Source organism: Cervus elaphus, chromosome 10 (genome assembly GCF_910594005.1).
Source record: "Cervus elaphus chromosome 10, mCerEla1.1, whole genome shotgun sequence".
Classification (NCBI taxonomy): domain Eukaryota; kingdom Metazoa; phylum Chordata; class Mammalia; order Artiodactyla; family Cervidae; genus Cervus; species Cervus elaphus.
Window position 1 is genome coordinate 51511717 of NC_057824.1, and position 114595 is coordinate 51626311.

The following is a 114595-nucleotide window of genomic DNA, read 5'->3' on the forward strand; positions in this document are numbered from 1 at the left end:
TTATATAAATATTGTACAAAGCAATTCATTTTTAAATGGGTCCTATTCAATATGTGCCTCATGGGAAAGAAAAAAGTGAAAGGACAGACAGCAAAATGTTAACAGCCGTTCTCTCCAGCTGGTAGGATTACAGACCGGTGAGATGGGCCTGGGGGCTTTTAAATAGGGGAGCATAGCAACTAGAGAAAATGAAAATCAAACATAGGATTCACACAAACAACCCACCTCAAGAAAGCATGTTCTCAGCAGTAGAAGGATGATATTTTGACTTTGAAATGAGGGCCTACATTGCCCAGTAGGTCACAGAGCTGAAAAACTTGGTATCTGTTATTTTTCCTAATTGCTTATAAAACAGGGTGACATCAGTGGCTTTAATTTCGACTCTTTGTACAACTATAATTTGAGTTTATAATTTAGTAGTTTATAATTGAATGGAATATGATCTCAAACGCAGCTTTGTGTATGTGCTTAATTGTTGAGACTAAAGAAAATTATTAAAATACTTCTAATATTAGTTAGCATTTCGCTTCAGCCTCTGCACATTATGTTTATACAATTATTTTAACATACAGGTTTTTGCAGCTCTTTCCAGCTCAAACACAAAGTGTAGCAAAACAGTGAAGATGTGAAATATTTGTTGAATTGTTCAGGTTTACAAGATACATAGTTAATTCTGCACAATGACTACAGTTTAATTTTGTGTAATGAGTACTCGGGAATCCAATTTCAAGCAAAAACCTATCTGGTATCTCTTCTGCTAATGTTAAGGTATGGTATTACTTTGCAAACACTTAAGAAGACAGATGAAATTGGAATCACCAAGATCATTTCCACCTGGCCTGTTAATTTATTCACTGGAAAGGCTATTCATTTACACAATGTTTTAACTGGTTTCAAAAAGTCAACGTTTTGGGGAAGGGAGTGGATTTTGACATCATTTTTCTTAGGGGTTCTTCAATGCATGTAAATAGATTCACACCTCAAATTATAAGGTCTTTCAAACATACACCTGAGACTACAGAGGTGCAGCAAACACCTGCGTACCTACCACCTCACTGCGTCAAACCTCGGCAGGAACTGTTTGGTAGGTTTATAATTTGTCATCTTGCTTAGGCTACAGGTATCCGGTTAGGGTGGGCAGCAGGAGACATCCTGCCTGGGATGTGGAGGGTGGGAGTGAAGCAGCCATGATACTGATGCTCTGGAGGTTGGTGTGGGGGTACCTGACCTGCTGGCTCCCCTCCTTGGTGTGGGGATCTTGCTCTGCCCCAGCTCCAGGAGCATTTCCTTCTATGACAAAGAAATCCAGCTTTGGGAGCAGTGAGACTGATATAAGTTCCAGTCTGTTCCCAGGGGCTCCGGTCTGTCCTCACTCTCCTCTTTACATCCATCTTTCTTTCCTGCCTGTCTGCTCTGTAGAATTCAAGCTTCAGCATCAGATGAAGGCGAGAGCCTTATAGAGACTACTGAACCAGGCTTCACTGGTTCATAATACCTGTAATACACATATTTGTATATACAACTGTATTTATCACATAACCACATAACTATAATTTATACCTGAAAATACACTATATATAACATACATATATATATATATATATTTCCTAGATTATTCTCACTTTCCAATACTGATTTACCAAACTGCCTCAGATTTTTCACTTTTTAATAAAAGAATCCTTCACAAGTGGAAGATCCTTTACAAGTGATCACAGGAAGAGATGAAGATCAAGGGCAATTTTAACTGCAGGAGAGAGATGTACCCTCAGGATGAAGGTCACCTCAGAATGACACGGTCTCTGGGCTCTAAGTCAACAAAAAAAAAAGGTTGATTACTTGACTCAGGGGTCTGCTATTTCTGCCAACAGAGTGGGAGGAAGTGGCTCTTGGTACAGGTGGCCTTGGGTGTGTATCACACCCAGACGTCTTCTCAACAGCTTCCTTCTGGAGCCCAGTACTAAGATGAGTGTAGGGAGGAGAGAACTCACTAGAATGTCAAATCAGCCTGTGACCCGAGCTCTGTCTGCACAGCTTGCAGCAGACAGAACTATGAAGGAAGGAAGTCCATTTCTCCATCATCCCTGTCCCCTACCTCCATAATTCATCCATCAACACACAGTATCCTTTAAGGCAGGCCAACGGGAACAAGATGATGACTCTACTCAGGTCTGACCATCTACAAGCTCACTCGTCTTGTTAGTGAGGAGACAGACGTATGTGAGGACATGTCCAGAACGTCCCACCCTGGAACTGTGACTTCTCACCTGGAACAATGCCTTAACTTATTCCCTTGGAGTCCTGAACTCACAGATTCTTTTTCCTTATCTTTATTGAGGTGTAATTGACATTTAAAATTGTGATATATTTAAAGTGTAGACCATGGTGATTTTACATATGCATGTGTTATGAAAAGATTCCCACCAATAAGAAACACATCCATTGCCTCACATTTAGTTTTTTTAATGAAAATACTTAATTCTACCTTGTTAGCAAATTTTCAATTATACAGTGTTATCAACTATAGTCGCCATGTTCACACTACAGCCTCAGATCTTATTCATCTTATAATTTCATTTATTTATTTATGGCTGTGCTGGGTCTTTGCTGTGGCATAAGGGCTTTCTCCAGTTGCAGCAAGCAGGGGCTACTCACTGCAGTGGCTTCTCTTGTTGCAGAGTACAGGCTCTAGGGCACGTGGGCTTCAGGAATGTTGCATAGGCTTTATTGGCCCACGGCACGTGGGATCTTCCCGGAGCAAGGATCAAACCCGTGTCTCTTGCACTGGCAGGTAAATTCTTAATCACTGTACCACCAGTGAAGTTCCTTATCCATCTTATAAACAAAAGTCTCTAACTTTTATCAGCCTCTCCTTATTTCCTTCACCACCACTACTCCAGTCCCTGGCAACCATCATTTTTCAACTTTCTGTTCCTATGAGTTCCATTTTTTTAAGGTTTCCTATAAAAGGGATACTACACACTATTTGTCTTTCTCTGTCTGGCTTATTTGTCTTAGCATAATTTCCTCCAGTTTCATCCATGTTGAGGCTAACAGTAGGACTTCCTTCTTTCTTATGGTTAAATAATATTCTACTGTGTACATGTGTCACATTTTATTCATCCGTCCATCAATGGACACTTAGGTTACTTTCACCTCAGATACTGTGAATAATGCTGCAATGAACCTGGGAGTACAGAAATCTCTTTCAGATAATTTCATTTCCTTTGGGTATATACTCACAGCGGAATGGCTGAATCACAAGGTAGCTCCATTTTTAGGTTTTTTTTTTTTTGAGGAAACTCCATATTGTTTCCCATAGTGTCTGCCTCAACTTACACTCCCACTCATAGTGCAGCAGAGTTCCTTTTTCCCTACACCCTGGCCAGCATTTGCTATCTCTTATTCTTTTTAAAAAATAAACCTAACTGGTGTTAGGTGATATTGTGATTTTTATTTGTATTTCCCTGTTTTTCTGTATCTATGAAAAACATCATTAGAATTTTGATCAGTAATGCACTGAATCTACAGATCATTTGGTAGCATGGACATTTTAGCAATATAAATTCTTCCCATCCATGGACACAGAATATCTTCCCATTTATTTTGTCTTCAGTTTCTTTCACCAGTTTTATAATTTTAAGTACACAGATCTTTCACCTTGGTTAAATTTATTCCTAAGTAGTTTATTTATTTTTTTTTATACTTGTAAATAGGATTGTTTTCTTAATTCCACTTTCTGGTATTTTATCATCAGTGTATAGAAACACAACTTATTTTTGTGTATTGATATTATATATCCTGCAAATTCACTGAATTTGTTTATTCTAACAGGTTTTTGGTGGAGTCTTTAGGGTTTTCTACATATAATATCATGTCATCTGCAGAAACAACTTTATTGCTTCCTTTATGACTTGGATACATTTATATTTCTTTTTGTTGCCTACTTGCTCAGGCTAGGACTTCCACAGCTATCTTCAATAAAAGTGATTTGAGTGGGCATCCTTGTCTTGTTCCTGATCTTAAAAGAAAAGCTTTAAGCATTTCACTGTAGAACATGATGTGAGCTGTGGTTTTATCATTTATGGCCTTCATTATGTTGAGGTACATTCCTTCTATATCCCATTTGTTGGGAGTTTTTAGTCATAAAAGGATGTTGAATTTTGTCAAACGCCTTTTCTCCATCTATTGCAATGATTATATGACTTTTATCCTTCATTGTGCTAATGTGGTATGTCACATTGACTTTGTGGATGCGGAACCATTCTTGCATCCCTGGAATAAATTCCATTTGATCATGATATAAGATCATTTTAACGTATTGTTGAATTCAGTTTGCTAATATTTTGTTGAAGTTGTTTTTTTTCTTTCCCATATATGTCCAGCAGGGATATTGGCTATCATTTTCTTCTCTTGTAGTATCTTTTTCGGTCAGGATAATGTTGGATTTGTAAAATTTTAGAAGTGTCCCCCTCACTTCTATTTTTTGAAAGAGTTGGAAAGGATTTGTATTAATTCTTTAAATTTTGGTAAAATTTACCAGTGAAGCCATCTGGTTCTAGGCTTTTGTGGTTGGGAGGTTTTGATTATTAATTCAATCTCCAAATGAGTAATTAGTCTGTTCAGATTCTCTATTTCTTCATGATTCAGTCTTGGCAGGCTATGTATTCCCAGTGACTTATCCATTTCTTCTCGGTTGTATAACTTGATGTAAATAGTTCATAGTAGTTTCCTGTGACCTTTAGTATCTCTGTATTATCAGTTGTAATGTCGTCTCTTTCATTTCTGACTTTGAGTCCTCTTTCTTTTCCTTAGTTAACAGTTTGTCAATCTTAATCATCTTTTCAAAAAAACCAGCTCTTAGTTTCACTGATATTTTCTATTGTCTTTTTAGTATTTATCTCATTTATTTTCAGTATGACCTTTGTTATTTCCTTCCCTCTATCAAATTTGAGATTAGTTTGCTTTCTTTCAGTTCCTTCAGATTTAAAGTTAGGTTATCTATTTGAAATCTTTGTTCTGATTGTAGGCATTTATTGCTATAAACTTCCCTCTTGAACTGCTTTTGCTGCATCCAATTAAGTTTTGGTACAGTATGTTCCCTTCATCATTTGTCTCAAGATTTTTTATTTCCCTTTTGATTTCTTCTTTGACCTATTTGTCCTTCAAAAGCATGCTGTTTCATCTCCACGTATTTGTGAATTTTCCAATTTTCTTCTTGTAACTGATTTCACATCATATGTAACTAGTTTCATATCATTTGTCAGTGGAAAAGATGCTTGATATGATTTCAATCTTAAGTTTATTAAAACTTATTTCGTGGTATGGTACAATATATGATCTATCCTGGAAAATGTTTTACGTGTGTTTTAGCAGAATGAGCATTCTATTGCTGTTGAATAGAATGTTCTCTGTATGTCTTTTCGGGTCATCTCATCTAACATGCAGTTGAAGTCCAATGTTACCCTAATGATATTCTTTCAGGATACAGGACAGTGAAATCCATACAATCAGAGCAGCCTACTCCCTTGGCACTGAGTCCAGGTATACACCCACTAGGGGTGCTCTTGAACCTATTTAAAAACTTTTTTTGACTATGTGCTGTGGAACTTGTGAGTAACCCTGTTGACTATCAAAGCCAAGTAACGTGGCGGCCCATTCCCTTGGGGGGGGGGGCGGTGTGTTAGTCACTCGGTCCTGGACAAATCTTTGCGACCCCAGGGACTGTAGCCAGTCAGGTTCCTCTACCCATGGAATTCTCCAGGCAAGAATACTGGAGAGGGTTGCCATTCCCTTCTTCAGGGGTTCTTCCCAAGCTAGGGATTGAACCTAGGTCTCCTGTATTGCAGACAGGTTTTTTTTTACCATCTGAGTCACCAGGGAAGCCCTGGAGGAGATTCCCTCCCAGTTGCATGGTGCCGTGCAGAGGGTGAGGCTCAGACTTTCCTATCCATTTTGCTGTGGGTATTTTCTCATTCACCTCACATACAGGAGTCTCACCTCACATTTAGTTGGTCTCTGGATTTCTCTCAGATGAAATTGCTCTGTCTGTGGCTGTACATTCACTGCATTTGGGGAAGGAGAGAAGATCAGAAGCCTCCTACATCTCCATCTTGGTCCCCTGCTTCTGAGTTCACAAATTCTTTGTGCAAAAGATCTAATTATCCTTTTTTTTTTTTTAATGATTTGGATCTAATTTTCTATTTCTGTTACTGGACATAGATTCGAATCCCCGTCCTGCTGGGAGACAGAATCATAATTCAGGACAGTGTCAAGAATTCAGCCTCCTCTTCACCCTTATTTCCCAAGCTGACAGAAGAGGTGGGTAATGCAAGGCCCTGCATGGGAAAGGAGTATCTGGTGCTTAGTCCATACAAGTGACCACTGAGTCAACCTCATTCCTCTCCAGTCTTCTGGACTTCAGTGGTGGGTCCACCTAGGCCACAGCTAGTTTCTCTTTGTTCTAATCCTACGGCCTTTCAGGTCTGGCTTTCTCTGAATTACTTCTGTGTACAAGTAAAACTTTTAGTTGCTTCCTGCATCAAGTAGCACTTACTGCCTAGATGCCTAGAGACTCATGTGGCCACAGATATTCTACTGTTGATGCATCGCACTTGACACACAGGGGCACTCTGCAAGACCGGCCACTTTCCCCATTCCACAAGGAACAAGGTATACATCTACACCCTCTCTCCTCTGAGACCGCAAAACACATCTAAGTGTCTATCATCATTACTCCACCCACCTCCCACCCATGCACACCCTAAGACTGTGAAAAAGGAAGATGCATCACTATCTAAGCTTTCTTGCTTCCTTAGCTTTTGAAACTTAAAAAGCATTTTGATTTCTGATTTTGTTTTTTGTTTTTGTATCATCTCTCCCTGGCGATCAATGCAACTGACTGACAGGGGCATAGAATGCAAAGTAAACAAGGAAGTAAAAGCATGCTGGGGAAAATGCAATAAAATGTTATCTCACCACATTTTTATTGCAATTGTACTTTGTACGTTACAAAGTACTTTCATTTGTGTCATCTAATGTAATATTTGCAGTTCTCCTTTGAGGTAGGTATTAATCTCATTTTTCAAAGGAAGAAACTGAGCTCAAAGAAGTTAAGTGATTAATCAAAGATCATATAAAAGGCAAGTGACAAAATCAGAACTAATATTCAGCTCTTCCAACCTAAGCCCCAGGCTCTTTCTACCACTCTTCCAAAAGCATTTGCTCTGAGACAAAGGAAGGAATTCTTTAACCTGGAGTTTTCAAATTATGCTCCCTGGAGCCCCAGGGTCCTGTACAAGGGCTTTAGGGTCCCTCAAGGAGATAGAGATGGAAGAGGGGCAGCTCTTGGAAAAGGCCAGCAGAAGGTTTTCTTAGGTCTCATTTCTACCACTCAGCCTCACATTCAACCAGGGTAGCTCTGTGTCTATTTTTTAGAAGTTCCCATGGACTTTGGGGCAATAAAAGGGGGAAAGGAGATTTTGCTACCTTAAAATTCTTTGAAAATTATTACTGTAATGTCAAAACATGTCTTTCTAACAAAAGACTGTCATACACTAAAGCAAGCCAGTTGAGGGAGTCTTTCAAGAGCAAGTAATGACAGCAATCTTGTTGAAAAACGATTAAGGGCTGGGACTACTATACACACAATCACAGTCCCATTTAACTCCTTTTTTTTTTTTTTTTTTTGCTGCACAGATTGCAGGATCTTAATTCCCTGAACAGGGATTGAACCTGGGGCCAGGCAGTGAAAACACCAAGTCCTAACCACTGGACCACCAGAAAATTCCCACTCATTTTATTCTTAAAGTGAAATTCCTACTAGAAAAGCATTTACTATTAGTTATTTTACATATTAGACAGAGACTGGAGACCTTACACAATGGGTCCAAGGACTCCCGCCCAGCGAGTGACAGAGCTAGAGTGAGTACCCAGTTCAGTCACGCCCAAATCCCAACACCGCCTCCCTAAACAGGAAAGTCTATTCTATTAAGTTGGATAAGAGGTCCTATTCTCACACCTAATCTGTGAGAAACAAGACAACCCTAGTCTTGAGTTTGGCCGTGCGGTCTGCTGCAAGAGCTTGAACTCCAAGTATCAGAAGTAACGAGCGGTTCCAGCTCCCACAACCCATAGGCCTCCAAACCTAGTGAATCCCAAGGGCTGGCAAGGGCGATGCCCTGAGTTCCAAGGCCTGGGACCGGGCACTGTGGGGAGAGGGCCACGCCCTGGTCCCATTTCGCCACACATTATGCTCGCCACCTGCAGCTACCTTTCTCCCTGAAGGCAAAAAAGTCGCAAGATGCACAAAGTCACCTGACGTCTCTCAAACGGGGATCTAAAAAGACCAACAAATATGTGGTGGGACCCTGTGGACGATGAAAATGGGCAAGCTACCTGACTAAATACACTACCACCTCAAACGTTGGGCCTTCCACTGCACCTTCACAATCCCTTTCACACAAAACAAGGCCCATTTCATTTTTCTTGAAACACGCGACCCTCGCCTTCAGCCAGGCAGAAATCTGAGGATAAAAAAAAAAAAGACAAAAACGGTTTCACTTCAACTTAACTCTTACAGTATCAACAGAAGAAACACCTACCCAGAACACAAACGGGAACGAACCCACACGGGTGCGCCAGAAGGGGACGCTGGGCTGCGGATTCTTCTTCCGGGCCGGCGGAAACCACTTCCGGGGCGACGGTGAGCGAGGCGGAAGTGCGGTCTTCCGGCGGCAGCTGTCTCTGGGCGGGCCGAGGGAGGCTCCCGAGGCTGGGGGGCCGGGCCGGGATGGCGGCAGCGGCGGCCGGGGCCGGAGCAGGAGCGGCCCAAGAGAAGCAGTTCCCGCCGGCGCTGCTGAGCTTCTTCATCTACAACCCGCGCTTCGGGCCGCGCGAGGGAGAGGTAAGTGGAGCGGGGCCGCGCGCGGGCGTCCGTGGGCGGCAGAGGGCCCGGGGTAGGGGGGCTGCCGGATGGGGTCCGGCCCGGGCAGCCGCGGGGCGCGCCTGGAGTCGTCGCTTGTCAATTCCCTTATCGACTGGCCTTTACCGGACTGTTTTGTGCTGGGTGTGCGGCAGGGCCCAGACAACGTGGGCAGGGTCTGGTTGCAGGTCCCAGATCTGCGCTTGTGTATTGAGTGAAGGTTCGTCGGGTTAATCACACAGGTGGGAGTCTCTCTTCTCTTGACATCAACCCTGGATGATTAAAGTTGAGCTTTTGTCTTTGTTGCTGGAAGTCCCCCGCCTAGAAGCGTAGAACAAGAGTGGGAGATGGTAGTCCTGTAATGCAGGCTTGGCGGATCTTCGGAAAGTTTTTTTTCCGAATTAATAAGTTAAGTCGGATGGAAGCGGATGGGTTTTTGTTGTTGTTTTGATTTTTTATCTTTACTTTTTTAAGGTGGGGACGGTAACTTCCTCAAAGGATGTCCGGCGCCAAGTTTTGTTGGCAGGAAATCACGGTCCTTTTAAAGGCTGCCAGTCCAAATGCTTGTGAACCTGCTGGGTTTAATTTGTGGGGAGGTGTGTGCCTGTGCATGTGCACACACACTTATTTCTTACAAGCGTTGATGTATTACAAATTAGCATGGAGAAAGAAATCCAAAGATGGAGTTTTCAGCATCGTTGTCTAATGTTAGTTCAGATGGCATATGACTTACCAAATATCACAATTGCCTTCCATGCAGGTGGGCATCTGTTACCCCGTGAAGAGAAGATAATCTTTGTTTTTCTAAAAGGGGCCTTTGTTTTGTCTTGCCAGCTAGCCGCAAATGACATGAGAGGTTGACACTAAGTATTGTCGACAGCTAAGACAGAAAAAATGCTTATGTCAATGTTGTGATTCTCTCTCTTCATATTTTAGGAGGAAAATAAAATTTTGTTTTATTATCCAAATGAAGTAGAAAAGAATGAAAAAATTAGAAACGTTGGATTATGTGAAGCTATTGTACAGTTTACAAGGTAATGCCTTTCAATGTGCTTTTGCAGAGCTCAGTGAATTCTTAAAACGTCCAGTGGGGGATTGTTGCTAACATATTCTTTTACCCTTTTTAGGACCTTTAGTCCATCAAAACCTGCAAAATCTTTACATACACAGAAGAACAGACAGTTCTTCAACGAACCAGAAGAAAATTTCTGGATGGTCATGGTATTTACATACAGTACACTTTTCTGAATTTGTATTATACAGTTATGGGTGATCTTTACTGTTAGGAATTCAGGGAAGTCATTCAATTCAGGTCATCGCATCAGAGGAGAGTTATAGTACAGTCAGTAGCAATTTAAAAATCAAACTCCTATTTGGTGTATTTGTTATTGGGGGCTCCTTTAAGAAGTTTTGGTGTTGGGATGTGTTCAAGTTTATTTGAGTTAGGGGAAAATTTAAAAACACATATAATTGATTCCTTATGTAATTTCAGTTTATCAAAATTTGTAGGTTGTTCGGAATCCTATCATTGAAAAGCAAAGTAAAGATGGAAAACCAGTTGTTGAATACCAAGAGGAGGAGTTGCTGGTAATGGGTCATTTTTTATTTCATATTTTTAGGAAAAGAATTGTCAATATCTTGAGTGACTGACTTGTTCATGAGATTTAACTTATGTCACTTTTGCAGAAGTTTCTCAAGGTTAGCACAGGGGATGTTGTGCTTGTTGTTTCCATTAGCACAATCTTATAAAAATGTATATGTGCCGTCTCTTACCTCTGCCTTCCTCTATTCATCTGTGTTTAAAGCCCTCCTAAAAATTAGACTTGTTTGCTCGGTCGTGTCCAACTCTTTGCAACTCCATGGACTGTAGCCTGCCAGGCCCCTCTGTCCGTGGGATTTTCCAGCCAAGAATTACTGGAGAGAATTGCCGAACTAGGCTTCAGTTCAGTTCACTTGCTCAGTCATGTCTGACTCTTTGCGACCCCATGCATGGACTGCAGCACACCAGGCTTCCCTGTCCATCACCAACTCCCAGAGCTTGCTCAAACTCATGTCCATCAAGTCAGTGATGGCTATCCAATCATCTCATCCTCTGTCATCCCCTTCTCCTCCTGCCCTCAATCTTTCCCAGCATCAGGGTCTTTTCCAGTGAGTCAGTTCTTCACATCAGGTGCCCAAAGTATTGGAGTTTCAGCTTCATCATCAGTCCTTCCAATGAATATTCAAGACTGATTTCCTTTAGGATGGACTGGTTGGATCTCCTTGCAGTCCAAGGGACTCTCAAGAGTCTTCTCCAACACCACAGTTCAGAAGTACCAATTCTTCGGCTCTCAGCTTTCTTTGTGGTTCAACTCTCACATCCCCACATGACTACCGGAAAAACCGTAGCTTTGACTAGACGGACCTTTGTCGGCAAAGTAATGTCTCTGCTTTTTAATACGCTGTTTAAGTTGGTAGTTTCAGCACACAACTATTATAGGGCCATGTATGTGAACATTATATTGCTTTACCAAGAGTCGCTATACCTTTGCTGGGCAATTGATTATTTTTTTCTTTTCCCTCGAATGGGGTCTGTGCTGTTTCTGTGCTGTTTGCAGGACAAGGTTTATAGTTCGGTGCTCCAGCAGTGCTACAGCATGTACAAGGTAAGCACAGCATGTTTCTAGGTTGAGAGTCTAGCCAATTACCCCAGTTTATTTTAATCATTTAAAATAATTCTTAATTCTTTGCATGACTGTCAGGTGACTATGTTTTTATGGGGAGGAAATAATGGGGCCTGTGAAGCAGCATTGAGGTTTATGCCTGCACCGATTCATGCACTACAGAGCCCTTTTCTCCTCCCCGACTTGTCGTAAGAGTGTATCTGCATCAGTGAATGACAGAATCCATGTTCTTAAAGAAAGCAGATAGTGCAGAGATTTGTATGATTTAAGAAGTCTAGCAATATTATTTATAGAAAGTGAAACTTAGGTGTGAGTTCAGATTTTTTAAAAATGCCCAGAACAGTTGGGTGATTTTACAAAAATTACATTATCCCTTAACAGTGTTTTGATGTTTCGTGACTTATAAATCGGACGTTCTAATGTAAATATTTTCTATATTCAAAAAGAATTGCGGGATGAAATAAGCAGAGTTAATGTAAAAGAAAAAGAAGAACTTGCTATATTGGGAAATTGAAGAACAAAACTTTTTTTTCTTAATCTTTTACACCATTAGCTTTTTAATGGTACATTTCTGAGAGCCATGGAAGATGGAGGTGTCAAGCTCCTAAAAGAAAGATTAGAGAAATTCTTCCATCGAGTAAGTATTTGGAATTTTCTTTGTAATCTTGGTAGTTATCAAACTGACTGTTAGAGAAATACAGACAAGTTTGCTTCTCACATACAAACAAACCTAGAAATTGGAGTCAGCGTGGAGACTCAGGCATAGTGGGACAGAATCAGACCAGTGAGGAAACAGGTTAGATTTGGATTTTTTTTTTCAGCTTTAACCTTTATTTTATTTTTTATTTATTTTGCCACATGGCAAACGGGACCTTAGATACCCGACCAGGGATCAGACCCACGCCCCCTGCATTGGAGACCCAGAGTCAAACTCTGGACCACGAGGGGAGTACCTAGGTTGTGCGTCCTGCCCGTTGTGCACAGCTCCTTAAAGCACCTTGGAGATCTCTTCTGGCTTCATCCTTGACCCACCTGCGTCTATCAGTGTGGGCTTACTCCAAAGCAAAGCAAGCTTCCTTGGGGTGGATTGGTTAATTAGCAAAATCGCACATTCTCATGGATCGATTGTGTTCATTGGATCAGGTGTCATCTGTACTGACTTATGGTGAAGTTTGCGACTATGGCACAGATTTTTTTCCCTTAGTGGTCATGAGTGTGATCTTTTTCCCCCTACATTGTTCTCCTCCTCCTTCAGTGTCAGTTTTGCATATTTTACCTTGAAAAAAGTGAAAGTGTTAGTCACTCAGTCATGTCCAACTCTTTGTAACCGCATGGACTGTAGCCCACCAGGTTCCTTTGTCCATGGAATTCTCCAGACAAGAATACTGGAGTGGGTAGCCATTCCCTTCTCCAGGGATCTTCCCAACCCAGGGATTGAACCCCAGTCTCCTGCATTGCAGGCAGATTCTTTACCGTCTGAGCCACCAGGGAAGTATCCCTGGTCAAATTCAGTTTATCTTAGAGGAATGAGTCTCAATTGATCTTTCTCCCTATACTACTTTAATGTCTGTTTTTGAATTACTTTGTTTTTATGAATTACTTTTCTTATTTGTTTCTTCACTTCAATGACCATAATTATTGACTCTGACTGTCCCCTGGTTCCTGTTCTCATCTTTATTCCTGTCCTGTCCATCATCACTGACTGCATGCCCTTCCAGTGTGATTTTAGTATAAAATGGTCCATAATACCATGTGCAGAGGTCGGTCTAATCGGAATAGCACTAATAAGGAATTAAACACCTCACAGAGAGAAAACACAAAGCTGAAAGAACACTAATCACATTTGAACTTAATTTTTTGAAATTGGTACTGATTCCGTATCCAGTTCCCTGTGGTTCACCTCCATGTTGGTCTTGCAAGTGTGCTGTTTGCTAGCATGTAATTGTACCACAAATTAAGGCCTTTTGTTTCAGTTGCCAGAGTACTAGCTTCTATGTGCTATTAGTAAGTTTTATGCCTTATTTTTTTCCCGCAGTATTTGCAAACGTTACATTTGCAGTCCTGCGATCTACTTGACATATTTGGTGGGATCAGCTTCTTCCCATTGGATAAAATGACCTATTTGAAAATCCAGTCCTTTATTAACAGAGTGGAAGAAAGCCTGAGTATAGTCAAGTACACTGCCTTTCTCTATAATGATCAACTCATCTGGTAGGTACTCCCTCTTTTAGGATCATAAAAATAGCAGTGATTCGATTGATAGGTTGTCAAACTGGAAATACAGCCAGGGGTGGGGGTAGGGTGGGGAGGGAAGCGTCTTTTTAGATATTGTCAAAATAAGGCAGTGATTGTTTAAACCAAAATTAGGGTAATTTTGTTTAAAATTACCAAGCAGGGGAGTTTAAAATTGGTTCCATGAAAGATGGAGAAAATGTTAGGTTTAAGAATCCTATTTTTATTTTGGTATTTTTCCAAAAACATCTTCAAAGAACCAGCATAGTAAATGTGATTTTCATAGTTTCTTTTAAAGAAGCTAGTATTAAAAAACATCCAAGAAGTGAAAAGTGCTATAAACCAGGAAATTAACCCGCTGTCTTCAAGGTTTATTTGGGTCTTGTCTCATAGGGACAAAAACATAATTTCTTTGATGAAAGTGTTGTTAACTCAAGAAGCAAAGATAAACTGTTACTAGATGTTCTCAGTGACCGAAGACGAAACCCGGGAAGAGCTGTGTGAATGTGCCGGAGCCCTGGGGCGGGGCCCCAGCCGCGTGGGGGGCCGAGTTGTTTGTCTGCTGCAGAGAGAGGTCTGCCCCAGGAGCGCCGAGGTTCCTGGGGGCGGGGCCAGCTGAAGGCCCTCCCGCTCAGATTCATTCCGTTTTTGGGTTTGTGTTTCAGGCACATAGTTTGTGCTCTGTGACCCAGGACAGGCTTCTAACATAACCTACGACTTACCTGGGAAAGAAGAGAGGGCCTCGCGAGCCTCGGGGGTGTCACGCAGAGGCTTGGTTTCTATCAAGTTGAGATTTCAATTTAATAGGAAAAAAAAAAACCACCCAGATACAGACTCACTGTTTACATCCTTACCTGAAAAACTGATTTTGGATCAAGCCCAAGGACTCCTGCTGGTTTCTCTGCACTGTTCCACATGCCACCTATTCTTGTCTCTTTTCAGAGTGGATGGTTTCCCCGAAAGTTTGTTTCTTTTGCCTGCCTGCTTTTTGCCTACACTGAAATTGAGAGAGTTAAAACCCACATACATTTCTGAGACATAACAGGACCAAGTTCCCTGCCCACAGCGTACAGTGTATTCAGGATGGTGGGTGAAAGCGTGACCACGTAACCCAGAAATCTGGTGCCTGGAGCAGAGTGGCTATCAGCTGCTGATGCTCCCTGGATAATCCCACGTAAAGAGTGAGAGATGGTTTTTAATCACAGAACAGTGGGAAGATGGAAGACCAATTCCAGGCTTTTAACACAGTACTTTTCTGATGTTGCAGGAGTGGATTAGAACAAGACGACATGAGAATTTTATACAAATACCTCACCACATCTCTGTTTCCAAGGCATATCGAACCTGAGGTATGATGGGGTACTAATCTCTAGAGAGACAGGTGGATAAATAGATACATAGACACACACACACAGAGATTTGGGGAGTGGAGGAACATGGTGGGGGGGCAGTTCTAATCCATAGTTTACACTATTAGTGTGATGTTCAGTGATGGAGTTGACTGTCAGTATCCACTGGGAAATGCTCCCAGGACCCCTGCAGATACCCATACCCACATGTGCTCAAGTTCCTTGTATAAAATGGCTTTAAAAAAAAAAAAACCAAGAAGAAATAAAATAAAATGGCTTAGTGTTTGCATGTAATCTGCCCACATGCACATCCTCCCCTATACTTTGAATGGGCTCTAGATTTTTATAATACTTGATACAAAAAAATAAGAAAAACCCTGATACAATGTAAACATTACATAAGTAGGTGTGGCATGTGGCAAATTCAAGTTTTGCTGTTGGAAACTTTCAAGCCTTTCCTCCCTGACTATTTTCAACCTGCAGTTGGTGGAATCCACTAAGGTGGAATCCGCAGATGTAGCAAACCTCTTGTGTCACTTAAGCACGGAGAACCACATATGTCAGCTTTTCTTCATTTTGTTCAATTGCAGTTGCAGAGGTGTAAGAGGGAAAATTGGATCTTTATGTTGGGTTCTGGGAGCTCTCAGAATGCCCGCGATCTTGGACAAAACAGTGGTCTTTGCACCTACAAACAGGAGATCTAGTCCTGAGTGGATTTTATGCTGCCTGCCTGGCTTTTCCACTCTGGCACTGACTCTCCCACTTTTCTACAGAGAACTGTAAATAATACCACAGTGCTTTCCCCAAAGCATCTGTTTTTAGCTTTAATTAGGTAAAGTATTCATAAGCCACGGAATTATCATTTTGACCCAAAGGTGCACGTGTGCATGCACGCGCGCGCACACACACTCTCCCTTGCTCTGTTTTTTAAGACCATGACTTGAAATAACAGGAAAATATCTTTTAGATAAGAAATCTCAGGTTTTGAGAAGGCCCGAGTCCTGCCCTGCCTTCCCTCCTCACGTTGCTGGAGTACGTGCCGTACGCCAGACACAGAATGCGCACCCAGAAAACTTGCGTTATCTCGTGACGTCCTGAGAGCTGGGGACCTCACCTCCATCTTGCAGAAAGGAGACCCAGGCGTGAGGGGCCCCCATGACTCACCCAGTGCCCCCCAGCTAGTAGGCGACAGAGCTAGGACGTGGTCTCTGGGTCCACTTGACGCTAAAACACCTGCTTTCAACCACACCCTCGGAAGGACCCTCCAGGAGACTTTTCTGTGGAGGGACGGTGCCGTTGTAACGGCTGAAAACTCTCTTGCTACTTTATTAAACACCTGAAGAGCCAGACTTCTAAACCAGAAGCGTGCAGCGGGGCAGCGGGAACATGGACGCGGAAGGACTTGTCTCTCAGTGCAGGCTGCATCTGTGAGAGTTAGCTGTGTGTTCTCACTCTCAAATTTGACAGTGTTTTTCGGTCTTTCAAGTTGTACGCTAAAACCTTACATGGGCTTACATGTTCTTACATAGAAGAACATCAAAAAAGTTTTAGAAGAATTAACCTTAGCTATCATGACTGTTAGATTTGGATTTTTTCTTTTTCCATTTCCTACACATATTGAAATAGCGTATCTTCAGCAGAAGAAACCAGGAATGTGATATTAATAAAAACCTACAAGGAGGCATAGCGTCATGACCAAAGGCAGGGACTTTGAGGTCAGACAGGCTCGGGTTTGCTACCCAGCCCCGCCACTCAGGAACTGGGCACATTGGTGAACTTCTTCAAACTTCAGTTTCTGCTTCTGGAAAATTGGGAGAGGGCATTCCCCACAGGGGTGAAACAAGGTGAAATTAAGTAATTGACGTCATTGCCTAGCACTCGTCAGCCTTCAGTTACTGCTGTCAAGTCCGTATGTGGAACTTAGGGTACAGTGAAATTCTGGTTAAAACCAGTGAGTTCTTTCTGTACCTCTATAATCCTTCCCCCCCCCCCCCGCCCTTTTTCTTTTGGTGGGGATGAATATGGGAAATTGGTACAGACACATGGCATGGAGTCAACCAGTAGATATGAATGCTGTTTCTCAAAGCCTTGAATATAGAAAATCTAAGAAGTCACTTGTCAATATTAAATCTGTTTACAGTTGGCGGGAAGGGATTCTCCAATAAGGGCAGAAATGCCAGGAAACCTCCAACACTATGGAAGGTAGGAATTCTGCCCTCTGATAGACAGTACTGTATTTTATTATCTTTTCTGGTAAAGATAAAATCACAAACACTGAATTGCCTTTGTGCTGCTTTGCTGACAATAATCAGCAAAGGAAATCCTTTTGGTTGCAATGAATTAAAATAAAATAAAAATCAGAATTTATTTTCTGATGTGGTGTTTCCTAAGTAGTGTCTAGCTTCCCAAAAAAGGGGGTGTGTGTATTACCACCCTTTATAGGAATGCACTGTTTATATATTCCTGCTTATATCTGCCTGATTGAATCAACTCCTCTCTGTGATTGCTTTTCAGATTTCTCACTGGCCCCTTGAACCTTAATGATCCAGAAGCAAAATGCAGATTCCCCAAAATTTTTGTAAATACAGACGACACTTACGAAGCGCTGCACTTAATTGTCTATAAGGTAACAGTCGTCTCACTCCAGGGTTACGGATCGATGCTAAAGTAGCTCTTTCCGGCACAGCTTCCACCAAGTGCAGCAGTCGGTTTGCAGGCCTCTCTCATGATCCTTGGAACCGTGTCCTCGCAAGTTCTGATCATTGTAGAACTGGGAGTGGGTGCTTTCTGGAGCAAGTTTATTTTCAGTCCCCAGGGAACAGCCCGTGACTTGTGAGGGGTCACGGTATGAGGCCACGACTCGCAAGGCCTGCAGGTGGACAAGTCAGGCCATCAGGGCCACTGTCACCTGTTGTTTGGTGCCTGCCCACCCGTCAGTGGATTCTGCCTCCGCTCTGATTTTAAAGCTGTGGGCTTGCTAATTCCATGAAGATAGTCTGAGTTTCCATCAGGATACTGTCTTGTCAGGATGTAAGTTTATGTTATGTGGTCGCTAAGTTGTTTCTGACTCTTGGCAACCCCATGGAATGTAGCCCGCCAGGCTCCTCTGTCCACGGGGTTTACCAGGCAAGAATGCTGGAGCGGGTTGCCATTTCCTTCTCCAGGGGATCTTCCTGACCCAGGGATTGAACCCATGTCTCCTGCACTGCAGGCGGATTCTTTACCACTGAGCCACCAGGGAAGCCCCATGTTTATGTTAGGTTGGGTTTTTTTTTTATTTGGCTACGTCGGGTCTTAGTTGCGGCACACAGGTCTTCGATCTTCGTGACCAGGCGCAGGCTTCCAGCTGGCCTCTGTGGACAGTCGTGCAGATGGCACAGCGCCTGTTCTTCCCAGCAGTGACAGCTGACAGAGTGTAGGGCATGTTGCCTTCCAGGGAGGCTCACCCAAGCCTTGACGTCCAGAGACTGGATGCAGGCCCCGCTGACCACCCTCATGGCTGACTGTCTGTAGCTGACCTCCCAGAGACCTCCCAGAGGCCCAGCTGACCTGCGTGAGCTCAGGGCCATGAGGGTTGCTGGTCTATTCTCTTTCGTTTTGAAGTCTTCTCTTCGTCTGGTTTTGGTATAAGGGTGATACCCTGTTTTTGAAGGCTTTCTGAAGGATAGGTGTGAATTCTTCAAATGTTTGGTCACAGTAAAGCCACCTACATCTGGACTTGTCTTTGGGGAGTGTTTAAATTATTAATTAGTCTTTTTACTTATTATAGGTCTTTTCTGATTTTCTTTTCCTCTGAGTCAGTTTTAGTAGTTGTATCTTTTTAGGAATTTGTCCATTTTAGGTTGTTCAAGTTGGTGGTGTCCAGTTTCTTCATAATATTACATAGGCTTGTACTATTGTCTTTTAAAGTCAGTAGTGCAGTCTCCCCTCTCATTCCTTCTAGTCATGGGCGTCTTTTCTCTCCTTGGTCTAGATGGGCCATCTAAAGGTTTTTCAGTTTTGTTGATCTTTTCAGAGGATCATCTTTTGGTTTCATTTTTTCCTCTTGCTTTTCTGTTCTCTGTTCAGTTTATTTCCGCTCCAGTCATCATATCCTTCCTTCTGCTTGCTTTGTGGTTAGTTTGCGCCTCTTTTTTCCAAGGTCTTAAGATGGAAGGTTGTTACTGATTTGAGGTCTTGCTTCTTTTTTAATATTATGTGTTCACAGCTGTAATAAAAGACTAAGTTGTAGTAGATTGTCTTTTATAAGCATTCCTCCATCTGCTCTCTGCCCTTAGGAAAATTTCCCTCTGGAGATTTGACTGTTTTTTATATTTTTCTCCAATTACGATGTTTTCCTGGGGAGAGAGATTATTAATATTGTAGATCAGGGCGGTGAATCGGGCAGGATTATCCATGAGTTGATGGTCGTTGAGAAAGTGATGGTCCTTGGGGTGCGCGTGTACCTTTCTATGTACATTTTTAATGTATTTGAAATTCTTCAACTTTTTAAATAGACTTTAAAAGGGCCATTTTTTTGTTTTGTTTTGTTTTCTTTAAATAACTCTCTAGGGTCAGGCACACAAATGTCGAGTGGCAGACACAAGGGAGGCAAGCTGGATCGGGGTTTGGGACTCTGTGTCACAGAGTGGCCCACGTCCCAAGGAGACTAGGTGGTGGCCAGAGTAAAGACCAGTGATCCCAGGTCTCTAGATGCCTGGGGGAGGCTGGAAATTGGGATTTTGGTAGCAAACTAGTTGGCATCTAAGTCAAAATGACTTGAAACAAAAAGACCTATATTGGGTGGAACTGGCCTATAAGCCACCCAGTCTGCAGCCTCTTTATGGGCAAATAATAATTACCATTTAGTTACAGAATAGCATAAATGTCATTAACTTTGACCACGTAAACATAAAGTTAAAGCTGAACAAGTGTGAGAAGGGGAGGTGGGGAGAGGTGCAGGGACACAGGGAGGTTCATGTCCTCATTAAAGAGTGGCTGTGACTGGGGGCGTGAGCTGTATCCAGCGGAGGAACTAGAGTGGCCGTAAACCGGGGTGTGGGGGGGTGGGGGATGGCTGAAGAGCCGCATCTGTCACAACAGCCAGAGGTGATGGTGCCGTAGCCATGTCATCTAGAAGGATCACAGTGGTGCTGGGGGAGCAGGCCTCAGAGGAGGAAGTCTTTTGCACTTTGATCACAAACCTGTATGTTCTTTCTTGGCTGCCTTGAGTTCTTATTGTGGCATGCAGGCTTCTCTGGTTGCAGAGCACGGACTCTAGAGCATGTGGGCTCAGTTGCCCCCACGCACGTGGAATCCTAGTCCCCTGACCAGGGATTGAACCTGTCCCCTGCATTGGAAGGCAGATTCATAATCACAGGACCACTAGGGAAGTCTCAGGCCTACATGTTCTGTTTTGACCTTTCTTTTTTTTTTTTTAAACACTATTACACGGCTTTGATAAATTTAAACATTTTTTGGCTGTTTTATTTATGATCTGGCTTGCCGTAAGTTCCCATTACTTACTCCTATCATAACTGCAGTATTTGCTATAATAAAAAAGCGAGACAGGTGACATTGACTTGCTGGGTTTTTTTTTTTTTGAGTTGTATTAATGAAGATTATCAAACAGACAAATAGATTAGAATAATGAATACCCAGGTACGTATCACAGAGCTTAATTAATAATATGCTAATAATATCTCTCGTCTCTACACATTTTGTTTTTTTTTAAGAGCATTTTAAGTCATCCTGTCATTCCCCTCATAAACAGTTCATTTTGCATCTCTAACTACTACTAAGGGCATCTGTTTTAACATCACACCTGCCATTATCATGCCTGACCAAAATAAATAATACTTCCTTAATATCATCTAATATCCAGCCCCATCTGGAGTTCTTCAGTTGACTTAAGGAAGTCTTTATAAAGTTGATATGTTTAAAAAAAGATTCAAACAAGGCCACTGCATTTGGTTATTTTCGTCCTTTTTTTGTACCATTTCCTAATCTTGGTTTCTTTTCATCCTAGGCGATGAGCGCAGCTGTGTGCTTTATGATTGATGGTGGGTACACACACGTATCTAAGCCTTGTCTCTTTACACTTTGCTCCCTTCCATTCCTGAATGATAAATGTTGTCGTAGCAACACAGAGGCCGAATTAAGACCTGTTGTCCGTCAGGGGCCTCTGCCCTCGTCACTAGCTGTTTCTAACATCATTAAAGTCGTCTACGGCCATACCACCCTGAACGCGCCCGATCTTGTCTAATATCGTTAAAGTCCCAGCTTGCTGCTTCTGTGCCTTCTTGCCCATGAAGCGATCACAGGGAGCACCCATCTCAAAGGAGCTTTAGAATTAAAAAGAGGTAACATTTGTATGGACCAACGGTACCGGGCCCATGAGTGCTATTGTAGTGTTTGTTAAATAAGTATTTGACCTTCCTTTTACTGAGGCTAGCCAGTCAGTATACAACCCCGCAGGGCATGCTTCAGTCCACATTTACAGGGCGATGAGTCTTTGCCTCTGTTTCATCTTAAATGTAACTAATTCTGAGCCCTCTGTGTCTCTTGTTTCGGAGGGGAGAGGGCTCTGATAATTTCATTGTTTTATTTCCCAGATCATTAGTTGGCATATTGTTGTTCAGACAGTGAAATGAAAATCGAGCTCTTTAACCCCTGGCCCCCTGACACTGGTATTTCTTGAATTACTCGTAGCCTCCATTCAGCCCACGCTGGATTTCTGCCGAAGACTGGACAGCGTTGTGGGGCCCCAGCTCACAGTGCTGGCATCTGACATCTGTGAGCAGTTTAACATCAACAAGAGAGTATCTGGGTTTGTACTCTGCTTCCTGGTTGCTCTCAAGCATTTAGCTGGCTTTGGGTGAATCAGGGTGGTTTTTACTTAGGACGTGGATGGTGTTTCCTGAATCCAGATGACACGCATGCTGTTTGGCCCTGTCTGAAGGGCTTCCTGGGGAGCTGCTCCTGTGTTTTTCTGCTCCACGATGGTGGCTGGGGCTGGGGCTGGGTGTTAACACATCCCCCCTGCCCTCCCCGATGGCGGGGTGAACGTGTGGGGTCAGGCGTGCCAGCTTCACCCGTGGTCTTGGCCTTGCGCACCTCTCCCCACGTGACCCGCCCAGGCTGTGACGTCCATGCCGGCAGTGGTAATCAGGGTTTTGCTTTGCACGGACAGAACACACTCACCCTCTTAATGCAGGAGTGTTCCCAGTGAAGTTGGCTGTGACGTGAGTCAGTGGGGGTGTTTCTTTAGTTGGCAAATAACTGAGTGACTTCTCATTTATAAAAGAAAGAAAGTCATCACAGTTAAAATATTTTTGGTTTTTAAAACGCATACTTGAGCTCACTGGGAAATTCAGTCATGTTGAATACGTCACAGACATCCAAGAAGTTACTGCCGCATGTTATGTCTTAACTGAGGTTCTTGACTGAAGGCCTAGCCGTTGGAAACACCACCTTAGCCATTATACATGCAGGGTTTTGACACTGTGGCTGTATGGTTGGGGTAATGCTATGATATTTCAGAAACTATCTTTTCTGTGTAATTGTTCTCTCAGAATGTTACCATCTGAATAACATGTATTCACAGGTCTGAAAAAGAACCCCAGTTTAAGTTTATCTACTTCAACCACATGAATTTAGCAGAAAAAAGTACAATTCACATGAGGAAGACACCCAGCGTGTCACTCACATCTGTCCATCCGGATCTGATGAAGATTCTGGGTGACATCAATAGTGATTTCACAAGGTAATGCTCCCCACCTCTCTCTCCAGTTAGGTGTCTACTCTCATGAGTGTCAGCTCCAAAAACCAGACGGTCCCAGCCCCTTCAGAGGGCCTGACGCCTTCTTGGGCGAATGCCATCAAGCCCAGGAGTGGCCGGTCCCTCACAGGGGACTCCCCGACCTTCTCAGGTCGCTCAGGTCTCCTATTCCTTATTTCAGAATGTTTGTATACAAAATAAACAACTGCGTCTTGAAACTCCTGTCTTGCAGAGTGGACGAGGATGAAGAAATCATCGTGAAAGCCATGAGTGATTACTGGGTTGTTGGGAAGAAGTCTGACCAGAGGGAGCTGTATGTTATTTTGAATCAAAAAAATGCAAACCTGATTGAAGTCAATGGTAAATAGGGTTTGGTGTTTGAGCAGAATTTTAATGCTACTGATATTTTACAAACTGTCTTTTCAGTGTAGTATGGAGCATGTACATAGAGCAATCACCACTGTTAAGATTCTTAAGCAGAGGTCCCTGTTGCTAAAAGGAAACCATCACTTGATCTCTTTTTCAATAACTTAGTTCCTTGAAACAGTATGTGAAAAACTTGCCTGTTTCTTGGGAAACTTGATACAGGCCAGAAGAAAATTATTTTCTCTAATGCTGAAGAAAAAAAAAAATCCCGTGGCTTTATACACCATGTATAAAAATGTGCGTTTTGGGAGATCCCTGGCGGCCTAGTGGTTGGGATTAATAGTTGATGCATTAGGAATGACAGTTAACACACGCCTCATTGAAAATGGGAATTGAGTTTAACGTCCAAAGGACGCCACTGTGGGGCTCCTGGTACTCAATTCAGGGCTGCCGCCAGAGCTTTTCTGTGCTTGTGTCAGATTCCTCAAGATTTTAGAAGTTGTACTCCAAACCCCCAACTCGTGGATGTCTCAAGCACTTTGGGTTTGAGCTCTCTCAAGCCTAAAGAAGAGATGTTAAATAGTGTTAAAGTATCCTGTGTGTCAGGCCTTTCAGTCTTTCGATTTACGAACATATTAAGGCTTCTAAGATTTAAGGTCAAATTCGATGCAGACCTTTATTTATGTCCAACTTCATTCCCAGAGAATTATCAGAATAAGGTACTGATACATATCCTATAACCTCTTAAGTGAGAATTTCTGTCCCTATTTTGTGTTCTTTTTGCAGAAGAGGTCAAGAAGCTTTGTGCAACGCAATTCAATAACATATTCTTCCTGGACTGACTTGACAAGGGCTCTGTGAAACATCTTTAAAAAAACAACTCGGCAGGCGTGCTGTTTCCCACGGCTGGTTATCAGTCATATTATTGACTGGGTTAATGACAATAGTAAAGCAATACTTGCTCTGAAGAGTCAAATTTCTACTTAGTCTGATGATTTCTGAGGTTTTTAGATTTTAAATATTTATGTGGAATTAAAGGTAGTTGGCTACATCTCTGTCATTCCATTCTTTTGACATTATGTGAATATTTTACCGGAAAATAAGACTAATAAATTGTTTAAAAGTTTGTAAAAATCCTGGTCTTGCCTTGAGTCTCTGGTTGCTGGTTTCTAGACCACGGAACTTTGAAGGCGAGGAAGAGATGAGTCAACCCGTTTGCTTGGGGGACGACAGGTAGATCTGGACTTTGCCACCACATTCAGCGGTTTCTGTTTCCATTCTTTTTTTTCCCTTTTTCCCAACCTTACCTCGGATGATCATTCCCTTCCTTTTTGCTAGTTTGGAAGCTTTAGGTGTATTCTTATGCTTTGGGTGGTTCCTCTTAAATTTAACAGGACCATTAGCTGTAACACTTTCCTAACAGAGACTTTGGGGTCTTTGGTTAACCTCCGGCTGCAGCTGGCTCTTCATCCTTGTTCAGCCTCTTGTCCGCACAGCGTTGCTATGCTGTGGGAAGAGGTGGAGAAGGACCAGGGCAGAGGAGGTGTGCTGGGCTCGGGAGAGGGTGGGGCTGAAGAAACGCGGAAAGGGCTTCATCTGCTCCCCACTGCTTCTAGTAGGTTTTATCAGATTCTAATTTTAATCACCAGTGCTATATTTAATTTAAAAAAAAACCATAATGAATACACGCTCATTCAATACCCCATGTGTGTATTTTCATTCAGCTCAGCTGTCAAAACATAGGCCTTTCGGTGGCCCACCCACATAAGAAACCCTCAACCCAGTGGGCCCAAACCCCAGTTTTCACTTAGACAAGGTGTCCTCCTTTCACACCTGCCTGTCCTTGTGGCTCGTTTACAAACACAGTGACGTCTACTTTTTCTTTTTCTTGCTTGTCATGGACTTGCTGGACACCACTGTGTCCTCTTTTGGGGGGCTCGGTGTGAAATTCGAGGAGGGGGCGTCCACCGGTTCCTTGATCACGGTGATGTCCACCTCATAGTCTTGTCTTTTGGCCTCTTCCTCTCTCAAGCTGTTTAGCCTAACAAGAAGCAAACACAAGAAAGTATCTTTTTTTTTTCTTTGAAATTTCAGAACCAGTTTTACGCTGCCATGTGGTGTAAAGTAGTCCATACCTGGATCTCAACAGTGTGTCATCACTTTGCCTGAAACAGAAAGTCACGCCATCGACATCTCATCAGTCCAGACTTGCACACATCTTAGGTGACTTGTGAAGTACTTGTCTCTGGAGCAACTTAGCTAGTAAGCAGCCTTTTTAAAGTCCTGCTGTGTGTGGCTGTTCGTTCTTAAGTCTAACGCTGTCCTCCACAGGCCAGCGGGCTCGTGATGCCCTTCACAGAGGACGGGCATCCACACTCGAGACTGACCTGGGTGTGGAGCTGAGCCTGGACAGTGCGGCCATGACGGCACGCTCACCACGCCCCAGTCACTTGTTCTCAATGTTTCAGAAACACGTGCTCCCTCAGTCCTCACAGCAGTCCTGCGAGGGGCCACCTCCACCTCCACAGGGGCAGAAATGGGCACACGGGGATGGACCTTGCCCAAGGTCACCCAGCTGTAGTAAGTGGAGGGGCTGGGATTTGAACCAGGGCGGTCTGGATCTACGTCACGCTGTGTCCCTGTGGATGCCTGGGGACAAGGGCGTCATCACCACCTTAGCCAGGACAGAACAGGCAGCCACGGGTTCCCAGCCCCACAGGAGGGCATGCCGCCCTTTGGAAGTTGTAGACTCGTGTGTGTGTGTGTGTGTGTGTGTGTGTGTTTAATTTATTTGGTTGCACCAGGTCTTCGTTGTGGCACATGGGATCGAGTTCCCTGACCAAGCATCGAACCCAGGCCCCCTGCGTTGGGAGCAAGAAGGCTTAGCCACTGGACCACCAGGAAAGTCCCTGACATCGTAGCCTTTTAATGAAAGTGTTTGGTCCTGAAGCTCGGGGTGGCCACAGAGGACAGGAAAGAAAGATGACCGAGAACCCGGGAGGGAGGGAGGGAGGGAGTCAAGCGGTTTTTACCAAGTTACCTTGCTTCCAGCTCCTCGTTTTCCATCTTCCTCTGAAGGGCCATTGCTTCGTTATATAGCCTATTTTCCTTTATTTTCTCCTTGACTGTTTCTTCATGTTTATGTGCTTGGAAGAGAGTGTTCACAAAAAAGACATACATATTACTGATCCATGTGTTGAATTTTTCCTTTTGTTCATCCTTGGATTTTTCTTTTTTCCCTGTAAGAAAGGCTGATTGAAATGAGCATTGGTACAGTCTTGCAGTAACGTTGGGAGTGTGCCTCCCTGTTCCCGGTTCTGTCACTACCTGTGGTGGGCTGAGTGTCCTCGTCCCCCCAATAAGGGTGACGCTATGCTCCTCGTGGGCTTGTGGGCATTAAGGGAAATGCAAAATGCTTCAGGGACCCCCAGAACAAGGCTGGCATCAGCTGACCGCAGCTCTGATGGTCAACAATTCCTTCAGGTCTCTGGGTACCTATATTTTTTTCTAAAATAGCTTAACTATTTTGTTTTCTAAAATGAAAATCTTAGAAAACTTGCTATATTCCCATGTTTTCAGAGAAAGGAAAAAAACCTCTTGGTTTTAAGTTTTAAGAAAAAAAAAAAAAAACTTTAAAGGATTTTAACTCCGAATTGAGTAAGAAGGTAGGTAAAATTACTGATTAGGTAAGGAATATAGCGTCACATTTACTAAGGCAGCAGACACCCACTCTGGAATGCGTTTAAAATAGTTGATTCCAGGAGGATAATGCGTTGGATCGTTCTGTAGTATCAGTAAGACTGGGGATCTGTCAGGACAGCATTCGGTTTTTGACTGTGTCTGTAGCTCGGCTCCTGTGTTCTTTGATGGCGGGGACGGGAGCGGAGGGCGGGCACAGGTCCTGTGGAAACGCAGGGCTCTGTGACCAGACCAGCCTCCACCCCGGGAGCCACTGTGAAGGGCCCAGAGTAGACGACACGGGGAGAGCCTGGATGCCAGTGCCAGAGTCTACACGGGCAAAGACACACGAAAACACAGCCACAAGGACGGGCACACCAGTGCCCACAGCGGCATTCGTTAGGACAGCCCAGACTGGGAGCCGGCCGAGCGTCCGTCAGCTGACGAGCAGACAGACATGTGGCGGGGCCGCCCGAGGGACGACTACTCAGCCACACAAAGGAACAGGACACTAACGCGCTACCCCGTGGGTGGATCCCCAGACAGCTGCGAGTGAAGGAGGCAGGCCTGACAGACGTACGATTCCGTTTAAACGGGGTGTCCGGAAAAGGCACATCCGTGGAGACAGCGAGTCGCGGCAGCAGGTGGCCCACGGGCGCCCCCGGGGCTCCAGGCGCCTCACCCGCACCTACCGCCACCCCGAGGCCAGCTCCCCGGGGCGGTGACATGGCTGTACCTTCTTATAACCCTGATGTCATTTAGAAGCAACCGCTTGCTAGTACCAAGGTTCTAGAATCAAAATACTCACCATTTTGAGATAAAAGGAAGGTCAGCCCTTTTCCTGCAGATTTAAAATTCACTTTGGAAATTCTTCCGTCACTTAGAGATTTCTTGATTTGGGGCTTTTACGTGTTAAAAAAAAAAGATTAAATTCAGAAAAGAAATCATAAAGCAAAATATGACTTCCACATCATTATGGACTAAAACTAATTTTCTATGCTAAAAATCATTAGAAAAGTATTCACGAGGCTGGTATCTTTACGTTAATTTGACTGTTTTTAGCCTGCATAAAATTTGACTTTTTAACCTGAATATCTGTCCTATTAAGGAAATGAAGAACAGAGCTACTGTATCCACTGGAAGGCTCCTCCCCCAAGAAACCGAAGACTGGACACTCTACCCTGGGTCTGTTGGGAGAATGTTTATTAACCATCTCTCGGTGGCTGTAGTTACCTCACGCATGCTCTATACACCCACATCTCTGCCTCCAGTGGATCTCGCCCTTGAGCCCCAGACTGTCTCCAGCTGCCCATTGCTGTCACCACTAGGATATCTCCTCAGGCACCTTACCTTAGCATGTGTCCAAACCCAGCGCCTTAGGTTTCCCCCGAAACTCCTCTCCCCGTCGAACCCTGGTCCTCCCCTTCATGATAAACGGCAGCTCTATCCTTTCAGTTCTTCAGGCCAAAAAAGTCTTAGAATCCTCCCTGCCTTCTCTTTCCCTCTCAAACTCCGCTCAAAAAACACCAGCAGATAATCCCAAGCGCCTCCTCACGGGCTTATCATCAGCTCGGCCACCGTGAGCCAACCGACCGCCCTGCTCGCGGGCCTCCGTCTCTCCCCAGCCGGCTGCCCCTGGCCGGGCGCTGCCTCCCTCGGTGCATCTTCCTGGGCCGCCCCGAGGTGTTTGTACCTGCCGCCACCCTTCCGGCCCAGCCACCCAGATGCACTCCCGCCTCAGGGCCTCCACGCAGGACAGACTCCCCCCTCTGACCTCAGGGGTCGCTTCCTCCCAAGACCCTCCCTTCCGCCCGCCCCGTCACTCAGCCTCCTCCGCCGCCCCGCTTCCCCTCACGTCCCCGATCCCTCCGAGTGGGATGCCGCGGAGCACTGCGGTAGCGGGCGTGCACCCTGCAGCGGACCCGCCCCGGCTCCGCTGCCTAGCAGCTCTGTGACACGGGGCGAGTTACTGCCTCTCTGAGCCTTAGCTCCCTCCTGGAGGTGGTGGCAGCACCTACAGGGCGTCTGCGCCTTGAAGGAGCAGGACCCCGGCAAGTGCGTGGCACCGGCTAAGCACCCCGCGGGCAACCCCTTCCTTCCTGTCCTGGGGAAGACGCCCCGCTCTTCCCCAGAAGGGTAAGCCCACGAGAGGACAGGCTTCCTGCTCCTGCCCGATCCCCGGCCCCAGAGGCGACCTCACCGCCCAAGCCAGTGCGTGCCCACGGGGGATACCGGATACCGCAGCCTTGGCTGTCTTCCCGCTTGCCTGTCAATACACACCTCTGACTTCCTTATCTTGCTCATGTCCAGCAGGACTCCCAACTTGCTTGAAGATGACTTGGTGCTGCTGAACTGAATGTCGGACTCCTGGCTTGTTAGTGCGCTTGGACTCCTGTTCTGGGTGTTCTGACCAATGACACAAAAAGAGGGCTTCTGGTTTCCAAGGAGACGCACAGGCCTTTAATGCAGTTAACTGATTCACCAAAAACGACACCGAAGGCCCACCGTGACGATAAGTGCGGGTGTGTCTGTACCTGTGAACCCATCACCTGGGACAGTGAACGTCCCCATTGCCCCAGATGCTGTGAGCCTCGTGGTCCAGCCAATGTTCCCTGCCCCCGAGGGCGTCAGGAGGCACTCTGATGCTTGTGACAGAGCTCCTCTAGCGTGGCTAGGAGTCTGCTTCCTGGGTCAAGACCAGGAAATACATTTCCCCTAACTTACAAAATAAATAATGTTAAGGGACCTTCCCCCCATGGCCCAGGGGCTAAGACTCTGAGTTCCCAATATAGGAGACCTGGGTTCGATCCCTGACTGGGGAACTAGATCCCACATGCTGCAACAGCCAAATAAATAAGTAATTTTTTTTTTTAATAAATACTTTAAGACTTCACTAGTTCTTTCCTGAAGGGTTACAAAACCCCCAAGAGGGTTCTGATGACGGTTTAGCCATTCCAGAATAAAGCCCTTCCTTACTCTGTCAATTCTAAGATATTAATCTGTTACCTGAGCTGTCATTGGGTAAGTGCTTCCAGCTTTGTTAACAGACAGGTCATCGTTTGGGAAATCTGAACAGAATTTAGTTGCTGGCTCAGGAACAGAGATGAGGGCGAAGCTCAATAGAGCTTCAAAGAACTCCAGGAAAACCAGCTGAAATAAAAGAAAATATAAAGGGGTCAATCCTCGCACAACTCGAGGAGGGCCAGCGGCTCTTCTGGGTGTTCGTCTCTATCCTCCAGGAAACGCCACCTTGCTCAACACTCGGGCGCCGTGGGAGCACACCAGTTTGCAGTAAAACCTACAGCCTTTAAGAGATCTATGAGGATGTATGTTCTCGCCTTAGGTCTCTAAGTCGCTTTTCTATTTGATGGGAACATGTTACTGTATATTCACTCACTGAGGACTGTCACTATAAGAAGTGTTTCCTCTTTTCCTGAACAACGAGAAGAGGGCGCCAGTGACAGCTGACACTGGAATGGCTGAGAGGCGCTGGGATGGGGTGACCGTATTCCGCTCGGAGGAAGCACGTGAGTCGGTGAGGGGTAGATCGGGAAAGGAAGACTGTTGTGGTTTGAACTGCACCTCCTTGGAAAAGGAGTTGGGAGTCCTAAGCCCCAGTATCCTCAGATTCACTATAGATAATCAAGCTAAACTGAGGCCGCTAGGGTGAGCCCCAGTTCAGTGTCTCGGGAGACTGCAGCCCCGAGACAGGCACATGGAGAGAAGACGACCAGGACCGGCCAAGGAGAGGGGCCGGGAGCCGACCCTTCGCCACAGTCCGCAGCAGGAACCGGGCCCTCCAGCACCTTTCTGATGCTAGCCTTCAGAACTACAGGCAAGAAATGGCTTATATAAGCCAAAAAAAAAAAAAGTGGGGGAAGGGGTGTAGCGAGTACAAATGTTTGGACGCAGGAGTCTGGTGGGTGTGACCAGGTGGTCAGACCTGGACTCAGAGAGATGACCGTGCTGGAGACAGAATCTTGGTGGTTGGTACCCAAGGCAGAACAAGCAGCCTGAGTTGGATCTGGGCCATTCATGACACCTCTTTACAAACCTCAAGTTCAAAGTTACTGTCGATTCCATCATACATGGAAGGATTATCCTCTGCTATGACCTCCACAAACTTGGTTGCTGTCAATTCTTTATTTATCATCTTAAAGCTCTGTAAGAGAAACAGCCAATCAAACCATAATGGCTGCTAACTACAAACAGCTATATATATATATATGTACTTTTTAAAATGTCACAGTCCTGCTGAAAACGAGGATGAGGGGAAAATGCATGTAGGCAGGGCCCTCCCTCCACACTGACCCTTCCCTCCAGACTCCATCCTAAGAACTCGGAAAGCCGGGTTCATGTCCCCCAGTCACGAGGAGTTAGGAGAACTCCTCCCTTGGAAACCCGAACATCCAGAAGAGGTCTATGGACAGTGGGCTGAGGGGGCGTGAGGGGGGAGCTGGGGTGGTATCCCGGCTCGCTTACACCACAATGAAACCCAATCCTGGACCGGTGCGGCTCGTCCACAGAGTTTCCCATCAGCCTTAGCATGCCACAGTCTTGCCTGTGGGTGGACAGCCCAGGTACACCACTCACTTGTTCCTTGCACATCACAGCTAGACTATTTTGCCTTTCCTGAATTAAAATCAAAAACGGCTACAAACAGAAAGCCACGATCCACCGTGAGTGGTTACCCTCAACATCCAGAGGAAGTGTCTCATGTTCATGGTGAGCTCGTGGGGAGGGGCCGCGTTTGGTCTGCAGTGCGCTGTGTAGATCTCCCAGCACTTGTCCACGTAAGTCATTGAATAGAGGGTCCGCTGGGCCTCACAGAATAAATGGCCTGAAGACGGAGTGGGAACACCGGCACTCAAAAAGATGATTACAGAACTCGATGCTGGAAACAGTTAGGGTCCATATAATCCTATGGGTTCTGTACTTACCTTTTACACGGCAGGCATTGGGGAGAATGTTCTCATTCATCAGTTTTTTAAAACACAGAAAGAGCGATGGGCTTCGGTCTCTGCGGTTAAAAAGAAACCATCATCACTCCTCCCTCCAGGAGATGGAACTTCATCCCCCGCTCCTGGAGGGCCGGGCGGACCTCGTAACTGGCTTCTCTAACAAGTAGACAGAGCACAGGAAGGGGAAAGCAGTAAGTCTGCACTAGAGAAACCTGGCTGACAGCGCTTGGTCACGTGATCACAGGCAGCATCGCCAGTGATGAGACAGATTGACGTCATGTACCCCTGATATGACTGTATTCTTCCCCCAAACCCATAACCTCAGGGTGATGACAGAAAAACATCAGCAAAGCAAAATCGAGGGATATTTCACAAAATGACCGATCGATATTCTTCCAAAGTGTCAAGGTCATAAAAGACCAAAAAAAAAAAATCTATCACGGTTGTAGAGGACTAAATAGCCAAGTCAATGGAAAACACCCTCATCCTGGGAAAGACTAAAGACAAGGAGAAGGGGGGCGGCAGAGGATGAGATGGTCAGATAGCATCATTGACTCAATGGACATGAATTTGAGCAAACTCCGGGAGATAGTGGAGGACAGGGAAGCCTGGCGTGCTGCAGTCCATGGGGTCACAAAGAGCTGGACATGGCTTGGTGACTGGACAGCAACAACAACGGAGGTATGAGACAAGACACAAGGTGGGATCCTGCATTCGGTCTGGGAACAGAAAAGGCAAAAACTCAGGAAGTCCTAATAAACTCTGAAATTTAGTTAATCAAGTGGTAGCGACGCTAAGTCCTTCATTTTAAGAAGTGCACCGTGATTCTGTAAGACGCAATCATTTGGGGAAGAAGGATGCAGAGTATAAACCAATTCTCTGTGTTAACTTGGCCACACTCTTGAAAGTCCACAATTATTTCAAAATCAAAAAAAAAAAAAAAAGATACAGTTATCAAATTTGCTCTGAGAAAGACAGGAAATTCTCAGGAGGAGTTGGTGGTGACTATTTCTGAGTAAAAAACTTGAGGGCTATTCACACAACTGAAACGTGACCCACATTGGAAGGGTTTTCAAAATTTTCAATTCTGCTTCTGATAGTCGGGGTGGCTAATGTTTGTAAGCAACTTCTGTTTCTAATCCTTCAAGAGTACGAAAAATAACCATGAATATCAAAGAAAAAAGAACAATACTACGACAATTGGGACAGTTCGATCAGCCCTCATCCTATCACGGGGGCCCAGAAGGAGAACTTACTGGTATTCTTTGTGATGAATGTGGTAAGCCAGCTGCAGGAGGTAATTCAAAAATGTCCTCAAAAGTAGTGTTGTAAATGGAGAGTGAATTTCTTCCGCTGGTATGTCGTTATTGGCTAAAATAAGAAAATTGGAGAGGATGTGACGGCTGAGAGGGTAAAGAATCCACCTGCCCGTGCAGGAGACGCAGGAGATGTGGATTCAATCCCTGAGTCAGGAAGATCCCCTGGAGGAGGAGAACGGCAACCCGCTGCAGGGTTCTTGCCTGGAGAATCCCTTGGACAGAGGAGCCTGGTGGGCTGCAGTCCAAAGGGTTGCAAAGGGTCAGACGTGACTGAGCGACTGAACAGACTGGTATTTTCTAGAAACTTCTCTCTTATTTGCTCCCAGTACACAACTCAAAGAACTGAATACCATGGAGTACTTTTTTCCCAAGAAAACACTCTGAGCAGCATATAGGCATTCACCTAAAAATTAAGTTCTGCATGAAAGATCTCTATCTGTTACTTTACAAGAACCTTACAAGATACCTTGTCCTGGTGTTTGTCAGAGTGGTTTGAGTCACGGTCTGATTAACGCTGCTAATTTTTAACGGGTTTGAAGTATGTTTCAAAAACTAAAATTTGCAGTAAATAGTTGCTACACACACAAACACCACCAAGTGTGCAAACGCCGTTGGTAAACGCCGCCCACAGATCTGCTTGGCGTACGTGCATTAGTCGCTCAAACGTGTCCGACTCTTTGTGACCCCATGGACTGTAGCCCTGTAGGCGCCTCTGTCTGTGGCATTTCCCAGGCAGGAATACTTGAGTGGGTTGCCATTTCCTCCTCCAGGGGATCTTCCCAGCCCAGGGATCACACCCGGGTCTCCCGCATTGCAGGGAGATTCTTAACCACCTGAGCCACTAGGGTTGATATTAGCTCTATCAAGTAGGTAATTTGAGACCTTCGAACCTGCCTCCCACAATTCAGCTGTAGGGAGTAAAACCTTCAAAACTGTTCATTTTACTGCACGAAGTTTTTAACCTGAAATCAAGCCCAACATAAAATTACCTAAAGCGTTTTCTAGGCTATTCCAAGCCCTCCCTGATCTTCTCTACTTCTGACCTGACAATTTGGTGGGTTTTTTTTTTTTAATAAAAACTATAGATCAGAGGTAGCATACACTGTATAGGACAGCAGACTCTGTCACAGAGATATTTAATTATGAGTCACTGAGGCTTGATGGGTTTTCAAGAAAACAGTCCGGGGATTGGTGGGTACCGACATGGAAAAGGACATTAGCATGTATGTCCTATATGCTACCTGTACAGATAGTATACTCTGTAAAGAGGCAGATGGTAAATATTGTAGGCTTTCTGGGCCAGAGAGTCTGTGCCATAACCACTCAGGTCCGGTTTTACAGGGCAAGAGCAGTCATAGACAAGACATCAACAAGTGAACATGGCTATGTTCCAATAAAACTTTATTTACAAGAACACACAGTGGGCTGGATTTTGCCCATGGACCCACTTTGCTGACCCTGCTATGGATGGTCTTTGACTACTGCTGTTAGTTCACTAGATTCTCTCTTTGGTTGCATTTTAAGTATGTTGGGAACAAGCCTACATGTTGCTTTCTGGAACACCTCTCCAGACATGTGCCTTCCTCGCTCCCAAAACATTTCCTAACTGGTTTCAGGGTGCTGAGATGTTATACGACCCTTTAGACCAGACGGGAAGGACCTGGAATACTCACCACCGAGCACCCTGTCCATATCAGCAAGGGTTATGTTATGGTGATGGAACTTGCAGTCTTTGAGAAACCTCCAGAAGTGAAGTTTTGTCATCAGAAAGGTATTATCCAGGGAACGGTCACAGCCCAGGCTGCTATAGAAGTTGTAGATTCTTCTTAATTCCGTAATGTTTCTTAAGATAGCATATTCTACCTGAAATGAGAAAACCACGCGAATCTCCAACTGACCCGATAAGAGCAAAGGTAAAAGAAAACTTGCTTTCTAAATTAAACGAGGTCACACATGCAGTAGCATTCAGCTCTTACCACTGTAAGAACTCAGGGAATATTAGAGTCTCCCTAACCATTCCAAAGTCAATACAATGCAATTTCTGAGTGAGAATGCGAAGACATGCTGTTATCTTGACAGTGGAATTACTTTCCTGCTGTTCTGTCCTATTCTACCCTGTTTCACCCCATCTCCATGGCAGCAACAAAAGCCTCTTGTCTACAGATCAATGGCTCAGTGGTAAAGGATCCGCCTGCCAATGCAAGAGACGTGGGTTTGATCCCTGGGTCAGGAAGAGGCCCCTGCAGGAGGAAATGGCAACCCACTCCAGTATTTTTGCCTGGAGAATCCCACGGACAGAGGAGCCTGGCGGGCTACAGTCCATGGGGTCACAAAGAGTCGGACACAAGTGAGCAACTGAGTGCATACACACACACACACACACACACACACACACACATCAATATCCCTCATGGACACAGGCACATAAATCCTCATCAAAATAACAGCAAGCCAGGGACTTCCCTAGTGGTCCAGTGGTTAGGACTCCATACTCCACTGCCAAGGACAGGGGTTCGATCCCTGGTTGGGGAACCAAGGTCCCGCAAGCCATATGGCCAAAAATATAAAGATTTTTGTTTAAATTAGCAAACTGAAGGTAGCAATATGTAAAAAAGAATAATACATCAGTACCAAGTGGGGTTTATCCTGCAATGGCTAGGCTGGTTCGACATGTGAAAACTCAATCATCCTACCACATAATCATACCAACGCATTTGGCAAAAAATTTTAATACCCTTTCATGATAAATACCCTCAGCAAATTAGGAATAGAAAGGAACTCCTTAACCTGACAAACAGCAGACAGAAAAACGTACAATTAACATCCCACGTAGCGCTGAGAGCCTGAGATAGGCGACAGTCACATTCCCTGCTTTACTCACCACCCACTCTGTCCCCATTCACATCTATCGCTTTCCCCAGGCCCTCAGTGCCCTTATGCTGCCCCCAGACTCCTCAGACCCACAAAGCTGCAGCCTACACAGTGTCCTGTTTCCCCAAACCTTGTGTCTCATGCGTCACCCTCCGAAATTAAAAAAAAAAAATCAGAAAATGTGAAGAACGGAATTCGGGGTCCCTATGGAGACAGGGAAGTCCCAGCTGGGCGGCTCCATCACGCATGTGTCACTCTCAGCATCAACTCCTGCCTTTGAAAATTCAATCCAATTAGATAAACAAGTGGAGTTGGCCCTATTGAAAACACTGCTCCAGAGAAGGACACAGAATTTTCTTCAGGAAGATTAAAGTCTAGTCGAGATCACAAGACACATACACAGTAAGGAAGTCTCCTTACAGAACAGAGCTAGGGAGGGACAAGAGATGGATTCAAGGATGGAGCTGCCTGGAGGGCCGGTGCCTGACCTGAGCCCTGGAGAATCGAAGAGTGGGCCGGACTTCACGGTCCACAATCCTCAGGTATAAACAGCTGGTTGGGATTAGAAACATGCTCACAAAACAAGATCCAGCTACACATAATTTTTTCTCTAAGTATTTTGACATTGTGAATAATTTCTAAGGGTCTGAAGTTCTTTTGAATCCCAGCAGCCTATGAAAACACACAGCAGAATGAATGTCCTCCAGAGAGAGGTGACCACAGCCTTGGCCTTCAGACCAAGCCAGGGGGGCAGACGGGTTGACTGACCCTTGGGAAAAAGTGAAAGTGAAAGTGTCAGTCGCTCAGTTGTGTTCGGCTCTTTGTGACTCTGTGGGCTGTAGCCCGCCAGGCTCCTCGGTCCACGGGATTCTCCAGGCAAGAATGCCAGAGCAGGTTGCCACTATCCATCTGTAGGGGGTCTTCCCAACCCTGGGATCGAACCCAGGTCTCCTGCATCGCAGGCAGATTCTTCACCATCTGAGCCACCAGGGAAGCTCTGGGTAATTCACGGGGTCCTTCCATCCGAACTTCCTTTTTCTCAGGAAGCCGGCTCACTCACATGGGATCCTGGGAAATTAAACGAGAGGATATTTCAGCCAAGTGACTCCCAGGTGTATAAAAGATGCTTGATACAGAACAGCAGTCATCAACAGTATCTTCCCAAGACTTGGCAGAGTCTGCTAAGATTTAAGCCCCCAAAATACACACACATATATATATATTTCTAACAAACAAGGTTTTGTTTTTTTTTTTTAAACAAACAAGGTTTTTACCTGCTTCTTTTCTTCTGACTGGTCTCTCTCAGGGTACATTTTCAGCAATAAACTGAGATCCAGCTCCAGGCTCGAGCCTAACAGGGAATTACTTTCATTGCCATCAAGCTTTCTCATGATTTCTAGCAAATGAAGGCAAATACAGGGGATAGTTGTGAAAAGCAACATTATAATGTTTCAAATGTTATGTCAAAATGATTTTCTGCAAAAGTGTGACACAAGAGTATTCAAAAACCCTCAAGAAGGCAGCTGTGGGGACTTCCCTGTAGTCCAGCGGCTACGACTCTGCACTCCCAATGCAGGGGGCTGGGGTTTGACCCCTGATCAGGGAATTAGATCCCATATGACCCAATTTAACAAAAGATCCTGCGTTTGTAGCTAAGACCCCTCACAACCAAATAAGTAAATCTTTAAAAAATATATATATTTTAAAAAGACAGCAGTTTCTCACAGGAAACTTGTGTTTTCTTCTGAAATATTAGGTACATTTTTTTAGTATCAGTGATAAAGAATCTGCCTGCAATGCAAGAGACCAGGGTTCAAACCCTGGTTCGGGAAGATCCCCTGGAGAAGGGAATGGCAACCCACTCCAGTATTCTGGCCTGGAGAATTCCATGGACAGAGGAGCCTGGCAGGCTATAGCCCATGGGTTCACGAAGAGTCGGACACAAGTGAGGGACTAACGCTTTAGGTTTGATGCAATATTACACATCAATTTGCCTCCGGCTGGCAAGGGGACACTCCCTACCGGCACTGATAGAGAGCTTGCACCACTGGCTCCCGAGGGCAGATTCTGAAGTCGAGTCCAGGTAGCTCATCACTTCCCCTTCCAGATTCGGAAACTGCGCTATGTGATCCTTGGAAAATGGGCCATCATACACACGCCCATTCTTGAAGGTTAGTCGGCCCTGCAGAGAGAAAGACAGCTTTTTGCAGCTTAGTGAAAGATTTTTAGAAAACCATTGGTAAATTTACGTCAGTATCTTTTCAACAGTTCAGAGGCTTTCATTTGTTAAGATCTGCACTTAGTTAACACGCAGTCGGGCTCATAGAGTCTCAAGTCACCACGTAGATCCTCTCTCCCAACTCCCCTTTTCCTCTCCTCTCTCTGTATCTCCCCCACCACCTCTCCATAACCCTGAGCACCCCTAGGTCACAGACTGTGGCTTATTAAATAATGACCAGCAGAGGTGCCTATCACAGAATGGGGACTTATCTTGATATTTGTCAAACCCAGGCCAATAGTTGGTCTGACTCAGAGGTGGGCAAATGACCCAATCCAGTTCAGTAAAGTTAAAGACATGTGTGGAAAATTTCTGCGAAAGGAGTTTCTTCTCTCCTTCTACTTAGTGGGGTATGTAGGTGAGAAGCCTGGAACCACAGCAGCCATCTTGCAGTCATGAGGGAGAAGCAGCATAATAATGAGGCTGACATGGTAGGAGAGACATGGATGGATGGAAGAGAAAGATTTAAGCTAGATTTCCTGTTACTTGCAACCAAAACCACCCTAACACACATATACACCACAGATTAATTAAATAAACTCTAAAATATAGGAAAGTGACAATATGTTAGAAATTACTCTGGTGGAGCAGATGGTAAAGAATCTGCCTGCAATGCAGAAGACCCAGGTTCAATCCCTGGGTTGGGAAGAGCCCCTGGAGAAAAGAATGGCTTCCCACTCCAGTATTCTTGCCTGGAGAATTCCATGGACAGAGGAGCCTGGTGGCCTACAGTCCATGGGATCACAAAGAGTTGGATATGACTGAGCATCTAACACACACACACACACAATCATATGAACAAATCGTTAAGTTAGCCTATGCAAAATGGCTAATGCCGTTTACTAGGTAGAGAATGTCATGCCTTTACACAATCTTTAAGATGTAACCTTCACGGGCCTGTACTTACTATGCCGTGTTTTTTATTGGAGACCCATTCTCCCTCGTACGTGGCCCCGCTGGCATAGTAGAACTTTCCATGGCCATGGCGGTATCCGTTCACAAAGTCTCCTACATATTCATTTCTCAAAGGATACTGGGAGTAGGGGATTCTCTTTAGAAACCATGTGTGTGTGCCAAGGCCATTCTGAAAAGAAGGCAAATTTCCATGAGAAATACTCAAAACATTTCCTCTTTTTACCTGAATCTATTTAAATAAGGTAAGAATCAAATACAGGGAATCATTTGAAGGGGTGAAAAGCATGGACGTTGGGGTCACACAGACTCAGTCCTCACAGGAGTCATGGGACTGATGAATTTACCAGTCAAAGAACCTAACTGGTGCGCGAGACCTTTAGAGAAAACAAAATGCTAACAAAACAGCACTTCTTAAAAGGCTGATTTAACCATAGACAGAATGGAGTAATAATGCCATTGCAGCAACATGGATGGACGCAGAGATGACAGGACCTGGGCTGAAGTCAGAGAGAAAAAGACAAACACTGTAGGATATAGATCACATGTGCAATCTAAAATACAACACAAATGACTGTATCTACAAAACAGATTCACAGAACAGACCTGTGGTTGCCGAGGGGAAGAGCGAGTAGGGCAGGGGAAGAGTGGGAGTTTGGGATTAGCAGATGCAAACTGCTACACGTAGAATGAAAAAGACAATAACTTCCCACTGTAGGGCACAGGGAACTATCTTCGGTAATCAGTGATAAACCACAATGGAGAAGAATATGAAAAAGAATATATACACAGAGATAACTAAATCATGCTATCCAGCAGAAATTAACACAAAGCTGTCAATCAGCTATCCTTCAGTAATTTTCTTTAAAAAATGCTGATTTAGGGACTTCCCTGGCAGGCCAGTGGTTAAGACTCCGCACTTCCACTGCAGGGAGTATAGGTTCGATCCCTGCCCAGTGAACTAAGACCCCATATGCCATGTGGCATGGCCAAAAAAAGAGAAGAAGGAAAAGAAAACTGAAAAACTTTTAAAGGCTGATTTCGTTGAGTAATCATCACGGGAGTTTCTAGATTTAATACTGCCTGGATTTCAGATTGCCACACAACACCCAACAAGCAGTTCACGGGCGGAGATTCAGCAGAGCGTCTGCCGCTGGGCGGCTGCTATTGTGGCACGGTCGCGCAGTTGCGCTTGGCTCTTTGTGACCCCATGGACTGCAGCCCGCCGGGCTCCTCTGTCCACGGGAATTCCTAGGCAAGAGTACTGGAGTCGGTTGTCATTTCCTTCTCCAGGTTATCTTCCTGGCCCAGGGATCGAACTCACGTCTCCTGCACTGCAGGCGGACCCCTCACCGCCGAGCCGCCAGGGAAGCCCCGCCTCTGGGCGTGGTCTGCGACGAGCAGCTGGTACCTGGACGCCGTGCTCCCACTGCCCGGTGTACTCCTCGTTAGTCGTCAGCCACCTCATCCTGCCTTCCCCGTGGCGCATGTTGTTCTCCCACTGACCCTCGTATATGTTCCCGGACTTGTAACTAGGACCACAAACCAAACGATTAAAACCAGTCACCTCATGTTCATTCACCTTTAAGGACTTTATCTTAAACTTTCTCCCTAAACACCTTTGAAGAAATCCAACCCTTGTGCCCATACAATCTTCCCTGTATTTAAATTCAGTGGATAGGCACGAGGTTTGCAAAAGCAATTCTCCCAGGGGTGGGGGTTGTGGAGGGTGGGTGGGGAAGAATAGATCACTGTATAAAACCTTTTGATCATTTAATTATCTGACAAAGTGGATAAGAATAGGGTTGTTGTTTTTTTTTAAAATCTTTTAAAAACAATTCTCTCTACTATTACGGTTAATATTTTGGTTAATACTAAAATTAAAATATTTAATTAAAATAATTAAAATCAAAACATTGGTTAACATTTTGACCCCAGATATTTTATTTTTTTGCCCTCAAATATTTTAATCCTTAGAACATTTGCCTCTATCAGCTGAATCTAAATACTCCACCCTGCTTATACAGCAAATGTATTCTCTGTAGGTTCTGCACCTTATGTTTAAAGAGCCTTAGGGAAAAGCTATCTGGGCCCACCAATGCTTCTCGTTAGCACACGAAACACGGTGGGGCAGGGGAGGGGAGGAGGCCGCGGATGCCTACCATCTGATCCCCCAGCCCTCTCTGACGTTGTGTATCCAGTCTCCTTCATACCAAGAGGTGCCCTCTTGATTATAATAAATGGAGCCCTAGAACAAGGAATACCATTAAAAAAAAAAATCAAACCTCATAAAACCGGTTTTTTAAAAAGGTAAAGATAAAAACACATGATTTTAGGGCATCTAAAGGATGTGGAAGATGTCATCCTTACGACATCTTCAGTAAGGCATAAAATTCGGGTCATGCTTCTGGTCTGTGATTGAGGATGTTGTCAAGTGCGTGGCAGCCTCACCCACCTTTCCATGCCTCTTGCCGTGGCACCAGTGGCCGATGTAGGACACGGGCTGCGTGCTGCACTTGAACATGCCGAATCCGTGCCTCTTGCCGTTGACCACTTCTCCTTCATAGGTGCTGCCATCTGGCCACGTGAAGACGCCGTGGTTCATGGGGATGTTCTTCACAAAGTCGCCCTGTGGCAGCATGGCCATCAGAAAGAAGCCAGTGGGGAGATCCCTCACCTCGTGGGCCGCTCGAGACGCAGAGACCACGCCAGCCTCTCCTCCCAAGGCAACGGCTGAGTACCCCCCGAGCCCCCAGCCCCCTCCTCCCGTCCCCGCACAGCCCAGCCTCCCTTACCGGGTCCCGGCACGGAGCAGAAACCCAGGTGGAGTGAACGACCGGGAAGGCCATGTGCCGACAGGGCTCCAGGAAGCCAGCACAAGGGCGCCTCCCGAGCCTGGCCTTGGCAACTCGGGACTCTGCAACCCGCCTCGACGGAGGCTAATTCACTGGTTCCCAGGAGATGTTGACCATCAGCCAGGCTCAGTGATGGCTGGTGGAAACCCTAACACTCTGCAGTCACGTCAACCAGCCACCTGCCCTGGGGGCGCCTTCCAGATAATCCCCTGTGCTCAGGGCCCCAGATGGGTGCATAGCCTGAGGTCCTGCACACCTCAGCCCCAAGGCTTCGGGTTCTTCTCCAGGAACATGAGCTTTTGGAGGTGAGATCCCACCAGACGTCCCAGGAGGCCAGGGACCTTCCTGAGGATGCGTCTGGGAGAGCAGGTATGCTGCCCGTAAACCCTCCTGACTGGGCTGGTGTGTGTGTGTTGGAGGGGGCAACATCTATAGGAATCAGCCCCACCTGACCTTCCGGAAATGATAAATGAACTGGAGGCCAGGCCAGGCAGCAGAGTTTGAGGGAGAGACGGGTTTCCTGGGAAAGCCTGGCCTGAAATGGCAGTTGGCACCCAATCCCCTGGCCGCCCTGGACCTCGGTATTCTCTTCCCTCCGTGATGGTGAAGGGGGATGCCCAGCCCCGTCTCCCACTGCCCAGTCCACTCAGCTGCCCACCTGGCCCAGATGTGCCTGTTTCCCTCACCTGGCTGTTTGAATATGTGCATTATGTCCTCCATTTTTTTTTTTGTCCTCTATTTTAAATACTTTCATTACGACTTATAAACACCATGGCGTTAGCAGTTCTGCAACTGTGATTTTCAGAGCAGCGTTTCAGGCCCCCCACACTGTGCAGACACTGGTCTAAAAATACATATTCCCCTCAGTCCAGCAAGATGGGATAAGTGAAACCCACATCACGGAACGTAAGTAGCCAGTAAAAATTGATTGATCTTAGTCAATAGATGTGATTTGATCTCTAGAAAAATACGGGGGCAGAAGAGAGGGTATAATGAACTATCTCTGGGACTTCCCTGGTGGCCTAATAGCTAACACTCTGAGTTCTGAATGCAGGGGGCCCAGTTTCTATCCCTGGTCAGGGAACTAGATCTCAAAGGCCGCAACTAAGACCCGGTACAGCCAAATAAATAATAAAATAAGTAAGTAAATAAAGTACCTCTGTTTATAAAAAGGTGGGAGAGGCTGAAGAATATCTCTAGAATATACAAACTGGAAACTGGTAACGGATTACAGAGGGGCCCCTAGAGTAACGACTTACTTGTCACCTCCGTTCTTTGGGTCTGTGGATTTTTTTTAACCCATGTGCTGAGCAATTTTTATGAAACTAGCTTTTTTTTTTTTTCTTTTGGCTGCATCATGCAGCAGGCCAGATCTTAGTTCCCCGACAAGGGATCGAACCCAGGTCCCCTTCAGTAGAAGTGCAGATTCCTAACCACTGGACCACCCAGGGAAGACCCTGATACTAGCTGGGGACCTGTGGGAACCTGACTGTTAAGTTGCATAGTTAGTTTAGAACTGCAACATATTATACGCTTTACCTCGTATTTCAATCCATCAGCCCAGATGTAAGTCCCCTGTCCGTGCATGAGTCCTTCGGAGAACATGCCCTTCAAAACAGAACAACAAAGCCTTAGGCCCAATCTTGATTTCATACAACTGCTACCCAGGGATTCAGCTCTTAAAAGAGAACCGTGTTCCACAAAATGCTGGTCCAGCATTCAGCTGGGAGCTGGCACTGCACTGGTGTCCATCTGGTTCTAAAAAGGATCTGAGGAGTCCAGAAAAAAACCAGGTCCCTAAAACTGACACCAGGCGGTGCTAAGCAGCTGTTAAACTGAGTTCTGAATTCAGCCTTCCTCTCCTAACTAAAATGTTGGAAAACTACCATTCAGAAGAACTCATATGCTTTGGGCTTTGCATTTCAAACTTTGAAGGTTTTTTTGAAACTTATTTAGACCAGATGTCCTCGGTCGCTCAGTCATGTCCAACTCTTTGCAACCCCATGGACTGTAGTCCGCCAGGCTCCTCTGCTCATGGAATTTTCCAGGCAAGAATACTGGAGTGGGTTGCCATTTCCTTCTCCAGGGGATCTTCCCAACCCTGGGATCAAACCCAAGTCTCTTGTGCCTCCTGCATTGGCAGATTGATTCTTAACCACTGAACCACCTGGGAAGCTCCATCTAGACTAGATGGAACTGATTAAAACCATCATCTGGATATCAAAAATGATGACATTTGTCAGTGTCACATTTTGTTTTCTCTTATTGGAAATTCTAAGTATGTATCCCAAAGGCCAGATGGGACATTTTAATGAATACTATTCAACCATAATAAATAGATTTTTTTTTTTTTTGGCTTCATTCCCTGGCTCATGGGATCTTAGTTCCTCAAGCAGGGGCTGAACCTGGTCCCTCAGCAGTGAAATTGTGGATTTCTAAGCACTAGATGGGCAGGGAATTCCCATAAATGGCATCTTTAAGAGTTTTTACTACACAGGACAATAAACATGTTAAGGGGAAAAATCGGTATTGAAACCCATGCCGTTTGACCTCAACTACAAAAAAAATCTGTTTTCCTATAATAAGCACATATCTCTTAGATAATCTCCATGAATGAATGAATACCCCCACTGTAGCCTCATGGATAAACAAGCACAAAAAAAAAAAACCCAAAATACCCCCAAAGTATCTAACAATTGTGGCATAGCTCTGAATGCTAAATCAGAGCACTATGCTATAATTAAAATAATAATTATGGAAGAGGGAATGGGGAGTTAGTGTTCAGTGGGGATAGAGATTCAGTTTGGGAGGATGAAAAAGTTCTGGAGACGATGGCTGCACAAGAATGTGAACAGACTTAACATTACGGAAGTGAAAGTCACTCAGTCGCTCAGTCGTGTCGACTCTTTGTAACCCCTCTTGGAATTCTCCAGGCCAGAATACTGGAGTGGGTCACCGTTCCCTTCTCTAGGGGATCTTCCCAACCCAGGGATCGAATCCAAGTCTCCTGCGTTGCAAGCGGATTCTTTACCAGCTGAGCCACCAGGTAAGAATACTGGAGTGGATAGTCTATCCCTTCTCCAGCGGATCTTCCTGACCCAGGAATGGAACCAGGGTCTCCTGCACTGCAAGCAGATTCTTTACCAACTGAGCTATCAGGGAAGCCCAACATTATTGAAATTTACACTAAAAAATAGTAAATCTTTTTTCTTAAATGGTAAATTTAATATACATTTTACCACAAACTTTTAACTTATGAAAAGCATACATCAATATAGCAACGTAGTTCTAAGTAAAAAAAAGATTGAAGATGTTATCTACAAAATCAATACATCCATGTAAAAATACTGATTCATCCATTCAGGAAATAAAAGGGACATAGAAAAGTGAACAAATTTATGGCAAAAGGATGTTGGGATTTTAATTTTACTCTTTGTTATTTACTTTAATGACCTTAATGTTGTTTGTACAATAAAAATCAGGAAAAAAAAATCTAAAACGATTATTTCAATTGTACTGAGTCATGTTTTTGCCTTAAAATATGTACTTGGAGTTCACAATAAAATCAGCATTAAGTATTTCCAATTCCTTCTGGAATTGGAATCAGAGGATGTTTCTGAAGACACAAATCTAAGATGATCACCCCACACTGTCTGCCTTGCCCAGTCCCAAAACGTGTAACTCACCTGGTAGGTACAGCCTCCTTGGAAGATGGCAAACCCTTCTCCCTCATACAGTCCACGGACTTTTTCCCCTTCATAGCTGCAGTGAAATAAAGCTCAAGGCAGTGAATCATGTGAGGAAACCCCAGTGACTGGGGGTTAAAATACAAAAGGAACATCAGTGAAGACGTGCAGATGATACCTCACATTCCCTCAACAAGCATCACTCCCACGGCCCCAGGACCACTGTGTGCCTGCCCCTTTCTAAGTCCTGGGGGTTTGGGCTGTGAACAAGTTCCTGCCCTCAGAAGTTTATGGTTCAAAGAGGCGAGACAGACAATAAAAAGGGAACAAATGAACAAGATAATTCCAGATCACATTCAATTTTTGTCAAAGAAATGATCAGGGAATGTGACCCTGAATGAGGAGGAGGTTACCTGGTAACAAAGAACCTTGAGAAGAGGGTCCCTGGGAGGAGGGAACTGCAGGTGCAAGGGCTCTGAGGCAGGAAAGAGCCCGCCGACTCAAGTTCAGCTGCATGGCTGGACCACACTGAGGAGGGGAGTGATGGGAGGGAGGCCAGGGGAGGAGGAAGCTGGGTGGGCAGGCATGTGGGCTGAGATAAAGACTTGCCATCAAGTACAAAGCTCTAGAAGGAATCATGAGAGGGTTTTCAGAACTGGGTTGGACAGGCTCAGATTTACATCTTAAAAAGATCACTCCAGTCTGTTCTCTGAAGCAGCCAGAGTGGAGTGAGCTGCCAGGAGGGAGCAGTGGGCGAGGAGAGAGATGAAAGCGTTTGGAATATTCCGGACAGTTTTCCATCTGGGGTGTGAAAACATTCTGGAAATGGACAGTGGGGATGGCTGCATAACGTGGAGAGTGTACTTAATGCCTCCGATTTACATGTAAAAGGATTTAAAATATGTATATTTCACTATGATAATTTTAAAAGTTTTTTTTTTTTTTTAAAGATATATGCTGGACGTAGAACCAATTGGGCTTGCTGACATGCTGGCTTTGGGCAAGGGAGGTGCCAAGAACAGTGCCCAGATTTTTAGTTCCGAACTGATAACGTGTGACGTTATCACCTTGCTCACCTCCAGGCTCTGAGGCGAGTGAGGTGAAAAACAAATGGACCTATGACAGCCATGACCACAGTGGGCATATTCCAAGAATCCAGAGACGAGAAAATATCAGAAAACCTATGATGAGGAGACTAGTTCCACGACTTCAGGCCTGAATGTAGGGAAATGGTGATACCCTAAGAGAAACAGGGACCAAGGGATGAACCCCCAGCTGGGAGAGAAACAGCAGAATCCAGAGAAACCTTCTAAGGTTTGAATTCTCATTCATTTTCCCCCATTTAAGAACCTGAGGCTCAAAAAGGATCAGCGATGGGGCTGACATCCTAGAGCTAAGACTCAAATCCTGATTGATTGCGGTATTTCAAGTCCTGCAGTCTTTGCTTTGGGACGCAGGTCCAGGGGACGATGTCTAGTAGGGCATTAAAAACTTGAACCAAAAACTTGCGGAGATAAAATGGTGCTAAAGGCATAGATGTTTATAGTCATCTAGGGAGATGGAAGTAAAGCTATAATAAGAGATCATCCACAGACAAAGAACAGACAGCATGGAAGTCAGAGACAAGGGAATGTGGAAGAGGCAGCTCATTAAATCACCTTTCAAGAAAAAAGACAAGTCAAGACTCCCCTGGTAGTCCAGTGGCTAAGACTCCATACAGGCTCCCAGTGCAGGGGCCCTGGGTTCAGCCTCGTCAGGGAACTAGACCCCACTTGCCGCAACTAAGATCCCACATGCTGCAACAAAGATCCCACACAGCCAAACAAGTAAATAAATAAATACTTAAAAGAAAGGAAAAATCACCTTTCTACTATGAGTTTGGTCAGAACGGGCTCTTCATACTGGGTGGTATCTTCACTCGGCAGACTGTCGCTTTTGACCTCTCTCTTGACTCCCGGGTCCTTGAGCGGCACGTCCAGTGGCGGCGCGGTGCTCGGGGACGCGTCTTGCCTTGCGGTGTTGCCATCTTGTTTGGCAAACTCTGAATAATCGGAGGGAGACGAGGGAGAACGGGCAGACTTGTCCCCCTTTTTATCCGCTTTTTTCTTTTCTTTCACCATGGCCTTTAGAAGACCTAAGGTTCACTTTATTTCGATAAGTATCAAATAACTCCTTCAGTTGAAAGCTGTGCGTTTCAAGGCGTCGGGGAGTTTTATCTGAAAAATAAAAATTATGTCTCTGAATACTTGAGGGTTTCACTCATAACTACAATTTTAGTCTTTTTAAAAAGTTATTTATATTTATGTATTTGGCTGAGTCAGGTCTTAGCTGTGGCATATGGGATCCATTTCCCCAACCAGGGATGGAACCTGAGCCCCTGGCATTGGGAGCACAGAGTCCTCGTCACTGGACCAAGAAAGTCACTACAATTTTAGTTTTACAACCCCAATGTCATTGTCATTCTCTTCCTACAGCCTGAAAAATTAATTACAAGGATCAAGTATCACCAGGTTATAAAATACAATTTCAATATTGCATTGTCCTAAGATTTTTTAAATTGGAACCACCATCTATCATTTCTTTTCAAATAGTGTTCCAGTAAGAAGGGCAACCCTTTGTGGGAAAACATATCAACCTAACCTCTAAAATCTTACCTACCACCAGTTCATACTGTAAAAGCCCATCTCTGTATGTCCCCCTGGCAAAGTGCTCAGGAGCTGAACCCAGGCTTCTACATTGTCCCTTTCCCAACTGTCCTTCTGCTTCAGATGTCAAACAGGAATAATAGTAACTTGTCTGCTTATAAGGATTAAATGAGATGATGCACAAAATCAACTATTCTGTCACTTTCCTATTTTCAAACTTGAAGCCATCGGCTACCTACTCCCTGGGACAGCATGACAATAGATTGAGGCCTCCTATGTCAGACAAGAAACCTTGTGTTAATCATTTGCCCAAGGCCCCGGAGCTGAGGGGCGGGGCTCCAAAGCCATAGTATTCGTGGCCCCCCAAAACTGGCCCCACTGAAGACATCCCAGTACATCAAGCAGGAGGCAGAGGTGAGTCCGGAACGGCAAGGCAAGACCCCTGTTCCTGTGTCTGATGGGGGCAGTGGCCACCCCCACGCCCTCTGCCTGCCTGGCATCCTCTGGCCGCCTGGTTTCCGCTCACTCCCCCCCAACCCCCCAGGCTCTGCTCTCACCAACACAGTCCTGCTCCCCTCTTCTTTCAAAACCCCATCACTTTTTCCAGCCCTGCACCCCCACCTCAGGACTGTCAGCGAAGCAAGCCGCTGAGGCTTCTAAACTCGTCTTTACTACAGGCTTTCCGCTCCTCCATCACCGAAGTCTGAACTACTAATAAAGCAAACTTCCTTTCTCGTGGCCTGTTTCTTACCAACTTTTGTGTATCGGGTGCTCTCCTTGAGTTGAGGCTGTGTTACGGACCGTTTACTTTCCTTAGCTCGAAAGGGGAACGCATTCTCTGGGCCCAGGCTACCAGCTCGGTCCTGTGCCTTCCTCCGCCCTCCCCGCCCACCGCGCACCTGCTCGGGTCCTCGGAGGCCGAGGAAGAGCCGGACCGGGCCCTCACGCCAGCCAGCCGGGGCCGCAGACAGGGCCGCAGGGCTGGGACCCCGGGAGCCCCGGAGGCACTCACTTTGGTGGAGACCCAGAGGATCCGGCCGGGAAGGAGGCAGCACAGCGTCCTGACCCTGACGGTCTCCAGGCAACCGCGGGCCCCGCCCTGCCCCGATCTTAAAGGGGCCGCGGCACGTGCTTTGCCCTTCAGAGCAGGTAGCAATCTGGAACCCAACTCACCTGGGTTTTCCCTCCTCTGCTAATTGCCCTCGCGGCCTCTCTCAGGCTGTATCTTCGCCTTAACACAAGACTAACTCAGGAACTCAGGTGTTACTTTTTCATTACTGCCGTAAACAAGTTACCCCAAACTTACTGGCTTAAAGCAACACAGATTTATCCTCTCACAGTTTCCGGAGAAGTCCAAAAGGAACAGGTTCCTTTGGCAGCTCCAGGGACAATCTTCAGGTTTCTAGAAGCCACCTTCCTCCATCTGCGAAATCAGCATCATTTCTCTCTCTGGCACAGCTGGGGGAAGTTCTCCATTTTTAAGAAGACAGGGGCTAGACTGGGCCACAGAACCAACCCAGGGCACGCCCCCGCCCCGCCCTTGCAGAGCCCCTTTGGCCACCTAGAGCAAGTATTCAGGGGTTCTGGGATTAGCATAGGGGGCCTCTGGGTAAGGCCTCCCTCCCTCTCGAACCCCAATTTGCAGAATTCTTGCAAATATTAAATGAGATCTTTCAGGTCCACCAGCGTAGCGCTTACATGAGTGACAATAATTATTATTTGACTGTCTCCTCACACCTAAGGACTTCTAAGTCTGTAAATGGAAGGAAGCCCACTGTCTGGGCAGAAAGGTGGAGAGCAGGGTTAGGGTGGGAGGTCCACACTGGCTATCATCCACCAACCACCATTTGGACCCTGCAGAGGGCATGCTTGCTTCCATTTCAGGCAGAGTTCAAATGGGATGAGATTCTATGAAAAGCTGACAACAGACTAGGGATTCTCCTTCCAGTACAGTCAGTAACTAAGCATCTTGCAGTCCACACTCCAAGGAAATCAAATCACAGCATCAAAGGTACAGAAAAATCAGAATCTTTTATTTCCCCTTGCCTACAACAGTCTTTGGGCTTCCCAGGTGTCTCAGTGGTAAAGAATCCACCTGCCAAGCAGGAGACGCAGAAGACTTGAGTTCGATCCTTGGGTCGGGAAGATCTCCTGGAGAAGGATATGGCAACCCACTCCAGTATCCTTGCCTAGAAAATGCCAAGGACAGAGGAGCCTGGCAGGCCACAGTCCACGGGGTCGCAAAGAGTTGGACACAACTGAGCACCTGAGCACCCACAACAGTCTTTGCCATTCTGGCTGCAGCGGGAACATTTAAAAAGTGAGATCCGGGAGCTCCCTGTCGGTTCAGTGGTTAGGATCCTGGGCTTTGACCACAGTGGTCCAGGTTCAATCCCCGAAAACCTCGCGACACTGCCGAAAACAAAACAAAAATTACAACGACAAGGAAAGAAACAGAAAAGAGAGACCCCAATCCACCTGCTTGACTTCTTCCAGCTGGACAGAGAAACCCCCTTGGGTTTTCTAGGATTCTTTTCTAAATTTAATATGCATCAGGGTTCAGAATGACTAGCTCCAAACAACTGTAAATGTTAACTTAATGCAGTGAAACCATTAGGGACTTAATCATCACTAAGGGCTGAAAGTTACAGACCAAAACACGTCAGGCCACAGCAGAGGTCCCAGTGACTTCTAAAGTGCTCTATTTCTGTAAAATATACTCTTGCCTCTATATACACACAGGCACGCGTTTAAATGCAAAACAAAAAAAGTGTTGCAAGCAGTGGATCAAAAAAGTCCACAAGATTATTTCTAAATGGATCTGATACCTTTGGAAGTAGCAGCTGCATTTAGAAACACACCCCCCAAACGGTTCGTTAAAGCCCTGCCTTGCAAAACAGAAAAACCTGCAATATGATCAACAGCTCTATAAAACGAGAAGTGCCATCAGCTCTGAGAAATGACATCCAGGTTGGCAATGTGTCTCATGGTGGGCCTTCCGTGGGGACAGTTCCAGGGATGGTCCATCTCCCCCATGTGCGTGATGAGTTTCTTCATCTCGCTTGTGTTTAGAGGGGTTCCAATCATCACCTGCGTGTGAGACATGATGGCTTCAGTTAAAGCTTTACTAGTTTGGGTTAGAACAGCCACACTTCAGACTTCCCTAGCAGCTCAGACGGTAAAGAATCTGCCTGCCATGTGGGAGACCTGGGTTCGATCCCTGGGTGGGGAAGATCCCCTGGAGGAGGGCATGGCAACCCACTCCAGTATTCTTGCTGGAGAATCCCGCATGGGCAGAGGAGCCTGGCGGGCTACATACAGTCCATGGGATCACAAAGAGTCAGACACAACTGAGCGACTAAGCACAGCACAGCCGTTCTTCAGAAGCAGTGTTCTCTACAGGGAGGCTGGACAAGACTTTGTCTTGCGTTCCCTGCAAAGTCCTATCTGGAAGAACCTCGCCTTCTAGGGCCCCAGCCCTCGGGCCCCTTTGTGAAATCCAGCCCCTCCGTGGCTCCCTCATGGTGCCACACCCTTGAGAGGGCCACGGCCCACTCCCACCCAGGACCAACCAGTCTCGCCAGCTCCACCAGCACCCACAACCCCACCTCCGTGACCTCACACCTTGGCGATCGCAGTGGCCTAACAGGTATCCCTGCTGCCCCAACCCCATCATCTCTTCAACCCATCCTCCACTCAGGGCCGGCGATTCCTCTTAAAACTCTGTCAGGAGCCTCCCCTGTGGCGCAGTGGACAGGAGTCGGTCTGCCAAAGCAGGGGCCATGGGTGCAATCCCTGGACAAGGAAGATCCCACATACCACAGGGCCACCAAGTCCCTACGCCACGAGTGGGCCTGTGCTCTAGAGCCCGGGGGCCACAGCTACTGAAGCCTGTGCGCTCAGAGCCAGTGAGCCGAAACCACGGAGCTGGCGCGCTGCAAGTGCTGAAGCCCGGGCACCGAGAGCCGGGCGCCACGACAGCTCCCCGGGCAAGGAGGAGCCCCTGCTCTCCGCAGCCAGAGAGCCCGCACGCAGCAACGAAGACCCGGAGCAACCCAAACACAAAAAACCCGCAGCCAGCCCCAACCTGTATAAAAGACCAAGTGCTCCACGTGACGTGGCGCTCACCGGCCTTCGCACCCACATCTGCAAGCAAGCAGCCTTTCCCGCCCGACCCAGCCTCACAGACACCCCCTGGTCTCCTGCACAAGCCCGTGAAGGAAGTACCTGCCTCAGGCCTTTGGCACTGGCCGCGCCCTCTCCCCGGCACACGCTTCCCGCAGGCGTTTGCGTGTCTCAGGGCCCCTCTCCCTCAGGCTGCCGCTCAAACGTCCCTGCCTGCCCTCAGCGGAACAGCGCGCCCGCCTGTCCTCTGCAGCGCTGCGGGGAGGCTACTTCAGTTGGGTGCTCAGGGAGGGCCGGAGGGAACCGGGCGGGCGAGCAAGGCGTGTGGAGCAGGGCATCCAGGCAGAGGGCTCGCGGCAGGAAGGAGATGGTATGGCTGGCATGTCGAGAGCCAAGGGCAGGACATGGGCCCCTGGGTGCAGAGGAGACAGCCCCCAGTCTGCGCGCTGTGTGGGGACAGCACCAGGGCCCCGCCAGCGTCGGGGGGCGGCAGCCAGAAAACACATACTGCCCGCACTGGAGGTTCCTGCAAAACGCCCGCTGACCGCCGGGCTTCCAGACAACCTCCCATGGGGTCAAGAACTGGCAGCACCTACTCCTTTTCCACCAGGATCATTAATACCCATCAGGCCCACAGACGAACAACAGGGACAAACGGCGGACTGCGAGGGAACGCTGGAGGCGCCGGGAGGACACCGCCTCGGGGACGCAGTAACCGTGGGTCAGAGCGGCCGTGCAGGGCTCAGGGTTACGCTGGCTGAGGACGGCGGGACCCTCTCGGCACGCGGCCCAGGGTGACCACCACCCACACTTAACAGGGCTGCTCGGGGCTGAACCGAGGACTCTCGAGCTGGAGCAGGCCCCTGGGGACCCTGCGGGCGAGCGCTCCCGACTTACAGACTTGCGACAGGCTCTGGAGGCGAACATCTGCCGGACGCGGGAGGGCCGGCACATGACCCCGGGGCTGTCGCTCAGCATGAAGAGCAGCTCGTCTATGTCCTGGGGTCCAAAGGTCCAGTTCTTACTGGTTGGCAAGGAAATCAGCTTGGCTCTTTCAGTAACTGGCGCTGAAAGAAGACAATGCAGGGGGAAAGCCATCATCATTTGAAAAATGCGTTTCAAAAAAAAAAAAAATGCATTTCATTTGGGTGCCACTTGTCAGGAACATCTGAAAGACACTGCGGACGCCAAGTGCTCGGGGGGAAAGCCTGTCCACCTCTAAAAAAACACAGTGTGCAGGGCCTCGGAGATCGTTCTCGGCTCTACGAGGACACAACCCTACCTTCTAAGTAATAACTTACCGTGTTCATCGATAACAAAGTCAAAGCCATTCTTCCTGAATATTTCCAGATTTTCTATTAGAATCGCTTCATTGACAGCTGTTAGGTTGAGAGTCTGAGGTCTGAAAAACAGAGACCCAAACTAGATCTTGAAGGCTCGAAGACAGAAATGAAATTAAAACAATTTTGTGATTTATTCAAACATGAATAACATGCTTTCAGCTGTGAACCTCACCTGTCACAAAACTCCATTTCCTTTTTTAAAAAAATAAATTCTTTCTGGCCACGCCAAGGCATGTGGGATCTTAGTTCCCCAATAAAGGATTGAACCCCGTGCCCCCGGCAGTGGAAGTGCAGAGTTCTAACCACTGGACCGCTGGGGAAGTCCTAAGCATTTCCTTTTAATTTTCACTTTTTTTTTTTTTTTTTTTAAGATCTTCTTAGAAGTCAGAGTTAACTCCAAAAGTAGTTTGTTTCCTCAATCTGCCATCCCACCCCAATGACTTTTTTTTTTAACAATAACAATATAACCTAAAAAAGCTATTTTTCCTCCTCACAATAAAGGGAATTTGAAAACTCAGCTTCGGTCATTATAGACATTTGAAAACAGAGGAAATGACATCTGTACCACTATCCTGCTCCTTCTCCTGCCTACATCCTTCATCTAACCATCTCTCCTTCCAGCGATCCACCCACCCCTCCACCGGTTTACAGAAACGGCTAAAAGACAGGAGCTATAAAGGTGAGCAAACACAGACCCGTTCTCTGCTCTCATGGAACAAACAGTCTAGTGGGGAAAAAAGACACTGATGAACAGTCAAGCAAACAAACTCTAATTACAGACTACAGAGAGAATCAGGAAGAAGAGACACTCAGAGACTTGGGAGCACACAGCACGTGAGACTTGGCCTGGAGAGTGGGATTCTCTGAGCAAGTGACCTTTGGGCTGAGATCTGGGGGTGAAAAGCAGTTATCAGGGGATGGGGGTAACAAGTGCTCTAGGCAGAGACAATAGTTTGTATAAAGGCCTTAGGATGGACCATGGATGTTCCCAGAGCCACACACAGATCTGCTTCCTTCCGCTTGACGGCCAGGGAGGAATTCATCAGGTCTGTTGAGGGAAAACAAAGGATGGCCAGGGTGGCTCAAGTGTAGAGAAGAGGAGAGGAGGGCTTAGGACAGCTGAAGAGGTCGTCAGGGCTAAGCGAGGCAGGGCCTGGTAGGAAAGGATGCAGCTGTGGTCTTTACCCTTTCATCCCGAAGTGTGGTCCACTGGGAACCCACTGTGGCCTGGGATTATCCAGGTCAACTTGAAAGGCCACAAACAAGACTGTAATTATGCAAAATGGCTAAAAAATAAATGGCCTCTGTGAGAGGGATAGGAGTAACTCATTATTCTAAAGTGGCTCATTCAATGTCTTTACTACTCCTACTAGAAATAAAGGTAATTAAACCATTCTGCCAGAGACAGAGGAAACAGAGTACTCAGCAAATAAACCAGGTAAGGGTTCCAGCTGAGAGACGGTTTCAGCGGTGACGTCTCATGACGGGATCTGCTGCTGTTGGGATCTGAGCTAATTACATAATTTCCCGAATGAAAATCCATGACCTCTCCTTACGACTCTACTTAAGATTTCTGGTTTACATGCCACACCACCACACTGCCTTGTAGAGTGGTCACTGTAAAACATTCAATTTGTTTCTAAAGAGAGAAATACCAAATGCTGCGGTGACTGATCACTGGAATCGCTCTACCATAGCTGAGGACAGACACACGGGCACTGCTGACCTTCTGAACACAGGAGGTGAAGTGCAGCGTCAGTCGCTCAGTTGAGCCCGACGCTGTGCAACCCCATGGACTGCAGGCCACCAGGCCCCTCTGTCCATGGGATTTTCCAGGCAAGAATATTGGAGTGGGTAGCCATTTCCTTCTCCAGGGGATCCACCTACTCTAAATAGACATACTATAAACTGTCCTTCATCAAAAGGATTTCCTGGCCAACCAGTGATGGGCATTTTTGAATAGCTAAAAAGGTTTGATCGTTAAAGAACCCATAAGCTGTGTGATCTTGGGCAAGTGATTTAACCTCTGTGTGTGTGTCCAGTGTTATCACCCATGAGATGGTGGTACACACAGTAACTATTTCAAAGGTTTGTGAGGATTAAATGCAAAATTTTCAACAGTGCCTGGCACAAAATAAGCACTACATAAAGGGCAGGTATGACTATTATTATGCAAAAAGTATGAAATCTGCTTTAAGGATATTTAGGACCAAAAAACATAGATAAATAGATAAAAGATTTGCTGTTTGCCAAGTTGTATCTGACTCCCTATGACCTCCCTCCATAGACTGTAGCCTGCCAGCCTCCTCTGTCCAGGGGGTTCTCCAGGCAAGCATACTGGAGTGGGTTGCCATTTCCTCCTCCAGGGGATATTCCCAGACCAGGGATCAAACCCAAGCCTCCTGCATTGGCAGGTGGACCACCGAGACACCAGGGAAGCCAGAGATAAAGACAGACACAGCTATACGCTAAGTCTGGGATGTGAAATGACACCGAATTCTGAGCATTGAAATGCACTTACGCTATAAGCCTTTGACCCTGGAGAACAGTGTGCTGCTGAAGCATCTCGAAGTTGTATTTCTCGTCCGTGGCATGCTGGTCCACTATGAAGATATCTGCATTCAGCTTGGTGATAATAAACCCCAAGTTAAACTGACCAATGATTTCCATTTCTGCAAACATCGTTTTGCTGTGTGTAGAAAATTCAATTAGAAAAGTTTTTTGTTTTTGCCACACTGCACGGCTTGTGGGATCTTAGTTCTCCCACCGGTGATTAAAGCGGGGCTGAGTCCTAAGCCCTGGACTGCTACAGAATTCCCGTTTTAGAAGACATTTTAAAACATTCTTTCTCTGATTATAAAATATTGTTTCTTTCTCTGTTTAAAAACAAAAAAAATACAAAAACACAAAGTCCCTAATAATCACACTGTCTAAAGATAACATTACTTATTCCTGCATTCATCTAACTCCCCCATGACTTAGTTACTAAATCATTAATGATTTGGTGCATATGCTTCCAGACCTTTGTCTGTACATTGTTTAAAATAAATGGAATCAATCCTTCATGCTCCAAGCACTTAACAGGGCATCTCAGATGTAGGAAAAGACAGGGAATGGCAGAAAGCAAGAGGGGAAGCCGCGGCTCCCACTTGGCCTTGAAGAGTCCCTCCAGCGCCCCCTGCTGGTTATGTCTAACAGTGCACCAAGAGAAAGGCACCTATGGTCTAGCCTCCAGGACTGTGACCCAATACCAATCAGGATTGCAAAAGCAGGGCGAAGTGTGGATTTGGAGCTGAGAGGCAACAAACTGATATAAATGGCACAAATACCAACTCCTTGGCTCTAACTGCTCTTTCAGGAACTGTCTGAGTCGACTCTGGTTCCCCAGGCAGATTCCCTACAGGAAAAACCTGTGCCAGCCTCAAGACCCTGGTCTTTCCGTGTCTTTGGCAGGTGTATCTCCCGGCACGACCCAGAACTAGAACTGAGCACCTAGGTTCAAGAAACAAAGCTCTACAGCTTGCTGTGTGCCCAGTCACTCAGTCATGTCCGACTCCTTGCGACTCCATGAACTGTAGCTGGCCAGGCTCCTCTGTCCCTAGAATTGTCTCTGTCCAAATATTTTTAAAACAAATGATAAGAAAAGTGTAAGTTAAATATTTTGGCCTTCCTTGGTGGCTCAGTGGTGAAGAATCCTCCTGGCAGTACAGGAGACACAGGTTTGAGCCCTGATCCAGGAAGGTCGCACATACCTTGGAGCAACTGAGTCTGTGCTCCAGGGCCTGGGAGCTGCAACTACTGAACCCTGCTCGCCCCAGAGCCCATGCTCTGCGACAAGAAGCCACACAGAAGGAAGCCCGCGGACTCCGACTAGAGCAGCCCCTGCTTGCCTCGAGAGAGTCTCCAGGGCAACGGAGACCCAACACAGCCAAAAACAAACAAATGTCTTTTTAAAAATTAAATATTTCAAGAGAATTCATCATTTTTAAGAATCACAATGTTAGACATGATTATTGTCAAGAAAGTAGCAGTGACTAGTGTTTTTTATTATTATCTGTATACAGATTTTTTACTTTAAACTGCCTTTTTTACTTAACCTTATCTGATACCATCTTCTTGAAATCATAGCTTTGGTAATTCTCCCTCATACACATTAAATGGAAAGATGGAAAATATCAATAATGTTCCCCAAAGGTGTCCTGAATTCAATGCAGGGAGAAGATACCATGGGCTGAAAACCTCCAGGAAGAGGAATAAAATTGGAGTCAAGAAGGCTTTGATTGATTTGGACCAAATCTGTGTGAAATATAAGGAAAAAAATTATTGCAAGGTTTCAGGTTGCAGAATTGCATGGTAAGAGTTCTTTAAAGAAAATTGTTACCTGATCTCTTTTCTTAGTTCGTCTTCTGCTGCTTGATTTTCTCCAGGGCAAATCTTTGCCCGAAACTTCCTATAATTCTGTTGACTGTCTCGTTGCTGTTCTTGCTGACACGACTGCTTTATTCGTTTGGCTAAAGAACTCATGGAAAAATCAAGGGGCACTATTTTCTTATTAATTGTCACAGCTACATCCACCTCGGACGCCGATGCACTCTGGGTTTTCACCGACTCTGGAAGGACGTCGGGGTTTAAAGGAATCCCTTCTTTTTTAAAACGCTTTGCGTTTGGGGATGAGAGCTTCGTAGGCTGTGGCAAGACTCTAGATGTGGAGCCGCTTTCTTGGTCTAAATGGCACTTTGTGCCTGAAAAACGACAGTCAGTTTCAGGTAACTTTTCCCGAGACTCCACATTTTCTTGGGAAAACCTACCTTCGGGGGAGCTTGCCGCCCGGTCAGTGCTGGGGTGGCCGCTCGTCTCAGGGGTGCTGGACGCCTCCTCAGAGCTGGCAGATGCACTGCCGTGCCCCGAGTCCTCCTCCATCTCCACTCTGCCCATCAAGTCATGGGGCCCCTGAGCAGAAGTCCTCCCTTCCTCCCCAGGTTCAGAGATGTGCTTCTGGGAGCAGGGGGGCCCCGAAGCCCTAGGGACCTGGGCACTGCTTTTCTGCCTCAGAGAAACCCGCCTTGGATCGGTGGCCTTCGGACCCCGGGACTTGTTCTCAGTCGAGTGACGAAGGGAAAAGGCCTCTCTCAGCCTAGAAATGGTCACTGCCCTTTTCTCTTCTCCGTGAGTCCTTAATGGAGCAGGATCATCCCGCTTTTCTGGCTCGGGATTCTCCATCTCTGCTGAAGGCCTTTTTATTAAGTGACCTAAGCAGATGCAAACAGAGAAGGGCATCAGACGCTGTGCAGAAATGGAATAATTGTTGTTTAGTCACTAAGTCGTGTCCGACTTTTGCAACCCCATGGACTGTAGCCCACCAGGCTCCTCTGTCCATGGGATTCTCCAGGCAAGAATACTAGACTGGGTCGCCATGCCCTCCTCCAGGGGATCTTCCCAACCTGGGCCCTGAACCCAAGTCTCCTGCATGGGCAGGCGGATTCTTTAACGCTGAGCCACCGGGGAGCCCATGCAGAAATGGAATAAGGGGATATTTTCACATGAACATGCACTTTGCACAAGAGAAGCTCTGTATGGCTGATCCAAGGTATGAACACAGTACTACATGAACCAGGAAGGAGACACGAATTAAAACCACGATGTGATACGGCTATATACTCTTCAGAACAGGTAAATTAAAAAAAAAAATGCTTACAAGGTTGAGGATCCAATGGGATGCTTAAATACTGCTGGTGGTGGGGACATTGGTACAACCGCTTTGTAAAACTCTCTAGGCCAAGTCTCATCTCAATGTGCCACTCAGCAATGAACACACGGGGGATGTGAAGGCAAATGGCAAAATAAGAACCTCCCCCCAAATTCCCTACTCCATAAGAAATAGGAGAAAATGGAAAAAATTATCAGAATCAACTTTTCAGAACTCTGGAAATTAACAAAAGGCTTGCCAAAATCAGGACATGTTTACTGAAAGACAAGGGTGAGTCTTGGTAGAATGGAGCCCTGCATGATAACAGAGGCAGCTCGTGTCTCTTTTTATCCAGATTACCTTAAAATCTGTAGCAACATGCTTTCTAGGATGACACATCTTCTCTGTCTAAAAAGGGAGATTTTCTTTCATGCCAAAAAAAACTTTACCTCCAAAAAAACTGACAGTACCAGGACAGCTGCAGGCTATAGAAACCGTTTACATGCTGGTGTTTTTCTTACCTTCCACATCCAGCAGCGGCTGCTGGCTGACCTGGAGTTTGTTAACATCACTCTCGAACATTCCTATCAAAGACGTCTTTAAAACTGCCAACAAAAGCTTCTCCTCTTGCAGTAAAATTTGCCTTTTATCTGGAGTAACGTTGATGTCGACACATTCTAAAGCAAAATGGAAAAGATGCTGATTAAGTCCACCTTAAGCAAAACAGAAGAACTACGCAAGCACTTGATTGCAAAAGAAAATTGCAAAAGAAAAAAAAGCAAATAAACCTATGAAAAGATAGGTTAAAATTGCAAACTAAAACGTCATTTTTATCACCTACTGAATCTGCTTAAAACTTACAATCCCTAGTACATTGTTGATAGATGTATAAACTGGTATAACAGGATCACATTCACGGACCCAATGATTCTACTTTTAGGAGTTTATCTTAAAGAAACAATCAAAGATATAGATAATGATTTATCTAGAAGAAAAGAATTTAAATTTCCAAAAGCTGAAAACAACTAAAATAAGCACAAACATAAAAGTTCACAAATCAAGATATATCCACACAACGAAATACAATATAGCTATTAATATTAGAATCATGTTTCTGAAAAGAAATGTTTACATCTAAGGTTAAAGAGCACAATACAAAATTATCCAAAATTATTTTCCCGTTCCAAAAACTATGGAGATATATATATATATATATACACATACCATTAGGTATATATATATTTTTTAAGGTGTGCAAATATATATTTCTAAGCATCTAGAAAAAACACTGGATAACAATAAACCATAATAACAGCTATCAGAAGAAAAATACCTACATGAAATGAATTATTTTCAAAATTAGGAAAAACATTTAGTCAACTTTCTCCCTTGGCTGACATGAAAAAATCACATTTTCCTAATAACACAATTAACAAAGTTCCAAGTAGAAAGCAGGAAAGCCTGTATAAAAAAATAAAAGTCTAAAAAAAAATAAAAGTCTAAAATAAAATACTTTTTAAATTTTTTTAGTTTATAAAAATGTATATAGCCATTAACTGTTGTATAAAATTTTCCAGTCATATCTGAGCTTTATAATTTCATTTTATTCTTTCAGGAGTAAGTCACCAATTTTACTGAAACCTCCGCAGAACTTACCCGAATCAACAGAAATATTAAGAACAACAAATGGGTACTGATGTCGATTATACATGTGATAGACCTCATTCACAAGTCTGGAAACCTACACAAAGAAACAAAGATTAGAAAAGAATAAATGTTTCTTTCCCCAGTGTTCTAACAATACTCTAATCAACTATTAAAAGGATACATTTTTAACAGCTTTCTTGAGGTAGAGTTGGCCTAAAACAAACTGAACTTAAAGTGTACAACTTGATAAGTTCCGATATATACATACAAGCGCGAACCCATCCCCACAATCAAGCTAATGAAGATATCCATCACCTCAAAAAGGTTTCCTCTTGCCCCTCCAAGGGGTATTTTTAAGCACAGATTCATAAAACTGAATCTTTTTCCAATACGAAGATGCTCTTGAAGAGATGTCAGTAAAATGTGATGTAGTTTAAATGCTCATAAAATACATTTGCATGTACATAGAAGTGTATTTATATGACTTTATAATGAGACTATCAAATGGCATTACAGATAAGCCATAAAAATCACACCCATTATAATACAGTTTAAAAATTTAGAAGCTGAATCATATCTGGTTGGCAGAAGTAATTTGGAGGAGTTCTCGGCCTGGTGGTTAAGACCCTACTTTCATTGCTGAGGGTGCAGGGTTCAGTCCCTGGTTGAGGAACTAAGACCCCCCCAGCCATGTGGCATGGCAGAAAACCAACCAAGAAGTGATTGTGAATGATCACCGGAGAACAGAAACCATGACTGAGGGATAACGCTGCTGAAGATGTAAAATCAAAACCGACCATTAAAAAATACTATCATCATATCAAGACGATCAGTTTTAGCTTGAAGCGGAAGCAATCTGGGCCTTACTTTCCTGGAAAATGGATGAAACACATTAAAATAGAAAGAAGATACAGAGGCACGTGGACACGTGTCATTCTACACCAGAGTCTAGATGACAGTGGGGATTGTAAATGTCTCCTGTCTTCTAACAGCGATAACTTTTGTGATAATAAATATATTGGTTATTAACATATGTCCATATGTATACACACACACACAGACGTATAATTGAAACCACTGTATGGTACACATTTTTAAAGGTCTAAAATAAGATGATTTATACATAACCAACAAAGACCTACTATATAGCACAGGAAACTCTACTCAATATTCTGTAACAATCTAAATGGGAAAAGAATTTGAAAAAGAATAGATATATGTTATGTGTATACCTGAACCACTCTGCTATACACCTAAAACACAACACTGCAAATCAACTACACTCCAATGTAAAATAAAAATCTTTTTAAAAAGAAAGAAACTAAAAAAAAAAAAAAGAAAGAAAGAAAGAAACTAATAGTGAGACATTCTAAAAATATATTTTAAATGACAATAATATAGCATTGTCGGTTTAAATAATATATTTGCATAAAAACATGTTTTTAGAATAAAATTGATTAGAAGAATGAAAAAAAAGATTTACTCATGTTTTTGAATCAGAGTTTCAAGTTCCACGTAAATTGCCTGTGTCAGAAAATGTTATTTTATAAAAAATAAAAAGTGAAGGCTAGAAGGAAAAAACTAATCACCCCAAATCTTGAAATACCTTTGCTGGATCACAAGGCCGCCGATTGATAAAGAAAAACTGTCTGTCCGTTGAACTTCTTCCCACGCCATGAGCACAGTGCGAAATAAAACCTGAGATACTGTTCAATGTTAATACCATTAGGGCAGGATTCCAGAGTGGAAAGGATCAGACACATATCACTCAGCACATTCTCAAAGTGAAAAGTAAAAACATAATCCCCGGTGACAAGCTGACAGGTATTAACATTTCAGGTAATGTGTGTGCTCCATTCTGGTGAAGCATGAAAGGAACACAGACCCTCTGGGGTGTCCCAAGATCCCGTTATTGATAAATCCACCACGGGTAGGTCAGTGATTTCAAAACCGATTCATTCTGGCTCTCACTTTCCCTATGAAGTCCTCGGCCTCCACATAAGGAGCAGATCTCACCCCACATTCACATTCTAGAACCTTTGTGCAGTCCCCACCAAGCTATCCATGGAGCCCAGGGACCTGAATCCAGGCTCTTTGCCCACATTCTCCTCCCTTTAAAAATCTGTTCTCAGTCGGCAAACTTCTATCAACTAATGCACTGGTTACGGGCTTATTTCACCTGAGATCTACCCTTGGGATATCTGAGTTTCTGTAAGACTGATACTATAACATAAAAAGGTGAATCTTCATCTTTAATTTCAGGCACAAGCCAAAGGCAAGTGGACAGATAGTAAACAATATGGGCTGTCACAAGGCCAACCCTGTTTATGGAAAAGTGTCTGTATTTTTCTTACACTAAAAGTAATGATGCTGGGGGACTTCCCTAAGATCCAGAGTGTGGGGTCTCAGCCACTGGACCACTGCAAGAGGCCCGGGTTCAATCCCTGGCTGGGGAATTAGATCCCACATGCCACAACTAAGAGTTCACATGCTGCAACGAAGAATAAATAAAGGATCTGGCATGCCACAATTAAAGATCCTGCATGCCACAACTAAGACCCCAATACAGCCAAGTAGATAAACCATTATTTAAAAAATAATGATGATGATGCTGGATTGGATTCTGAGTAAGGCATCAGTGAAAATGAACTCAGCCTCTACCTGTCTCTGCCAGATCCCAATAAAATGAAACACTATACATAATTTAAGAGTTATCCTACTTGTTCACTAGACAGAGCCTCTTCTACAAGGGCTAACTCAATAGGAAACCCCCTAAAATGTACCAGTTACCCAGAACACTGTTTGCATTTAGTACCTGATTCCTTCATATAAACCTGCTTCCTCAGCAATCATACTGCCTACAGTTTTATGATGGACATAAGAAACTATAAACTTTAAAAGCACGATTTTTAAAAACAAAATCAAGGGAAAAAAAAGTCTCAAAAAAAAAAGAAAAACTGATGGTAATTTTCTGGGCAGCAATCTACTTACCAAAACAGGTTATGCAGAGCCTGGGAACAGCTCAGCCCGTATTCTTCGCAGATGGAGTCACTAGGGGGCAGCTGCACAAAAGGGATGAGGCTTTGCAGCTGAAAGAAGTCAAGGTCCATGGTGATTTTAGCACCAAGTGAGAACTTCAACTTCCAAACTTCATAAAGGAAGCTATAACGAGAGCTCTGTGTTTTCCTTCATAGTCAAGCTATCCATGTTAAGAGAATAAAGAATCTCAACAGTGGCTTTCTGCAGTTTTAGAGTAATTTTGATTTATTAGCAAAGTGAAACACTTGGGGCTCCTACTTATCCATTATCAATACATTGCCCACAAGGACTTCCCTGGTGGTGGAATGGTTAAGAATCTGCCCTGCAATGCAGGGGATGTGGGTTCGAGCCCTGGTCGGGGAACTAGTATCACACATGCGTCAGAGCAACTGAGCATTCAAGCCACAACTACTGAGCCAGAACGCTGTAACTAGAGAGCCTGTGGGCCACACAAGGGAGATCCCACATGCCACAACTGAGATGTGACACAGCCAAAGAAATGTTTAAAAAAAGATACACTGCCTACAAAACTTTCTATTTTTTTAGAGAGTAAAAGGATTATTTTATTTTATTATTATTTAAAAAAAAAAAGATTATTTTAAAACTTATAGCTCTTAACATTAATTTTTGTGACAGGGGCCTAATTAAAAGAAAATCAATTACTGGATTTTATTCTCTATTTGTTATTGCTGTTCAGTCGCTAAGTTGTATCTGACCCCATGGACCAGGTTCTCCTGTCCTTCACTATCTCCCAGAGTTTGCTCAAATTCATTTCCCTTCAGTCAGTGATGCTATGTAACCATCTCATCCTCTACCACCCCCTTCTCCTCTTGCCTTCAAACGTTCCCAGCATCGGGGTCTTTTCCAATGCTCTATTCTATTGAAAAGGAACAAAAGAAACTTGCCAATAATCACAAGAGTGAGAAAATGGTTTTATACAACCGCCCACCACTACCTGCTTCTGCCCAAACACCAATCCGATGTTTTCCTTCATGCTGGAGCTTCCGCTGGTGCACACCACAGGCTGCCGCTTACCCTGCCCAACCTGATTGGTGCAACTTATACGGACACCCGCTGAAATGATGCAGTATGCCTGTAACACCTGAACCATCTTGGCGAACTCCTGTTGGAAAAACACAAACCCAAGGACTCAAGGTTACTTCAGTTTTACAAGAAGCATATGATTCATGTTACACAGCCAACTCAAGGTTCTCATATCATCTTCCAATAAGACAAAACAATTTATGAGTTGAATCTCCCAACATGGTATCCAAGAGAAATCAGAGGATAAGGTTCTTTTTTTGTGTGTGCAGGGCCAGCCAATGAAGTAATACTCTTATGGGTACTTTTGTTGTTGTTGTTGAGTCACTAAGTCGTATCCGACTCTTTTTGTGACCCTGTGCGCTGGAGCCCGCCAGGCTTTTCTGTCCGAGGGATTTCCCAGGCAAGAATACTAAATTGGGTTGCCATTTCCTTTCCAAAATATTCAAGTTTTCTGCTATAAAAATTGAGATGTACGTTCCCTTTGATGTTGGAATCTCCCCTCTGGAAATTTATCCTTGCAAAAAAAACACTGGCATAAACGATCAAAAATATATTATGAAAATGTTTACTGAGACAATCTGTAGTTGTGAGAAGTTAAAAACAACCTAAGCAGGGGCTAATTAATTACAGTATATCCATACAATGGTACCATGATATAGAATAATACAGTACCAGTCGACCAAAAAAGATCTACAATATACTATATAAAAAGTCAAGGTACTGAACAGTGTATGTAATATGATCCGAATTGTACAAAAAAAAGAAAGAAAGAAAGAAAGAAACATATGTAGAAACATTTGTATGCATTTAAAGCCTAAGGAATACAAACCAAAGTCTGGAAGACAACCAGAAACAGCACCAACTTTCTGCCACACACAATTCCATGTGATTTAAATGTTTCATATTCTCTATCACTTGATTTCCTAATATTAATATTTATCTTGAAAAATTTTCTAAGATTTATGAATACATGAAAGTAGGAGGAGACTGGGAAGACAAACCAAACTGTTAACCATGGTCGTCTCTGGCAAGTACAAGTTCTCTTATGCCTATGTTTTTTGAGGCACAGATGTGTTTATCATACAATACAAAATAAAAGTTTTCTCTGTACAAAAAATGTTTAATTTTTAAATTAAAAAAGAAAACATTTTTTAAGTTTTTCTATACTTTGCAAAACTTTATAAAGTTTTAACTAGCACAAATTGCTTTAGAGGTAAAGAAAGTTTTAAGCAGCATATGTTTAAGTAATTTTTTGGATTATAAAAAACATAGATACAAAAGAGAAAGGCTCAAGGAAGACAGCAAAAGTTATAGCAGATCCAAGAAAAATCACTGGTAGCATTCAGGCATCTACTCTCCCAGTTCTTTTTTCTAAGCTGATTTAGGCCAGTTGCTTTGTTTTTACAAAACTGTAATTATAGACACATATGACTATATATATATACATATATACATCCATGGAAAAGGAAATGGCAACCCAATTCAGTATTCTTGCTGGAAAATTCCATGGACACAGAAGCGTGGCAGGCTACAGTCCATGGGGTCACAAGAGTCAGATACAACTTAGCAACTAAACAACAACTTACATACATGTGATTACATACATACATATTTACACATACACATATATACATAAATAGACAATTTCTAACTGCTTTTTAAACACAACAGTTATATAATATGCAGCTATTTCATTTTCATTCCAATTCATAAAAGTTATACTGATTCACTTTTCAGGAAACCAAGAAAAATTATCTTCTTGAAAAATACAGAGAGGATCAGAAAATAGTCTTAAAAGACTCATTTCCCATACTAGAAAACCTTCTAAAACACAATTTGATGATTCATTCCAAGAAAAGAAAAGGATAAATCATCCAAAAGTTGGGTCTTTTAGGGAAAGAGATGAGCTAAGCACCTCTCCAAATATTAAAAAATTAAAGGAAGAGAATGAAGAGATGTGCAAACCAACCTGATTGAACTACGTTTGGTCACTACACTCTCCAGGCTCTCGCAAGTCGGGATTCTAGATTTACTGTATTTTTTTTTTTTTGGCTGCTCTGGGTCTTAGTTACAGCATGCGGGATCTTCAGTGAGGATCTTTTAGCTGCAGTGTGTGATCTCTTAGCTGCAGCATGCGGGATCTAGTTCCCTGACCAGGGATCAAGCCTGGGCGCCCCCCCTCCCCAGGTGCTGGGGGCGCGGCATCCCAGCCCCTGGACCATCCCTTACTGTACCTTCTTAATATTCCTTTGAAACTCCTTATGGCGCACAGGAAGCGTATAAAATAGCTGCTGCACGCTGACCGTCGTCCCCCTGGGTCGTGGGTAGGGGGTTTTCTGGAGGATTTTTCCATTGTGATCAAACACCAATCGAGTCCCAACCTTCACAGACGTGTGGCAGGTAGAAATAGTCACATCGCTGTAAGAAAAAGCCAGCACAGCACGGTCAGCTAAAGACGCCCAGGTGGTGGATGTCACCTGCTCGTTTTCTCACTTCCGTTCTCTCAAAACTCTCCTAAAAAGATGCTGATCCTTCTGAGATCATCAAGAGAGATTAAAGAGGTGAGGAATCGTCATAAAATCTAAAGCTTGGGCCCCAGTAGAAAGTGAGAGAGTTCTGTAACTATTTCATTTTGATAAAAGCTTTGATACTTGCTTTAGTTAAACTGCAAAATGAAAGATCGTAAAACTTCTGAATTCACCAATAAAGATTTATTTCTCTGTTTAGCTATCATACTACTACTCTAACAAGATTTTAGAAGATGTGTGCAATTAAATAAGTGTTTAGCAAATTTTTTCCTCAACATCAAAATAAATTAAAATCAGTAGTACATGGCATCTCTATTTATCTATATGTTACTTTTTAAAATTAATTAATTTATTTATTTGGTGGCACCAGGTCATAGCTGCAGCACTCGGGATCTTTGATCTTTCATTGCAGCAGGTGGGATATTTAGTTGAGTGATGTGAGATCTAGTTCCCTGACCAGAAATGGAACCTAGTCCCAACCACTAGACCACCAAGGAAGGCCCTATGTGACAGTCGCTCGGTCGTGTCTGACTCTTTGCAATCCCATGGACTACACAGTCTATGGAATTCTCCAGGCCAGAATACTGGAGTGGGTAGCCTATCCCTTCTCCAGGGGATCTTCTCAAACCAGGGATCGATCTCTGCTCTCCTGTGTTGCAGGAGGATTCTTTACCAGCTGAGCCAGAAGGGAAGCCCAAGAATACTGGAGTGGGTAGCCTATCCCTTCTCCAGTGGATCTTCCCCACCCAGGAATCGAACTGGGGTCTCCTGCATTGCAGGCGCGATTCTTTACCAACTGAACTATCAGAGAAACCTAGCTATGTTACTTTTAAACTGAGAAGCTTCTGCTTTAATAAGGATAACAATTGTTTTATAATATTATACACTATTTGCTTCATTTCATTCATCCATTGCTTACATTTCAGAAATATTACCACTTAGGTTGACAGTATGATAGAACAGAGAAGCTAGAAGTTGAGAATATTCATATGGAAAAGTGTAAAAAAAATGATTCTAATCAGACGTCTAAATTTTCAGAGAGATTTTTAGAAGGGGTCAAGTTAGAGGATAAAAACATTGCATCACCTCAGTGCACAGAGTGAGCTCAGAGCTTCCCCTCGAAAGCCAAAAGTTTCAACCTGAGTGAGGTCAGCAAACTCCTGAATCTTCGAAGTGTGATGTTTCAGAGCTGAGAGAGAGGTGAAGAGTCCAAGTCCAAGATATCGCAAATGACAGAGCAATGAACACACAGAGTACCCACCCAAGTGACTGGTTTTAAAAGCTGTTTTTGTGTTTCCTAAAACAGTGTTACCCCAAATTCTCAAATATTGGGCCCAAATATTTTAAAATAGGATTAGCAAAATACCACTTACTTAAGCCTTCAAAATTTTCTTCTTCTACCCCGCATCCATTGTCTGAAACTTCGATGAGCTCCACTCCATAGTCTTTAAGCCTGAGATCTAAAAAGGTTAAAGTACTGACTTCTCAAATTGATCAACATGAAAAGACTTTAGAGTGAAAGACAATAGTTATAACTTACAAAATGCAACTTTGAGTCCTAACTATATTTATTTAAATACACTACTGTCATCTTGTGCATTTTATTCTTTAAAGTCTTTCTTGGCTATTTACTAGCCCCGATAAAGTAGTTTCATTTCTATTTTTTTCGTTCCTCTTTCCTTCAAGACGGTAATTTTAACACAGCCTTCAAAAGAACAGGTTCTGGAATCAGACTCCCGGGGGTCAGATTTACTAGCTAAAGCTCAAAAAAGGCAAATTCCTTGTGCCTTAATTGCCTCATTTGTAAAATGGAGATAATAATTATTGCAATAGCAACTTCCAATCTCATTACTCTGCAGACTAAATGTTACCTACACAGTTCTTAGCACAATGCCTGCCTGGCACATAGTAAGAACACAATAAAAGTTAACTGCTATTATTATGATTACTACCTAGCCAAGTACTAGGCACATAACAGGTGCTAAATTTATGTTTAAAAAAATAACAATTTCTCAGCATATCAATGATTGTCTTGCTACAGTCTTATTTTTTTTGCTTAAAAAATAATTTCACAGCATATCAATGATCATCTTACTGTTTCTTGAATAAAATAGCATAACCTGATTATTTTTTGTGGTTTAAAACTCTCCCAAACTTACCAATACTAGTTGCACCGGCATCCACACTATTTTCTACCAACTCTTTCACAGCAGTGCTTAGACCAAGTACCACTTGCCCAGAACAAATCTGATGGACTGACTTCCGATCGATAGGTTTGATGGCCTTAGCAAGTTCTGAACTAAAGAAACCAGTTACAAGAGACAAAGCAAGTAGGCAATTATGTATTTTCATCCTGGTTTGAACTGTGGGAAACAATTCATCTCTGTTAACAGCTGAATGGTCTAATCCATCCATTACATTAATATATCCAATAATTATATTCATAAATATAAATGTTGGTCTACAATCCTGAAACATGTCAAAAAATCTTCTGAATGGATACTTCAAGTAAAATAGATATTTAAAATCTAATTATACTGGGATCTGCTTGGGGGAGACACATATCCCCCCGCAAGCTATGGGTCAATAAACACTTACAATAGGACCTTCTTTCTTAAAAACTGAAAGCAACATTTCCCCACAATTTGAAAAATCAAAAGTTTGCTGGGAAATCCAGTGTTCATGTCAAAATCAAAACCATCTCAGAAATCAGGTACCAGTTGGATAACTATTCCTATGGTTGCCTTCAAATACCCACTCCAGGGGCTTCCCTGGTGGTCCATCGATTAAGGATCCACCTTGCAATAGGGGACATAGGTTCAATTCCTGGTTGGGGAACTAAGATCCCACATCCCACAGAGCAATTAAGCCTGAGAGCTATAACTAGAGAGTCTGTATGCCCAACAAAAGATCCGCCTGCCACAATGAAGACCAAAGGGAGCCCAAAAAAAAAAAAAAAAATCCCCACTCTGAATCCAGGCTGTCAGTTCCTGTCTTGGCAAAGGCCCTCAAAGTCCTGACTCTACCTCCTTTCAGAATTTTCCAAAGGGTTTGTCTCTGTTTTCTCTCTACTTCAATTAATCCCCCATGATACCACCAGAGTTACTTTAGAAACCACAAAACTGGTCAAATAATTTTACTTTTTCAAGAACTTACTAGCACCGCACTGTCTACTAGGTGTGTGTGCTGTCATGTCTCACTCTGTAACCCCATGGGCTGTAGCCGGCCAGGCTCCTCTCTCCAAGAATTATCCAGGCACAAATATTGGGTTGCCATTTCCTCCCACAGGGGATCCTCCTCACCCAGGGATCAAACCCACATCTCTTAGGCCTCCTCCACTGGCAGGTAGATTTTTTTTTTTTTTTTACCACAACTTGTCACCTGGACATAGTATATCCTCAAAAGTGAAAGTCACTCAGTCGTGTCCGACTCTTTGCAACCCCATGGACTACACAGTCCATGGAATTCTCCAAGCCAGAATACTGGAGGGGGTAGACTTTCCATTCTCCAGGGGATCTTCCTGACCCAGGAATCGAACCCAGACCTTCCGCATTGCAGGCGGATTATTTAACCGCTGAGCGGTCAAGGAAGCCCAAGAATACTGGAGTGGGTAGCCTATCCCTTCTCCAGGGGAATCTCCCCGACCCAGGAATCAAACCCGGGTCTCCTGCGTTACAGGCAGCTTCTTTAGCAACTGAGCCATCAGGGAAGCCCATATCCTCGGTATACCCTTATTTAAAAAAAAAAAAAAAAAAAATTCTTCCTCTTCATTTTACCTTGCAAAAAATTCTACTCAAGTTTGTATTAAATGTAAAAACTGCAGACGAGACCACATAAAATGGAAAAAAGTACCTCTAAAAATAAGTTGATTTAGCAGGACATCCTATACGGGCCCAGCCTTGACATTTGGAGAGGTGGAGATACAACATTTAAACAAACACAGAGAATCTGGGTTCACGAATCTGACAACTGTGCAGCAATGCTACCCGAAGATCTGCTAACCCCGAATTCGGTGTCTCTGCGGGTAACAATATACTCAAGGAGATACAGAAGCACTGCGTCCTTTAAAACTGTGCGGCTATGCAAATTAGCATGTGTCTTGAAGCCGCCCCTAAAACAACCCTCAATTTAAAAAGAGAGAAAGCGCGCGCAACCAGGTAAAAAGGAGAAGAATTCTGTCTACTGGGATTTCAAGCTCCAGGTTCAGGCCCGCGGATGAGTAGCGGCGTCCGGACAGGGGGCGGAAATCCCCGCGGACCCCGACCTCAAAGTGAACCCACAGGGCGGCAGGTGTGGGGCGCACTAAGGAGCCCGCTCCGGGGTCTCCCTGTCGCCGGCTCGGTCTGCGCCGCGGTCACTTTTCTCTCCGTTCCAGGGGCTGGAACGCCGTGGGCCTTAGATAAGGGGACCACGAGAGAACGCTGCAAGCTCAGCTCACCTCGGCCCGTCTGCTCGCTCCATGGATGCAGAGCCTGAGGCGGCACTCGGAGCTGGTCGCTCTGCCGCTCCCACGGGCACCCCGCCACCGGGCCGCCCATTGGCTACTTCGCACACAGTGCCCCACCCACTTCCGGATAAAGCCGCGAGCGCTTCCCACAGCTTCTTCTCGCTGATTGGTGGTGTCAAAGGTCGAGTCCGTGACGTCGAGAGAGCAGGGGCCAATTAGAGCACAGGAACTGCGCTTTCCCGAAAGCCCGCAGCCCGGTCGGAAAGGAGGTGGCAGCAGACTGTCGTAGACTTGGACGGTTTGTGAGCGTTCGTGTCTCTCGCCTGCCACCTTCTCTCCTTTGCTTCCCAGGATGCCGATGTACCAGGTAAAGCCCTATCACGAGGGCAGCGGATCTCTCCGCGTAGAGCTTCCCACCTGCATGTACCGGCTCCCCAACGTGCACGGCAGGACCGGCAGCCCGGCGCCGTCCGCCGACCACGTGCAGGTAGGAACGCGCGGCCCTTGCCCCGCCCCCCCACCATTTCAGTGCGCAGGCGCCAAGGCCCCGTCCCACAGCCTGCCGGCCCAGTGCGCAGGCGCCAAGGCCCCTGTCCCACCGCCCTGGCTGTCCAGTGCGCAGGCGCCCTGGCTCACCGCGTCGCCGACCCGCCGCCCTCTTGCTCAGAGCGCAGGCGTTGCGGCGCTGGTTGGCGGAATTTGGGGTCTAGAGTCCGCGGGTCGCACCAAGTCGGGACCGTGCGACCTGAACTGTGTCGAACCAAAACCGTGGCGACTAGACCCGATCGCCTATCCCCACCCCAGCCTCACGCGCCCTCCGGCCTCCGAGTGACCATAACTTTTACCCATTGGAACATCTATCCCGTCTTTTTTTTTTTCCCCCCTGCGCTTAAGACTGCTTAAACTTTTATTACCAAATTCTACCCACTGAAAAGTGAGGAATACATCAGTGGCGAGTTCTAGGGAATCGTAAAGCGAATCCCAGGGTCACCCATTCAGGGTAACACGTTGTCAGCGCCCCCACTTAAAACTCTTGCGCGGTCATTGTGTCCTGCGTTTCTCTCTTACTTTGTCCCCTGAGTGTGCGTCCCTGGACAGTGGGGTCTTGGTGTCAGTGGGAGCCTGCAGTGCGTGCCCTGCGGTGTTTGGCTGCCCCTTCTAAACGTGATTGGAAGAATCGCTTTGCTGCATGAGAAAGCTTCGCTTTCATCCTCTGGCTTACTGCTGCTTGACCCAACTGTGCCGCCACGTCTTTATCCATCCCACTGCCCACGGGCGTCCGCTGGTTTTCTATTTTAGGCCGTTATGAACAGTTCTGCAGTGAATATTCTTGGACAAGAGCAGGCATAGAGTATATGACATGAACATGGGATTGCTGGCTCAGTGGGCTGGTCTATATTCAGCTGGACTAGGTTGCTTTTCAAAGCGGTCATCCCAGTTTATGCTGTCCCCTGCAGTGTAGGTGAACTTTTTTTTTTTTAAGAGATTCATTTTATCTATTGATTTTTTAAATTGTTTTTAAAAACCATTTGACTGCGCTGCAGCACACGGGATCTTAGTTCCCCAAACAGATTCGAACCTTCGCCCCGTGAAATAGAAGTGCAGAGTCTTAATCACTGTCCTGACAGGGAAGTCCGTTGTATTTATTTTTTAATTCTGGAGGTAGGTGAATTTCTGGTGCTGGCACTCTCCCCAAAGCTGGTGGGAGTACAATGACATCCTAATATAGTTTAGATCTCCCAGACCTCCAGATAACTTCAGCACCTTTTCATGTTTATTGGGCATTTTGATTTTTCCTCCTTTGTAAAGTAACTGCTCAGCTTTGACTTTTTTTATAAATTACAAACACATCTTAATTTCCCTGCGGGAGAAACTTTTAGTTCATTCTCACTCAGATGAGTGAACAGAGAACTTTTATGACTCGTTATCTCTGTCATCCTTTGTCTGAAGAGTTTTCTGCCTCGACTGTAAGGGAGGTGGTTAGTTTAGTTTGAAAGCAAATAACACAAGTGTTGTCTCACTGCAGAGCTAAGGCAACAATGCAGGCACGGTCCAGTGTCTCTTCACCTGGAGATCCCCATGGAGACATACGGTCCAGTGCCTCTCAACTGGACAGACTCTTGGAACTGGAAAGGAAACCCCGGAGTGGAGAGCGTCACATCTCTTTTGAGACCAAGTCCTTTTTTTTTCTTTTTTTAAAGTCTGCTGCCTGACTTCCTTTGGGCATTTAACTGTGAACTTGCAACCTAGAAGATAATAATCTAGCAGATGATAGCAATGTGGATAGATAATGAGAAACCTAGCATCTCCAGGGAAAATGTGAGCAACACAAAGAATGAACGACTTCTAAATACATGTAGATAACACAAATGGATAAACACAACACGCCAAGTCACAGTCTAGCCCGAGCAAGCAAAACAACAGGCCAGCATTGGAAAGAGCAGTAGATTTGAGACTTCCTGGGGGTCCACTGGTTAAGAGTCTGCCCTCCTAATGCAGTGGGTACTGGTTCAGCCCCTGATTGGGAAACTGAGGTCACAAATGCCGCACAGCAAGGCTTAAAAAAAAAAAAGGTGAGGCAGATCTCAGGTTCCTCAGATGAAGCTATATTAGATTCTTGATCACAGGTCACATTCCACATGTAGTACTGGGTCCAGTCTTCAGTGAGTGTTGATGGGTTTTGAATACAGTAGGTACTCCGCTCCTGGTCGGGCAGGGGTGCCCATGCCGTGTGTAGAAATGAGCAAAGCTGCCCACAGACAATGCACACATACAGGCTGGATTACAGGATTGGAAGTACTACTCAGGAGGACTAATACTGAGTAACCTGAGGATATCTCACAGGTGGTGGCCTCACCGGTCACACACCTTGCGTACAGACTTATTTCCGGTCAGCACCCCATTATGTACTTGGCACAGTGAACTCTTTATTCTTCTTTATTCCACCCAGACCGCAGTCATCTTCCATTTCTCCACTGTGTGATCTTAAACAAGAGCAGCAGGCAAGGGAGCTGAGAGTGTGGAGATCCAGCTGTAGGGTAAATAGGCATTAACCACCTGAGAGCCAAGGGAAGGGTGTTACAGAGGGAACTCGATGAGGAAAAACCCTGGGGCAGGTGGGGGCCTGAGCGTTTTAGGACCCAAAGGAGAGTGTGGCCTGTTCACAGAGCAAGGGGGAGAATGATGGGAGAGGAGGAAGCCAGAGGACCAGCCGTACCAGCTCTTTATCAAGCCAGGTTAAGGACTGTGCTTTTTAGCCTAAGAGGTTGTTTTGCTTTCTGGCCACCATCCTGGGGATGGGCAGGAGGGATGGATCAGAACGGTGCCAGGTGGAAGGACGCCAGGTGGAAAGTGGTGTCTCGGACTCAGGCGGTGACCATGGAGGCAGCTTATGAGCCACTGGATTCCGGGAAATGGACAGCAGCTGGTGATGAATGGGATCTTCGAGGAGGGCAGTTATGAGCAACGAGGGGAGGAACGCAGTGTTCCTTAAAGTCACCAGCAGACAATGTGAGCAGGCGCGCTCCCCACACTCACGTTGTAGAGTGAGCCCATGTTCCCATAGACTCAAGGTCATTGCCTGTTGACCCTTCTGTCTCCTTGTGAGCATCTTAACTCATGCTTCAGGGGTCCTTTGCTGTCTTGACTCAGCTGAGTTATCTTTTGTGCGAGCTTGAGAATCTGGAAATAGGCTGCGTGGTGTTACTCCTGGGAGGTTTCTCACTATTGCTTTTTAAGTAAGTACGTAGAGATTCATTCCTCAGCAAATATTGTGTTAGTCCAACTCTTCGCGACCCCATGGGCTGTGGCCCGCCAGGCTCTGTCCATGGGGATTCTCCAGGCAAGAATACTGGAGTGGGTTTCCATTCCCTCCTCCAGGGGATCTTCCCAACCCAGGGATTGAACCCAGGTCTCCTGCACTGCAGGCAGATTCTTTACCATCTGAGCCACCAGGGAAGACCTCAGCAAATATTACTAGTTACTTAAGGTATACCAGTCCACCAACAAGCAAGAAAGATACAGAGATTCAGTGAATGAAGGTGTGAGTACTCCCTGTTTATGAAGTTATAATCTCAGCAGTGAAGAAGTTCTAGATAATTCTAAGATAAGGGAGTGCCAGTACTGACACAAAAATGATCTGGGGCACACATCACGCACACACTGAGACACACATACACACCACCACCACCACCCTGCCCACCCCGGATATACCTCCAAACCGAGACACTTTTTTTGACTTGTGCGTGCCCCTGTTTTCCTTCCATTAGTATAAATTATTGATCACATTCTTATTGCCATCCCCATCCGTTCATTTATGTAAAGTATTTTGGACTAGTTTGATAGAAGGAACAATCTGTGTTGTGTTTTTTTTTCTCATTCTGTTTTTAAAGACTTAAGTGCCTGAAGTAGGAGGCTTACAATTTCAAAGTGGTTCTCAGTCGCAGCATTGTTTGTTTTATAGCATTTGGGGATTGATTTCAGGACCTATGGGACTGGGGAAAATGAGATGATCCTGCTACTTCATTTTGATGTCTTTCAAAAGGCAGGAAGTTCGATGAATTCATGGAACTAAGTAGAAGGCAAGTGGCCAAGTTTAAACAGAGTGCTTTGCCGTGAGAGGAAATGAATGTTCTGATGTTGGTCTGTTTAGGAAGCCTCGGACCCGTCTCTTCAAGCTCTTGAGTCCCGCCAAGATGATATTTTAAAACGTCTGTACGAGTTGAAAGCTGCGGTCGATGGTCTGTCCAAGATGATTCAGACACCAGATGCGGACTTGGATGTAACCAACATAATCCAGGCTGACGAGCCAGCTGCTCTGTCGACCAGCGCGGTGGACTTAAACACCATGCTCGGACAGGTAAGTTCATTCCGGAAGCCGAAGAACATCACGATGCTGGGTGGTGGTTGGTGCTGGCAGATCGTGCTAGTGTGACTGAAGCCTGGGTTTCCACGTTTTCAAAGATGGTGCAAAAAGCACATTCTTTTTTCCTCTTCTGATTGTACCTGCACGGAACAGATGCATGAGCTGTCAGTGAAGCCAGGCAAGCGCTATTGCAGCTCTGCAATTCTCAGATGCAGAGGAGACTGGGAGGACCCTTAGGCAGAGGAGGGACTCAGGAGTCCCTTCTTCCTGCCACTTGTGGCAGCTCCGAGCAGTCTCCGAGCCCTGGGGAAGCAGCTCTTGGGTGGCTCATCAGTGCTTCTCTGAGGTTCAGCCGAGTCAACCTTTCTTCCTTGGGAGGGGCCTGAATTTCAGAGCTTTGGCTGCCCAGGCACAGATATCTCACCAAACCTTCTGCAGTTTGTTGCCGAAAGCAAGTCACTGTCTCAGACCTCAGACACACTTTGCTTAAATCCATTTGCTCTGTTAAAATTCAGTTGCTGCAGCTGATTTAGGTGATAATTTGATACACAGAGAAAGAACGTCTTATTAACGAGTGAGTGCAAAAGGGTTCAACCCAAGAATCCCCGCTAGTACCACGCCTAGAACTGACGGTAGAAATGGTCCTGCTCGAAAACCTAACAAGTGAGGCAGCGCTGCAGTGTCTGGCCCAGAGCTATTTTTGAAAACATGCATCCCTCTGCAGTCACGTGTCTCTTCATCACCCAGTTCACGTTTGCATGAGACCCCACCCATCCAGTCCCCTGGGAGCCAGTCTGGGTAGGGGGTAAATCGGTGAGCACAGCCGTGTTGGGTGTCCCAGGGCCGGAGGGGCCTCCCCAAGCACGCTGCTTCAGATGAATCTTGATACTGCAGAAGGCAGGGTCAGGTAACACGATACGTTTGGAGAAATGGAGCGCATCCAGCCTAGGTCTATGTGAAGGGCATTAGTCAGGAGTGGCTTGGCCAGACCAGACCAGACCAGAGGCCAGATTGTGGCAGGGCTGTGGACAGAAAGCCAAGCCGTTTGGCCTCTGCTGTATCGGACAAGTTCATCCGTTATGAAACAAGACAGTCTGCGTCTAAAAGGGCAGTGCAGGTCGTAAATCAACTGTAATTAAATTTAGAAAACAAAAAGGTCGTGCATTTCAGCACTTTAACTCACAGTCTCCCTCAGCCAAGACCCTCTCCTAGGGGCTCTTCTGTGCTCTGCTCGGCCACTCAGTCGTGTCCAACTGTGCGACCCATGGACTGTAGCCCACCAGGCTCCTCTGTCTGTGAAATTTCCCAGACGAGAATACTGGAGGGGTTTGCCATTTCCTACTCCAAGGGATCTTTCCAACCCAGGGGTCGAACCCATGTCTCTTGAGTCTCCTGCATTGGCAGGTGGATTCTTTACCACAAGCCACCTGGGAAGCCCCAAGGGGCTCCTCATTGGCACATAAACCAAATTGCTGTAGAAACTATATCCTTTTGGGCATTCAGTTTAGTAAAAGGAGTAATTGCATGCGTAATTGTTTTTTTAACTTGGGGGAAAAACAGAAGTCTTTCCTACCGTGTTGTACTGACTTGATGGTAAAGTCACTTCTGTTTGTGGGAGCGTCTGGGCAGAGCTGGAGGGCCTAGAGTCGCTGCTGTCCCCGGTTCTCACCAAGCTGGGAGCCCTCGGGGGCCCCCTCCCCGCCTCCGCTGAGGCTGGGGTGACAGTGGCGCCTTCCGGGAGGCGAGCTAAGCCGGGTCGGGTCCTGACTCACGTCGCGGTGGGTGTCCCTGCCCGTGGCGGTCTGCCGCTCCCCAGGACCACGGGGCGCTGAAGGACATCGTGATCAACGCCAACCCCGCCTGGCCGCCGCTGTCCCTGCTCGTGCTGCACCGGCTGCTGTGCGACCACTTCCGGGTCCTGTCCTCGGTGCACACGCACTCGGCCGTCCGCGGCGTGCCGGCCCACCTCCTCCAGTGCTTCGGCGAGCAGACGAGGCAGCGGCCCCGCCACGAGTACCAGCTGGGCTTCACCCTCATCTGGAAGGACGGTGAGTGGGGGTGGGGGGGTCCTCGGCCGTCCGCCCTCAGGTCTGACCCTCCCCGAGTCTAAGAAGCCCGTGAGGGCTCTGCAGGGGCAGAGGCATCCTTCCCCAGAGATGCGCTCCATTCTCTGGGAAGGCGCAGGTCCTCTCAGTCCAGGGGGGAGGCCAGTCTACGCAGCCAGGGCAGGGGAATGGCCGCTGGCACGTTCCAAAGCCTGTCGTGATGCAAACTGGCGTTCTCTCCTAATAGACATGACCTGATAAAGGACGGCAGGGTGTCATTTGTTCAGTATCCCACTGCAGGGGCCTCTCCGTCAGGCTCCTAGAGGGACGTGAGCTCACATTCATCCCGTGAGGCCCGAGAGTCAGGGCCAGGACAGCAGGAGGTCTCACTGGTACACGAGACCCCTGGTTCCCAGTCCTCATCGCCAGATCTTGGGGTACAGGGGTAGGAACAGACGGTCGGAGGTCCTTCCAGCTTGAATGCTGTCATCATCAAATACCAGAAATGGTTACTTGATAATATAGTTGGCACTCTTTAACCTGGTTTGAACTTTCTTGAATATTATCAACCTTTTAAGTACCGCCGGGTGCATGACTGACAGGGTCCCCCCACCCCCCCCACACCCCAATGCCAGGCTGCACAAACAGTTCCTCCGGCGGTGCCGCCCTTGCTGATGTCTCGTGTTTATTCCTTTCAGTGCCAAAGACGCAGATGAAGTTCAGCGTTCAGACGATGTGTCCCATTGAAGGGGAAGGGAACATCGCCCGCTTCCTTTTCTCGCTCTTTGGCCAGAAGCAGGATGCTGTGAACTTAACCCTCATAGATAGCTGGGTGGATATAGCTATTTTTCAGCTGAAAGAGGGCAGCAGTAAAGAGAAGGCCGCCGTGTTCCGCTCCATGAACTCTGCCCTCGGGAAGACCCCCTGGCTTGTGGGGGATGAGCTCACGGTGGCCGATGTGGTGCTGTGGTCTGTGCTCCGGCAGACGGGGGGCTGTGGGGGGACGGTGCCAGCCAACGTGCAGAAGTGGATGCGGGCCTGCGAAAACCTGGCCGCTTTCCACACGGCCCTCAAGCTCCTTCAGTGAAGCTCGGCCACTGATCAAGGGTTTCGATTTTAAGAATGGTGCTGCTTCGTGCCTATTATTGGTAAAGGGACTCGTACTAAAATCAAAGCCTTTATTTAGGCCAAGGGTCAAGTATCAATAAAAGCATCACATAATTAACTTGTGGCTTTCATTTTATTTAAAATCCATGGACACTGTGTGCGATATACCATGACAGCTGCCGGCAACACGGCGAGCACGTCGGGGCGCAAACATGAATGTCACGTCGCTGCCTTGAGGAATGTAGGTTTGGGGGACGCGGGTCTGTGAGGAGGAAGCCCGTGGGAACCACGCAGAGCAAAGGCAGGGACGCTGAGCGCACAGCTGCCCGGCAATGGTTTGGGGGCTTTGAGGGGGTGGGTTTTGGGGTGATGCCCGTGCAAAGGTGAAGAGAACAGGAGCAGGCTGGGTGACGTGCACCATGCCGCCGGCTGACATCTCGTGAGTCAGGCAGTAGTGTGGAAGGTGGGGGTGCCGGCAGCTGTCCACCCAACAGCCCAGCGAGCACACGGGCCTGGGCTCCGGCAGAGAGAGGTTCAGAGCATGCCGCGTCTCTGCGGCAGAACATTCTAGAGGAGGGTGCGGTCAGCAGGCAGCGCTCACAAGTGCTGAGGAGCAGGCCTGCATTTCACGGTCAGGGCTGGAGGGATGGGGATACTAAGGTAAGAAATCCAGGGAAAGGAGCACACAGGGCGGAAGGGAAAGACGAGGGCAGGGTTCGTCTGAAGCTGTCTTCGTGCAAAATGCCAGCCTTAGAAGGCACTGTCAGAACCTCACTTTGATGAGTCCTGTAAAGGATTTCTACATTAGGTTAGAGTTACACCAGCTACACCCTAGTAAAGATCGAAAATTTACACTCCAGTTGACTGTTTAGATTGAAGAGTTCAAGTCCTAGTAAAGATGGAAAATTCACACTCCAGTTGACTGTTTCGGTTAGCAGAGTTCAAGTCCACTTTCCCGTTTATAGAGCCCTTGCGGCTAGATGGGCACGCCCCCATCTCTCATGTCACCCTTTACCCCTTTGTTCTGAGACAGGAGACTGAGCTGCTTCCTTAGTTCCTGAATTTCTTTCTCCTGCTCGAGTATCTTCATCTGTAGGGTGAGATTAACCTGTGAAGAGAGAAAATTTTAAGCTCCACTACCTCAGGTTCTTTCTCTCCTTTGAAACATACAGGCTGCCTCTCTGCACAGTCCTGACCCACGTGGACTCCAGTTCCCGCGGCTTACTACGCATCACGGCCACGTGGTCGCGCGTCAGTTACCCGGGTAGAGTGACTGACTGCCTGAGCGCTGCAAGCCCACAGCACGCGATGTGACCCACCACGCGTCTCCTCATCGGGGACAGTGCTCATTCTCTCGACAGCCCTGGTGGCTGGTCACCGAGCGTGTGAGTCGATTCACGCACCGGCAGTGTACACGCAGCCGCGCTGCCTCCTCTCCCCCAGTGATAAACCCACTGACCTTTCTGAAAGAGGGAATCGGCCAACAGAGATGAAAGTGCAGCTGAGCAATGAGAAGGGACGGTGCTGGAAGTGAAAACCAAACCTGCGGCGTCCCAGACAGAACCGCTGATGCTGGGGCTGCAGATGGCACCGCCATCCAGCGCAGAGTGAACAGGAAGAGGACACAGATGTCCCCAGGAAAGGACCCTTGGGGACAGATCCCAGCATCAGAAGTGCCCAAGACAAAATGCCAGAGGCTGATGTGAACTTGGCAAGCCGGGTGGCCAGTCACCGTGTGAAAGGCGCTCACTCTTGTATCCTAGATTACGGGACGAGATGAAGGCAGGCACTGCTCAAACTACTGAAACACTTTAACTCTCCCTTGTAGTTTTATAACTTTTCATGTCCGTATACATCCGTAACTAGATGATGCGACAGTTTTAAATGTTTTGACAAACATTTTTAAAGGTCAAGGAGTAACTGCTGGCTTTTCCCCGTCAACAATTAAGCTCCTTTCATACGCTGTGAGCTCGGGTCATCTTCGCAGCCCTGCATACAGAGTGCAGAGTGAGGGCCACGGATATAAACAGAGGTGTCTGTGTGGGGCTTCCTGTGGGAAAGTGCTACCAGGAGAAATCCTTACCATTAATGCCAAGTAACGATGGTCTCCACTCACCATCCTCACGGGGAGTTAGTTAACCACCACATCTGCTCTTTTCAGAGGCTCAGAGAAAGGCACTACACCTGCCTATTTACCACTCAATCTAGTAAAATTCCCTGTTTTGACTCAAAAACAAATAAGCCTTAAACAGGAGATAAACTAACTAACCAGCTGCCAGTGGGTCCCCAACTCGTGAGCCTCAGAACCTTTCAGAGGGCCTGTGGAAGCACTCACGGCAGCCTCTTCTCCCGTAGGTTTCGTTTTTAACAGGCTAGTGGGGGAGGGAAGGGGCTCCAAGAATTCTATGAAGCTGGCGGTGATTTTACCCACTGGTCCAGAGACTGCTCCCCGGAAGCAGCGCGTTCGCACACTGCTGCCCACACGCTGGGGGGAAGGCCCTCGGAGACCTTGTTATGACACAGGTCGCGGGCGCAGAGCCCCGGAGCCCCTGTTTCTAACGAGCTCCCAGGTGAGGCTGCTGCTGCTGGCCGGAGGACCCACTCTGAGTAGCAAAGCACCAGAGAACCTGAGTTTCTCTCTGAATGCAGACTTTTTTAAGTCTTGGAAAGTTTCTGTTCATACCCGGTAGTGAAACACCGAGTTGGGAAGGAGGGCGGGGAGGGGCTGCCTGGGGCAACACCTGCTCACGGGAGAGAAGGCCAGACTCCTGCACCCGAACGCTGAGCTCTCTCAGGCTGGTTAAGGAGGGCCCGGCCACAGATGGGCTGGCTCCCCTGGGTGTCCCTGCTGTCCTGGATCCCCTGGTGTGTGCGCCTTTCTGCTGTGCGCCTAGTCGTGTCTGGTTCTTTGCAGCCCCATGGTCTGCAGCCCACCAGGCTCCTCTGTCCATGGGATTCTCCAGGCAAGACTACTGGAGAGGGTTACCATTTCCTCCTCCAGGCCGTCTTCCCGACCCAGGGATCGAACCACTGTCTCCTGCACAGCAGGTGCAGTCTTTATCACTATGCCACCTGGGAAGTCCTTCTACCAGTACACACTTTCTAACAATTCATAAAAGGCCACATACCATGGCTGGAAAGGAAAACCAAAACCTTCTGACAGCAGGATGAGGCTCGAAACTGGAGCCCCAGGTGACCACCTTCAGCATGGACAGCTGGCAGCGGTCACCTGGCTTGCCTGACAAGTGCGCCACTGGAAACTCTGAGAATGGGTTGAGATATTTCGTTTCTGTAACCCTTACTGTAAGCTCAACTGCTCTTCATAAAATGGGATTCACAATTTAAACCACATCTGGCCAGTGCCTCTCTTGGCTTGGCCCACCTCTTCCTTGAGTACTCTGTGTTCTTTCTTCAATAAACTTGTTTTTGCCATGGGGAAAAAACAAAACAACTCCATGTTGGACTGCCTGTTTTCCCCAGTGTTAAATAAGTCGTACATACGTTTCCAGAGTTTTGGAAGAGCTCGCTCTGCAGCAGCTGGATGGCGGATGGCCTCTGGGCTGAGTTCTTTCTGGTTAAGTGCTGGATGTACTTGGCTTGGACGGGACACCTTTTACTGAGGGCCTCGGGGATCTGTCCAGTCCTCAAACCTGTTAAAACGTGTGCTCGCTCCATTTCTGTCCCAAATGGCTGAAAGAGCTCCAGCAGGATCACGCCCAAGCTATACATATCTGACTGGAAAATGGGGGAGACGGTCATTGAGTGGTGAGATACACAGTGACATCTGTGAAACCCATGGATTTGGAAACAGTTGTTGACTCGCTATGTCATGTCCAACTCCCTGCGACCCCATGAACTGCAGCACGCCAGGCTTCCCTGTCCTTCACTGTCTCCCGGAGCTTGCTCAAACTCATGTCCATTGAGTCGATGATGCCATCCAACCATCGCACCCTCTGGCACCCCCTTTTCCTCCTGCCCTCCATCTTTCCCAGCATCAGGGTCTTTTCCAACGATGCAGTTAGAAAGTGAGACTTTCCCACTATGGCTGTTTGATGTGAGAGAAAATCTACCTACCTCACTCTACCATCTCCAGAATCACTTGGATGTCCGAGCTTCCCCTCCATTTACTGTACTCTCTGTTACTTCCGACTACGGGTAAACCCACAAACTGGGTAAAAGGGAACCAGTCCTACCTTGGCATCATACTCGGATCCCTCCAGTTGTTCGGGGGAAGCGTACAGACACGTACCCACTCTGGAGGTGTGTGTTGGCGTCCCTGAGATTTGAAAAGTCAAAGATGAAGCCTGGCAGGGTTAGCACCGTCCACGTGACCTGCTCTGACCCTGAGCAGACACTGCAGCTCCCAAGCTGCTTTTTAAAATCGCACCTTTGCTATTAAGTCTTTATCATTCTCTTTAAATACTGACAGTGTCCAACTGTGTCTCTCTTTTTAATGTAAAAACAAACCAACAAAAACCACCACCAAAACAGACTTACTCGCCCCATCTGCACCACCCCAGTCTGTGTTCTTCTGGATGATGTCTGCACAGGCCAGGCCAAAGTCTCCTATTTTTACTTGCTGATCAGGGCCATGAAGGAAAATATTTCTGGGCTGTAAACAAACACAATACGTCAATTCCCTGGTGTTCTAAAACGAACAGTGAAAATGAGATGTTGAGACTTCTCAACTCAGGAGTCAGCAGCCCTTCATGAATTAACAATGAGAACAGTGGCTCTCAACTCGGCCGCACTTCACCGAGGAACCTGAAACAAACCTCAGCGTCCAAGCCACTCCCTGGACTGACAGAATTCCGGGGGGTGGGCATGGGCACTGACATTGGTTTCAAGTCCCCAGCTTCTAACATAGAGCATGCTTGTATACAAGCGCACCTCTGCCCTGCTGAGACCTCAGAATCACTGAGAAGCTTTTAAAAAACTACTATCCTTTCAACAAGTCAAAGCTGTTGATTTTTCTTAATAAAAAAAAGAAAGAAAACTGGTCTTTTTTTTACAGCTCCCAGATGTCTCCTCTGTGTCAGCCAGGCCTGGGAACGACCAGGCCACACTCTGAACATATACATTTTGCTCTGTCGAAGCAATCACTGCAGATCCAACACGTCTACCTTGGAGCTACCCCTAGACCAGTGCGAAAATACCCCTCTGCTGGAGGCAGGAGGAATTCCACTGAAAACTGAAAAATGCTCAGGTTAAAAGTCAGGTTTTCTTAATTTCCACACAGTCATTTGTTTGGAGGCTTCCCTGATGGTTCAGTGGTTAGGACTCCGAGCTTCCACCGAAGGGGACGCGGGTTCAATCTCTGACTGGGAAACAAAGATCCCACAGGCCTCATGGCCTGGACAAAAAAAAAAAAAAGTTTTATTTGAATGTATAAATTCCCCTATTTTAGCTTCATCAGTTTTCTTTAACAGTAGCTGAATGGGAAGAGAAAACAGAAAAAAACAATTTTATGTACAAGATGACATTCTGAATACGTTTTTATGACTGAAGAGAAAGTCCTGGAAACTGCGCTTCTATTGGCGCAACAGATACAGGAACAGGTGAAAAAGTTGGACTCTGAGGTAAAAATGCGTCGTGTTTCATGGATACGATTCTCAGCAGTTCTAGGTCAGTTCTAGAACTGAGCTGGAAGAACCCCAGCGAGTGGGAGTGACGATTCTGTCCTGCACCTCCCCTGAATCCCCAGGTTCCCCACTGGAAGCTGTACTCATGGGAAACATAACCAAGAGAGGCAGCAAGGGGCGGGCGGCCAACGGGCCCCAGGCCCCGGGGGGCGGCACGGCGGCCACAGTGCACGTCCGGCTCTGCGAGGCCATCATGCAGCAGGACTGCGCCGCGCTCCGGGCCCTGCTGAGGAGCCACCCCGTCAACCAGCCCGTGACCATCCCGGTCGACTCCACGGGTTGTAGCATGGGCCACTCCAGGCTCTACCTCAACCAGGTACCCGCCTCCCCTGCCCGCTCGCTCAGCGCCCTCAGCATGCCCCGGGCCGCATTCTGCCGAGTCGCGACACCCCTTCCCAGGGACCCCGCAGGAAGCGGTGTGACCAGAGGCGGGGCTCGCCCGGCTGGAAGAGCCTTCCTGTCACCCTCTCAAGCGCGCCAAGGCTACATCTGTGTGCCGGGGTCACGTCTCCCTTTCTTGCACATGCTTTTTTCACTGTCTAAATTTTTATACAATGAGTATTACCTTTGTCATTTTTTTTTTAAGTCACCCTCTGCCCTAATCTTGCAGTCATGCTATAAGGCCACTACATACATCTTTTTTAAGAACTTGGATAAACAGCTCTGCTAATCATAGACAACATAAGCGGCATTAACTTGGAAACCCTGAAAATGCAGAATTTACTAATGATACCAAAATGATAAGGCAAAGCCGTAAAAAACACAGAACCTACTTGGCAATGACCCTCTGGGTTCATTTCAATTCGAAGGGACTTGACAGCAATTACCATTAATTCTACACAATGAGCTCATCACAAGAAACGACTTTCAAAGCTTTAAATTGTATCTGCTGCCTTGGTAAATCTGCATTAATGTAAAATACAGATTTTTATAATACAGAATTGACTAGCTTGGGGTCATTTAAAACAAGCAAAAGGAAAGCATAATTTCAGTGCAGATAGCAGAAAAATACTGAATTAAAGAGATACTAAACATAATTAATCCCTTTGAGGGGGATTAACACAACTGTTATTTCCAACTACACTGGGCTACTTGTAACGTATTTCTCCCCCCAAGGAGACGCTGTCCTTCATCCCCATCCACCTGGCAGCCAAACACCGGAAGGCACAGAGTCTGCTTTGTTTGTTGGAGCACGGGGCTGACCCAGAAGTCCGGTAAGTTAACGCAACAGGCTGCAGTGCTGAAAATATGAATAAACGAGGACACGCAGGATTTCAGTGTCCTTTCCCCGGTCACGTCTGGACTCATCCATTCTCCACCAGTGATGGACTACAGGTTACCATGTTTTGAACAAATCAATTTCTTTACTGACTAGAGGAGAGCCTCTGAAAAACTGGAAATAACGTGAGAACACAACTCAGTCAGCCCACTTAAACCATCGTAAGTATTAAGTGCTCAGCAATGGTTTGTGCAAAATGAAGTCCCTGGTCACAGCCCTCAAGGAGTTTAATGACTTAAGTTAGATAGGAGAGACATGAAAATAGAAATAGAGATTTTCTTGGAAAGAAGTTTATTCTGCTTCCCAATATATCTTCACCATCTAAACCAAGGCTGATTCTTCCTAAGTGTCCTATAAATACCATCTGAATGAATGGAAGACATACACGGTATAAACGAAAAGTAAAGCCCCAATCCTGACTGTGCTCCAGGAGGGCCCCAACACATCGCGCCGTCACCCTCCCCCATGAGCCCCACCGGGGTCTGCAGAGCCGCTCACAGGCCTCCCAGGACTGGAGCGTCAGCTCCCCCACCCCTCCACCGGGACTCCTGGGCACGCCTTCCTCGCCTTGGGTGGGGCAGCAGACCTCTGGAGACCTCTGCCCCCAGCCTGCTTAGCAGCTCTGTTGGCGAGATCCTTCCACATTTGACTGGAAGCTCTGCAAGGTGGGGACGCTGCTATTTCCCCACTTCCCTGTCGCAGGGCTTACGCTAAATCCACACAGGGGAACTGAAAGTTATCCAATTCCAGGGGAGCGGTCAGATGTTCCTAAGAGACCTTCCCCTTTCTCTGCCAAAATCAAGGAGTTCTGAAGGCAATCATGAGAGACTTCAGTAACGGAGATGAAGGCTGAGTTGTCAATCCCTTGCTTGGCCTGGGGTGGAGCAGGTTCTGAGGGTGACTCCAGAGGCAGCCCCCGCCATCTGCACGTGGGTGAGAATGTCCGGTCAGAGGAGCAGGCGTGGGGCCACCAGGGGCCTGGCTGAGTCGGCGGGCGCCCTGGCCCTTCACGGCTCACTTCGGTGGGAACCTCTGGCTCATGCAGGGGTCCGGGCAGTTTTACTGACTGGCTGCTAACTTTGCACACTCCCCTGGGGAGGGGCTGGGACACAGGTAACTGAGATGCAGCCTGGAAGAGGCCACGAATCTAGCAGGAGTTGCAGCTGACACAAGCTGTGAGAGGAAGCTGGGCCCCTCTGTGCTGTGAGGCATACCACCCTGTCCCCTCAGAATGCTGCGATACCCCAAGAAACTAAAGAGCAGTGCAGACTGTCAAACCCATCTTTCAGGTAATCACAGGGGACTATCGTAATCATTTCCTTCATAAGCCGTAGCTCGCCCCGCCAAGCCATCCCCACTGTGAGCTGAGTGTAACCTGCCCCGAATGCCTATTCCAGGGACACGGAAGGCCTCACCACCCTGCACCTGATGCTGCTGAACTGGCCCATCACCTCAACCACATGGACGAAGCCGAGGGACAGGATCCAGATGATGCTGACGGACATCCAGAGCAACGCCGTCCTCTGCCTCCGCATCCTGTGTGCGCATGGGGCCCAGGTGAATGCGCAGGTGGACAGCGGCCGCAGGCACTGCCCGCTGCACCTGGCCACCATGTACGGGACCCACCTGGTCCTGCCCATCCTGGCGCAGAAGGGGGCCCAGGTCAACGCCCAGAACGGATCCAGCATGACGCCCCTGCACATGGCTGCCGACAAACTCAACAAGGAGATGATGGAAACGTTGATTGCCTGGGGGGCCAATGTCAACTGCGCCATCTCCTCCACGGGCAACACGGCCCTGAAGCTGGCGGTGTGCACCGCGTCGAGCAAGGCCGGCCGGCTACTGGCGGCAGGCCTCGGCTGCATTCGCCTGCTCCTGGTCCACGGGGCCCAGGTCAACGCCCAGGACCACGACGGTCAGGCCGCCATCCATGAGGCATGTTTCGGAGGCAGGGAGGCGATCATCAACCTCCTGCTCAAATTTGAAGCCAATGTGAACATCTTAACAAGAAACGGGGAGTCTCCGATATACATGTACCTCCAGCGTGGCTCCAACATACGAGACACGGCCCTTCTCGCCAGGTTGCTCTTCCACTCTTACCCTCTGAGGCTGACCAACCACCAAGGAAACCTGCCTGCAGGAATCCTGCTCCCAGAATTCCACCTCCTAAAGGAAACCCTCCTAAAACTAACTCAGAAGCCCTTATCCCTGGAAGACATCTGTAAAAGAAGTGTCAGAAATATTTACGGGGAGAAGCACAAACAGCTCTTGAAGCGACTTCTCCCGGGGAAGATCTGGAATTCTGTCTATGGTTATCACGACTTAGCTCATCTCCTGAAATAAGACCTCCAAGCTGCACAGGGCCAGGGCTCCAGTGACTCACTACCCTTTCTGGCTAGACATGTACCCAGAAACACCTACACCGTAACCTTATACAAATGTACAAACTACTGGTTCTTAAAGCTTTTCAAAAAATAAAGTGATTTGCACAGTAACTTCTTCTTCCTAAAAGTCTTTTAAGAGAATTTTCCAGGATTTCTCTTTTGCCCCCAAAAGCTAAGTAAATTAGTTTAAAACTCTCTGCCGAAAAAGGAGGGCTTCTCCAATGGCTCAGCAGGTAAAGAAGCTGCCTGCAATGCAGGAAACACAGGAGACAGGGGTTCGAGCCCTGGGTCGGGAAGATCCCCTGGTGGAGGACATGGCTACCCACTCCAGTATTCTTGCCTGTGGAATCCCAGAGAGAGAGGAGGAGCCCGGTGGGCTGTATGTAGTCCAAGGGGCTGCAAAAGGGTCAGACACGACTGAGCAACTAAGCACCCCAAAGCAGTAGATATTTTTTCCTCTTTTTCTGGCTGCGCCAAGCAGCTTGTGAGATTTCAGTTCCCCAACCAGGGATTGGACCCTTGCCCCTGGCAGTGAAAGCATGGAGTCCTAAGCACTGTACCACCAGTGAATTCCATTTTCTCTCTTGACAGTCTTTCATAAAAAATTGCCATAGTTACTGCAGTTTTTTAAAACAGCAGGAAAAAAAATTCCCATGTTAAATTTCCTTTAAGAGGAATAATTATAGAACCAGATTTTACCTCCAAGGTGGAAAAAAAATGAGTATTTTTGTCAGCATGAAATATCTTTAGCAAAATGAGTTATATTAGTACTCAGAGCACCCTCAGTATTAACACCTGAAATTTTCAGCTATAATTTTCAAAGGGCCAAAGAGTATTCCTTTTAAATTTTACTTCAAGTTTTCATGTTCCAGACCTATGGAATGAGGACTTATGTAATATAAATGTAATGATAACCTCCGAGGTAAATGAACAAAGGTACACAGTCTCATTTAATTCAGTGAACTGATACCCAAGGCATCCCAGTAAGCAGCTGTCAATGGTTGAATCTCCCCCTCTTACCTTCAGATCTCTGTGTACAATTCCCATGTTATGTATGTAAAATACACCTTCCACCAATTCCTGAAAAATTTTTGTTGCAACACTGGCCATAACATAAGGACCTTGAAGTTAAAAAAAAAAAAAAAAAGTTTCACTTTTCTAATAGTTTTTCACTCATTAACATCAAAATGTAATGAATGCGGTTACAAATACATTAACATGTGACACTGATACAACATTCAGATTTTCAGCACTTCCTTAAGGACTCATTTCCCAAGCAGAAGCTGTGACATCAGCGGCTCACAGGGCTGGGGTGAGCCACGCTCCGCCCACAGAGATGAGCACACAGCACTACATCGCACACGCAGAGGACAAGGACACACGCAACTCCTGCGGGGCCCTCAGGATTCCCCGGGCACCACCAGCCACGGCTGAACTGAGCCGAGTCTGGCACGTTCTAGTTTCATGGGAAACAGGGACACTGAGGAGCCACTGGAGAGAGACGCTGCATGTCCTCCTCTCTGCTGGAAGCCAGTCTTAAGATTCCGAGTAGGCCAACTAACCTGTGTTTTAGTCCAAGTAAAGGGTCCCGGTGTCATTAGGAGTGAACAGCAAATGACTAATTATACTTAGTTGAGTCTTTGCCTAAAATTAAGTCGTTCGCATCCCTTATTTTGATAATCTATTATAATAGTGAATTTCAACTTTGGCCACACGTTAGAATCAACAAGAGAATTTTCACAAAATAGACCAAAGGCCAAGCCCTAACCAAGACCAATTATATAAAAGTTATTGCTGTGGGTTCAGACAACATCCTTTTTAAAAAGGATTTCACTTTTAAGAAAAAACAGTCTTAGATGGACAAACTGAGGAGACAGTGCCCACTTGCCCCACACCCAGCTCCCCTGCTGTCAGCACCTACATCAGTCTGGTACATTTGACACAGTTGGTGCACCGACCCTGCTAAGAGTCCATGGGTCATTCAGACTTCCCTAGTTTTTACCTAATGTCCTTTTTCTGTTCCAGGACTCCATCCAGGACACCACATTACAATTAGTTGTCATGCCTCTTGAGGGTCCTCTGGTCTCAGACTTTTCCTGTTTATGATGACCTTGACAGTTTTGAGAAGTACTGGTCAGGTGTTTTGTAGAAAGTCCTTCAACTGGGATGTGTCTGTGTTTATCTCGTGATTAGAATGGGGTTATGGGCTCTGGGGAGGAAGACCACAGAGATACGCTGCCCTTCCCCTCAGCTCTTCTCAAGGGCACATACTAGCGACATGAGTTATCACTGCTGACGTTGACCTTGAACACCAGCTTAGAGGGTGTCTGTCAGGTTTCCCACTGCAGAGTTATTCTTTTTTATCGACATGAGGTAATGTTCCCCAGGTAATTTCAATGTGCAGCCTAAGTTGAGAACCAGTGTGGTAATATTTTACAAACATTAACCTAACGGAGTTATTTCTAGAGGATATGCTAGAACTGCAGGGGCGGGGGGGGGCGGTGTGCTCTGGATCTTGAGGGAGACAAACTTCTGACTACATACCCTTTTGTAAGGGTTTCTTTCAAGGTCTCTTGTTGTAAAAGTGTCACATTTTCAGGCTAAAAAGCTAAAATAAAATATTTAAATTTTTTCCCTTAAAAACATTTTAAAGACCTTTTCTACCTGAAATCCCTAACCTAAATTCTAGCACATTACTCCTGTGCTGTGTGCTTAGTCACTCAGTCGTGTCCGACTCTCCGTGACCCCATGGGCTATAGCCCACCAGGCTCCTCTGCCGATGGGGGCTGTCCAGGCGAGAATACTGAAGTGGTTTGCCATGCCCTTCTCCAGGGGATCCACCCAACTCAGGGATCAAACCCAGGTCTCCCGCACTGTAAGCGGATCCTCTACCATCTGAGCCACCGTATTACTCTTAAATATTAGCAAACTATGTATCTATGACAGTGAATGTTACTCCCTCCATCGTGTCCAACTCTTGGCGACCTTGTGGACTATGGCCCGCCAGGCTAATCTGTCACTGGAATTCTCCAGGCAAGAAAACTGGAGTGGGTTGCCATTTCCTTCTCCAGGGGATCCTCCTGACCCAGGGATCAAACCCGGGTCTCCCGCATTGCAGGCAGATTCTTAATCGTCTGAGTAACTTCCAAACAACCTACTTGCTTTTAAGACTGTGATTTTCTTTTCTCCCCCCAATCTCAAGCATCCGGAGCAGACGATCTGCCTGCCTGTCTCTCCTGGCCAGGCCCTGGGACAGCCGCGGTACTCACAGGCGGACTCCTCCGCACTCTGCCGGCCCCGGCCGTGTCTCTCGGCGATCCAGTCCCACAGCGAGAGCTCGCAGAGCTGCATCTGGATGTGCAGCATCAGGCGGTACTGCACCTAGGGGGCGACACGGAGCAGGCGCCCATCTGCAGATGGCGGTCACCACAGGCTCCCCGCCAGCTCTGGGCCGAGGGCTGGGCTGTCGGCTGTGCGCAGAGCGCTTGGACAGACAGGCCTACCCAAGAAGCCCGAGGTAGAGTGAAGGGGATGGGAGGAATACAGCAATACCGAAGAGGGGATGTCATCACCGAGTGGCGGAGGGTAGGCCCAGCTGGGCTTAGGTAGGTGGCAAACGGAAGAAGCTCTCAAATGTAACAGAGGCCGTGGGCCCAAAGCTGTTTAGTCTGCTCTCACGATATAGTTTTTAAAGCTAAGATAGAGTATCGGACTGACTGTATGGTATTCCACCACTCTATGGATACCCCAGAGTGTACACCCGCTTTGTCTGACTTCAGTGGAACGGAAATTAACCATTTGTCTAAGAAAAAAGTAAGCAACAATTAAGCTCACTGCAGCCCATTCAGAAAGACTTTCAAATGTATTACAGAGCAATGAAAGGATTTCTGATGAAAAGTCCTTTACACTCAACTCCTTTAAAATTCAGGGGACCTACTCCAAATTTTGTGCTTCGTTGAAAACACATGCACAGAGCCTCGTGTTCCTGGACAGCCAGAATTAATTCTACGTGAATATATGGATGGTGTCTAAAGTTTTATGATCCCAACACGACAGACTATGGGTAGACCCTGTTAATGTTACTCAGTGAAGGTGAGAGCACGTGGGGGTCTCACAAGCATTGTCAGTGGAATCCTAACTAGTGTAATAAGACCCTGAAAGATGACCAGGTGACCCCACTAGGACAGTCTTCTAAAGTCAGATTCCAAAAGACAGAAAATCTTTCTCCATAAATACATTTTGAGAGTAGGAAGCTAACATACCACAAAAACAGAGTGTGCGTGATACTTCCCACCCCGAGGTATACATATGAAACGTCTAGAGAAGGAACGGGCCCGGGCAAGGAGGTCATGAAAGGGCGCGCATTAACTGCGGGAAGGAGAGGAGGCCAAACACCAGGGCCGCGGGTTAGGGGGGACAAGAGGAATGACACAGACCACGAGGACCGGAGCGCTACGGGAGAAATGGGGAGGAGAAGCCAAGGAGGGAGCCAGCCTCGGAAGGGGGCGGCCAGATCTAACCACAGGGCTCCACGCCATCACCACCAGGAAACAGCAGATCTGCAGTTCCTGGGAAAGGTACCTACCTCTGTCTGCCCCAACATGTTGAGGTTTTCTTCAGAAGATTCCTCAGTGGATGTGAAGTTCTCCTCTGGGTCAGAGCTATGCCGAAGCGGCAGCCGACGCCCAACAATGGGTCTGGAAGACCCATCAGTCACATCACTTTCGCGGAGCTCAAGTGAGGATTCGAAGTCACCAGCATCTCTGGCGACTACACTGGAGCTGTAGTTCACCAATCCATTATTCTGATTGTCTTCAACACCAGGTTCTCGTAAGGATTTTTCTTCTTCTGAGGTCAATTCGGCAAAAATAATGGATGAGCTGTTACTTCCATCACTTTTAACCTCATAATGAGCGCTGCAGAGGGAAAAAAAAGTAAAGATAAAAATCAATGTAAAAAAAGGTCAAGAGTACTACCTCAACTGTTCCTTCCAGGCTGTATGTATATCTTACTGGTAAACTAACAAAAAAAGACAGCCAATCTGTCTAGCAGTAGTAATTACTTAAAAATACTGACAGGAAACACTTGAGAGGAGAAAGAAGACAGTTTAACATTTTGTAATAAAAATAAGAAGAAGGAAAAGAAAAGAAGAAAGTCTAAAACACTCCTGAGCTCCTTGGTTGCAAAAGGCAACCCAAGGAGGTGACAGGACGTTAACGTCTACTGCATGAAAAGATGCAGCAGCCCACGCGTACCTCGGGTCTTTCTGGTCAGAGATCACTTCCAGGGATGGCAACTGGAGAGAAAGTCTATCTGCTGAAGAGAAAAAAAGAGTCTTCAAAGCTGCTCAGCTTTCTAATTTATAGTCAAAGGCAGTGCTAAGATATGTAACTAATACCAAATGAGACTACAAGTTAAAAATGTCATGCCCTTCTGGTAAAATGCAAATACATCGAGCTTAGTCAAATGACTGGCGGGTTTTAGGACAGATAAACACAGAGCTGTTCACCTATACAAGGGCCCTGTGAACTCACGGGCCAGGACCCACAGTAAACATTTCAGGCTCTGTGGGCCCCGGGGGCTCCGCTGCCCCATGCCACTCTGCTGTGGAGTGCCAAAGCAGCGGGGGCGGATGCACTCCTGTGAGGCTCGGTTCTCACACACTTTTCTTATTGGCAAAGAAATTTGAATTTCACATAATCCTTACAAAATATTCTTCCTTTGATTCCTTCTAACTCTTTAAAAAATATATATATCAGCTTGTGGAATGTGCAAGAGAGGCAGGCCCGTAGGCCAAAATTCACCAGCCCTTCAACTGTGTCTTCTAAAGCTGCTCACCTTGCCTGTGGGCCACGTGAACGTGTTCTATCCAGGCCGTGTGATAGCCAACGATATTAGGATGCTGAAGACCGGCCAGCACCTTAACCTCCCGCAGGACCTGGAGAAGATACATACTCAGAGCTGACTTCTACTGACAAATCTGTTATATGTTTATGGGGTAAAATGACTTGTTCCCTCTGTACGAGGAATCTAAACGATCTTAAAATGATGGGAATAGTTTTGTGGGACAAAAATGCAGTTGTTTAGCAACTAAAAACCTTACATGCGTATGGTACTTTACACTTCTCATGGTTCATACATAAGCATTCTCTCACTTCATTCCTACAAGTTAAGTCCAGCCCTCCAAGGTAAATAAACCATACTTGTCACCACTATTTCAAGAGCAAGAGACAGAAGTGGCTTAGAGGACTAGGTCATTTGCTCAGGACCACCCAGCATGTCAGGGAGGAGCTGGACCTGAATTGAGCATCTGTCTTTTTCCTAACAAACCTGTTACATATTATATATAAATAGTTTACTTAAAAAATTAACTTCCCCAGCAATGACCCAGAAATGTGGTCAATCTGAAGTGCCTATAAAAAAATTAAGTCTTGATGTTTATTTTACTGTAATGCATTCTTAGTAAATTGTTAAACCATACAACCTACTATTTGCCAAATACACACACACACACACAAACTCTTTCAAAAGGACCTAAATACTCAATTATTCAAAATAAGTAAATGTTTTAAATCATACCTTCATGCAATCTGTTTTAGTTGCACCCTTAATCAGGATTTTTTTAATTGCATAGTACTGACCATCTAATTTATTCCTGACCTAAAATGTAGATGAAAAGACAAAGTAAACTATACCATTAAATTCCAACTGAACAAAGACAGTTCTTTTCAACTTGACCTTAGATAATCCAAACTAGTCAAAGAGATAAAATTACACTACAGATGTGAATCCTCTTAACTACATTTAGGGAAGTCAGCCACAGTCAGCCAGACTAAAAGTTTTTTCAAGTACTGAGAATGTCGTGGTTCTGAGAGTTGGACAGAGAGTCCAACTCCTAGAAGCTCTATGTTTGAAGAATGGGGATGTTCGCAAAAAAGCTCTGTGAAAAACACAGCAGCATAAATAACTGTTTCAAGTAATACATTTTTAAATAAAAATTAACCATAGAACAAAACTCAAAAGGTTTCCAGACTCCCCCTAAATAACCAACATGGTTAGGAAAAACTTAAAACCTGCCCACATCCTTAACAAATGACAAATCTTAATAAAAAAATACACAATTTCTGGAAATTTCCTTTGAGCACTTTAAATGACAATGAAAACACCTTCAAATACAATACGTTGTTTAGAGGAAGTCAGAACAAATATGTGGAAAACCACCTTGTATACTCTTCCATATCCACCTTTTCCTAAGACGGCTAGCTCTTCAAATTCATTTAAGTAACGTGAGGTCTGTGCTTCAAAGGCTACTTCCCTTGCTCTGAAAGTTAAACATAACCAATCAATCAATGCCAAAACATGAGAGAACCACAACATTCTAAGATAGGTCATGCTCACTGTATTACTGTCCTGGGAAACCTCGTTTATCACTAAGCAGGAATGATTTGGAAAGGATGAGCTAAAATGAAATTCTTCATTCTCTATGAAGAAAGCATCTGCTAATAAGCAAATCAATAGCATAACAGAGATAGCAAGGGGATCGTTAACCTAATTTTAAGTATTTTACCAGCAATTAGTATTCCAACTAGAAATTATTATTGTTTTAAAACAGGAATTCTAAAGATGACTAACAGGCAGCAGCTGACTAGTTGAGTTCAGCAACAAATTTACTTAAATTTCTTAATGATTCAGAACAAATTACAGGTTTTAAACTAGCATTTCCTACATGAAGTTGAAATTCAGTGGTGTTCCCCTAACAGGGACTGGATGTCAGTGCTCTGAATTAAGGGCGGGGCTTACAGAATCCCTAAGGAATTGGGGGAGGGTCAAAAAGAGAATGAGAAATCTTACAAAGCTTTTAACTTTCATGAACTACCCTAACTACATTATTTTTAATCCCAATACTAATTTCTGATTAATTCAGGATTACTTCTCAATACTGATTTCTTTTGGATCAGTTTACCTCTTACACAGTCATAAAAGTATTCAACACATACCTGATCTTCTGGATATGAGAATTATCCTCACAAGGACCCTAAAACCAAAAAATTATTTTTTAAAAAACATTTTGAAAATTTCATGGAATAAGGAATCTACCAAAATTCAATGTTGTATTACTACTTCCTAATGCTCAAATTAACATTTAAAAAAATACACCCACCCATCCAATGGCTTTTTCGATATCACTTAAGAGTTTGCAATTAAAGATTTCTCCCTGAAAGATCACTCATGAATAAACTATATTCTTGCCACCCAAAGACCAGGCTGAGACCCCTCTGCATGGCTCAGTCCTCAACTTCAGCTCCTGCCTCTCATCTCAGCAATGCCCACTCCAATACGCTATGTAGAGTTCACACAGCGCCTCCCAACATTTTCAAAGCCCTCTACTCCTTTATGTTTCTTCTTAACACCACCAACTAACACCCCGTGTGTTTCTTTTTCTATTGTTTACTGCCTCCTCATCAGAACATAAGCTCCCTGAGGGCAGGGACTTTTATTTTGTTCACTACCTGAACCCAGCTCCTATAAGACAGCCTAACACACAAGAGCCATTCAATAAATACCTGTTGAATAAACAAAGTTAATATTAAACCTGTTACATATATATTAAAAAAAACACATTATAATCAGGTTTTCATAATGCTTTAAAATATAATTCTCTTAAAATTAGGATGTTTTTTGTCACACACCGAGTACATTTATTTCTCAGTGCTTACCTGGCGAACTCTCTCCTTAGCTGACCTCATCAAATGCGTAATAGCTCTGTTGTGATGTAGCCGCAACGAGCTGAACTCATCGCTGCAGGTGAAGGACGACAGTAGCCCCATTTTGATAAAGGTCTGACAAAGTACTGTAAGAAGAACATGGAAAACAATTATTAGAAAGGCCAGCAATAAAATGTCTCCCTGAGTGCTGTGAGCTGTCACAGCAAATTATCAAACCTGAGGGGCAACAGGAACCCCCAATTTGGAACCAAGTCAGCCACAAGCATGGGTAACCCAACCACCCAGGGACCTCCTGCTTGCAACTGGCATCTGAAATGAGGACAGTCTTGTGGACTAAGCCCTTCAACTGTGGGAGCTGACTCGAACTTCAGGGAAACAGTGTCAGGAGTGAACTGTAAGACACCCAGCTGGAGGGTCAAGACAACTGGTCACAACTGTTTCAGCGTTTTGGTCAAGAACAGGTTCAGAATCAGTACCTGGGATTTTCACGTATCTGCTCACCAACTAAACCATAACAGATCTTCAAAAACTATATGAATTATCACGTTGTAAATCAAAAAGACCTACCTTTTATTTACTCAGATACACACAATTTTATGGTGATTAATCTTTTTTGGGGTTCCCAGCAACGACATTCATAAGGAATTACCCAAAGGAAAATACAAAATAAATTTACAAGATGTATTATTAAGGTTTATTTCAAATTTTTATACAAGGCTGCCTCTCAGACCCATGGCATCAAACAACATAGAATCTGTACAAGTTTCATTTAGCAAAGTTAATTCATTCTTACTAACATTTAAACACCTGTCTGGAACGAAGTGGGTTTGGCTCGTGCACATGGCTCAGGTGCTCCAGCAGAGAAACCAGCAAGAGTTGGTTGGCAACTGCAAAAGGGAAGGTGGGCTGCTGCAGGGGCCCTTTCAGCACCTGGAGTTCTGCGGGAACATCAGACTCTGCAAGTGAAAACAGGAAAAAAAAATCTAAGAAATGGTAAACCGGTCAATCCGAAAGGAAATCAACCCTGAGTATACATTGCAAGGACTGATGCTGAAGCTGAAGCTCTAATACTCTGCCCACCTGTTGGGAAGACCATCCAATGCCAACTTGTTGGAAAAGATCCTGAAGTTGGAAAATACTGAGGGCAGGAGGAGAAGGAGGCGACAGAGGATGAGACAGCTGGATGGCATCACCGACTCGATGCACATGAGTTTGAACAAACTCCAGGAGACAGCGAAGGACAGGGAATCCTGGCGTGCTGCAGTCCATGGGGTCACACAAAGTTGGACACAACTTACCGACTGAACAACAACAAGCATGTCTCACAATGAAAGAAAAAGCATATGCTAATTAGCAAAAGACTCTACTTAAATTTAAGGAAATAAAAAGCAAAACATTAGGTGACTGGGGTTAATCAAGACAGAGTATCTGGAATTGAGCTTTGAGTTGAAATCTGCAAGTCTGGAAGCACTAGCAGAAAGATGCCACTGCAGGCAAGGAGGAAGTTTTGGTTAGTGATGATGTGTGCAAAGGTAGAAATGAATAAATGGAAAATAAATATTTCAGCAAGCAAACAAGCAGGAACAGGCTTCCTTCCAACCAGAAGTACCAGAAGTCTGGCCGTGAAGAAAAGGAAAGGGAGGAAGGATGGAACCTTTATGCTGAGTGTGTGCTACATACGTTTGGACCATGTGTTTTATATGCAAGATCTCATTTAGTCCTCATGTGAGGACAAACCCTATGTGACCATTCCCATTTTACAGATGCAGACGCTGCATTGACAGGTTGAGGAACAAGTAAGCAGGCATCTCAGACAGACTCCCAAGCCTATCCTCCTTCTACTAAACAAGATCAAGCCGGCAGCTGAGTTGGCACTTACAGCAGAAAGTCCTAAGTTCTCATGCACCGTTTATTAAACACATCATTTAATAGGTCAAAAACACAATGCAGGAAACAGTGAGGAAACTGTTCCGGACACGTGACGGGGAGCCTGGAAGGAGACACGCAAACATCAACACCAAGTCAGGATGAGCCTAGTAGAGGAATTAAGTGAAGAAACGTGGAGGAAAGAACAAGTCCCAGAGATGATAAGAAAGAAATGGACTAGCCAGGATTCAAATACTAGGAATGGGAAGGAGAGGTTAATGAGAGTGAAACCTGGTAAGAGGAGCTGCTGGAGGAAAGATGAGGCACTTCAAACTCTCAAAAGCTACTGACCCAGTCAGCTGGAAATACTCTGCAGAAAAGGGCCCATTGTACCCTACACCTTCTATTAACAAAATCGTCCCCATTCCACACTCTGCTCCGAGCTTCTCTATAAACCACTGAAGGTCCTGGAAGAGCCGAGGTTTTTCAAATTGAGAGTTCATTCACCAATTTCCTCTCTGACCTGTAGGTGGGCTCAAAAAAGACCTGCATGAATGGTGATGTGCTATTCATTTTAAATGAATAATTATTATCTGAGTATGAGAAAGAAAAAGAATGGAAAATGTGCCATGTAAAAACATCTCCATAGACAAAGGTATCTTCAAGTTAAAACATGAACCACAAAATCAGACACAGTAATCTGTACTGTATGTGTCAAGAAAGAAAAGGCGACAATATTTATAAAGAGCGCTTACACGCTAGTAAGAAAATGAAGCACAGTTAAAATTCAAAAAGGCTTAACATAGCTAGTAAGTAATACATACATATTATGAAACGGAGGACCTTAGATTATGTGTAACACATAAACAGTAAAATAACCACAGTACCAGAGTTTGGAAACAGTGCCATCAGATTGACAACTTTTTAAAAATTTATTGTTATTGAAGTATAGTTGATTTACAATGTTGGATTAATCACTGCTATACAACAAAGTGATTTAGTTATACATACATATATATTTTCTTTAACATTCTTTTTCATTATGGTTTATTATAGCATACTGAATACAGTTCTTCTGTGTGATACAGAAGGACTTTGTTTATTCATTCTATATGTAAAAGCTTATCTGCTAACCCAAACCTACCACTTCATTCCTCCCACAAACCCTTCCCCTTGGCAACCACAGATTGGTAATTAAAGTCTGGAATCCTTGGTATGGTTAAGAGCACAGAAAACTTGACACCTTCAAACCCAAGGGGGTAAGTGTCTACAACCTTTGGCAATACACTGTAGAATTTCAAATGTGCAAACCTTAACCCAGCAATTCTACTTTTGGAAAGATAAACCAAGGAAATAAAGAAAGCACAGCAAATACATATGTCCAAGGTGATCTGGGCAACACCTCAAAGTACTGAAAATTTGTTAAGTTATATACCTAGAATACTATGTACCTGTTGTATCAATAAATGATCCTATACAGAAAGATAATCATAAATAACAATGTAGCAAGTCAAAGAAGTAGGCCAAGCAACAAGGACCTATGGTATAGCACAGGGAACTCTACTCAATATTCTGCAATAATCTATATGGGGAAAGAATCTGAAAAAGAATGAATATCTGTACCTGTATAACTGAGTCCATTTGTGGTACACCTGAAACTAAAACAACCTGGTAAATCAACTATACTCAAATAAAAATTTTAAAAAAACAAAAAGAAGCAGAACATAAATTAGTAACTAATTTATTAGCTACATATATTAGTAAAGCTAATGAAGGTGAGGCAAGACAGTTTCATACAAACCAACACAACCTTTCTGGTCACCATTTTAGCAAAATACATCAAAACTTTTTAAAAAAATGTTTTCTTTGACCAAACAAACCCCACTTCCACAGATCTATTCTAAAGAAATAATCATGTATTAACAAAGATTTATGAATACATATATCAAGTAGAGGTCAAACCTTGTATCATATCTAATGGTAAAAAAAAAAAAAAAGACAATCTTGTTTTCCAACAACAGCAAAGATTAAATAAATGATAGTACAGAATGTGATCATCTTAAAATAACATTCTTAAAGGCTAATTTATCACAAGAAAATGGTAATACAAGTTCACATTTTTTTTTTTTAATTTTTAAATTTTTTTTTTTTTAAAGTTAATTATTTTATTTTATTTTTGGTTGTGCTGGGTCTTCGTTGCTGCACGTGAGCTTTCTCTGGTGCTTAGCCTTCTCATTGTGGTGGCCTCTCTCGTTGTGAAGCACAGGCTCTAGGCTCTCGGGCTTCAGTAGTTGCAGCTCCCGGGTTCTAGAGCTTGGGCTCCGTACCTGTGGTGCATAGGCTTAGTTGCCCCAAGTCATGTGGAATCTTCCCAGATTAGGGATTGAACCCATGTTCCCTGCATTGCAGGGCGGAGTCTTAAACCCCTGGACCACCAGGGAAGTCCACAAATTCACATTTAAAAAGCAACCTGCTTATCAGACTATGATCACAATTTTAAAATATATTTATTTTATAGCTATATTGATCTATATACACAAAAAGAATAGAAAGATCAAAACAGCCAAAAATCTCTGCCCCCCTGTGTTTTCAATGACACATCGACAGAAACTACAGAGTGAAATTACAGTGAGCAGCAGTTTTATAGTCTGCCTGTTTGACCACTAGTATCTAGGCATCTACCTGGTATATAGCACCTTTCAGGAAACACTACAAATAAAAACACCAAGTTTTTAGCAGTGAGGTCTCCTCAGAGATGGGAGTAAAGGGAACTTTCCCCTCTCTTTCCATTATGCCTTTAAATTTTCTGATGCTTTCTCTAAATTTTTATCCTATTCAGACAATGTTTCTATCATACTCTGATAGAAATCTTTAATCTATTCAGAATACCTTTCTTTGACAAATATTTTAAATGCAAAATTCACCCAAAAAGTTGTCCCTAGCTAAACCAAAACGTACTGCTTGTAAATGGAAATTACAAAGAGTAACCTCTGGGGATGAGGTCATGGCTTTTTTAGTTTCTTCTTCAGACTTCTCTACCTTTTCAACATATTCTATAATGTGAAAAAAATTTTTTTAAGTACTGAATTGCCAACAGTGGTGAGATTTTTTTTTTTTTTTAGGAGTGTTTTCTGCTTCTATATACCCTTATCCCTATCCTCTATGATAAGAAAATTCTACTTTTTAATAAAAAACAACAAAAAAAATGGTTGCTCATCAGAGTCAACTGAACCTAATAAGAAAGTGACAACTTTAAAAAGAAGATGGTAAAAAATGAAAAAAAAAAGATGAACAGATACAACATTTTTAAATCCACTTACCGAATTTATAGCATACCCCTTTATTATACTGTCCTTATGAGGCATAATTATAACCAGCTCAATCTGCCTCCGCCAGACAGACCTCAAATCATTAATTGCTTATTCCTCCGTTAGTCATATAGCACTTGTCATTGTAGCCATCCTCATTCAGACACCCTGAAGCTATATGACACAAACACAGGAAGGAGTAAAACTGACAGGAAATGAAGGTGAAGGCTGAAAGTCTCTCACTTCACAGTTACGGTCCAGAGAAAAGAGGTAAGGGGCTGAAAGGAAAGATGAGGTCAAGTTCTCCCATAAAACAGGAAGAAATAAGATCCAGGCCCAGTGTGAATTAGAGTTCTAGAATTCTGCCAAGTAAGAGGGGAGTAAGACAAACAGGAAAGGAATCATCTGATTCAACCTCCTGAGGAAAGTATGATCCAAATTAAAGAATGTGAAGGATTAATCAGAGGTAAAAATTCAGAAATACCTGTGTCAGATGAGAGAAGAAAAATTAATGAGCCTGCCAATAGGCTTACTGTTGGCCCTCCTTCTAATGCGAGCTTTTCCACAGGGGTGGGGAAAAAACATGCAAAAACTTTGATCAAAGACTGATGATGATGGTTGGAGGAGAATCCCTACTAGATGAGCTGTAAAAGGACACAGGCGTTGGCTACATACAGACTGTGACTTTTCTAACGCTACCACTGTTGGGCACAGTAACCTCCTCACATCAGCACAGACACTCGCTGAGAAGTCATCTACCAATTCTGTTTTTATATCAAGAAATGAAACTAGGAAAAAAAAAAAAAAGAAATGAAACTAGGATTTCTCACAGATCTAACCTTCCATATAAAAAGACAGTGTAGGTCTGGACCCTCTGGGCTTCTCTTTTCTTCTCTGTGAAAGAAAAGGCAATATGTAAATACAGCGGTATCATGAGTAACCAAAGGAGAAGGAAATTTTTAGAAGCTTATCGAAGATCACTCCCTTCAAGAATAATCTTCAGCGTGCAGAAAACCTTATCACAGTGTTACAGAACAGACCTGCCTGTTTACAGCAAGGACTTCGACATAACGCTTTATGTATTACCGAGCTCTTAGAATATGATACACGTGGGAAAAAATCAGTTTTTCCCTTAAAAATAATTATCTTACAACTGTCCTATGCTAAGAGCCTACCCAAATCACTATCACAGTCTCCTTTCGTTTCTCCTTATCAAGAATGGTAGGTAGTAATAAGGGTGAAAATTGAAGAATTTATGGAATAAATTGAGACCTTTTCAACTCAGCTTGCACCTTTAAATCCCCTGCAACATGTTAATATTTGTTCCAGGCTTCAACTTAACGTATATTCTCTATAATCACTCTATTTGAACTACCACAAAGTAAAAACCTTCCTGAATCAATGATGCATTCATTTATGGCACAATTTTAAAAAATGGCCATAAACCCTACTATATATAAACGAGGACCTACTTTACAGCATGAGAAATTATACTCAATATCTTGTAACAACCTATAATGGAAAAGAATATACATACATATGTGTGTGTGTGTGTGTGTGTGTGTGTGTATGGCTGAGCCACTTTGCTGTACACTTGAAATTAACACAACACTGTAAATTAACTATACTTCAATTTTTTTCAAAGTGTTCACTAAAAAAATATACATTCTGAGCACTTGGGATATTTTTTGCTACTGGATTACAGAATAGCGATACTTATACTATCACCATCAATATATTTACTGAGGAAATTAAACTTTTAAAGTATTTAACTATTTTTATAATTATCCAATATCTAAGCAGAGCAAACAAATACTACCTATCATACGCTTCATTTGGGCCCCTATTTAATCTTAGTTCTGCTCAAAATTATACCGCTGTCATGATCACCACAAATCCTTCTGTTGATGTCTGCAAGGGCTCAGGCAATTACAAATGTTACAACGGTAAACAGTCCACACAAAACCACCCTCCCTTCTGACACCAACTGCAATTCTGGAAAAGTTCCTGCTATCACCCCGATGTTCAAGAACAAAGAAAAAACTGCCAAAACAACTGGCTGCCACTGAAGAGCCTACTGCACTGTCATTAACATATTAGATATTTTGAACTGGTTAGACTCAATGTTATAAGCACCCCTCGCTTTATGAACCACTTGGCGAACTTACGCCCTATCTCCTAGTAACCAAAAGCTTCCAGAAAACTTCGCTTTCTTCCTTAACAGAAGAGGATGATGTCCTTACTGTTTCACTATGAGAACTCTTCAGCTACGCGAAAGTAAAGCAGAAGACAAAGAGAAGCCACCAATGAAAACTCAACCCAACCTGCTCAGCGCATAGGGTCTGCCAAGTTGCATTCGACTAGTTTGCAAGGCTCAAGCGCATCACCTGAGCCCCGGGGCTCTGGAGCTGGAAAACAGCCAGAGAGAAAAAAACAGCCTGGCGCGTCGGTAGCCCCGAGGCCGCAGAGGAAAACCGCGGAGCAGAAAGGGAAACGATCGAGCGGGTTGCAGACAACTATTTCAATACGAGCTCTCCTAATCCAGACTGCCCGCCCGCCCCCCCGCCCCCGACACTGCACCGCTGGGCTGCGTTCAGGCCCGGCCCGGATCCAGCCCAACTTGTCCAGGTCCTGGGCCGAACCTCGCAGTCACCTGCCGGCCCAGAGAAAGAAGGTGGACGGGGGCGGGGAAGGCCGCCGCATTCCGTGTTCCTCACCATCATACTTGGGGTCCGAGCCCTCGGCGGGGAAGTCGATGGCGGGCGGCGCAGGTACGGCCCCCGCCGCGTCGCCCTCCGCCTCGCGCTCCGCGACCCCAGAAACGCCCCCCGGCATCGCCGGGCGCGCGCGCGGGACGCCTGTCAGCCAGCCCTCCCGCGGGACGCCTGTCAGCCAGCCCTCCCGCCAGGCAGCTTGGCGTCGCGGCACTCGGCCCTTCCAGCGGTCGCCACCGGATCCGGAAGTAGCCCCTCGGAAGGCGGAAGACCTGTCTCGCCCCCGCCCCGAGCGACGCCGTCTCAGGCCACGCCCCGTCTCGGGGCCTTGCCCCGCTTCCGTGGAGAGAAGCATGGGCTGGTCCGGCGCCGGCGCATCCCTAGTGCCGGCGCCGGGTGGGCTGGTCCTCGCATGGCTGTGGCGGTGGCGGGATTCCCCCCGCTACGCCGGGATTGACCCAGGCCTGCGCTCCCCGCGGTCCGGCTCCACTGCCCTCGAGACCTGAACACCCAGCTAGTCAGCGCTCTCCCACCTCCTGCCAGGACTCCAGTGCTAGTCTAAGAATCCGGCGTCTGCAGGGACTCTGATCCAAATGTTTACTTTTTGCGGACACGTCGGTGACTTTGTCATTTATTGTTTTTGTTTTGTTTTTTAGAAAAATCGGAAGCATCTACAGGATTCGTATCAACGAGAACTGAACCTGTTTGGGTGAACCGTTAGGTCACCACAAAACGGGAAATGCCAGCCAGATTCCAGAGTGAATCAGCCTAATAAATTTTCCGCTGGTTTTGAGACAACTTTCAACTGAGGTAATTTCAAACCTAGACAGCCTTTTCGAAGTGATCCCATGGCCACACCGGATCAACAAAGGTGGTTTGAAGCCACTGGCTGCAAAACTCCTCTTTGCTCTCCGATGTCTCTGATGACTTGGTCGCCGGCGCCATGCTGTTGGAAGTTAATTCTTAGACCGCAGATCAGAGAGCAGAGCTGGAATAAAAAGCCAATCAGGCGGTTTCCTGGCGGCCCAGTGGTTAAGGACTTGGTGCTTTCACTGCCGCGGCCTAAATTCAATCCCTGGTCGCAACTAAGATTCCACAAGGGGCCTGGCGCAGCCAAAAAAAAATTCCTTTCAGATTTGTGTGCTCAACCCCAGTGCCAAGTGCAAAAATGGTATTGTTTAAGAATTGCATTTGAGGGACTTCCCTGGCCGTCCAGTGGTTAAGACTCCACCCTTCCAATGTGTCAGGGTGAGGGTTTGATTCCTGGTGAGGGAAATAAGATCCCACCATGAATTCTTTTTAATCTACTCTTTAAAAAAAAAATGTATTTGAACAAGACTTCCTTATAGGCTACTGGTGTATTCACCGTGGTAGAAGCAATTAAGGATGTAGTTCTTCAAATAACTCCCAGGGACTAGGGATTAGCCTTTCCATGCCCTGCTGATGGACCAGGCATAGCCTTTCAGGAGGGTGATTTATCTATAAATAAATGTGCAGAGCTTTAAAAATGCAAATACTTCTGATTCATCAATTCCACTTTTGGGAATTTATCCTAAGGAACAGGTTAAGACTGAGCAAGAAGTTTTAGCTTAAAAAGTATTAATTGCAACACTAATTATGACACCCAAAACAGGACAATATAATTGGTTAGATAAATGATGAACATCAATACAGTGGCACACTTTGCAACCATTAAAAATGTTGGTATGCATTATCTGATTCTCACCACTTTTTTCAACCACCACCAGAATAGAGAAAAAAAACCAAACTCATTCTGGTGGGAATATAATGAAGGCAACCTTTCGAGAAAATGACATGAAATTTATAGTTAAAAGCTTTTAATTAGGCACACACTTGTACCTATATAGAGGTGTATAACCAAAGCAAACAGAGTGCTGAAAAAAAGATAAATACAAGAATGTCCACCAAAAGAAAAAAAAGCCAAATATATATATATGTATATGTGTGGGTGTGTATATATATATATGTGTGTGTGTGTGTGTGTGTGTGTGTGTGTATATATCTCCACCAAGGTATAGTTTATAACAGAAAAGCATTGAAATCCAAATTCCAAATAGAAGAGCAGTTAGGGTACAACCGTGCAATGAAACCACACACAGGCAAAAATTGGGGGTGGGGGGGAGGTGCACGTTCCTCTCTTGGCTCCCACAATATCACACAATTCTAGTTCTCTGTTTTACTGGTCCTTCATCTTAGTATCCGGAGAAGGCAATGGCACCCCACTCCAGTACTCTTGCCTGGAAAATCCCATGGACGAAGGAGCCTGGTAGGCTGCAGTCCATGGGGTTGCTAAGAGTCCGACACAACTGAGCAACTTCCCTTTCACTTTTCACTTTCATTCACTGGCGAAGGAAATGGCAACCCACTCGTGTTCTTGCCTGGAGCATCCCAGGGATGGGGGAGCCTGGTGGGCTTCTGTCTATGGGGTCGCACAGTCAGAGACGACTGAAGCGACTTAGCAGCAGCAGCAGCAGCATCTCAGTATCTCTTTCTGGATCCTCCTCCAAATGTGTAATTTTGTAGGGCTCTTGTCATGTCACCCCAAATTCTCAGGAGATAACCACGTGCATCACTATCAGTTTACATACCACCAATAACCTGACAACTCCCAAATGTATCTCTGCAACACAGACTTGTTCTCTCAGATGGCTTAAAAGCTTCTCGAATTTGTCTCAAAGTGAACTCTTAATGTTCCTCCTAACACTTTTATACTCTCCTTCTCCATCTATTTTTTTTCCATCTATTTAAACTAGCACATAATCCACCCATTTGTCCAAGTCTAAAACATGAGTCAATTTTTATTCCATATCCAGGATATATCTAAAGTGAAAATGGAAGTCACTCAGTTGTGTCTGACTCTTTGCGACCACATGGACTGTAGGAATTCTCCAGGCCAGAATACTGGAGTGGGTAGCCTTTCCCTTCTCCAGGGGATCTTCCCAACCCAGGGATCAAACCCAGGTCTCCCACATTGCAGGATTCTTTACCAGCTGAGCCACAAGGAGAGGCCAGAATATATCAAGGCTGCCTACAAATTAATTAAAAAAAAAAGAAAATAGAAACATGATACAGATAAACATGCAATACTAAACGTATCAGTAACCAAAAAGGAATCCCGTAAGGCCCATAACATAGAAGATGCACAAATTTCACTAGTTACAGGTAAAAGTTGCATGCCACAATGAAGACCTGGCACAGCCAAATAAATAAAAAAGTATTTTAAAATAAAATGAAATAAAATATAAAGGGTACTTACTCTGTACCTGTAGGCTTTACTGCTGAGTGGCTCAGCAGTAGAGAATCTACCTGCAACACAGGAGAGGCAGGTTCAATCCTTGGGTTGGGAAGGTCCCCTGGAGGAGGGCATGGCAACCCACTCTTGTCTAGAGAATCCCATGGACAGAGGAGCCTGGTGGGCTACAGTCCATGGGGTCGCAGAGTCAGATGTGACTGAGCAACTGAGCATACACGCACACTTTGAACGTACGTTTCTTTAAAAAAAAGAAATCATCAATATTAAGACCTGGGAGGTATCCTGAGAGAAAGTACAAACACCCAGGGTAGGAATGAATTTAGTTCATTTCAAAGAAAGAAAGAGGCCAGGAGAAGAGAAAGGAAGCATGAGTGGCTGGAGAACCGGTCAGGCCTTGTGAGAACAAAATTTAGATTCCTCTGTAAGGCCCACAGGGCCTTTCAAGAGCTGCCCCAGGCTTCCTTTGCGGTCTTCACTCATCACTCTCGCAGCAGTCTATGGGACCACACAGATGACTAAGACTCATGACTTCAGCGTTCATGAGAGGGGGCCAGAGCAGCGATGGTTGCTGAGGTCACAGCTTCCAGAGCAGGGACAGAGTCACACAAGGATCGGGACAGAAACCTTAGTGACTCAACAACTGGTGGCCATTGGCTACACAAAGGGTCTTCACCCACCTTCCCCACATATACTGCATGTACAGTATAGCTTTTTCCTCTTGGTGAAGCGAAAACAAAACTTTCTAAAGAGATGGAAATTTCTTCATGCCAGGGGTGGGGATCTCAAAGTGGGGGCTGGCATCCCTGAGGAAGGCCCCCTCTTTTTGGCAGAGTATGCGTGTGTTTGTATGTGTCTGGATGTGTGTGTACAGGTGTGTATGCACAAATGCCTACCCAGTCCCTCACCTTCCCCATCACTAAGCACCCTAATGTGAAACCTTCACATCAATATTCACATGGATTTTGTCACCTATTGGGAAAGACACATCAGCAACATCAGAGAATGTCCCCAGTAGCTACATTTATCAATTATCCTGTTACATCAAGAATGATGATTACCAAAGAGAAGGTAAAGTGCTATAAACCTTAATAAAATTAGTGGTCTATCCATGCATGTTTGCAGGTAATGAGATGGGAGAAGGTATAAATTTCTCATCTCTATGATAGGGAGTTAGAAGATACTGTTTGATGGATCAATAAACAGATATTTAAGTATATAAGGTCACTAATAAGGTGCTTAGTGTACTGTGTAAAACTGGGGGTTGGATCCATTTTATCATCTTTCCTAACTACTTATTCATCTCATGGTAAGGAATTGTCCAAGTGACACACTGGGATCCAATCTTCTCTAGTTTGTCTCTAATTCCTCTATTTTCACTCTCACAGCTCCAGCCACCTGTAGGTATCTAGCGATGCTCAGGGAGCATGAGAGTCTGACCCAGGGTACGACACCTTGATAGCTAGCGTTCCAGATGGCCCCCACGGATCTCTGCCTATGTCTTCACACCCTTTCCAAGTTCCCACTCACAGTGTACTAAGGTTAGTTTGTATGATGGTTAGCATATGGAGAACTGATGGTCTAAGGGGTCTGAGATTACTTTAAAAGATGCTGTGACTGCCACCTTGCTTTCTCTCCCTCATCCCTCCTTCTGGGGGAAACACAACGCCATGTTGTGAGCGAGGCCCAGGCGATGAGGATCCAAGCCTGCCAACATGGAAGCATGCTTAGAGCAGAGTCTTCTTCCCTAGAACCCTAAAATGTCTGCAGCAGGACAATGGCTGGACAGCAACCTTAGGAGAGACTGAGCTAGGACCACCAAGCTTTGCTGTGCTCAGATGCCTGACCCTCAGAAACTGGGGGAAAAAAATGCTTGCTTGGGGGGTAATTTATTACACAGCAATAATAAATACACATGCTTAACTAGATTTCCAGCCTCTTATCAGGGTAAGGAACAGCCTAAGGTAATGCCTTCTGAAGATTCTGTTCATCTGCCTGGCTACCAGGCAACAGCTGTGATGTCATCAGGATCAGAACCCTCACTCGATCTGGTCTTGCCAATGTGGGATGACAAGTCCCAGACGAACAGACTTTTCCGGTAAGCACATCTATTTCTGCTTTCCTCTTTACTTCCCCAAACAAGGTCAATTACTAAAGGATCCTCAAGCCAAAATCCTTTCTTGATATTCCTTTTGTCAATAGACACACCTGAAATGGTGATTTAACGTGAATACTGGCTAGTAAGAGTGTGTCACTCCCATTTCAATCCCTGGACTTCTCTCTTTTAAGTTGTGGGGTGTCAACCCCAGTGCAACATGCAAGAGATGTTAAGTGTTTTTAACAATTTTTATATAGGGCTAGTCAGATATATGATTTCAGTGAGTTGTTAATATTAAAAATGAATAACTATATAAATAATAATCACCATTTTATAAAGTTAAGCTATAAAATATTTCAACTGAAAATATCAGGGTGCATATTTGAAAAGATATCTAATTTTACTTAACGCCTCTTAGTTTCCATCCAATATAAGCCATGTAATGTAGAACAAGGGCAGTTTTGAGGTAACTTTCTTTTTTTTCAAAGCTCCGTGAGACTAACGAAATACTGCACTGTTAAAAATGACTTTTGATGTCCTTTTGGAGGCCCCTGAGAACCTCTATTTTTATGTCCATATTATCATAACCCTTGTATCCTCACATCATCAGGCAGATTTTTTTCTCAAATTACTAAACTTTGTAAGAATAAAGTTCTGTTCTACCATAACTCTCTTAAATCCCTATGCCTCCCCCTTCCCTCCCCTACACAGCTGTCGGTTTAGTGTATATTACTCCAGTCTTTATTCAATTACATAGATAAGTGTGTACTACAATAGAACAGCATTGTTTTGAAAGGGTTTGGTTTTGCAAAAACAATGGCTAAAAACACATTTTCTGCAAAACTTGCATTTTGTTTTCCACTCCGAACTATGTCCTGGGCAACTTCCGTGTTTAGTGTAACATAGTATTTTGTAACTTGATAGTCCATAATTTGGCCATGCCTCCAGCTAAGGGAGAAACAGGCGTCTCCGATATTACAAATAACTCGCTAAGTAACATCGTATCCAGTTTGTTTACACGGAGTCCCACCACTAGTAGCTATGATTTTTAAACGAATTATTTAACCTGTCTCAGTTCTTCATTTGTAAAGATCCCACTTCACCCAACCTTGCAAGGTTACACGAGAATTAAATGAATTGACCTATTTGTGGGCAGCTCTTGGTAACTGTAACCCAAAGCCGTTATTTTTTCCCGTTAGCTTCGATCCTTCGGTTTCGGCTCCTGGGAGACGACTCCAGGAGCCGTGCGCTGAGCGTCATTTTCCAAATCAGAGTAACTCTGAACCGGGTGGGAGAGTCTTCCTCTGACACCTCTTCTTTTCCTGGTGAAGGTGAGAGGATTTTCTGACGGTTATGGCTTTTCTACTCAAAGGTTAACGGAAGTGAACTGGACACACATTCTCCAAAACCCACGAGCTGCTCCTTCTACCTAGACGCCCAGGCCCGTCCCTCACCATCACGCTTGGGGTCCGAGCTCTCAGCCGAGAAGTCAATGGCAGGCGGCGCAGGCACAGTCCCCGCCAGGTCGCCCTCTGCCTCGCCCTTCTGCCTCGAGCTGCGCCCCAACATCCCCGGCGATACGCGCGCCATAACTCAAATCACGCGCCAGTGCATCGCGGCTCTTAACTAACCCGGCAGCTATCGCCACCGGATCCGGAAATGGCACCTTGCGAGGCGGAAGTCCCGCCCCGGCCTCCCGGGCTCTGCTGTCGGGGGCGGGCCCTGGCTGAAGCCCCGCCCCTACCCGTCGAATATGGCGGGCAGGGTTGGTCCAACGTGGATGGCCCTCTAGAGCTCGCGGCCAGGTGGGCATCTCCTCGGGCGGCTGCCGGGGATGCAGGGCTGGCAGGGTACGCCCCCGCCCGCTTGATCGCAGCCTTCGCTCCCGGCAGCCTCTCCCCGCTGCCCTGGAGAAGGCTAAAGCCCTCCGCTGACCCTCAGACCCCATTTAGGTCTTTCCTGCCCAAGTAAGCAGAACTCTTCATGTCTAACTGGTCCATCATTTCTTTTCTCCATGGTCTACACATTGCCTCATAAGGAAGACCCTGCAGTTAAATGGGTGAATGAATAAGTTTATTGCTCAGATGAGTACTTAAAACATTGTAATAAGTCTTGAATGACTCCTCTTAGTAAGCAAAGATTGTAAACATAAAAGCGTAAAGACAAAATTGTGAAAGAAAACTAAATATTATTTAATACTTCCCTGTTCCCAGCAGCTGTAAACTAGCTCCTCGGGGAGCTGACAAATTTGCTGCCCGGGAATCCCAGAACCAACCTTTAAAATTTTACACTGTTGAAATTATTTTGTCTATTATCGTTTGGAATTACCTCAAGGCATTTTCTTTGTTATACTCACCGATGCCTTAATGGTGCATTTCTTTTCTGGATTCAGACATTGGCCTTCTAGAGGTTAGCATAGATGAGTAACATAGTGAAAGCTAAAACAAAATTGTATTGTATCTTTGGCAAAACAAAATTTTTATTGTTAATAGTACTGCACAAAGAATAGGCAAACTTTCCAGAAAACCTTTTGAGTCAAGTTCCATTTGGCCATTATATTCTGTCCCCTCTTCTTTCCCCTTTCTGGAATTAAGCATTCTTCACGTTGTCCAAATCTTTTTCTATTCACTTCTGTGCCTGGCCATGTGCCCATAGAAAAATGTATATTTTGGACTTTAGTGTCTGGATTCTTACTGAATGTTGTATTATTGTTCTACAACTTGCTTTATCAATTAATACTGTGACTTTGAGAATTTTTTAATTACTGCATTTTATTTTATTAATTTTTAGCCATACCTCATGACGTGTGGGACCTTTGTTCCCTGACCAGGGATCAAACCAGTGCCCCCTGCATTGGAATGGAGAGTTTTAACCAAGAGACCACCAGGGAAGTCCCCCATTACTGCATTTCATATATTACTCACATGCAAAGCTTCTA

General features: G+C 45.3%; 6 protein-coding genes across 14 annotated transcripts; 3 read left to right on the forward strand and 3 right to left on the reverse strand.

Annotated features, from left to right (window-relative positions):
• Positions 1-8605: 8605 nt before the first annotated feature.
• CCZ1 (CCZ1 homolog, vacuolar protein trafficking and biogenesis associated) lies at positions 8606-24423 on the forward strand. Its single transcript, XM_043915317.1, has 15 exons — positions 8606-8902; positions 9857-9954; positions 10048-10141; positions 10430-10507; positions 11518-11565; positions 12137-12220; positions 13619-13794; positions 15083-15164; positions 17305-17366; positions 17679-17790; positions 21172-21205; positions 21855-21972; positions 22750-22908; positions 23156-23283; positions 24076-24423. The coding sequence occupies exons 1-15, from the start codon at positions 8789-8791 to the stop codon at positions 24129-24131; spliced, it is 1443 nt and encodes a 480-aa protein (XP_043771252.1). The 5' UTR covers positions 8606-8788; the 3' UTR covers positions 24132-24423.
• A 564-nt stretch (positions 24424-24987) lies between these two features.
• On the reverse strand, positions 24988-49495 carry LOC122701894 (radial spoke head 10 homolog B). The gene is made up of 20 exons (XM_043915316.1): positions 49394-49495; positions 47713-48065; positions 45850-45925; positions 43703-43771; positions 41764-41937; positions 41471-41556; positions 40720-40840; positions 39304-39480; positions 38141-38300; positions 37393-37514; positions 34921-35110; positions 33185-33299; positions 31908-31987; positions 31659-31807; positions 31022-31129; positions 29974-30117; positions 29248-29373; positions 27776-27869; positions 26330-26435; positions 24988-25330 (listed from the first exon to the last, which is right to left on the reverse strand). Exons 2-20 carry the CDS (start codon positions 47967-47969, stop codon positions 25162-25164), a joined length of 2523 nt encoding a protein of 840 aa, XP_043771251.1. The 5' UTR covers positions 47970-48065; positions 49394-49495; the 3' UTR covers positions 24988-25161.
• A 1011-nt stretch (positions 49496-50506) lies between these two features.
• PMS2 (PMS1 homolog 2, mismatch repair system component) lies at positions 50507-72502 on the reverse strand. 3 transcript variants are annotated; one of them, XM_043915321.1, is made up of 16 exons: positions 72345-72502; positions 70066-70205; positions 69280-69366; positions 68993-69095; positions 67613-67796; positions 65290-65457; positions 64287-64384; positions 62902-63001; positions 61305-61389; positions 60170-60325; positions 58344-59211; positions 56484-56651; positions 53921-54021; positions 53517-53686; positions 51401-51584; positions 50507-50906 (listed from the first exon to the last, which is right to left on the reverse strand). In XM_043915321.1, exons 1-15 carry the CDS (start codon positions 72365-72367, stop codon positions 51441-51443), a joined length of 2595 nt encoding a protein of 864 aa, XP_043771256.1. In that variant the 5' UTR covers positions 72368-72502; the 3' UTR covers positions 50507-50906; positions 51401-51440. The 3 variants fall into 3 exon arrangements, with proteins under 3 accessions (XP_043771256.1, XP_043771257.1, XP_043771258.1); XM_043915322.1 differs by having other exon boundaries at positions 50507-51584; XM_043915323.1 differs by lacking the exon at positions 70066-70205 and having other exon boundaries at positions 50507-51584; positions 72345-72466.
• Positions 72503-72601: 99 nt separating this feature from the next.
• AIMP2 (aminoacyl tRNA synthetase complex interacting multifunctional protein 2) lies at positions 72602-80487 on the forward strand. 2 transcript variants are annotated; one of them, XM_043915332.1, is made up of 4 exons: positions 72602-72720; positions 77005-77211; positions 79034-79265; positions 79961-80487. In XM_043915332.1, exons 1-4 carry the CDS (start codon positions 72706-72708, stop codon positions 80347-80349), a joined length of 843 nt encoding a protein of 280 aa, XP_043771267.1. In that variant the 5' UTR covers positions 72602-72705; the 3' UTR covers positions 80350-80487. The 2 variants fall into 2 exon arrangements, with proteins under 2 accessions (XP_043771267.1, XP_043771266.1); XM_043915331.1 differs by having other exon boundaries at positions 72706-72840.
• Positions 80484-113285, reverse strand: EIF2AK1 (eukaryotic translation initiation factor 2 alpha kinase 1). Of its 6 annotated transcripts, none has more exons than XM_043915327.1 (16): positions 113112-113285; positions 99198-99356; positions 98392-98525; positions 97672-97709; positions 96896-96995; positions 96254-96334; positions 95513-95612; positions 94930-94990; positions 94260-94590; positions 92944-93055; positions 91677-91784; positions 90695-90795; positions 84867-84981; positions 84563-84645; positions 83871-84104; positions 80484-81477 (listed from the first exon to the last, which is right to left on the reverse strand). In XM_043915327.1, the coding sequence occupies exons 1-16, from the start codon at positions 113245-113247 to the stop codon at positions 81346-81348; spliced, it is 2025 nt and encodes a 674-aa protein (XP_043771262.1). In that variant the 5' UTR covers positions 113248-113285; the 3' UTR covers positions 80484-81345. The 6 variants fall into 6 exon arrangements, with proteins under 6 accessions (XP_043771262.1, XP_043771260.1, XP_043771259.1 ...); XM_043915325.1 differs by lacking the exon at positions 113112-113285 and adding an exon at positions 106292-106541 and having other exon boundaries at positions 94930-94987; XM_043915324.1 differs by lacking the exon at positions 113112-113285 and adding an exon at positions 106292-106541.
• On the forward strand, positions 86012-89782 carry ANKRD61 (ankyrin repeat domain 61). Its single transcript, XM_043915330.1, has 3 exons — positions 86012-86327; positions 87128-87225; positions 88688-89782. Exons 1-3 carry the CDS (start codon positions 86097-86099, stop codon positions 89631-89633), a joined length of 1275 nt encoding a protein of 424 aa, XP_043771265.1. The 5' UTR covers positions 86012-86096; the 3' UTR covers positions 89634-89782.
• Positions 113286-114595: the final 1310 nt, after the last annotated feature.

Excerpts from the sequence above, each read along its gene's own strand:
- PMS2 (XM_043915321.1), bottom strand. The coding sequence starts at position 72,367 with ATGGAGCGAGCAGACGGGCCGAG. Across the intron at positions 70,206-72,344 it reads GAGCGAGCAGACGGGCCGAG|TTCAGAACTTGCTAAGGCCA; the intron begins GTGAGCTGAGCT and ends TGGTTTCTTTAG. Across the intron at positions 56,652-58,343 it reads GAACTAAGAAAAGAGATCAG|CAAAACGATGTTTGCAGAAA; the intron begins GTAACAATTTTC and ends TTCTACACACAG.
- AIMP2 (XM_043915331.1), top strand. The coding sequence starts at position 72,706 with ATGCCGATGTACCAGGTAAAGCCCTATCACGAGGGCAGCGGATCTCTC. Across the intron at positions 72,841-77,004 it reads CGTCCGCCGACCACGTGCAG|GAAGCCTCGGACCCGTCTCT; the intron begins GTAGGAACGCGC and ends TGGTCTGTTTAG. Across the intron at positions 77,212-79,033 it reads TAAACACCATGCTCGGACAG|GACCACGGGGCGCTGAAGGA; the intron begins GTAAGTTCATTC and ends GCCGCTCCCCAG.
- LOC122701894 (XM_043915316.1), bottom strand. The coding sequence starts at position 47,969 with ATGGTGAAAGAAAAGAAAAAAGCGGATAAAAAGGGGGACAAGTCTGCC. Across the intron at positions 43,772-45,849 it reads AAGGAGGCTGTACCTACCAG|GGCATGTTCTCCGAAGGACT; the intron begins GTGAGTTACACG and ends TCTGTTTTGAAG. Across the intron at positions 41,557-41,763 it reads ACGGCAAGAGGCATGGAAAG|GGCTCCATTTATTATAATCA; the intron begins GTGGGTGAGGCT and ends TCCTTGTTCTAG.
- ANKRD61 (XM_043915330.1), top strand. The coding sequence starts at position 86,097 with ATGGGAAACATAACCAAGAGAGGCAGCAAGGGGCGGGCGGCCAACGGG. Across the intron at positions 86,328-87,127 it reads CCAGGCTCTACCTCAACCAG|GAGACGCTGTCCTTCATCCC; the intron begins GTACCCGCCTCC and ends TCTCCCCCCAAG. Across the intron at positions 87,226-88,687 it reads GGGGCTGACCCAGAAGTCCG|GGACACGGAAGGCCTCACCA; the intron begins GTAAGTTAACGC and ends TGCCTATTCCAG.
- CCZ1 (XM_043915317.1), top strand. The coding sequence starts at position 8,789 with ATGGCGGCAGCGGCGGCCGGGGCCGGAGCAGGAGCGGCCCAAGAGAAG. Across the intron at positions 11,566-12,136 it reads AGTGCTACAGCATGTACAAG|CTTTTTAATGGTACATTTCT; the intron begins GTAAGCACAGCA and ends TTACACCATTAG. Across the intron at positions 13,795-15,082 it reads TATAATGATCAACTCATCTG|GAGTGGATTAGAACAAGACG; the intron begins GTAGGTACTCCC and ends CTGATGTTGCAG.
- EIF2AK1 (XM_043915327.1), bottom strand. The coding sequence starts at position 113,247 with ATGGCGCGCGTATCGCCGGGGATGTTGGGGCGCAGCTCGAGGCAGAAG. Across the intron at positions 95,613-96,253 it reads CTAAAACAGATTGCATGAAG|GTCCTGCGGGAGGTTAAGGT; the intron begins GTATGATTTAAA and ends TATCTTCTCCAG. Across the intron at positions 93,056-94,259 it reads ACATGTTGGGGCAGACAGAG|GTGCAGTACCGCCTGATGCT; the intron begins GTAGGTACCTTT and ends GTCGCCCCCTAG.